The sequence below is a fragment of the Callorhinchus milii genome, unplaced genomic scaffold, assembly GCF_018977255.1.
Source record: "Callorhinchus milii isolate IMCB2004 unplaced genomic scaffold, IMCB_Cmil_1.0 Scaffold9, whole genome shotgun sequence".
NCBI classification, from domain to species: domain Eukaryota; kingdom Metazoa; phylum Chordata; class Chondrichthyes; order Chimaeriformes; family Callorhinchidae; genus Callorhinchus; species Callorhinchus milii.
Window position 1 is genome coordinate 2461403 of NW_024704750.1, and position 121896 is coordinate 2583298.

General features: G+C 40.8%; 2 protein-coding genes across 3 annotated transcripts; one reads left to right on the forward strand and one right to left on the reverse strand.

The window, feature by feature from the left end:
• The first annotated feature begins 23555 nt into the window (after positions 1-23555).
• prima1 (proline rich membrane anchor 1) lies at positions 23556-70061 on the forward strand. 2 transcript variants are annotated; one of them, XM_042337973.1, is made up of 4 exons: positions 23556-23644; positions 25403-25547; positions 39151-39280; positions 70012-70061. In XM_042337973.1, the coding sequence occupies exons 1-4, from the start codon at positions 23573-23575 to the stop codon at positions 70052-70054; spliced, it is 390 nt and encodes a 129-aa protein (XP_042193907.1). In that variant the 5' UTR covers positions 23556-23572; the 3' UTR covers positions 70055-70061. The 2 variants fall into 2 exon arrangements, with proteins under 2 accessions (XP_042193907.1, XP_042193906.1); XM_042337972.1 differs by lacking the exon at positions 70012-70061 and adding an exon at positions 48295-49227.
• On the reverse strand, positions 66968-121277 carry LOC103185404 (unc-79 homolog, NALCN channel complex subunit). The gene is made up of 51 exons (XM_042337974.1): positions 121143-121277; positions 118614-118734; positions 112445-112749; positions 111139-111309; positions 110768-110860; positions 109761-109816; positions 108971-109100; positions 108041-108105; positions 107531-107619; positions 107322-107362; positions 106462-106490; positions 103468-103697; positions 102536-102707; positions 101701-101931; positions 101050-101240; positions 100006-100129; positions 99287-99427; positions 98684-98905; positions 97930-98157; positions 97265-97406; positions 96406-96485; positions 96172-96320; positions 95850-96007; positions 94412-94593; positions 93295-93496; positions 92052-92231; positions 90446-90514; positions 89425-89711; positions 87997-88179; positions 87359-87521; positions 86570-86719; positions 84935-86155; positions 81886-81993; positions 80245-80361; positions 78284-78386; positions 76529-76669; positions 76306-76344; positions 75659-75771; positions 75459-75544; positions 75072-75245; positions 74239-74307; positions 73694-73804; positions 73154-73258; positions 72475-72552; positions 71994-72083; positions 70650-70825; positions 69998-70181; positions 69107-69304; positions 68500-68577; positions 68234-68275; positions 66968-68104 (listed from the first exon to the last, which is right to left on the reverse strand). The coding sequence occupies exons 1-51, from the start codon at positions 121162-121164 to the stop codon at positions 67904-67906; spliced, it is 8040 nt and encodes a 2679-aa protein (XP_042193908.1). The 5' UTR covers positions 121165-121277; the 3' UTR covers positions 66968-67903.
• Positions 121278-121896: the final 619 nt, after the last annotated feature.

Here is a 121896-nt window from a genome sequence, read left to right on the forward strand (position 1 = left end):
TGACATGTCATGTCCCAAACTGTAGGCTGTATGTGGGTGGGGGCAAGGTGTTATAGAGGGAGATGGTGGAGCAGGTTTGCTTCGTGACAATATGAAAGAAAAAAAAACACAGGCAGAATCCTGTATATTGGGGGTTAGGAGGAACGAGACAGGGAAGGTTAGAGGAGCGATAGAGAGATATTGTGGGATAAAAGGCTGCAATTTCAAAATGGATTCCTTAGTTAAATGATAAAGATCTGACCCTTCAAATTTCCGTAACCGATGTATTGTAGTCTCTGAGCCACTGTGTCAGCTCCACCTATTAGAACCTGAATCCAGGACCACTTCACTGCAGTGTCTAGAAGCCAATGTGATGCTGGGTGTTGGTGGAGGCAGGACAGCCAAGAGGTAGGAGACTCAGCTGCTGCATCCTGTGATTCTGTGCTGAACTGACACCACTGTGGAAAAAAAACAGCATGAAATTCCCAGCATAACTCGGATATTAGTAACGCCTCAATTCAGGTTTTCCCAAGAGAGGTGCGGCTATATATAGCAATGCACGAACAAATATAGAGAGGCACGTACATGCAAATACCTACATCCATATATTTATTCACAGCCTGGGGGAAAAGGAGAGAAAATATAGTCCTAACTGCAGTCATAGCTCTTTGCTCGCGTCTGACTCCTGACTGTTAGAAGGATGCTATCCCTCTTGCCGCTAAGTGTTGCCAACTTTATTATCTGTCACTTATTATTTATTTTGTAGGCCAAATGTCTACCCGAATAGCCAGATGGACCTCAGTTTAACGTCTCATCCGAAGGACAGCATCTCCAACAATGCAGTGCTCCCACCAGCACTGTGTTGGAATGTCAGCCGAGGCCATGACAGACATCAAGGTCCCCATGTTGGGCTTGAACCCACAGCCTTCTGACTCTTGTGCGAAAGTACTGCCGACCGAGCCAGGCTGACCCTTCAAATTTCCATCGAGTTCCTTTGACAGTCGAGACTGGAATCGTCGCAAGTAATTTCATTGTGAGAAATAGCATTGACAGCTCCTCTACCTCTAACCTCCCACCAGCACCCCCTCCCCTGCCTCCCTTTCTCTCCCCCCAACCTCTCTGTCACCTCCCCTCCCCTTCTCCGCAACACCCCATACCTCCTTCCTTTCCCCCCCAAACAAAAATAAGGAGTTGCGGGCTTTTAATGAAAGCACTGTCCCTTTAATACCGAATGTTTTTCAACAGCATGTATGCAAACGCGGAAAGCTGGGCGATGGGAAGAGCGCTTGATCGTGACGGAGAGGCATATGAAGCCCACCAGGTGGTCCCTTGTGGGCAACTAAAATCTCTCTGCTTCCAGACACCCCCAGGCTTACATCTGTTGAAGGAAAAATTAAGGAGACGCAGACACTAACGTTGTACTTGTCTATCGGAGATGGATTTCCTGGCCCGAAATTTCAGTTGTGCTGAGTAAAGTGTGTAGATTTTTTTTCAAACCAAAATTTGTAATTACCCACAAAATACGCAGTCGATTCACTTTACAGCGTATCCTGCGAAGCGCTTTGAGACAACTCGAAGACATGATGAGGCGCTGTATCAAATGCAAGGATTGTTAATATTATTGCTGTTTGGATTCTGGGCCTCGCCGCTGGCCATCAGCAGACTTGTTCCATCCCGTCTCAACCTTCTTCCAAAGCAACAATGACGAAAAGTGCGAAAAATAAAATTATGGGGAAATAAAACGGAACAAGATAATGACTTTTAACCAGATCTCCCCCGCCAATCGTATCAATAAAATATCAATCCTTGAATGGGATATAGTTCCTGCAGTGTCCAAATTGTATTAAGGTACTCACCGGTAATTGCTTTTCAAGTGTAGTGACTGTGTTTTTGCAAGCAACTGCAGCAGTTAATTCCCTGAACTACCACGCCCACGCTGTGAACAAACCTGGAGGATTGTTGATCAGAACACTGGGAGAAACTGCCCAACGTACTGAGATCTGTAATGTCCACCCGAACTGGCAGAGAGGACCTCCATTTCACGTTCTCATCCAAAGGACGGCACCTCCGACAATGCTGCCCTCACGGTTAGTGTCAGCCCAGGCCGCAAACTCAAAGACCCCCAAAAAAGTGCTACCCATTCGGTTCCTGCAAGAATAATAATAATAACAATAACCCTTGCAATTGATATAGCGCTTATCGCGTCTTCGAGACGTCTCAAAGTACTTCACAGGATACACTGTAAAGTGGTGTGGCCAAGGTTGCTGGTGAAGCACAAATGTCTTAAAAACCTACACAGAAGTAGTCACAAGACCAGTTGACTATGTTTTGTGGGCGAAATACAGCAGCCAATTGTTCACGGCAGTGTCCCTCCCACAAACAGTCATGGATTAAGTGACCAAATTGCTATTAATTTTGCAATGCAATATTAATGCTCTACTCTCCAGCATTTGTGCTGTGCTATTTGAAGATGAACAGAATGAGCAGAAATTCCTTGCCGTGTCCTAAATTCCGGCATTGATTTCAATACTAACATTTGCAATGCCTACATTTTGGATCACGTTACAGATGTCAGCACACCCTTGTAACAGCTTGTTTGCTGGCTGCCTTTCAAACACTGCGTTGTAAAGCAGGCTTACTGTACTAGAAAGTAGGAAGGCCTCTTCAGACAGTATAATAATTGGTGTTACTGGGGTAAAAAAATAACTGTTACCGTTAGCAAAGAGTTTGGTTAAAATGTCTGGACATAAAAGCATTCCTGTGTGGAGTTACTTTACCGGTAAATTGTTACTGACATATTCGGGTCAGTACTTACCCAGTCCAAGTGACTTTTTACTACTTCTGTCAGACTAACTTAAGTTAGTTGCATACATAAATCTAGAGTAAAAGATCCATATTACTGCAGGTTTTGGAAGATAAATTCCAACTGCCTCCAGATTAGGCTTCAACTTGGTTCAGATGGTAGCACTCTAACCTCTGACTCAAGAAGATTGTGGGTTGAAGCCCTACATCGGAACTTGGAAGTCAAAGCTTAGCCCATGCAGTGCTGGGCACTGAAATGTTGTATTATCAACCCAACAACTGCAGCCTTGGGGAGAAAGATAATATTTCTGTGTTTAAAATACACCCTTGAGTCTATTTAGGAAAGTGTTTTTTCAGCTCCTGGTACCATGGCCTGTGTCTTCTTCACGTGTCACTAATTCATCGGTCGCACAGCCCCCAAAACATCGCTGGAGGCTTTGGCGTAAGAACATGGTCTGTGCTTTCTTTAACTGTGGCAGGGACATTGTGAAGTGATGTGATGCAATTTCTAATACTGTCACTGACTTGCCTTTCATGCGCCTCAGAACAGCTAGTGGCTTCACACTCGACAAAGCCCCAGGTCAGCACGGCCTACCATAACCTTACTCTAATGAATGCAGGTGCCCAAATCCTTTCTCCAGCTTTTACTTGACTGATATTCATGTTTAATTCCTGAGCGTGCTCAGGCTGGGAGCTCTCGGGAGCATTCACACACAGAAATCTCCTATATTTGATGCCTTGCTGCACAGCTCGGAGTTAAGTCTCAAGAAACAAAAGCCACAAACGCATCAAGCATATCAGCTGGGAACTGTCAGTCAGACTTTTAAAAGAAAAAAAAACTGTTTTCAGTTCCAGAGTCCGTCAAGGTCCTGCTAAGGTTCAATCTCGCGAAACCTGTTTGAGCTGTTCTCAGGAACGGTCCTTACAAAAGCATGACAAAAAAAACCTCCATTTGTGGCTGAACACTGTGTGGTTTTAGGAAAACGCTGAAAGGCACACAGATTGCCACAGTTTGTTGTGGGAAAGAAGCATGGGATATACTTCTGCAAAAATGTGGCTATGTCATTTCTCCGTCAGGAACATGTTACAGAATAAATTGCATGGAAGGAAAAAAACAATAGCCAATGCCAACTCGTTCCTGGTTCCTAGTTCGTTGCAAACTCATCAGCATCAATTGGCTCTGCAAACGTCAGTGCCTTTGTGACACTAGCACGGCGAGAGTAAAGCCGTGCAGGATACTTGTCATGGACGTTTACCTTCTATGGACTGGTATGCATACTTACTACCAGCGCAGTGTGCAAATGCAGTGTGAGCTTGGCTGAATTCCAGCCAGACTTCAGGGTCATCAATCGTCACTGTTCTATCTGTCCTCACGGGATGTCAACTGCTTTAGCTGTGGAAAAGGATCCTGTAATAATAATAATAATAATCCTGACATGTTATTAGCCCACTTTTCACATCAGGAGAAGCGATTCACTAAAGAGATTCGCTAAAGCGATCAGCCCCCACCTCCCCAGCTTGCAGGCCAAGCGGGTGCCTTGTAATGTTCCCGCGCCACTATCTTGTACAGTGTAGTGACTGTGGATTTGTGGCAAACTCAAATTCGCCCACAGCAAAGTCCTACAGACAGTCACTAAACAATTGACCACTTTTATTTGGGGGATTGTCAGCCAGGCTACTGGGAGAGAGAATAGTACCGTGTGATTATTGTCAGCCTTGTAAGCTTCATAAAGGGGATGCCTTATAACAAGGGTTCTACTGTATACAATCAGTGTCTTGACACCAGTGAAATGTCACAAAACTTTCAAACAAGCACCAAATATCCCGTCTAATTTCCAATTCAAAGAAAGCTCGGTTTGCAAAGACATTCCGGAACGGCATTGCTGATTTAATAAGCTACCTCTAGTTTAATCAAGTTGATTGAACTGCATTGCTTGATTCAGATGACAACCATCTGCTTTGAGATGTGGATTATTTGTGCATCATTCCAGCACTCAGCAGTACCTGAACCTAGATTGCCGGAACAGGAGAGAGATCTGCATTGGGAGAGGGACCCAAAGGTGAGTCTTACTGGGAGCCAGAGATGAGTGTCAAGAACCCAAGCTCATGGTTGGATTGAGATCTAGGACTGGAGCTCCTCTTATTGGTCCTATTAGTCTTACTGTTGTAATATGTGTTTGTTGTTGAACTGGACTTGGCAGGGCACACCAGTCACTGGGGACAGGGAGTCATCTCACCCAGTTACTCTTAACCCTGCAAACCAATGCCTTAACAGGTAGGGTGGTCCTAGCTGGACAAGCAGTGGGAAAGCTTGTCAGACAGCACTATCAGTGGCAAACTATACAGTTTTAGTGATTAAACTCCAGCATTTACCCCAACAAACACTCTGTGGGTCCCCCCAAGCCTTGGCTCTTACCAACCTGCGCTTATTACTTTCCGGAATTAGGTAAGCAGGATGCATCCCTATCCCTCCAGGGAGAGGGGGAGAGAGAGAGAGAGAGAGAGAGGGAGAGAGCGCATTCCATTCCAACAATCTATCTCTGGGATTTCCATGTTAGATGGAATGCACGGAATTCTCAGTTTGGTTTGGATAACCTGGTGATGGCTTTCCGCATGTGCCAGAAGCCCGGCTGGCCAAAAAAAAACTGGACAATAGATTACATTGAAGCTGTCGTATTTTCGAAATAATTGGATATTCTTAGACGGGGAAACGTATTTACTCGCAATGTGTTCTTACACCAGAAGGTCACTCGGGATTAATAATTTTACATTCAGAGCAGGTTGAGATTCTAGGTGCAAGATCATATGCAAAGATGTTCCTTTGTTTTCTCAGCAATGCCTTTGATTTTCAGAACTATAATAAATTCCTGTGTTTCCAGAATTAAAACTTCAAAAGATTGGCCTCTTGTTTTAATTCTCTCACAGGGCAATGAGATCCTTTGAGTTTTATCTGTTGCAAAATAAAGTAAGACTTAGCTCTGAATGGGGATGTACTACTGCGAATTACCGTTACTTGTGCTAATCTCTGAGGATCCCATTTACATGTGCATTTTAGTGCCCTTAATGTGTTTCTTTCATCCCTGAAAGCCTAACTTCCCACAAGCTCTGTCTTTAGAGATTCCATCTGGTGATTGTTTCTTCTGCTCTGCAACCTCTGCTTTGCCCTAATTGCCTCAACATCATTATGTCCTGCATGAACTCCACTGGAATCATTAGAAGGAATTAACTTCAATTTCCAACCAACGTGGTACTCAACAACATCTTGCATTTATATAGCGGCCCTCACGCAGGTTAGTCCCAGAGCGCTGAAATGTGTACTCCTACCACTTCAGTTACTTGCTTAGGTTTAAACTCATGTTACATTCTTTGCTACTTGCCCCCACCCCTCCAACTAAGAATAGGTGGAATTTGAGATCTTAAATGTCTTCCTGTGCTCTCCTGAAGTCCCTGATTTGTATTGAGGTCCATAATCGATGTAATGCTTGATGGGCTGTGGCCTCTGATACCTAAGTCCAAATGGACTTTGTTCACATGTGATTTTTAGCAGCAGCATTCAAATGGCTATTTGGCTTTATGGACTGTATTCGGATCATGCCTGAAGACCTTTCTCTTTGAACTTGCTTACGGTCAACTCGTCCCTCCCCCCCGGGCTCAGAGTCCAGCTCTGCCACCGTTAAGCGTTCTGGGACATGAAGGGCGTATTATAAACACAACAACAACAACAACAACAACAAGATTCCATTTATAGAGCGCCTTTCACGTCAGGAGGACGTCCCAAGGCGCTGCACAGTTGAGTCATGAAGTTGTTGTTCTATGGAGAGTGCACCAAAGAACGAGTTAGACCAAATAATCACCAGTTTGAGAAAACGGACCATTTGTTACGTCCCACACAATCTTTCTGGGTGCTGTTAACGTTTCGCAGAGGTTAGAACTGAAGTTCACAGTGACCTTAGGCATCTTAACAAACCATCCTACAATGGAGGCACTCCCGACTTCCTTCTCACTAGAAAACATAGCGCTCAGACTCGACAGCAGTGAAGTGAGCACAGAGTCTGTGCACAGAGTGTCTGAAGGTGGTCAGTCTTAAACGGTAGCAAAGCGACTAGTTCTGATCATCAGTCATTCGCTTCAAGAAGATAAATGCAGCTGCCAACTAACTGGGACTTATCTGCAAAGCAATACAGTCAAGCTATCGCTCTGGAGATTAAAATGGCCATGCTTCATATACCCAAAGCTGTTGAGTTGTATCGTAATCTTTCCATAGTTGAAGCCAGCGATGGCACATTAACCTTGGCTCGTTCTTTTGAATAATGTATTAATGGAAAAAGTATCCTGAAACTTTCTCAACTTTTGAGTTTTGCTCAAGTTGTAATAAAATAACCAAAGTTTAGAACTGTAATATACTTCTGTCATATCCTTGATTGAGTGCCAAACTTGTGCTCATACACACACACACACGTACGGACAGAAGGGATTATTTTCCAGGACACTGGTAGGAATTCCCTTCTCTCATCGAACAGTGCAATGGGATCTTTAATATCTACCTGAACAGGCAGACGGGACCTTGGTTTAACGTCTGATCTGAAGGAATAGTGGAGAGAGGGAGAAATTGGGGGCGAAGAGNTTTTTTTAAAAAAGAATCAAAATTAATGGATCCTGAGACAGGCAGGTTGGACATTTTTCTAATGTAAGTACATGAAAGTAATGAGCATTGAGAACTACTTGAAACACTACAATGCCAAGTCGCTAACGGGAAGAGTTAATGAGCGGTTTTATTGGTCTCGTCATCCTGATTAATCAGGGAGATGGCTACCTGAGCAGCTAAATTAGAACTGATTACTTTCTTCCACCCTTTGACTCTTTTATTCTCTGAAGCATCCACTCCAGCTTGTGAAAAAGCCAATTAATTTTCTCCCAGCACTTCCACCCGCCATCGCCTACTGGTGCTTTGCCCGATGAGTATGTGAGAACACAGCTACTTGATTAACTATTGATGAGCTGTATTCATACCATTATGGTCTCAAATTCCTATTATTTTTGCCATTCTGAAATAATAACAAAAATAATAATCCTTGCATTTGATACAGCGCCTTATCACGTCGTTGAGTCTCAAAGCACTTCGCAGAATACGGTGTAAATCACTTTACAGTAAATCTTGTGAAGCGTTTAAGACATCCTCCTAATGTGACAGGCACAACACTAAATGCAAGGGTTTATTATTATTACTATTATTAACCTGAAATTGACTGTGACTACTAACTCACTATGACATTTATATTTCTCCGCTTAATGCCCGAGACACACAAAAAAATTCCTTCATCAGAGATAAGGTCACGGTTACTGTGAGCTGAATACTTCTCTGAAATAGGGATCCTTTCATTCCTTTGTTCATAGTGGGAAGTGTCATTACCTATAAACAAGTGATATTATAATAATTCCTTCAAAAAAAATGATAATAATAATAAATTGGTCACTTCAATCCACGACTGTTTGTGGGTACACTGCTGTGTGCAATTGGTTGCTGTTTTCCCCACAAAATATACAGTCAATTCACTTTACCGTATATTCTGTGAAGCGCTTTGAGACGTCTCGATAAAGCCCTATATCAAATGCAAGCATTATTACATTTATTATAAGATTATAACATCATTGTTGTAACATTGAGCTCATCACAGACTCAAACTCTGCCCATTTGCCACGAGACAAGCATCTACAATAACTGATAGAAATTCTCAATATGCAGCGCGCAAATAAAACCAAACCAAGATCAATCAATGATCTCTTCAAAAAAAAACAAGTGACACCATCAGTGGACACAGTATGAGAGTTGTGAACATGACCTGCTCAGCGAGCCTTTATCCACCGATCATCTCTCTCTTTGCCTTTCTCTCACAAGTGTTGGAACTTTCCAAAAACATTTTTATTTCTCAATTAATCTTTCTAAATAACACTTGCAAACTTCCACGAGGCAGGACTGTTCAGGAATCGATATACAAGGGCAACTTTAGAATCTGTACGTTGGCGGTAAAGTTTGGGACATTTCATAATGTGTTCCTTGGTTAATTAGCACAATTAAAAGCGTGAACCGCCAGGCAAAAATATTGACCAGAGGTAAATTTATACCAGGAAGAGTGATAATTATCACATCACGTCCCAGCCCCCCCCCCCTTCCCCTCCTCCCACACCCTATAATGCACATCATGGACTTCTAACTGATCATTAAGCGGTGAAAAAACATTAACTAGTATTCCGTATATGGACAGGTACGGACTTGCCAACTGTTCCAACAGAGGTCCATCAATTAATAAAAACGTGCATAATATTTCAAATACTCCCCACTATGGCAATGAATAAAATCTGTATTTACTGAGGATTATCTGCGGCTCTCATCTCTGCTCGTTCCCACGACGCACTCCATAATTTATGGCACTAGCTACTCAGTTGTCATTTATTTTCTGTGTTGTATTATTAAGCTCCTCTTTGCTTTCAATCTGATAGTAACAGTTCATTGTGTCAGCACCCTTCAGCAATTGGTACCATTCCCTCTGAAGATTTTTTACCCACCATATATATGTATATATATTTTTATATTCCTGTCCCCAATGCGCTAGATATCAATAGGAGGGTGCAAAAATCTTCAAAAAGATCACATTTCCCAGGCAAGATTTTAACACGTTTTACCGCTAATGTTTTTTTTTGTCAATTAATAATGGAATTGACTGCATATCTGAGTAACACGTACATTTTTAATGCCATTCCCCAAAGCTTTCTCTTGCTTTCGGGATGGAAATGAATCATGTTTGGGTTTGCTTAAATGTGCACTACACGTGTATTAGCAAAGATATTATTGCTGCATATTAACGCACTTATTACATGTTTAGGAACAGTTAAGCAATTTCAAATTTTAAGGAGCGTGCATACGCAATGAACATAATCAGACCCACTGGGAATTCACTGGGTAAAATTCTACAAAAGGCTCACAAATCGCCAATATTGTCTTGCACAGAAAGAGGATGTTCTATAGAGCAAAGAGGTTGCAATGATGGTCAGATATTAAGCCCCTTGAATATCAAGCCTGGATTGCTCGCTCTCTGTTAATCATATGCATATCAAATACATAATTTAAATGACATTGTGAGACTAAACTAGACAAATAGTTTCCCCGAATTGACTTGCATTTTAAACAGCCCTCTTAACACGTTGAAGCATCTCAGCACTTCACAAGTAACTGTAGTGACTGTTTTTCAAGACAAACACAAGGCCTCACAATCACTCATAAGGTGAACAGTCATGATCATGGCAGCACGGTCCCACACATAGCCATGATATATATATTTTATATTTGTATTATTTATAATTATTTGTAGACATATTATTGTTATAATACTAATATTAATAATAATAATAATAATCCTTGCAATTGGTAAAACGCGTTTCACATCTGGAGGACATCTCAAAGCGCTTCACGAGATATACTGTAAAGTGTAGTGACTGTGTGTTTTGTGAGTGAATGCAGCAGCCAGTTTTGAAAGTGGGGAAGGGGGGCGAGGCGGAGGGATTGAGGGAGAGAGTTCCAGAGTTTCAGGGGATAGCGGCTGAAGGCACGGCCACCGATGGTGGAGCAGAGGGTGCGAGGGACAAACAGGAGGCTGGAGCCAGCCAAGCGGAGACACATATGATGACTGATTAACGGGAATACCAGTGACAGATTACCGGGAGAGCTCTCACAGCAATTATTTTCGCTACAGCTGCCCCAGCTCAGCAGAGAGATCTGTAACTGAGGCCAATGTAAACTATCTGTTTACACTATCATAATAGGCAGTTAGAGAAGCCCTTGGTGAACAAGGAGCCAAGGAATGTTAAGGGCGTCAGAAGCAGAGTATCTGATGATTCATGGCCTCACAAACGTTCCTCTGGTCTAAGGTGACTCCCTGCGACCAGTGAAACTTCCAGTTATGGTGTTTCAGAGACAGAGCATGGAATTCCACCTTAGCCTCCGCAATATATTTTGGCTTCAATTTTAAGCCTGAGCAGAATCGTTGAAAAATCCCCAATCAATCCAGTCTTAATTCGGAAGTCTGTTTTGTTTTTAAGAGCCACAGAAACACAAAATACACAGTCACTACACTTTACTTTACAGTATACCCCGTGAAGCATTTTGAGACATACTCCTGACGTGAAAGCTGCTGGACAAATGAAAAAATTATGCTTTATGGCATTATTATTTGTAAAAAAATAGAGCTTCGGAATTCAGTCAACTTTTAACATTATTTTGGTTTTTTGGGGCGTGTTTCTCCCCCTCTCTTTGGTGATCCATTAACTTTGGTTCCTGCTTGTGCAATGCAAGGTTCGCTCACAAAATAAACAGTCAATTCACTTTACAGTGTATTCTGTGAAGCGCTTTGAGACTTCTCGAAGACGTGATGAGGCGCTGTATTAAATGCAAGGATCACTGGCTCTACACATAATCAGAAGTCCATTGGGACCTGGGGGCGATCTCTTGCCCTTACACGTTAGCAAGCTGCAAAGCTCTCTGGCTTTTGGAAATTTGTGATCAGATCATCAGAGACCTCTATTCTGAAAATGCAAACGCCATTTCCCCCTGAAGTCATCGTTGTGGTGGGGTTAAGTGACCTTGTTTATACGTGGACACCAAATATTTGTTTTTGTAGATTTCCCCGATGGATTTCTCGAAAGGTTCTTTTACCCACATGGGATGCAACTGACGAAACGGACATTAATAGTGGGCGGTTGCATTTAATTCATGCACCATTATGCAATATTCTAATCTCAGGCATCTGGGTGGACAGTCCAGGTGGTGGAGGAGGTTGGTCTATATTCTTGAAGGATCTTAGAACATGCAGCTCTGCAGACCTAACATCTGTTCAATTAATTCTATTTTTTTGACAGCTTTTCTTCCTCTGTGCTCTCTCCCTCCATCTACCTTGCGCTCAGACACCACCTTATGCGTGTCGAAGAGCCCTGTACCTGTGTCTCATCGGGGCTTCCTTTGTGTACACTGTATATTTTGGGGGCGAAACGTGGAAGTCAATTGCCCACAGCAGTGTCCCACAAACAGTCATGGATTAAGTGACCAAATTATTATTATTTATTTATTTATTTATTTATTTTTGAAGACATTATTATCTCCGGAAAAGCGATCCACCAGTCAACTAACCACCGGGTTCCTACTTACTGCCAGGTAAACAGACGCTAAATATCATCAGTTAAATAGTAACAGCAATGGCACGCTGTATTCTAGGGGCGAGACCAGCCTTATTGAAAAGTCAGCCAGTTAAATAATTCCTCCTTATGATATGAAATATTTACAATTGGCAGATATTGAGCAATGAAGGAAACCTTGCTTCGTGAAGTGCAACAAATCATCAGTGTTCAAAGGATTCAGTACCAATGAAGTGTGGCAGCAATCGTAATGTTGTCATTCTTTTTTTTTATTTAAAAAAAATACAAATAATCCACGATAATATTTACCACACTGTTTGAACGAAAATACGTCTAGTCTGCTATCCGGTGCAACAGTACAGTTTGATGCATTTTTTTATCCTGACCGCTAAATCTGTTGTGAAATTAATTTGCCTTATCTGTAAGTAATGCCTGTTCAAACTTGGGCAGTCTTGCAGGAGAATTGCATTATTTAAGTCTTCTATAAATAACCGTGGAACAGGGCTGTATGTCTTGTGAGTTGGGTAAAAGGTCAGTACCTTGCAGCAGAATACACAGCTTGCTGCCAGCAGCCTCAGCAACACTTCCATTGTAAACTGAACAAGAGCGGAGAGCAAGAAACTGTTTACATACTCTGCCCTCACTCTGCCTCCGTCAATTACCCACACGAAGCATGTTTTCCTAGAATTAGTTTTTAAAAAAAACATGTTATTGTTTGGAAATGTCAAGGGGAAGTATGTTGAAAGATAGGACAGAACCCCTTAACCCATTCCTCCGCACACACAAATACAAACACACACACACACACACAGAGGCAAACCACTACCGTGTCTCCCAAAGCATTCATTGTAATAGAGCCAGCTGACAAATGCAATCATCCGATAACTGGCTCCAGTGTGCAATATGCCAGACAGCCATTTTGTGGACGTTATTGACATCAGATAGGAGGATCCTAATAGAGCACATTCATTTTTTGGAGGGCATTCCAGAGATCAAGAACATAGTGACCGGAGGATGTACGAACCGATGGGATGGATGAAGCAATGGCTGCAAAGAGATTTGAAGGTCAGGATGAGTAGCTTGAAGTCAATCGGCTTATTTTTCTAAACACTGAGAAGACCAACTAAGTTAACAACATTCAGAATAGCCACTCTCTACTCTCTGCCTTGCCACCAACACTCACCAAGCTCATCTGTTATCAACTCTGTAACAACCGCAGCGAGCGAACTCCAACCTTGTTTGTACTATACACGTTTGTGCGGGCCTGGAGCTCAGTAGTTAGAGCCCTCACCTCGCAAGCGAGAGGAACCGGGTTTTCTGGGCAGGGTGAAACGTTGGGCAAGTTTCCTTACTCCACACACACACCTCTGTTTACCCAGCAGTAAATAGGAACCCGGATGTTAGTCGATTGGCGGATTCCTTTGGGAGGATGTCTCAGAGCGCTTAGACTAGGATGTGCTGTAAAGCTTAGCGATAGTGTGATGTTGTAGGTAAATTGAGGCAGCCGACTTGGGTACAGCATTGCCCCACAAACAGCCATAGAGCGAGTGACCAATTTTAATTTGGAAGATTGTTGGCCAGGACACACCGGGAGAGAGAGAGAGAAACTCCCTTCTCTTTTCAGTTTAAGGTTAGCCCAATCATAAGTGCAACAAGAGGCTAAATTATTAATTATTGTTTGATTGCAGGCAGGGTGAGGAATGAAATATAATATGAGTTATTGAAGCTATAATTGAGCTGCTATTTATTTCAAAACTTTGAATGCTTTCCACATCAGAGAGCTGACAAGCCAGGATTTATATGTTCAGTATGGAGAGAGTTCCGTACACGCCAGAAAAAACAAGACTACTATTAAATTCAAGTGTCTGTGTGTTGGGGGGGGGGGGAGAGATTTGAAGTGAGCAACTGCATCAGTTGAAACAAAATACTGTCCAGATTAAGCAAGTATTTAATCAGAAGGAATGTTGCTTTCTTTAATGCTGACATTGCCCAATCGACTATAACGTTTCAGTTATTTTTGTGCGTAATTTCCAAAGATCGGAGGAATATTTGACAACAACAACAACAATTTGGCGTTTATGTAGCGCCCTTCATGTAGAGAGGACATCACAGAGCAGCCGGGGGAGTTGAGCTGTGGGGGAGGGTGTAGCGGGGGGTGGGGGTGGGGGGGGGGGGGCGGGGTGGAAGGTGACAAAAAAGCACGGTTAGAAAGAAAGGTCTTAAGGCGGGTTTTAGAAGTGGGGAGGGGACCGGATGATGCGGAGGGATTCTGGGATGGACTTCCAGACAGCTGGGAAGAATGCCTGATGGTCGGGTGGGGGGCGTGAAGCAGACTGACTGTTGGGAAGGGCCGGGCAGGAGGGTTCTATTAATAAATATTGGAAGTACTCCATCCTTTGTGAATAGGCAGAGGAATGCTGTTGCAGCCCGGAGACATTTGATCCACTCTTAAGTGTACTCTTATGCCTTGGTCCAAACCGATGAAACTGCAGTAAGTTTAATTTGATCCAAAATACATTTATTCACCAGAATGGGTGACGCAGTGAGCTGGAATACTGTGTTGACTTTAGGGGATCGGATACGAGTCCAGCTCGAATTGATGTCTCAAATTTGGTTTGAAAAGAGTGAAAGTTCACAAGACTAGTTTGGATAAACAACAATAATAATCCTTGCATTTGATATAGCTCCTTATCACATCTTTGAAATGTCTCAAAGTGCTTCATAGAATACACTGTAAAGTGAATTGACTGTATGTTTTGGGGGTGAAACCCGCAGTCAATTGTCGAACTCGTTTGTCGATTAGCCAGTTGCTTTCCCAGGGGTAATAATCCCTCCAGAAAATCTATAATAATAATTTGATGTCACTCAATCCACGACTGTTTGTGGGACGCTGCTGTGCGCAATTGGCCGCCGCATTTCACCCACAAAATATACAGTCAATTCACTTTACAGTATATTCTGTGAAGCGCTTTGAGACGTCTCGTTGATGTGATAAGGCGCTGTATCAAATGCAAGGATTATTATTATTATATATTATTACCGAAGTGCCAATGACAGAAGAGGATTACCTGCCCATTTGTGCAAGACTGCTGCGTGACCTGGGGGAGGAAGCAATCAAGTAACTGAACGAGGGGAAAACACACTTCACTGAAGTCACTGTTCTCCACCGAAAACCTAAATAAAAGAGCAATTTTCTCTCAAAAACATACATAAATACTAACGTATTGAATTGAACAAGTGCCTTCCAAAAAGTCACTTCTGAGCCATTTCCTGAGGCAGGAATTACCGATGCTGAGTCCCAAGCCATTATGATCCATGAGTCATGAGTATATCCTGGAAAAGAAATCATATTCATAATGATCCCAAACACCCCAAACTGTCTACATCTTAATGGAACCATCTGTGATGTTCCCCGGTGGGGAATTACAACACTTATCGCACACAATCGATCAGGAGAGATTTGCAAATAATAATAATCCTTGCAGTTGAAGTAGCGTCTTATTACGTCTTTGAGACGTCTCAAAACGCTTCACGGAATATACTGTAAAGTGAATTGACTGTATATCTGTGTGCAGCCAATTGCGCACAGCAATGTCCCACAAACAGCCGTGGATTGACTGACCAGATTTTCACCTATGATAGAATTAATACTGTTACTCCTGCAAAAAAAAAAAAGCCTTACTTCCCATTATTCCCTGTCTGAGAATATTCAGCAAGAAAAAATCGAACAGCCAAAACTAACAGGAAAACCCATTTTGACAGTTTGCTATTGTTTCTTATGGCTAAGGGCATGATGTCAAGTTGAGAGCCCTGTGCCTAATGCATTATCCCATGTGATTGAATTCCTCCAGTTTCATTTCTCTTATTGAAAAATCAGACTGGGCATTTTTAGAGAAAAGTACACAGAGTTTCGAGAAGCAGGAGAGACAGTTAAAGATAGCGTAAGGCTGTATCTCTGGAAGCCAACGTGTTTCTCATTAATCATTCCATCTACCACCGGCTTTGGACGGAGAAGAGAAAAGTGCCCTTGAAATGGAAATATCCATCAATTGGTTGAAAGGCATCCAGCAGTGGATTGGGCAGCATAACCATGAACATGCCACTTCATGTAAGAGAGTGACACCCTGTCAGGGTATGTATCTGGAACAGCTGCACCACAGATGGGACCCAACCTCTTGTCAAAAGCCAATTGATACTGTGTCAATTAACACCTTCGGGGGGAAAAAAAACCGACCAAGTGTCTATTTGGGAAGAGCCATTCCATGGATAGACACTGACTGAATAGTGAAACGCTCCCAGCTGCTATCTTGGGTGAAGGGCGCTATATAAATGTAAGTTGTTGTTGTTGTAAGTACCCCACAAGGCACACAATTGTTTCTGTGCTGCTGGGATCTGGTGGGGAGGCATAGGGTGTACAGAGAACGTTACCCGTGGAAGCGAAGCTTGTCAGGGTTTAAGAATTTGGTTAGGTATCAAGGAGCACCTTTGCCAGACATTCTTCACCTGGAAGATTGAGTTGGAGCCCAAAATAGGCAGGATTTGCCTGGTCCATAGAAAATAGCCATTTTCTTGTTGCATGTTCTTAACCATATTACGTGTGCTTAGTGAAGGAATTTCTAAATAATTAATAAATCAATAAATCAATCAATAAATCAATAATCATTCTTGTACTCAATACCTATGAGGAATACCTCAATACCTAAGCATCCCAAAGCACTTCACGGTTGATTGGTGTTGAATGCAGTGATTTATTTTGCATGCGAATGTGGCAGCCAGTTTTGCACAGAGCAGGCTCCCGCAGATCGCCATATGATGAACGACCAATTAAGCTGGAGGACTTTTGGCCACTTCACTGTGAGAAACTCCCTACCCTTTCCAAATGCCGTCATGGGCTCTCCGTAAACCGTGCTGAATTCCTAACAACACAGAAATCATTCAAATAATAAAATTAAGATCCAGCACTAAGTTGTTTATATGCAATAGGTATTGTTTCATTGACTAGTATACATACATATATATTTATATATATTAGCTCCTTTGAATGAGCTGACAACCACAAATGACACACAGGATGTCATGCTGTACAACGTTTCATTTGTAGCCAGCACTTTTGATGGCTTGTGATCCATCAGAAAAATGTTTACTCCAATTAGTAATAATTTACAGTGACTCAAACTCCTCCATCATTACAATAGGGTTCAATTTGTCTGGACCTCATCAAGAAGCATTATTCACTACTAAGCAATGGAATCTCCCATTCCATGACTATACATTTAGGTATTTGAATCCTGCTATGGATTTGTCCCCCACTGGATGTAATTTAACAAACGCATTTACCTGAATATAATTGCTAAGTGTCACAGGACCTGTGGGGCGTTGTGCATTGCCTGGTTTATAATTGGTTGAAGCAATTTTCAGCCTTTCTCCTCACAAAAGGACCCGTGTTTGCATAAGTCAGTACAGGTAGGACAGCGGCAATGTATTTCAAAGGTTGCTTTTAACCCACATGGAGCATGTGTGGATGGGAATACACCTCCAGAGCAGCACCACGTGTCTTGCACATCAGCCCCCAAGGTATGTATGTACCACCCACATCAGAAACCACACGCCCATTACTGGGTGAATCGCAAGCTTTTGAACTTCAGTTTCTCACTTTGCAGGAAGGAAAGCTGCTACAACGAGATCATATAGAAAGCACTTTACATAACGCTCTCCGCATTAGCCAACTGCTGATTGTTTAAATAACTTTTATCGCCCACAAAATACACAGTCGATCCACTTTGCAATACATTCCGCGAAGGGCTTCGAGACATCGCAATGACGTGATAAAACACTACATCAAATGCAAGGATTATTTTTATTATTATTATTCATTTCCCACAGGCTGCTTCTTGAGTCATGATTTGAGGTAATCATCATTTTAAACTTTCGGTAAGTTTCCCCCAAGCAAGACTGCTAATACATAAAGCTAAGTATAGTGCAGTGTGTGTGTGTGTGTGTGCATTAGTCAAATATATGTGATAAGATGGTTAATCTCCAGCATGTTGTATAAGGGACACACTCTTTGCTGCATGCTCGATCTCCCAAAATCTTTTTGGTGAACTGAAAGCACTAAAACCGTAGACTTTCTAGGTGCAGATATAACAGTGAATGGTTTGTGTTTCGACGAAGGACCGGCCCTCTACAGGTCCTTAGCCCCCAAAGGTCTCAATGGTTTTCTTCTTAGCCTCTCCCTCCTACGATCAAGGGGCTGCTTCGTCAAAACTCTCCCCCTGGAGCAATTGTTGACTGCCGCTTGTCAGCAGATCTGATCCTAAGTAATATCTGTCTCTGTCACAATATGTCTGGCTGTGAAATGACTGCCTGATGAGTAGATTTTCCCGCAAGGCACATACAGGCACAGGGCAGATTCAGTACGTTAAGACTTAGCAGTTCAAGTCACAGTAGGAAGACTTTGAAAATCTTCCAATCTTCAAAGACGACTAGTTTGAAAGATATTAGCAGCAATACACTGACTCCTGGCAATTTTTACATCAATTTACTGCAATATCCTAAAAAAAAATGGCAGTCTAGGCTACTTTGCATGATATTAACGCAGTTTGAAAAATCCAACATAGGTTTAACACAGTAATAAATCTTTTATCTAAAAAAGCCCACTGAGCCAATTATTGAATTCAATTACCTGAAGTCACTCTGCAGTTTATGAATCATTAAGTGCCACACTCCGCTACTATTCCAGTTTATACTTGCACCAGACCTTAATGTGCTCTAACAGATTAAAGTGATTTTTTTTTTAAAATCTGCCCTAATACGTCAGATAAGAATAAATGCAGATACGATAAAGGTTTACTGGGGGCGCTTTGGACCAACAACTCTCGTGTTTTCGCCTCTATTGCTGCAAACACACCACGCTGTTTGCAACAAAATCGGTTTCTATTGGGTTTTATGACCACATCTTTGTGCGAGAGCTTCTTGGAAACGGATCCGAGGGCAACATTTAAGCAAGAGAAGTGGGTTCTCGGTTGCAACCGGTGCAAGTCGACCCAGACTTTACACAGATACACATTGGTCAAAGAGCATAGGGAGAGAGAGAGAGAGAGAGAGCACATTCCATTCCAACAATCTATCTCTGGGATGTCAATCTATGGAGGTGGGACGACCCTGTTCTATTAATGATATTTTATGGCATTAAGTGTGCAAGTTCTTCCCCACTTACCAGACCGTCCATATTTTGGTTGCTATCACCTTTATGTAAAAAAGCTCATAACCATCTGCGCTTCATCAAGATTTACTGGAAAGTTGTTTGACTCTCAGAACGTATTAGTGCCCCTATCTAACCCACTACCAAAACATTCACCAAGGTTGAAAATGAACAAGGCAATCATTCACGTTAAGATAAATTAGATCAGGATGCTTAAGCAAAACATTAACATTAATGTCTCTGCGTGCACCACTGTCAGTGACTCATTTAACGGACCATTTTGGATAATAATAATCATCATCATCATCATCATAATAATCCTTGCATTTGATATAGCGCCTTATCACGTCTTTGAGACATCTCAAAGCGCTTTACGGAATATACTGTGGCTTCCACGTTTCGCCTGCAAAATATAGGATTATTATTATTAATAATATTATTAGTAGTATTATTATTATTGTTGGCCAGGGCACTGGACATATAGACCGACAGGACAGATAGTTAGACAGATAATCCACCAAGCTGTGATCACTGGTGAATTGGGATGTCAGTGAGGCTGCTGCTGCTCAGCCTCTATGTAAACCCGAATGATTGGCTGTGTTTGTGTGTGTATCGTGGAGTCCTGTAGCTCAGTGGTTAGAGCACTCGCTTTGCAAGCGAGAGACCTGAGTTCAATTCCAGGCAGAGGGCGAAACCTTGGGCAAGTTTCCTTACTCCACACAGAGCCTAATAATAATCCCTCCAAAACCAAAAACAATAATAAATTGGTCATTTTCAATCCACGGCTGTTTGTGGGACATCGCTGTGCGCAATTGGCTGCCGCGTTCGCCCACAAATATACAGTCAATTCACTTTACAGTATAGTCTGTGAAGCGCTTTGAGACGTCGAGAAGACGTGAAAAGCGCTATATCAAATGCGAGGATTATTTAGTAGAAGCGGTGGCTGGGACACTGGAGGGAGGGAGTGCACGATGGAGCTGGGGAGCGCTGAGAAATTCCTGGCTTGGTCCTGAGTGACTCCGGCTTGGCCCAGGATGATACACCTTCCGTGTGGAGTGATGTGACACAAGGAGAAAGTCATTGCCGGCAGCTTCAGACTCTTGCTGTTTGCCCGTTGCTAAACTGTACACACACACAGTGTACACACCTACACACACACATATAGTGTACACACCTATACAGCCACACACACAGTGAACACACCTACACACACACAGTGTAGACACCTACACACACACATATAGTGTACACACCTACACACACACATATAGTGTACACACCTACACAGACACACACATAGTGTACACACCTACACACACACAGTGTACACACACATATAGTGTACACACCCACACACACAGTGAACACACCTACACACACACACAGTGTACACACCTACACAAACACACACATATAGTGTACACACCCACACACAGACAGTGAACACACACACACACAGTGTACATACCTAGACATACAGTGTACACACCTACACACAGTGTACACACATGCACACACACCTAGATACACACAGTGTACACACCTACACATACATATAGTGTACACACCTACAGATACACAGTGTACACACCTACACACACAGTGTACACACCTACACACATAGTGTACACACACATTGCATTACAGACACACACACACTGACCACACAGCACATCTCCCCCACACCACAGATCACAAGTGGGCGATGGACCGGTTGGTTTGGTTTCTGTGACAGCTTTACTGATCCCCACATCGCTGTTGGTGACACATGTCTGTACAGGAGGGAAAGAAGGAAAGAAGGAAAGAAAGAAGCGAAGGAAAGGAAGAAGGAGCCGGTGGCAAAAAGGAGAGAGAGAAAAGGGGGAGAGATCACTGCAGATCCACAGCCACAACCCAGACTGGGTTTAGCAAAGGAGCCCCAGAGAGAGAGAGCAGAGCCCAGAGACAGACAGAGAGCACAGAGCAGAGACAGAGACAGACAGAGAGCACAGAGCAGAGACAGACACAGACAGACAGAGAGCACAGAGCAGAGACACAGACAGACAGAGAGCACAGAGCAGAGACACAGACAGACAGAGAGCACAGAGCAGAGACAGAGACCAGGTTCCCATGTGTCTGTGTTGACTGTTGTCGCGAAGAACTCACTGGTTGTGGAGGAGTCGTTAATATGCGAAGCAAAGCATAATATGCGATCGTTATTCGCAGATGACTTGATTGTGTGTCTGTGTGTGTGGGGACTGCAGCCTGAGACACAGACACTGAGACACACACACTGAGACACTGAGACACACACACACACTGAGACACAGACACTGAGACACACACACTGAGACACACACACTGAGACACTGAGACACACACACACACTGAGACACACACACTGAGAGACAGACACTGAGACACACACACTGAGAGACAGACACTGAGACACACACACTGAGACACAGACACTGAGACACACACACTGAGACACACACACTGAGACACACACACTGAGACACACACACACTGAGACACTCACACACACTGAGACACTCACACACTGAGACACACACACTGACACACAGACACTGAGACACACACACTGAGACACAGACACTGAGACACACACACTGAGACACAGACACTGAGACACACACACTGAGACACTGAGACACACACACACACTGAGACACACACACTGAGACACACACACTGAGACACTGAGACACACACACACACTGAGACACACACACTGAGAGACAGACACTGAGACACACACACTGAGAGACAGACACTGAGACACACACACTGAGAGACAGACACTGAGACACAGACACTGAGACACTGAGACACACACACTGAGACACTGAGACACAGACACTGAGACACACACACTGAGACACTGAGACACACACACTGAGACACTGAGACACACACACACTGAGACACACACACTGAGACACACACACTGAGACACTGACACACACTGAGACACTGACACACACTGAGACACACACTGAGACACAGACACACAGAGAGAGACACTGAGACACAGAGAGAGAGACTTGAGACACAGAGAGAGAGACACTGAGACACAGAGAGAGAGAGACTGAGACACAGAGAGAGAGAGACTGAGACACAGAGAGAGAGACTGAGACACCGAGAGAGAGAGACTGAGACACCGAGAGAGAGAGACTGAGACACCGAGAGAGAGACACTGAGACACAGAGAGAGAGACACTGAGACACAGAGAGAGAGACACTGAGACACAGAGAGAGAGACACTGAGACACAGAGAGAGAGACACTGAGACACAGAGAGAGAGACACTGAGACACAGAGAGAGAGACACTGAGACACAGAGAGAGAGACACTGAGACACAGAGAGAGAGACACTGAGACACAGAGAGAGAGAGAGATCTGTTCACTTGTTTGTTTATTTTATTTCAGTGTTGAGTGTAACTTTTCTCGGATTGTGGCTGTGGTGATGATGATGATGGTGGTGGTGATGATGATGATGATGGTGATGATGATGATGGTGGTGATGGCTGTTGTTGTTGTATGATTTGGGAGATGAACTTTTCCCATCAGTTTCCCCGCGACTGAAGCCACAGAGAAAGTACTCACAGAAACAAAACTTACTCCTCCTCTCCTCTCCTCTCCTCTCCTCTCCTCTCCTCCTCTCCTCCTCTCCTCCTCTCCTTTCCTCCTCTCTCCTCCTCTCCTCTCCTCCTCTCCTCCTCTCCTCCTCCTCTCCTCTCCTCCTCTCCTCTCCTCCTCTCTCCTCTCCTCCTCTCCTCTCCTCCTCTCCTCCTCTCCTCTCCTCCTCTCTCCTCCTCTCCTCTCCTCCTCTCTCCTCCTCCTCTCCTCTCCTCCTCTCCTCTCCTCCTCTCTCCTCCTCCTCTCCTCTCCTCCTCTCCTCTCTTCCTCTCCTCCTCTCTCCTCTCCTCTCTCCTCTCCTCTCCTCTCCTCTCCTCTCTCCTTCCTCTCTTCTCTTCTCCTCTCTCTCCTCTCCTCTCCTCCTCTCCTTCTCTCCTCTCCTCTCCTCCTCTCCTCTCCTCTCTCCTCCTCTCCTCTCTCCTCTCCTCCTCTCCTCCTGTCCTGGGGTTCGATTCGCTCGACTTTGCGAAAGGCGCATTTTCCATCCCCCCCAAAAAAACACCACACACACAGGAGACAGACACACACAGAGAGAGAGAGAGAGAGAGTTGGGGGTTGTGGGGGTTAAGGAACAGTCTCATGTCCAAAGGAAGACACCCGCGAGGACCTGTTCGCCACCAGACACTGCCCCGTCGGAGGGGGATTTTGCGCCCGACTGGATTCGCAGACGTGGCGGGCGTTCGCTAACTTGCGCCCCGGCGGTGGGTGGGGGAGACTGAGGCTGGTGCTGAGCTGTGGGGGGGGGGGGGGGGTGGGGGGGGGGCATCATGTTGGCCGGTGACCTGCCGTTGGGTCCCTGTTCCTGGACCATCGCCGCCTCTCTGCTGCTCCTCTGTCAGGTCAGTCCTGGACCTCAACTGCTCTCATTGGGGGCGAAGGGAAAAGGATGGAGAGAAGGAGATAGAGGAGGAGAGGGAGAGGGAGAGGGGGGTGGGGGGGGGGGGGAGGGTTGGGTTCTTATTCTTATTCAAACTGCTGCTCGTTTTTGTTTTTATGTCTCTCTCTATATATATATTTGTGTGTAAAATGTACATTAATCTAAGAAAAGGTGTCCGTTTTTTTTAATACGGTGGTTTCATTGCAAGTGTATCCTCCTCTCTCCCTCTCACTCTATCCCTCCTCTCTCCCTCTCTCCCTCTCACTCTATCCCTCCTCTCTCCCTCTCACTCTATCCCTCCTCTCTCCCTCTCACTCTATCCCTCCTCTCTCCCTCTCACTCTATCCCTCCTCTCTCCCTCTCACTCTATCCCTCCTCTCTCCCTCTCACTCTATCCCTCCTCTCTCCCTCTCACTCTATCCCTCCTCTCTCCCTCTCACTCTATCCCTCCTCTCTCCCTCTCACTCTATCCCTCCTCTCTCCCTCTCACTCTATCCCTCCTCTCTCCCTCTCACTCTATCCCTCCTCTCTCCCTCTCACTCTATCCCTCCTCTCTCCCTCTCACTCTATCCCTCCTCTCTCCCTCTCACTCTATCCCTCCTCTCTCCCTCTCACTCTATCCCTCCTCTCTCCCTCTCACTCTATCCCTCCTCTCTCCCTCTCACTCTATCCCTCCTCTCTCCCTCTCTCCCTCTCACTCTATCCCTCCTCTCTCCCTCTCACTCTATCCCTCCTCTCTCCCTCTCACTCTATCCCTCCTCTCTCCCTCTCACTCTATCCTCCTCTCTCCCTCTCACTCTATCCCTCCTCTCTCCTCTCACTCTATCCCTCCTCTCTCCCTCTCACTCTATCCCTCCTCTCTCCCTCTCACTCTATCCCTCCTCTCTCCCTCTCACTCTATCCCTCCTCTCTCCCTCTCACTCTATCCCTCCTCTCTCCCTCTCACTCTATCCCTCCTCTCTCCCTCTCACTCTATCCCTCCTCTCTCCCTCTCACTCTATCCCTCCTCTCTCCCTCTCACTCTATCCCTCCTCTCTCCCTCTCACTCTATCCCTCCTCTCTCCCTCTCACTCTATCCCTCCTCTCTCCCTCTCACTCTATCCCTCCTCTCTCCCTCTCACTCTATCCCTCCTCTCTCCCTCTCACTCTATCCCTCCTCTCTCCCTCCTCTCTCACTCTCTCCCCTCCTCTCAATGTCTCCCTCACTCTCTATCCCTCCTTTCATTCACTCTCTCACTCTCTCTCTCCTCTCACCTCTCACACTCTTTCTCTCTCCTCTCTCCCTCCTCTCCAGCCCTCTTCTCACCGACTCACTCTCTCTGTTTATCTCTTTCTCCTCTCTCTCTCCATCCTCTCTTTCCCTCTCTCTGCCTCTCCCTCCTTCCCTGCCCTCTTTCGCTGTCCCTCCTCTCTTTCACTCTCTCCTTCTCTCTTTCTCTCTCTTTCCCTCTCTCTGCCTCTCCCTCCTTCCCTGCCCTCTTTCGCTGTCCCTCCTCTCTTTCACTCTCTCCTTCTCTCTTTCTCTCTCTTTCCCTCTCTCCTCTCTTTCTCTCCTCTCCCCCCTCTCGTTCTTCCTCTCCCCTCTCTGTCTCACCTCTCTTTCTCCCTTCTCTTCTCTCCTCTTTCTCTCCTCCCTCCCTCCTCTCTCTCTCTCTCTCTCTTTCCCTCTCCCTCCCTCCTCTCATTCACACACTCACTCTCTCTCTCTCTCTCTGGTCAGCTTTCTCAGGGCGAACTTCAAAGATCTTGCGCCAGGTCCACTTTGGAGACAGACACCGAGAGCTGTCACGAGATCTGCCCTTGTCGGCCTCCTCCGTTACCCCCTCCACCGCCTCCACCGCCTCCCCCCAGACTCGTGTTTCCCAGTAAGTGAACGGACACCCTTCGTGTCTTCCGTGTGTTTGCGATCCACCTCTTTACTGACTCCGTGGGTTAGCCGGGCTGGCGGGGCGGGGGGGGGGGGGGGGAGGAAGGGTTACCGAGAATGGGCGACCACTCTCTTTTATCTCCTTCTAATTCTAACTCGGTGACTTGAAAGGTCGAGTCGGGGGAAAAAAAAAACTGTTGGGATTTTGTAGCTCAGCGGTTAGAGCACTCGCCCCGCGAGCCAGAGGCCCCGGGTCCGATTCCCGGGCCGGCAGAGCGAAACCCGAGGCAAGTTTCCTTGCTCCGCACGTCTCTGTTTACGCAGCAGCGAGTGGGAACCCGGTTGTTAGTCGATTGCCTTTCTGGCGGTAATTGGACCCCGTTAAACAAAATAATTGAAAAAAAACAATTTGGTCGCTCAATCCACGACTGTTTGTGTGGGAGACGCTGCTGTGCGCAATCGGCTGCCGCGTTTCGTCCACAAAATATGCAGTCAATTCGCTTGACAGTATATTTTAAGACATCTCAGAAGATGTGCTAAGGCGCAATATCAAACGCAAGGATTATTATCGTTATTATCTTGCCCAGCGTAAAAGTTGTTGCAGATTTTTTTGCTAACGTGGAGCTCCAAGTTCCTTTCAAGGCATTTCTGCCCACAAAGCCACACCTCGCCACGGCTTTCACTTTATTGGGTTGGAATAATAGTAATAATAATCCTTGCAATTCATATAACGCCTTATCACATCATTGAGACGTCTCAAAGAGTATACTGTAAAGTGAATTGACTGTGTATTTTGTGGGCGAAACACGGCAGCCAATTGCGCACAGCAGCGTCCCCACAAAAATCGTGGATTGAGTGACCATAATTTTTTTTGTGGGGGTGGGGGGAGGAATTATTACCCCCGGAGAGGGTCCCCCCAATCGATTAACAACCAGGAATGACATAAAACAAATTCGCAATAAATATCATTGTGTAACACCTTGGGGGTTGCGTCCTTCAAGGAAAGGGTTGAGTGACAGAAGTTTGATGAAGATGTGCAAAGAAAACAAAACGTTCAAAGAAATTCAATCAATCCGAATAGTCACGTATCCGATGTTGGAGAGTTTGAAGTATAAGGCAGCTGTAGTGACAAACAATAATAATCCTTGCATTTGATTTAGTCCCTTATCACATAGTTGAGACGTCTCAAAGCGCTTCACAGGATATATTGTAAAGTGAATTCACTGTACATTTTGTGAGCGAAACAGAATATCACGTAATGTATAATATCGTATAACATAAGGCGACGGACGATACAAGAAAACTCCTCCCCGTTACACCGAAACCAACACCCGTTGCGAGAGAGGGAGAGGAAGTTGCTTGAATTATTTCACGAAACTTTCGTCAGTCACAGAACATTTTCACACCACTTAGTTACGCTTAAGTCCCAAGTGGCTGTAGCTTGCGGCTTGGAGTGAATGGCGATCAAGTTGATTCAGACAAAGAACAGCAGTCCTTCACAACGTTTAACAAGAGAATGCCATTAGAAAGGCCCTCAGCCCAGGGTGGTTGGTTGGTTGCATTAAGCAGTGCATTAAACCACTACAAACTGCAATACCCATAGCTGTGGTGTTATATGGCAGTAACAATTTCCCGTTTGCGTAAGTACCTTTCAACTGAATTTAAACATCTCAGGGGACTTTTAAAAAAGATTGGAAATGAAAGTACTGTGCATGTTATATAGAGGCAAGCGCCGCAGCCAGTTTGCAACCAACGAACATTTATTTATTCGTTTGCAATGGGGAGGAGAAGGGAGAAGCGAAGATGGTGTAAGTGAAATACTTATTTACAATATTTACAACAACAAAAACTTGTATTTATATAGCGCCCCTCAGGCAGGGTAGCGTCCCAGAGCGCATGACAGTGGCGGAGCCTGATGCCAAGCCGGGGGCAAGGGGAGTTTACCGTAGGCACGGTCGAAGAGGAAGGTCTTCAGGCGGGCGACCTGAAGATGGGGAAGGAAGGGGGCAAGACGGAGGGATAAAGGAAGAGTGTTCCAGTGTTAAAGCCTTTGTGCTATTTTCAGAGTGTTCTTGAGTCTCCAATAAAGTACAATAAATGCTAGTGCTAGTGTGTAAACCAGTGCTATAAACCCGCAGAGTACAGTTCAGATATTTACAATGTTCGTTGGTGGGGACGAGCTGGAGTTCAGGATCTAATTAAATCCTTATTTATTGTGTGGACACATTTATGTGTTGTTCCTGGAAATTCCCTTGATCTACTGCAAAAACCTTCACAGGCAGCCACGCGATTGCTTTTCATAGAGGACTTGATGAAGTACCCATATTAGTAAGCTGTGCGTTGTACGAGGAGATGAGCTGTTAATATTTTTTGTGTAGCCTTGAGTGAAAGTCTCTGCCTGTTTAATGGCTTATTAAGAAGCACCAAAGGCTTATCTGGAAGGGTTGACATAATAAATATTACAAATATTACAAAGTCCCCAGTTGAGTTAAGTTAAGACAATTGTTCCTCTCTGAGCACAAAAGTCTCTTCTCGTTGGTCGCGATATACATTGCATTGCAAAAAAGGTACAGTCACTACGCTTCAGAGTATATCCTGTGAAGCGCTTTGAGACGTCTCGACGACGTGATAAGGCGCTGTATCAAATGCAAGATTTATTATTACGATTGTGTGCTGATATTTTTTTCAATCTTCCCATTTTTGTAACTTTTCAAGCCTAACCTAGGAATAATTTCCGTACTAATAAATAAAGGGGCGATATATTCGAGGGCAGATAAATCATTTTTTTTTATTGGAACGTTCGCCTTTTAGTCTGCGAGTTATGAGATGCTGACTGGATGGACACACTCTCTCGCATGCTTTCAGTGAAAGTTCTGCCTCAGGCTTTTAACTACATAACAGTAGACCATGTTAGTGCAGAGCCAGAGTAAATTACATCATTGTAGACATGGGAATCATGCAACTTCAGGCTGACAATCATACCTGTTCACGCCATCATAGCGGAAATCTTTCTGTGAGAACACACATGGAGTAGGACGACGGGTATTGAAAGAGAGGCGCAAACGCGGCCTGGAATGAATTAGTTTGACACTGATCGGAAGCTTGGCTCTTCTTTCGGTTGTAAAGAAAGCATTTTTCTGCACAGCTCGTAAGCGGATTAGTTATTCAGTTATGTAACGTGCTGTGAAAGGGCTCGAGAAGCGCTTATTGTTCCTCAAAGCAGGACTCCATTCAACTGCCAGAACCCAATGTTGCATGAGAACAATAATAATAATAATAATAATCATCCTTCCATTTGGTACATCGCCGCTTCACGGGATTTACTGTAGAGTGCGAGTGGTTGCCGTGTTTCGCCCACAAAAGACACAGTCACTCCACTTTATAGTATATTCTGTGAAGCGCTTTGTGACGTCTCAATGGCGTGATAACACGGTGTATCAAACGCAAAGATTATTATTATTATTATTCGTGTAGTGCCTGTAGTTTGTCGGTGAATGTGCTCAATTTGAGCACAGCCATGTCCCACAAGCAGCCACGTAAATGCGTGACCAGTTTTATTTAGGGGAATATTGGCCAAGATACCAGGAGAAACTCCCTTCATTTTTCCAATAGTAGCGTCATATTTTGAAAGCACAAATCGTTTCTTCCCCAAATCCTTCTTGGTTACCGTGAGTGCTCCGTGAATTAATTTTGTTTCCCTAAAGCTTTTGTACGCTGCAAAATGTGAATTGTAGGTAAAGTAATGGACCGTTGAATTAAACAGTGAGTTTCGTTAGGCAAGCTTGGTGATGAAGTACCAGAGGCGAGAGTGCTACCCACTGAGCCAGGCACACACATCAGGTAGAAGCCCACAAAACACACAGTCTCTACACTTTATAGTATATTCAGGGAAGCACTTTGGGACGTCTCAAAGATGTGATAAGGCGAAGTATCAAAGGCAAGGATTATTATTATTATTCCTTTCATTTTTAGCACAACTCCTTCCCTCTCTTTCAAAACCTAGCTAGAAACCACCTCCTTGACATCCTCTTGATGTAAAAGGCACTATATAAATCCAAGGATTATTATTATTATTATCCAACNTTTTTTTGTAACCAATATTTTTAGCAAATTTCGGACATTTAAAAAGCTCCGGTGCTGATGTCCATAAGACCATAAGACGTAGGAGCAGGAGTAGGCCATTCAGCCCCTCGAGCCTGCCCCGCCATTTAATAAGATCATGGCTGATCTTCTAACCTAATTCCATTTACCCGCCCTATCCCCATATCCCTTAACACCTCGATCCTTTGGAAAACAGTGTCCTGTTTTTTGAAGGTTTTACCTGTTTCCAAGTGAAGACATTTATGTGATAACTCAGTGGATGCTCACACTTAGTCCTGGAAGTATAACAGTCTCTTGAGTTCCGTACGCATGAATAACACAAACTGGGGTAGAGTTCTCTCGCTGTTCAAAGCCACCGGAGAAGCCTCTAGGAGTAGCCTCATTTAAGAACATGAAAGGTCGTCTGTCTTCAGGAACATTGTTTCGCAAGTCATGAGCTCATTTCCAATGTCTCTGCTGGTCAGTACATCCGATTTCTCACTCAAAGCAGCGCGACTGGATTCGTAGATGTACATGTGGGGCAGAGGTTCTTGGCTGGTTGATAAGCAGGATCTCACGATGGGCTTATTTTGTTTGATTTCTGTGATTGTGCTGATCATAGAAATAATAAATGGTAATAGTCGAAACGTCTCACAACATCTCAAATGTTGCTAAACAAACCAATCTACATTAACGTGAAATTGGCATTTGACGGTTATTCTCTTGAAAGGCCAAACTGTTATATATTCTCGGTGTGTCCATGCACCTTTGATACATAATAATAATAATCCTTGCATTTGATACAGCGCTTTTCACGTCGGGAGGACGTCCCAAAGCGCTTCACAGAACACATTGTAAAGTGAATTGACTGTATATTTGTGGGCGAACGCGGCAGCCAATTGCGTACATAGCTTGGATCTGCAGCAGTTGATTGATTTGAGAGGTTCTTTGTGACCAAACAACACGGGGAATAGAGAATTTTGCTTCAGTACTTTAAATGCAGCAGCAAGGATATGCATTTGGGTCACTCTCCAAGTTACCTTCCAATTGCATTATTGGATTGCGATTATTTTAGGTCTCTTTCCCAAATAAACTGTTTCCCTGCAAGTGTGGTTTGTCGGCATGCAAGCACTCTAAGCATTATGCATAGAATCATAGAATATTACAGCACAGAAGGAAGCCATTCGGCCCACCTTTCCTGGCCGGCTCTTTGGAAGACCTACCCAATCAGTCCCACTGCCCCGTTCTTTCCCCACAACCTTGCAAATATTTCCTCTTCAAGTACCTATCGAATTCCCTTTTGAAAGTCGTCATTGAATCTGCTTCCACCAGCCTTTCAGGCAGTGCATTCCGGACCGTAACAGCTCTCTGTGTAAAAAAAAATCTCCTCATCTCCCCTCTGGTTCTTATAGAATGGGTGGTAGAGCAGCAGATAGTTTGAAAATATTTAAAATATTAATGTGATGGGAGGCCACACTTAGGCTGTAAGATGTGACCTTAAGTGCTCTTGGTCTGAAACCTTGCTGCTTTGCCAGTTATCTTAAGGTATTTGGTCTGCAATATATAGCGGAGTTCAAGGTTCTGAGTGCTGAATGGCATAATATCTCCTGACATGTTGGCAGAGCTGTTATAGCACCTGTCATCACTATTGCATTGAGATACACATGTCCAAAATCATGTTGTTTCTTGGCTCAGTTGGTCGCGCTCTCTCTCTCGCTCTCTCTCGCCTCCGAGTCAGAAGGTTGTGGGTTCAAGCCCCACGTCGGGATTTGGAAACACATCGTCGGTTGAGATGTTAAACCGAGGTCCTGTCTGCCTGTTCGGGTGGATGATAAAGATCTCATGGCACTAATTGAAAAGAGAATGGAGTTTCTCTCTCCCGATGTCCTAGCCAACAATTCCCCAAATAAAATTGATCGTTCACTGCATGGCTGTTTGTTTGCAAATTAGTTGCGGCGTTCGCCCACAAATACACAGTCACTTCACTTCATGTTAAATCCTGTGAAGCACTTTGGGACGTCCTCCTGACATGAAAGACGCTGTACCATGAGCAAGGATTATGTGATTATATTCTCAAATTGGACTCACTGCAAAAATTGTAACCTTCAGATGGAGAAGCTCCCTGTGAATTAATTGTGATTTCTAATTTGTGAATCTTTCCGTGAAAGAGATTATCCTCATAACAAACCAGGGTAATAGGAGTAAACCAGAAATCACAATTAACGCAATTCTGGGTTGCAAACATCATTGAAATTTCGGACCCCAATATCTCGTGACTTAATAAACCGTTAAGAGTTTTTCTGCAAGGTAAACAAATTAACGATGATATAATTTATTTTATTGGAGTTCAGCCAAACTGATTTCCTCCCTATATGGATTCAATCACCTTCCTGCCATTAAAGATAGTTCTTTTTCAGCGATGGATTTTTGCTGCTGTTAACCTTTTTCCTGGAATCCCAGAAAGTTAAGCCTCAGAAACAGAGACGGGATAAGCAGTCTATTGAAAGGTACAATGGTTCAGAGCAGAATATTAGCAGCACTTGATATGCTTTGGCTTTCTACCAGAGGTAGAGCGCAGTCTGTACCTGCTGATGATGTCAACTATTCTGAAGTTTTTACTGTGAGAATCAATATGTTCGCTGTTCACATCAAACGTTTTTTATCGTTCTTGATTTTATTCATCCGGGTTGCGAAATCATATTGATTGGTATTTTTAAAAAAAACACAGGGATAAAGAGGAAACCCCTTCGTGATGCACAGCCTAGAGCTAAAGGACCTTCCTGTTAATGAGTAGAGAGAGAGAGAGAGGCGTGTGGGTCATGATAAGAAATTTGTATCTACTATTAGTTTTGGGACCCAAGCCAGACAGGGTGAGGTAGAGGACGTTCCATTCAACCTTAATGTGCTGTCAGCATACGTAGGAAGAATGCCTCGGTCTGGAAGTCTCCTATTGCGACATAGCTCTACTGGAGATAGTGTTTCTTTCTTACTCTGACACGCCCTTCACATTAGCTTGTAATCTTCCCTTAAACATATTTTTATCGATTCACGTCAGAATTGTTTTCCTGCAGAAGCACCTGATTCTAAAGATCTACCGGAGGTTATTGTTTTGCACCGAATATTCCTATTTCTGGATGGTGAATGATTTACAGTGGATGTATTTTTTTGTGAAACTGTTAGGGCTAAAATCACACAATATATTTAGTCAATTCACTTTACAGTATATTCTGTGAAGGCATTTTGAGACGTGATAAGGCGAAACACCCACAAAATATACAAGAATCCCTAACTTTTTTGAAACTTATCCTAATGGGAAAAGTTGCCACTAAGTTGTAATAGTGTCTGTGTCTTTCCTGAACTTGTGATGTAAAGCAAAACCATCCAGGATCATTGAGTATAGATGTTCTCATGATATGGAAGGCGCAATGTAAATGTTATTGTTTATGAGGATAGCATTTGCAATACAGTGTTAAGTAATACTGTAATTTTTTTTCCCCAATGCATTCTTGACCCTGAACAGACTGAATTATGAGTGCTTTATAAGAACTGAGTTGTAAATTGTGTGGATTTATTTTACGTAAAAGTGGGTAAGCTTCAGATCTGTTCCTTTTGTAGGTTTGTCCCCGATTCTGACTTTATAATGTTCGGATTTGTTCAAGCGTTGTTTCAGGTAGAAGCTCATCAGATATTGCAGCCTTGAGGGTAGACTCCCCCACCACTGTCTGAGATATGCGATGGAAGGACAAATGTACTGTCTGTCTGTCTGTCTGCATATCTTCCAGTTTTGCACGAACGTCGACCACTTCAATCCAAGAAGTGACCTTGTCATAGGTCCTGTAGACAAAGTGCTGTGACAGACAGACATCGCATATCTCAGACAGCGGTGGGGGAGTGTGCCCTCCAGCAGCTCTGTGATGCTGTGCAGCCTGCCTTACACCAGCTGCTCATTGGCCACGCATCATTGCGTCGCACTGTGTCAGTCGACTGGACACGGTTAGTCAAGCTGTGTCTCTTCTCAGTGAGCTGGCAGCACTAGACTGGACCCCTCTGATGGCCAATCTGCCAGAATTCTTGGTCAGCATCAAGTCCCTCAGGAGTTGATGTGCAGCTCAATTCAAAGGTTGACTCAATGGAGGATTTCTGTATTCCTGTCTCCCTTTGAAGTTTGCCGTTTTTTTTAAAAAGGACAGATAAGCCTCAGTTATCTACCAACCTTTCCTTTAGACGCCATTAACACAATTATAAACTTTCTGTCCTGTCCTGAAAGTCCTAGCACTTATTGGGGTAAAATCCCACGACTTGGAAATCCTCTCATACTTCATGCTAGTCTTCGTGTGTCGGTCTAGACAAGTTATTCAACTGTGCAAATACTGGAGCCAAACCTATTCCTGTCCTCGCTCTTACGCTGTGAGAAGCACTGGATTGTGATCAGGAGCAGGAATCCTGTGTCTTTTGTCTTAACTTTAGCCTATGGAACCCCAGGCAAATTGAGATATTTTAACTGCTCTTCCAGCTGAGATTTATCAAATGGGTCAAAAGACCTTCTCCGTTCACACCTCACTTATTCTCAGGGCACAGCCTGGCTCACCGGCAGGACATGGAAGGGCAGATCAGTCACTGATTCTTCCCGCTCGGCTGCTGTTAGCCATGCAAGCCAAAGCCCTGCATAATTCTGGCAGCCTGGCTCTCAATGGCAAAGCACTCCAAGATGCTGCCCTACATGAAAGGTGTTATATAAATGGATGTTGTTGTTACTGGCAAACTTTCAAGTCCCTATTTCTTTGCCTTATCTACAGAGAAGGTGGTTTGCTAGTGCCAGGCAGCTCAATAAAATAGCCAGACAGTTCATTCACTTATTGGCTGTTTGTGGGACATCACTGTGTGCAAATTGGCTGCCGCGATTGCCCAGAAAGCTAAGAGTCACGTAAAAAGGCACTAAATGGATTTATTTTTAAAAAGCTGAAAACACTTATTTAACATTTCTTAATACATGGTCACTACACGTTACAGTAATATCCTGTGAAGTGCTTTGAGACACCCCCCCGACACGAAAGGTGCTGTACAAAACGTAAGGATTATTATCATTAATTATTAATATTATTAAAATACATTTCTGAGAGACGGTGGCGTGAGTCATTCCGAAGCCTTTTCATCAAGTACGTGTGAGTGCTTTACAAAACCCCATTTGCAAATGAAGTAGAAATTATTTCAACTGTGCATTGCATGTTAACCAGAGAGCTTCACTGCCCTGCCAGCCTGGCCTTCCTCAGGCTGGTTGGTGAAACATCCTAAACATGAGCAAACTCTGGGTGCTGAAGCACTTTAGAACCCTCTTCGCCCCGGCTGACTAAAACCAACTGCACCAGCTTTTCAGCTGAAATGCTGAACAACAATAACAACAACTTGGATTTATATAGCGCCCTCCACGCCGGACGGCGTCTCAGAAAGCTTCACAGTAACGGATCCCGGGGCCGAGCCGGGGGGAGGGGGGGGAAGGTGACCAAAGGCGCGGTCGAAAAGAAAGGTTCAAAAGACACCTGTGATCTCCAGCGCTGTAGTGTGGAGTAATGATCGCCAAGTGGATAAAACCGGGTTCTATCAACAACAGCAACTTGCATTCATATAGCGCCCTTCACCCTATCAGTGGTTAGAACATCGTAACTGAAGCCCACAGCTGCCTTTAAGAGCAATCATTTCAGACTAAAGGTATGTGTTGCTCAGCCCTAGCCAGTCAATCAGGGGTGAAACCTCGTGGCAGAATTCAGATGACCGCCCTGCCTGCCCTATCTGATCAACCATCCATGAATTCTTGCTCCACACACCCCTTTTTGCCCTCCAGCCCACAATATTTGGTTGACACTGAGCTGGACTGAAGCCAGACAGTAAGTAGGCTTCATCTTGAGGTTCATTGCTTCAAGCGAGGCTTAAATACTGCATCGAATACTATACGCAGTGACCAAAATGTTCCATAGTCATGTGTAGAATAAGAGGCATGAATAATGAAATGCAGTTAGCTGTCAGACGCTCGTTGCACGGAAACATCAGTGATGGAGGAGGGAGCTGACACTAAAAAAGGTACTGGTACTGTCAGCCTGTGCTCTCATTGTCTGCAGTTCTGAGTGGTGGCACGATGGCAGCTAATGCTCGGATAAAGAAACCTGGCATCTTGCCACAGGAATGTAGATTACCTTTTCCTTCCTCTTATCTATAAGGAAGTATATTAATTATATTAATAGTGCCTTATTATTCTTATAAAAATAATAATTTGATCACTCAATCCACGGCTCTTTCTGGGACGCTGCTGTGCGCAATTCGCTGCCACGTTTCGCCCACAAAATCTGCAGTCGATTCACAGCTTGTGCACATTGACCCCCACAAACAGCCATGGAGCGAAAGTGCAAATTATTTTATCTGGAGAATTGTTGACCGGGACACTTGGGAGAAACTCCCTTTCTCTTTTCAAATAACGCCTCGGGCTCTGTAATGACCAGCTGAAAAGCCAGCCAGGGCCTCGGTTTAACGTCCGGTCTGAAGGACTGCATTCCCACATCACTGCCTAGATTGACCTTAGAGGGGCCAACGTATCTTATTCTCTGCCGTCTGGTAAATTTATTGCACTCGGTTGTACGAACTTATTAGTGTGACTCCGTTTAATAAATTTATTTGTGTTGTTGACCTGCAGAACCCGTACTGACACGATGCGAAATAACTCTATAGAACCAACTCGTTGCTTGAGTGATTCCAATTGACGAGATCCCACTGTCAGAGAAAACGTGTCGGCTTTCCATGATAAAAGCAAATCTAAAAGATACTGACGTGAATCCTTATGGACTGACTCAGTCTCGTGATTGTATAAATCTGTACTTGGGCAGATTTCCTCATGGTTGCTCCTTTCATGTGTTCAAAAGCATTTCTTTTGCTAAATGTACGGTAAAACAATAGTCACTTTTAGATTAAAAAAACGGATGCCTGTTTGGCCTGCATATAAACTTTATCAGTTGCGACAGGATTGATACTACACTCATGCCTTTATTTCCCCATTGTGTGCCCGAGTAGACAGACATAAATATGAACAAAAGCATTAATTATAATTACCTGTATTTTTATATAGCACAATAACCTTCCGTTTTCCTTTACTCCTCAAATAATTTTGATAAGAGCACGGTAAATGCAAGCCTTTCAATCAGCCAGCCCAGCCAGGCTAACGTAGACAAAATAAAAGTCCCAATATAAAGAAATAGTGAAAAGTTTGCGACTTCTATTATTGTTAATAATAATAATAATAATCCTTGCATTTGGTATAGCGCCTTGCACGTCGTTGAGGCATCTCAACCCTGCAAGCCGAACCTCGACCGTGTGGGGTGGTCCGAGCTGGACACTTAGTGTGATGGTTTGCCAGACATTGTTCTCAATGGCAAGCTGTGCAGCTTTAGCTGGTTGGACTCCACCAGTACTCTCCAGCGCACACTCTGGGGTCCGCAACCTCCACTCTCGCCAATTTGGGCCCAATACTCTCCAGGATTCGGTAAACACGGAGAGAGAGAGAGAGAGAGAGAGAGCGGACGTCATTCCAGATGCAAGAACATTTCCATTTGCAGATGGCAAACACGTGTGGAACGCTCAGGCTGGTTTGGATACTTTTAAGATACCTGTGGACGGGTGTGTGTCACTCGGCTGATCAGAGCAAAATCCAGAGGTCGAGTCCTGCATGTCGTGACCGTATCAGAGCTGTGCTGATAATAGGAAAATTCTGAGGTCAAACTAATCTTGTTCCCTCCAGCTGTCAGTCTGAGTTTTGCGAATGGGCATCTTCCAGCCATTAGACGTTTTTGTCTCATCAAATTTTAATCTAAAATATAGATTCTTTGCCAAAGGGAAATGCAACAGAATTGAGCCCCGATAGGAACTTGATCCTGTGCCACCAGTTGATTAGATCCCGGCAAATCTTTTAATCCCAATGCCCTCGCCTTTCGCCGTATCTCTTAATGCTTCTATTCCCCACGAATCTCTCTTTTAAACATCCCTATTGATTCCATCTCTGTAGTTTCCTGGGACAGAGCATTCCACACCATAAAGAAACACTTCCTCGCTTCAGCTCAAAGTGTTTTGGTTCTGATTTTAAGGCTGTAACCCTGCCTCTTAGGAATCCAAACACACGCAAGATGCTCGACTGTACTCCCGACAATTTGCCGCCGCGACTGCTCGTCAGGGAAAATCACAAAATAATTACCGACTGGGTGCCTTTAGCCTTCGTTCCTGCAAATAATTCGCTGTGGATTTTGCGAGCAACTTGTGCGTTGCTGTCTGACAATCAGAACAATGCTAAAGCTGCACTATTAGCAGGAAGACAGCAAACGACTCCGAACACATGTCTCAGAAACAGAGAGTTGTTATTTTTACATGCAGTGACTACCATGAACTCTGTTCATCGTAAGGTCTATTTATTTTTACTCTGCTCCGGGGGAAAAAAAAATGGCTGGCATGAACTCGCTTTCGAGTTGACAGAAGGGGACACATGTGAGCACTGGGGAAAGCCGTGCGAGCATGTGTGTGATATGGGATGAACACGTTTGTTGAAATGAAACTGTGAGCATCAGGTTCACCAGACAGGAAGATTTTCGGTCTAAACCTTGGCTCACAATTAAAATAATAAGAATAATAATCCTTACATTTGACACAGCGCCTCATCACATCGTTGAGATGTCTCAAAGCGCTTCACAGAACATACTGTAAAGTGAATTGACTATATTTTGTGGGTGAAACACGGCAGCCAATCCTTGCATTTGATATAGTGACTTATCACGTCATCGAGACCCTCGGAAAGTGATCCGCCAAGTGATTACTGCTAGGTAAACAGAGACAAGTGGAGTAAGGAAACTGCATATTCCTTCAGGCGAAAGAAAGCGTTGGTCTAATTATCAATAGTGAGAGAAACAGCATCTGAAATGTCATATCTTTGGTAATCTTATTTCAGATACATCTACATTTCCCACAGCATTTGGGCAGGTACAAGATTGCAAAAATATCAAAAATTAATTTACAGGTTCTCAGACGTATTGTCTCATACAGCAGGGAAGGTTTATAATGATATTTTCTCAAACAAGTTGAATGCACTGTAAACTCTATCGTTTGTTGGCTGTCTGCACAATCAATACTCGGAGCCTTGTAGCGTATTGGTTAGAGTACTCGCCTCGCAAGCGAGAGGACCCAGGTTCGATTCCCGGCAGGGCAAACCATTAGGTAAGTTTCCTTACTCCACTCGCCTCTGTTTACCCAGCAGTAAGTAGGAACCCGGTTGTTAGACGAATGGCGGTCTCGTTGACGTGATAAGTCACTATATCAAATGCAAGGATTATTATTATTAAGACGGGATTTGAATTTCAAGGCTCAGATAGCCTGAGTTGGAGAATAATTAGTGTGGAGAAGGTTATTGTTGTTCCGGTGCTTTGAATTATATTGCCCTCTACATTTGTCTGTCACCCGAGTGTAAAGCATTAACACACTTTCCTCTTTGTTCGTAGATGTAGAATCAACAGATTTTCCCCCTTTAAAATCCTGGTGGACGGACATGGTCATATTAATCGCCGTGGGAGGTGCATCGCTTGCTTTCTTGATAATCCTCGTAATTATCTGCTACAAAGCAATAAAAAGGTAAGCCTGAACCTTTCGTGTTTGACTCCCCTGTTTGCGTCAGTCATTCTCTGGGAGATTCTCCTCACTGTGGGTAAATTGGAGTCTTCTCTTCTGGACCGATGTGGATTAGTGGATAATTTATCATCAGAACCTCACACCACGAAGGTCTGTAAATCTACCAATGATCAGAGGATTCACGCCTCTGTGAGTCTTTGTGTGCGTTTATATCTGTATCACCACTTATACGTCAATCTTTACAAGAGATGTACTGGAAACCCAGCAAGAATTGTTGTCCAGTGTTGGAGGAATGAGCTGCGAATAGACAGGTTAGGGCTCTTCAAAGGTCTTGAAAGGAGGCATCTCAAGAGAGGACCTTTTGGATATATAGATAGGAATTTAGATGGAATTGAGACAGACAAGACGCCAGACATTTAAGGTTGCAAAAGGCAATCTCAGATCAGACACCAGGAGGGTTCCACACCCAGAGGGTAATTACCATTAGGTTACCAGGAAGGGTGGTTGAAGCCAAGATCCTGGATTCAGTTAGATATCAGCTTGATGCTGTAATGGGAGAATAGTAGTAATAATAATAATCCTTGCATTTGATATAGAGCTTTATTACATCATTGGGACGCCTCAAAGCGCTTCACAGGATACATTGTCAAGATCAACAGAAGGACCATCATCATCCATTTGAGATGCACTGAGCAGATTGACCAAAATATTTTTTTCCAGTCTTGTAGATCCCTTGCGCTTTCAGACATCCTCCAGACGTGAAAGGCACTTTATCAAATGCAAGGATTATGATTATTGCTCCCAGGTTCCTAAATTAATAATTCTGTGTTGGAGCTTCAGACAACTCTATAAACCATACATCTATACAAATCCCCAAATCAATTTATGACTGCTTTTAGCTCTAGGCCTGGTGTTCTTTACATCGTGTGCTGTGTGTCCCTTTCTGTCAGATAACAGAGTTAGGTATTTGGCCGGCAGTGGGAATGATGATGACTGTGGCAGCAATCTGGTGAACATAGAAATCCGTGTGCTAGAGAGAATTTAGAACCCACTATAACATATTTCTGTTTATCCTTAGCAAAAGAAACATTCACAATACAAAAATACAATCCAAAATGACATTTGTACAATGCCTTTCACATGGGAAAGACCTACCAAAGCGCTGAATTCACCTACAAATGAACAGTCACTACACTTTGTGGTGGATGCAACACAGCAGTTTCTTGTGAGAATTCTCGCCCGTACTGGAGACCCTTGTTATATCGCAGGTTTGCTCATGGTGCGGTTGAGTTGTTACGACATTTACTTACCAAAACGAAATCCGAAATGCTCGCCGATAGCCTAGTCTAGAAGGATCTGTTTGAAACTTAGTGTTTCGCTTCAAAACGCCAGCCAGCATCTCTCAGCCTAAACGACGTCCGACTTCTGGGTCATCAGGTCTCTGCTTGTATCACCTCATGAAGCACACCCAGTGAACAGGGAAATGTTGACTGGCGATCGCACCCTGTTATAAAGGCACGTTGGCATTTTATGATCCCCAACTCATTACCTTATAACAGGGTTCTACTGCAAATTCGTTGACATAATAGAAGTGGTGATAGATTCTGCTTACATTGGGTCTGTACACATACCATCTTCATAATGTGAGATTGGCCATGATCAACCCAGACATTGGTCATTATTGATATTATTATTATTATATCACAGCTGCCATTAATTGTTTCACGGAGGTAGAATGAGGTTGGATTAGTCATCTCATCAGAATGATGTATTTGGGGATTGCTCAGCACTCCACCTGAACGGCATCTTTTTATATCTTTGCTATTTAGCTGAAGTTATTTTTGGTCTACGAATGCTTGAATAATTGATGGTCGGTTGTCCCTTGAATGTCTAGTGGAGAAGAACACCGGTGTAATAGATGATGTTCCTTCAGTTTTGCTCTGAAGAAAGTTCGATTTGTTTCCTTCAGGCTGCAGTGTTGCCCATTGCAATAAGATACCAGTGTTTCTCTGGTTCTCTGTATCCCAGTCGCAGTTCTCCCCCTTCCATCCAGCCCCAACATCACTTCCAAAGCAAAATATTCTGTTTTGACAATATGAATCACTCTGGCTGCAGCTCGTGCAGAACAGCAAACACTCGCAAGGAGTCCTCGTGAGAGATGTCCTTTCTTGTTTGGTGAGTAGAGAAACTCTCACCTCTAAATGCCTGGTTTGGAGCCTTGCGAGCTTGGTTAAGTGTGTCGCAAAATCAAAGTGGCTAAAGTGGCTGAGTCTGGCTGTGAACAGTCATGGGCTCCAGCTGAGATTTCAATTGCTTTGGCCATAATTTTGCACTTGGGAATATTTTTTATAGACTTCCCATTGTAACTCCTGGCCCCATGCCTGATAACTTTACTGACATTTGGAGAATAACTCCCTTGCTAGCTTGAATTGCCTTCATGGGAGAGGGGACGAGGAGGGGTGGAGCCAACACAGAATAGTTGGCCAAATTGCCCATTTCCATTTTTTGATGTTCAGTATAAAACTTTGTTTAAAAAATAAACCATACTTAACAAAGCACTCCTGGGATTTTACGTTGGAAAGGCAGGTTTGCCAGTCTGTTGCTTTGTGAGCAAAAGCGGCAGCCAATATGCGCTACAGCAAGGTCAACGACAGCAAATTACATTTGTATAAGCGCATTTCATGTCGGGAGGACGTCCCAAGGCGCTGGACAGTCAGGGATTTGTCCCATGAAAGCGACGTTTTAGCACGAATGGACAGGTCGGGGTTCTAAACACTGAAGCAAGCCCAGAGGGAATGATTAACGTAACAGTGCAGCATTCATCACAGATATTTGTAGAAAAGGGAAAAAATGTGTGGGACTTGAGTTCCAAAGGAAAATGTCAAAACAGAGCACCAGCGCAAGTCATTAATGTGCAGTCGCTGTTCTATCTGTATCCAACGCTCAGGAAAATAGGCAAAAATACTTGAAAAGTCATTTCAAAATAACAACAAAATTACATTTGTAAAGCGCCTTTCACGTCGGGAGGACGTCCCAAGGCACTGAACAGACAGAGTTTCGGACCCGAGCTAGGGATTGGGATCGGGGAGAGTGGAGGGCAGGGGGAGAGGGGGAAGCAGGATAATCGAAAGCACGGTCGAAGAGGAGGGTGTTGAGATGGGTCTTGAAGGAGGCAAGGGATGGGACGAAGGGGAGGGACTGCGGGATGGAGTTCCAAAAGGTGGGGGCAGAGTGGCAGAAGGCCTGCCCGACAATAGTGGGGGACGTGAAGCAGGCCAGAGTTTGCTGAGCGGAGTGAACGAGCAGGATGGTAGGGGGTTAGGAGGTCACAGAGGTCGAGGGGAGCAAGTCCATGGAGGGCTTTGAAGGTCAGGACCGGGATCTTTAAGTGTATCCTCTGTGTGATGGGAAGCCAGTGGAGTCGGGCGAGGATGGGGGTGATAGGGTCACGGAGCCTAGTGCGGGAGAGGACACAGGCTGCAGCGTTCTGGATGACCTGCAACCTATGGAGGGAGGAGTTGGGGAGGCCGACATTTGGTATTTTTACAAGCATGACCTGCAGAGACACGAAGCCATCCCTTTGGTGATGTATAATTATATCAAACCTCCCCCAGCTGGGATTCAGTAATGCGGCGAATCCATTAGCCTAATCACACAACAGAAACAATTACGCTTTGAGAACTCATTAACCGAGGTGCTCCCTAGTGCTTGTTGCTACGTATGATAATCACCCGATTCAATTTAGACAATGAAAGGAACATATATTTTCTGCCTTCAGCTAGCACACCTCTTGACTCTCAGCTGAAATCCCTTTGCTTTGCTTCCTCTCTCAGTCCCAACTTCAAAACCCTCTCTTTTTGACCGTGCTTTTGGTTACCGCCCTTAAATTCTCCTCCCTGCTAAGATGTTTCCTGTTGTCCTTCTGAAGCTCTTTGAGAAGGATACTGGACATGAAAGGCGCCATATGGCGCTGTGTGAGGTCCTGTTGTGTGGTGGTTGGAGAACTCGCCTCGCAAGCGAGAGGACTGGGTTCGATTCCTGGGCAGAGTGAAACGTTAGGCAAGTTTCCTTACGCCACACGCCTCTGGTTACCTAGCAGTGACTAGGAACCCGGTTGTTAGTCGATTGACAGATTGCTTTTCCGGGGGTAATAATCCCTTCAAAATAAATAAAAATAATTTGGTCACTCAATCCACAACTGTTTGCGCAATTGGTTTCCGTATTTCACCCACAAAATATACAGTCAATTCGCTTGATAGTATATTCTGTGAAGCGCTTTGAGACGTCTCAACAACATGATAAGGCGCTATATCAAATGCAAGGATTATTATTGTTACTATACATGTGAAAGTTGCCATTGTTGAATTCTAGCTGTGAGCACTGTGTGTCTGATACAGGTTTCATTGTGTAGAGCGGCAAAGAATATTTTGGGGTGGAATAGCTCATTGTCACCAGAACCTTGAATCACACAGAGAGCTGACTAGTACATTCTTGGAAATAAATTGTTCACAAACTGTCGCACCAATGCATTCTGATACCTCACAGAGATGTTACTGTAGGTTGGAACATGTCTTTGTTGCTGGTGATGTAGTCTGGTTACTGGTGCCTTGAAGTCCGTCGGGTTCGAAAGGAAACTAAGGAAGTACTGAATGAAGAGACCTTCATTCGAACAAGCCTTCTTCACAGCCAATGCAATCGTTTGTACTTCCGCGTCTGAAGAGACCGTCTCAAAGATGCTTTACAAAATCGAAATGGGAGGTTGTGTGTGTCGGGGGTGTGGGGGGGGGGGGGGGTGGTGGTGAAGGGGGGGGTGAAGGGAGATGGCTGAAAACACCTGAGTCAAAGGGATATAGAAAGCAGAGAGGGAAGGGGCAGGGTAGAGGGATTTGGGGATAGAATGCACTGTCGCAACCACAACAACAACAACAACATCAATGACATCAACCACATCGTGGATATTTGAACTATTGGGACTCGTTATCTTTACAGTCAACTCTTTTACAATCACTCCGCCTCGCCCCCTCCTTAGCCTCCTTCAAGTCCCGCCTCAAAACCCTCCTCTTCGACAGTGCCATCAGCCACCCCCCTTCCCCTCCTCTCCCTTCTCCCCCCCTGACCCCAGCTCGGGTCTGAAATGCTGTACACTGTCCAGCGCCTTGGGATGTCCTCCCGACGTGAAAGACGCTATACACATGCAATCTTGTTGTTGTTGTCGTATTGCCAGCATTCAGCTCCGTCACTGCAGCGAGATCTGATCCACAAAACGTACCGAGCTGAGCATCACCTCCGGGCTGCATGTGCATTCATTCACCCGTGGCCTTCGCTAGCCATTGGCAGACGCTCATAGCCAGCGACGTAGAAAGCCTCTGAACTGACCATTAAGTGTCTCTGAACTGCATCAATCATCATTGTTAATGACACTCTGACTACATTGCCGATGTTACAGAGCGAGGTCAGCGCTGATCTGTGCAGAAAGCAAAAACCGACAGACAAGCACTGACAAATTTCCTTTTGGAAATAACTAAACCAGCCATCTGATACACATGTGAGAGATAGATGAGGATACGGCAGCAATATAAGGAACCATTGTGGATTACAGAAGGTTAATTGTGATTGACACTGCTTTTCTATTTTTACGTTCTGTGCAGAGGTTCTTTTTTTTGAAGGACTCACATTCCTTGAGAATTGAGGTTTCGACCCACAGGAGACGGAGAGAGAGAGAAAATATGCTAACTAGCTTTTAAATAATTAAATCACCACTTCCCTGAATGGATCCAGTATGAAAGCAGCAAGTTTCAAAGTTCTCCTCTCTTGCCTTTCCCCCTCCTCTATCCCCCAACTACGTGATGCAGATAAAAAACAAAATCTATGATCTGTCTCTTTCCTTAACTGGTAAAGATACAGAGACTCAAATCAAGTAGGAAGATGTACTGTAATGTACTTTACCACCAAAACATCCCTTTGGGGATCTATCATAAACCAAATCGCTAAATATAATAATAATAATCCTTATGTATACCATTAATAATATTAAAAATATTATTTTAATGCTATTTGCAAGGATATGGGGAAAGAGCGGGGGAAGTGGGACTGATTGGGTGGCTCTTTCAAACACCCGGCACAGACATGATGGGCCGAATGGCCTCTTTCTGTGCTGCAATATTCTATGATTGTATGATTATTGGGTTCACTTTGATCAAAGCAAATCATCTTTTGTTTTGTGGTCAGGAATGAATAAAATAAAAAAGAATGGCTTCAGTCAGTATTAATTACCTGGGTCGGTTATTGCTGTCTTGTTATCCTTAGAGCTACTCAGCTGAACTTTAAATGTCACATTCTCTACTTTATCCCAGTATGCTGTCATTTTATACTGTTGGGAACTGAAAATAACCAATATTATTTTACAGGATCCAATAAAAACATAATTCAGCAATAATCCCTGCATCTGATATAGTACCATCATCAAAACATCTCAAAGCTCATCACAGGATTTGCTGTGAAGTGCAGTGACTGTGTATTTGTAGGCTGCAGGGTTTGGCTCATATCTCAGCGCTGTAAGGAAGGGCGGCTCAGTGTGAATGTAACACCTGGATCCAGTCTCCTGTACGCTTGGTGCTATGGGACGCTACTCTGGGTGATGGCCACTATATTTTTAAAAATGCAAGTTGTTGTTGAGGCACTTTGGCTGGTGTTCTCAGACAGCTCAGGTATCTGTCATTTTCCTCTGTTGCAGAGGAGTTTGTTACCCTGTGAGGAGGTTTGAATAATAAAATGTTCGTAACTCGTGCCTGCAGGACAGTGTTAACACAATCATGTTATGAACGTTGCTTGTTTATCGCCCCCCCCCCCCCCCCCAACCTTACAGCAATAACATTTGAGTCAATGAACATCTGCATGCCAAGGGCTTAAGCGGAGCTGTACCATGCCAGGAACCATATCTCAGCCACTACTGGCCTCATTACCGCTAGGTTAAGCAGGAGAAAAACAAACTAGATCTGCCTTAAATCCCGCTTGTGATCAGTGACCCCAACTGAAAATGACACACATTAACATCAGGATCTCGCAAACAGCCTGGGGCTTGTCACAGCGATCACTAAAAATAGCAGTCTTTAAATTTCCTGAATATAAGATCACCAGAGAGGTTTAATGAATAATAATAATAATCCTTGCATTTGACATAGCACCTTAACACGTCTTTAAGACATCTCAAAGCGCTTCACACAATATATTGTAAAGTGGAGTGGCTGTGTATTTTGTGGGTGAAATGAAGAAGGCCCTTGACCAAAGTGACGTTCCTCATTGTTCCAGAATAACCTTTGTCCCATTACAGCATCAAATTGCTTGTTATATTGTCTGGAGCTTTGGCATCAACCACCCTCTGTGTAAGGAGTTATTTCCTGGTGCCTGCTTTGTAAATGAAAGCATTTTGCTGGGTTTACTTTCCCAATCCCATTTAGCAAGTTACACAGCTCTGAAAGGTGCCCTCCGAGATGTCTCCTTTCAAAGCTGAAATAAGCCCAGAATTTCTGACTGTTCCTCCTATAGCTCATCCTTCGAACACCGGACATCATCCTGATTATACTGCTTCAGAAACAACTAACAAAAAGAGTGTGCTGTTTCTAATTCGGTGTGGAAGGAATCCCAGTGTCTAAGGCTCACGCATTGACAAGCGAGGGAGATATGTTATAAAAGTGTCTGGAATGAAATACAGAGACGCACGCAAACACAGTTCACACTTTTCTCTCCCCCCATGAAGTGCTAATGAAACAGCTGTTCAAAAAGCCAGTCAGCTGCCGTGTGTAGAGGTAGATACTGACTGGATTATTCTTTTTGTGGACTAGCATATCAATGTTCAGCCCCAATCGTGCCCACATGCGGTTCCAATGGCTGCTTCGAGCATCAAACTGCTGGTAAAATTAATTGGCTTTGTAGCCATAAAACCTCCTTCCAGTTTCCTATCAAGTCATTATAAATCTCGAGGCTAATGATAAAAGTAATGAGAAAGAGGGCCAGAGCAATGAGGAAATACTCCTTTGGTTCCCATTAAATTTCCCCAGCAGGGAAAGATAATTAAAACGAGCCAACACTAACAGAATTAAAAGAAACTGGCCAAGCATGACAGCATGTTATTTCAGAACCAAGCAGCCCATTTTTTTGTTGCCTGGCCTTCACATTTCCAATGCAAGTTATCTATCAGTGTAAGAATTCACAGCGATCATTTGATCCTGTTTCGCTCGTGACTTTTGCAAAAAAAAATTGAAATTTCCAGTTACGTTAATAATCCTTGCATTCGATAGTATTCCTTGCGTTTGATGTAGCGCCTCATTGTACATCTTCAAATCACACCTGAAGACTTTCCTCTTCGCCGGTTACCTCCCCTCTCTTTCCAGCAAGGCTTCAAACCACCCCACTTTTAAGCACTCCACAATTAGTGAGATGCTAATTGTATAAAGGGCGCTGTATAACCCAACTTCTTGTTGTTGTACATCTTGGGCATCTCATGAATGGTGGAATGTAGACAGCAAAAGGCACATGTAACTTCTTTTAGCGACAGCTTACATTTCAGCCGGACACTCAGTAACACATATGTTAGGCGTTTCGCCCACAAAATACTCAGTCAACTCACTTTACAGTGTATCCTGTGAAGCGTTTTGAGACGTCTCGAAGACATGATAAGGCGCTGTATCAAATGCAAGGATTGTTATTATTATTATTACTATTATTAATTTCCTGGAGGTTTAGTATAGGAAAATGAGCACTAGCGATGACTAATTGAATTAATCATCATAACAATTAATGAAACACTCATTGTACACACTCAGTTGCTCTAAGTAACAGAAAACTATTGTAAAATCATTAGCTTCACCCAGTCCCAAGCACAGAGGAGATAGATGCTCGCAAACTAAAACGTACTGACAATTAACACTGCTTATTTTTTTCTCTCTCCGTGTCTTTCCCCTCCCCTCCCCTTCCCCGCTTTTGTCCATTTTAACACTGGTGTCCATCCCCGGAATCAGGAAGCCTATGCGAAAGGAAGAAAATGGAACAAGAGGTGCTGAGTACGCAATGACCCCCCAAAACAGCAAAAGCCAGGACACAAATAACGCAGTGGTTTAAAAAAAATTGGGGTTTTTTTTTTAGAAACAAAGAAAAACTGCAGAGAAATGATTCAATATGTACGGAGGTGTTTTGATTCTATCTACACGTTGTGCTGTGTGCAACACTTGACGACGTGTTCCGGGGCTATAAGGACCTCGTGTCGCAAAAAAAGGGGATGGATGCATCAGTTATCTCTGAGCAGGGAAAACACTCGGCCCTTCGGACTGTCGAACGGAGGATAAACCTGCCACTCACTCAAGGCAAAGCCAAGAGGCAAGACCTCACACAAAGGCACAATCATTGCATGCAGTCTCTCTCTCGCTGTTGGACGCAACGACTTCAAGAATGCAACGACTTCAGCTCCCCGACGGACTCTTAACCGGTTCACACAAGCCGTCTTAAAAAAAAATAGAGCTCGCTGAAGTGAACGCAGTCTATTAAAACAGTGATGACTTACTGTGCTGGGTTTCAGCAGGCAGTGGGGACGTTGAAGCCTTTCACCTGCATGATCCAGTGACTCCAGAGCACAGCGAGGTTATTGCCTAAAAGTTGACAAAGGAAGAAGATGTAACAAGAACACCAACAACTTGCATTTATGTAGTGCGCTTCATGCTGGATGGCGTCTCAAGAGCGCTTCTAAGCACTTATAAAAATCAACCATAAGAAAAATCAAGGAAACCCACAAAAAACATGACCCTCTCTATCCCACCTGGAACATTTGCCGTCTGCTGACTATGCAAATTACTTTGGCTGAAGCCATCTCATCAACATGTCTGACTCTCGCTGAAGTTATCAGGTCAGGTTTGCAAGTGACTATGAAGACAGGTGCTTTCTTTCCCTCCTCATTCATTGCCACGTCATTTTAATATGCTTGGTAAATTAAAGCCTTTTCTAGTTTAAAGACTGGTTCAGAGAGCAGATTTTCGTATTGTTTCACACGTTTTAAAATACATCTGACATCACTTAATAGGATGCTTTTTTTTTATTCATTACATTTTCAATCACAGCTGTCCCCGGAACAATTGCAAGTTGTCCTTTTTTTTCCCCCCTCTCTTTGAAAATTAAAATCCAATTTTCTGGAGAGTTCAAAGTAGATTTCATAGCACATTTTAATCTTAAAAGGATTATATTTTTGTAAAAGTAGCGCTTTAATCGTAGCGTGTTCTTTTCTGATTGATGGAAAGGATTTCTTGTGCGAGTGGTCTGTTATTCTAAAACTGACATGCTTTTAAAACTAATACTGGGAGCTCACTCAACTCCTGTGAATCTCCTCGCTAGAGCTCTAACGAGAAAGGTGGTCCTAGCTGGATAAATTGGCTCCTAATATTCTCTGGGATTTGGCAAAGCAGGGTGTGTCCCTCCGGGAATAGAGTACACATTCCCTTCCAGACACAGGCAAATTTCCACATGTAGGTGACATACAATTGCAGAACTCTCAGTCTGGTTTGGAGACTCTTAAACATAGTGATGAGACACCTGACTCCATCACCGCCCTCCCCCCAAAAAAAAATCTTCAAACCACGTGGCGACTTCAGCAGCGATTGCGTTCCGGTGTAAAAAAAGGCTTTAATCTATTCAAAATGTCAGAAAAATTACATTTCTGCTTTTGTAGCATTGACTAATACGACAGTTGCATTTCAGGCGCTTTTCGTCTTCAAGAGAAAACTCACAGTCACGTTCTGTCGTAGTGTTTGTGGGTAGCGTTCAGTAACCGGTGAAGTTACCAAAGCTCTTAATGAAAAGGCCCCAATTTATTTTATATTCGTGATCCCGTTCACAGACCTCTTGCCATTGGGTTACAGTTTCAAACTGGCTGCATGCAACAGGTGAGAATGTGTATAGACTGAATGTAGGAATGATCAGCATGGCCCAGCTCGGACCCAGCTCCTTCTGATTGCCTTCTGTTGAACCCTGCCCTCCAAAAGTTTTAGAAGCATGTAGGTGTAACGTCGCAAAGTCCGCAGGCGATTTATAACATAAACAATAGCATTGGCGCAGGTCTGTTCTTGCACATTTCGCGGCACTGACCAGCAACCTTTGCACAGATTAGCATGCAGTTGTGACTTGTAATAATAGTAATAATAATAATACTAATAATAATCCTTGCATTTGATATAGCGCCTTCGAGATGTCTCAAAGCACTTCACAGAATATATTGTAAATACGCTGTATATTTTGTGGGTGAGACGTGGCAGACTAGTTAGCTACCAAGTGCTGCTCTTTTTTTTAGTTCCAACTTAAGCGAGGGATCAGAAGTTGGTCTTAAAGGCCAACTTCCATTTCTGAAGTTCACGTATAGGGATTTTATACAGCGATAAAACCTTGTAAATGGACTTTCTCCGTCCAGTTCAATATAATCCATCAATAAAGGAGAACCTCCTCACTAAATGTTTGCGAGGTAATGAACTACAAGTTTTTTTTTATATATATATATATCTGCGCAATAGACTTGACGGAATGTGGAATGCCTTACCACAAACATCTGTAGAAACATGAAACCGCCACAGCATTTAAGGGAGGTTTGAATTGATTTGAATACCGGAGGAAAATCAATATTGAATATTACAGGGAACGAAAGAGCAAGGGATTGGAATCGGAGTTAGATGAAGCTTGCACCACGCTGGGAAAAATGGCATCTTTCTGTGCTATAAACTTTGTATGATTCTAGAACTCAATACGGCAAATCTTAAGATATTTATTTAAGTTACAGTATTTTTAAATTCGGACGTATTCATTTGCAAGGCCTTAAGAAAAAAGTTCAAGTAAATGTGAGTTATTTACTGGTGTCCTTTTAGCAATAAATCTTCAATAATATTGGCTGCCACTTATATAATCAGTTGTGTGCGTTGAATTTGCAAGAACAGATTCATTCATTCAAAAGTTAATGGTTGCATTAGCTATGTGACTTATAGACTTATATCCAACATCTGTGCAATGGAAATTGTTATCCTAAGAAAAAAATGTATATTACAGACAATAGTTTGGAGAGATAATGCATGAATGTAAATATTAGTAAGATGCAGAAATATGCCCTCAGTACCATATACTATGTGTACAGGAGAACTATGTTGATAGAAAATCAATTTCAGTGGAAAATGATGTCAAATTTTAATTAAAAGGAGATTGAATTTATTGTCATCATCTTTTCAGAAGCAGCCATTAATGTGGACCTTAATAATTATAGGTTGCTGCACAAGGCTTTCCCTTCTCCCCTTCCCAACTGAATCAACTTGTGCAGTGCCCTATTTATAATACATCCTACTGTTTTTTTATTTTCAATAAAATTTACAATGCGAGATTGTGAAATTGTCTTTGTGATGATGTTCGGCAATAATTCTGCAGCGGGAAGCAGGTCTGTTGCTGAAGTAAGAAAAAGATACAAAATATTACTCATTAAGGGGGTCACTTAACCAATAGGATATTTGGCTCACAGGGTTGAAGGTGTATTAATATCTTAAAGTCTCGTTCGAAAGCCAGAGTGGCTGATCAACCGTGATCAATATTACTGTGGATCCTTGTGGGCTACTGTGAGGGGCCACTTTGTATTACCTACACCGGGTGAGTATCCTTTTTGTCTGATTTTTTTTATTGACCTGAGAAGGACTGACATTATGATTCATGTCTCAAATCTTCTGCTCCCAAATTGATCTTTTACCAACTGAGCCACACAAGAAGGTTATACTTTTGGTTTGAATTAGCAACTCCCATCTCCAAAAACATCAAGAGTGGGGTCGGAAGGGTTGATAGGACAGATACATGTTACATGAAGAGCATAAATGAAAGAAAAAAAGAGATTTCTGCTACCTTCCACTTCCAAAATAGTTCTCGACAGCAATAATAATAACATGAATAATCCTTGCATTTGATATAGCACCTGATCACATCTTTGAGACGTCTCAAGGCTCTTCGCAGAATATACTGTAAAGTATAGTGACTGTGGGCTTTGTGGGCGAAACGCGGCAGCCGATACTTTAACAGGGAGAGGAAAGACTTTAGGATAAGCATCCAAAGCCTGTCTTCAAGATTAATGTGTCAGAACGCAGGTTAACCTTTGTCGGCAACACCAAATCATATTGTGCGGTTCATTTGAGAGGACTGCTTCACGTAACAGCTTTATAATGCCTACCATTAACCTTTTTTTAATAAAAAAAATTCAATTTGCTCCTCATCAAGAATCTATCTTTGCTCCAGCAATTAAGAACAGCAGCAAAATGTGTTTTACCAACCATTTTGTTAGCCTTTGTTTCGTGATCGGTTTTCCGTGTATCTGAGCCCAAAGGGGGTTACTAACAGCCTCACTTTTTCAGGTGTCTTCAACATGATCCAAATAATAAGACAAAAGACCTCCTTGGAGTTATACAATGGGAACCTATGTTTAACCACAGAGCCGTTTGGAGATGGGCACAGAGATTGTAATGTCTTGTGACAACTGAAGCTAAACCCACTGTTTTCAGGGCAGATTTGAGTTATAACCCGAGGATAATAACCCTGTCCTCGTGCCAGAGAAGGTACAGTCAGTCAGTCAGTCAGTCATTAATTTCCTTGTAATTCAATAATCCTCCTATGTACAATCACTCTTCTTGAGATGGCACTTTTCCAGATAAGGAGCTTAAGGTCCTTAACTGAAAGAGAAGGTCCATCCATCATTTTATGTAATTCCAAATCAAGGTCCTGTCTCAGATTCAGATTGAAAACAAATGCCTACATGACTTCTAACAGATTCTCCTCTGTTGATAATTCATTGAAGGCAAAAGGTAGCCACCTTATTAAAATTCAGAGCTCCTTGTTTAGTGCCTTGGGATGTCCTCCCGTCGTGAAAGGTGCTATATAATAATAGTAATAATCCTTGCATTTGATGTCTTCAAGACATCTCAAAGCTTTCCACAGAATATACGGTAAAGCGAACTGACTGTATTTTGTGGGCGAAACGCGGCAGCCAATTGCACACAGCAGTGTCCCACAAACAGTCGTGGATTGAGTGACCAATTTTTTTTTAAAGAATTATTACCCCCGGAAAAGGGATCCGCCAATTGACTAACAACTGGGTTCCTACTTACTGCAAGGTAAACAGAGGCGTGTGGAGTAACAAAACTTTCCCAATGTTTCTCCCTGCCCGGGAATCAAACTCATGTCCTCTCGCTTGCGAGGCGAGTGCTCTAACCACTGAGCTACAGGACTCCATAAATCAGTCTGATTCTACCACCGCTTTAGGCAGCGAGTTCCACAATCTCACTCCCCTCTGCGTAAAGTAGTTCCTCTTAAATTCTCTTTTAAATCCCCCTTAGTCGCTGTCTTATATTTGTGTCCCCTGGTTACCGACTCCACAACCAGCCTCTGTGTATCCATGAGTCAGTCAAGAAGGTGATCTTTCACTGAAAATCTTTGTGCATCCTGAACATACTGTATGTTTGGAAGAATGCATAGTGCACGATATACAATACGGAATACTGTATGTACACGGGTGACACCTAAATCATCTTTAATTGCCGGTGACAGACATACCCATTATCACGTATAACATTATTTTTACTGCTCACTGGGCTGCGGTATGACACTGACCAAAGAAACACTCAGATTTGACACTCAAAGGAGCCATTATGTAATTTGCAAATGCGGTGCCAAAAATGCCCCAGCTGTGCGGTGAATATTTAAAGCATCATCGTTGCAGTTACATGTGACTGTATCCTGCGCATAAAATATTAATAGGATTCTAGGAGTCCTCCCGTAGCAGAGCGCTGGATTTATTTTTACACTCACGCATTGGTGGATCAGATCAAACTGAACAGAAATTGATGATGACGTTGAAATTCCAAGTCACTGATCATCATTCCTCATAGAGAAACCGAGCGAGTAGGATTGTGCTGTCTTCACATGTACACGCACAATTGTGCTGCTGAGTTACACCCACAAAATATAGTGTCAATTCACCTTATAGTGTATCCTGTGAAGCCCTTTGAGACATCTCGGAGACGTGATAAGGCGCTGTATCAAATGCAAGGATTATTATTACTATTAACATCATAGGATACCCGAGGCCCAGAATTCCATCTTAAAATTTACGGTCTTGCAGAATCGTGGAAAATTTCTAAATCCGATTGTTTGCCATTCTTAACAAGAACCCACTTCCAACTTAATGTCTGTCTGTCTTTCAAAACTACTTCTGCTTGCCACCTTGCTTTCCTGCCTTCAAAACATTTCCCCAAAGCATTTCTGTCTGACAATGCCATTCGTGAAATCTTTCACCTTTTCTTTACTCTGCTCGCTGTCCACTCTCACATTTGTCGAGCAGTTTCTCATACATGAAGGTCAATGTATCAGCCTTGAAAACAGGCAAGTCAGAGGGGACACTGTAGAGGTATCCAAGATGAAAACGGGGATAACAACAACAACAACAACAACAAAATGTCATTTGGATAACAACAAATTAGATTTGTGTGGATAGAGAAAATAAACCCAGAATAATTACTTTCTAATACGTCAATATGCAGCAGGACAAGAGTGTGCAGATCCAGAGCATGGGAAGGGCAATTTTGGACAGACACCAGGAAGTCTTTCTTTACATGGAGGGTAATTAATAGCTGGAATATGTCATGAATAAAGGTGGAGAAACATTGGTGTGTGAAGAAACGGCTTGATGCTGTAATGTTAAAGCAAAACATAGTACATAGCTCCCACCACCGTGAAAGACACCCTGGCTTTGTGTTCAGAACATGTCTTCCTCTGCCTGTGTTACATATACCTTCTGTGCCACAAAGAGTCCATAGCAGCATTTAAGAGAGATTTGGATAAATAACTAAGGAAAACAGCGAAGGAATGGGATCAGACCAGATATCTCTAGTGAGTCAAGTTTGCAAAAGCTCTAAGACTAAGGGCTGAATAGTTTCCTTCTCTGCTTTAAATGCTCAAGGATTCTACGCCCATTCCACATTGTGTACAATGGGCTTCAGTTAGCGCTGATTCTGAAGCCGTTTAATGTTTTCGAGTCCCTTTTCCTGATTGATGTCTTCATTTCTGCAAATTTCAGGCATCTCTCAGCATTCCTGTGATTTCCCCCGTGTTTCCTAATCGAGCTAATTTAATGCCTGGATTCCTCTGTTAACTGCCCATTAGGAGAAACATTATTCTTCTCAATGCTTGTTTGGGTGGGGGAAGGTGGTGAGGGGCGGAAAGAAAAATATATTGATCGTGTTTGCGGGTGAATCCAAAGAAAGATAGACGTGTCAGCCAATAGTTCAGTAAATATGAAGGAAGTAACCAGAGACCGGTCTCTTGATATACAATGTTCCTTTATATGTATTTTTATCCTGTTCCTATGTTCCTAATCTCCTATTTCAGAGAGTGAATGATTCATCGACTCGTATCTTACACAGACTGTAGATGAGTAAAAGATCCCAGGTCTCACTGCGCACTTGCTGCGAGGATGGGCATATAAAAAGCAGCGGCTGCATAGAAAGTGACAGACAAGACTGTCAAAAGAGTTGACATATGATTGCAACGCTTCCTGCATCTGTGGCAGACAGTTGGCTCCTGAGTCTAATTCTGTTAAACTTCTTGTCTGAGAGAGACAAGCTGTAAATGCAGCCCCTTCTCCTCTGGCTCCAAATTGTCCAGCAGTAGGGAGACGTGTCCTGAGCACATAGACGCATAGAAACAGGAGGCGGCCATTCAGCCCCTCGAGCCTGTTCCGCTATTCTATCAGATCATGGCTGATCAGTACTCCAACTCCAATTACACACACGAGCCCCTTATCTCTTAATACCCCGACCTAACAAATCTATGTATCCACCTCAGTCTTGAGACGTTTAAACCGTGGAGTTCAAAAAGTAAAGTGGATCTCGTCCAAGGGAACATTTGCAATGGCAAAGCCAACAGCGAGAACTCTGTACCAACAAGATTACAGTTAGTTTCCTGGAACATTATTAAGCAAAGACTGAAAGAGATCACAAGTGCTCGTATATGGAAAGGTTGTGCAGTGTGCCAAGGATTTCTTCAACAAATTGCAACTGGAGAAATCATTTCTCTACTACCAATAAAGAAACAAAGCGGGGAATCGAAGGTAACACTCACTTTGGCCTGACAGACAGATCCAATGGAACAAGTAGTTGAACCATGGGCAGCCCTAGCTCTTGGATTTGTGACTTGAGAGTAATGCAATTAGACAATCTGTGCAATTTAAACATTTGCGCAATGTCCACCACTGTAACTGTGAACCATCCAGCAATAAACCTGTTCTGACAGCCTTAACAGGCAAAGTGAAATCCGTACATTCTGTCCCTTTAATCAACGAGGAATTCTGCTGTGAATAGGAGAACACAACAGTACACCTTTTGGCAACATGTCCCATCCACTCACATTATTAGCAATCACACTTTCGTCAGTGAATCAAGTCAAGGGTAAAGATCCCAGATAGCCTCTCTGCCCTGTTGGATGTCACAAAACAGTGAATGAAATGCTTTCGAATCACATTTTGTTTTAGAGAGAAACAAAAATATATAATAAACATTTAGCTTAGCAGTGCAGAGCACAAAGCCGTGTTTGTTTGAGTGCACAAGCTGCATTCTTTAATTAACAAACATTTTACTCATATTCCAGTGAGCCTTTGTCTCTCCTCGGCTGTGTTAGGAATGAAGCCAAGGCAAAGCACCATCATTTATTCAGTAAAGAGGTGGTAGCGTGAGCAACAGTGCCACTATTCAGCACCAACACCATCCATCAATGTCTCTCTGGATTCCCAGATACACTTGGCAACTCAATGTTACTCATTTGCTTTGGAGATGTTGTGTCTGTTGTGTTCTTCGGTTGTGTAATATTGTATATCTCAGCGGAGGAACAAACGTCCCTTTGTGAGTGGGAGAGAGTTCCTGATGAACAAGTAATCAGGAGCAATTTCAGTAGCAAAATAAATATATTTTCTCTCTCTCTCTCTGTCTGTCTGTCTGTCTGTCTCTGGGTGATCTGACCACCCCATGTTACACTCTCCTACTCCTAAATGCCCTGGTGTCAGACCAGCCGATCTGACTGCTCTCCTGGTCAGCAGATTGTGCATGTGGCAGGAAGCAGCTCATTCTAATGGTGAGGCGTGGGTTGGTGAGGGGAAGAGAAAGAAATACGAGTGACATGAGAAGCTGGACTGAGGGCGGAAATGTGACTGGACGGTTTGCTGAGCAAACCACAGACTATTTCGCCCACAAAGTACACAGTCAATTCACTTTACAGTATATTCTGTGAAGTGCTTTGAGACGTCTTGATGACATGATTAAGGCGCTATATCAAATGTAAGGATTATTATTATTATTATTATTATGGTAACACATTTTCTTCATTCCTGGTTTTCAAAGGCCAGATTACTGTCATACATCTGCTCCAGACCCTTTCCTAAAGTATGTATAAGATATCCTTATTTGGAGCTTTGAGTATACAAGGTGACCAAATAGTCGTGATAACTACCCTATTATCTAAAAAAAATTGGCAGTAGGTACAGTGTTAATCAATAAAATGGTCATTGTGTTCATATGATCTATGAGCATGTGGATAATGTAGTTTACTTTAATGGATCATACAAAAGTTGCATGTGTTTTCTTTGAGGATAAAGGATTTGTTTCACTAAAACATTTTACACGCACAGCCCCCACACATACATACATACACATACACACAGCCCCCATACATACACACACACAGCCCCCACACATACATACACATACACACAGCCCCCATACATACACATACAGCCCTCACACATACATACACATACACACAGCCCCCATACATACATACACACAGCCCCCATACATACACACACACACACACAGCCCCCACACATACATACACATAGCCCCCATACATACACACACACAGCCCCCACACATACATACACATACACACAGCCCCCATACATACATACACACACACACAGAGCCCCCACACCTATACACACACACACAGCCCCCCACCCCCACACACACACACAGTGAGGCAGTACCTGTCAACTCAGTTTGCTCAACCAATATGCCACATTGTGAAGAAATCAGAAGAGCATTACTGTTCTTTGACCTTCTCAATCTCGAAAGAGACAGATCAGCTGCCTCTGCTGTTTGGTTATGTATGTGCCACAGAACAGAACAGGCCCTTGACACTGCACAAGCAAGAGAGCGTGTATTTTGACAGACCCAGTCCGTCAATACCCATGAAACTATGGAAACATTTAAGAGATGGATCTGTGCCTTCGGGAACATAGCAATTCAAGCTAACTTTGATCATCCACAAAACGTTCAGTCACGATGTAGTTTTATTTCACCACCGGATGCATGCATTACTCCAGTGTTTTAGTTCATCCATTACTTAATAATCAGGTTATTTAGCAGTACAACAGGGTTAATTACACAACTAACTTGTGCCAGGTAAACATTGTTTCGAAGATAACTCATGATACAAGGACTCTTAGATTCAGGTCTAAAATAACGACAGGCAGAATACAGTTATGTGTTGAATACAACCGATTTACTGAAAATAGTCCAATAATATTCTAAATAACCATAAAACAATGATAATCCTTGCATTTGATGCAGCGACTTTCGCGTCAGGAGGATATCTCAAAGATCTTTGTAAGATTTCACTGTAAAGAGCAGTAATTTTGTAGGTGAACATAGATAAGTCTGTTTGTTGAGGGAAAATAGCAGCTTGCAATGAATCGCAGTGTCAGACATGGAGTAAACATTGGCATTTTACGCAGATCTTACAAATATAAAAGTACAAGAAAAAATATTTAGCTAATCTTATCAAACCTAGCAGGGTTTAATTTGTGTCTTAGACAGAGGAAGTATGTTTGTGCACACGATTATTGGTAATTAAGAATAATTACCACTCCTGCTAAAGCATCAGAAAGTTCCTGAGAGTAATTTGAATGAATATTCTTAAACGTTACGCAGCTCAATACAATACAGATTATAATCCTGATTCACCTACAAAATACACTTTACAGTAAATCCTGTGAAGCGTCACTCGGAATGCGAAAGGCAGCCCCTATCAAATGCAAAGATTATTATTAATTATTATTAAATACCATTTTTTCATGATCCATGATCATCAACAGAAAAGGAACAACAACTTGCATTTACATAGCGTCCGTCTCGCCGGTAGTGTCTCAGAGCGCTTAAATGATCAGCACTTTTGATAAAAACATGGAACGACATTCGAAATTGCTATGCGTGTTCGTAAAGGTGATGGAGGAATGCGTCACGACAATGCTCTTAACGTCCAGCTACAAAGTGCCAACACATCCTGAGGTTTAAAAATATCCGAAACCTCAAGAACGAAATGAAATCAACTCATTAACGCCATTAAACCCCACAGAGAATATTACTGTCTGGTGTGGGGAGACACACACACACACACACACATTTTAATTCTTTATAATCTTTATAATCAATACTCCAGTAAGTTCTATCTGAAAAAATGAGTCATGCGTGAGGTGGTAAATTCCCGACACGCTAGACATCTGTAATTGTATTTCCCTTCTCTCCCCACTCAAGTTGCAGAGATAATGTAGTGTGCTGTGACTCATACTGGAGTGCGATTGTACACCTAATGATTCATAATGAGGTGATACAGACTTTAATTGAATGTTACAGGAACATAACTGCTTATGTACAATTCAAGAGTTCCCGATCAAGCTACCTGTCAGATGCAAAGGGAAACCTTACCGTAAACACATAGTGATGTAGGACACAGTTGGAGGCCTGTTTTGAGAGAAGGTTTCCAAACACCCATCTTTGCCAACCACAGAAAAGTGCAGATGGAGAGGGAGAGGGGGAGAAGACTGACTGATAGAATATTATATTGTCAAAGAGAAGGACTAATTTGCCTTCTTCTGTTGAAAGGATTTAGAAAGCTCATATTTATACTGTTTGCCTAGAACTCAGCCGTAGGTTTGAATGACACAATTAACAGGCGCTGCATAAAAGCTGCAATTTCAGAAGGTAATTCCTGATGCCAGAGTTATAAATAATAAATAATAGTAATGTTTCATTTGATAAAGTGCTTTTTCACATCTTCTACACGTCTCAAAGAGCTTCACAGGATATGCTGTAAAGTGAATTGATTGTATATTTGTGGGCGAAACGCGGCAGCCAATTGCGCACACCAGCGTCCCCATAAACAGCCGTGGATTGAAGTGTCCAATTTATTATTTTTTTTCTTGAGGGATTATTATCAGGTGCGTGGAGTGAGGAAATTTGCCCAAGGTTCCACCCTGATCTGCCGGGAATCGAACCCAGGTCTCTCGCTTGCGAGGCGAGTGCTCTAACCATTGAGCTACAGAGCCCCTGTAGTTAGTTTCAGTTCTGAAAATAAGCACAAGGAGAAAGTGGGCAGAACACAAACTGAGTTGTTAGCCTTAATTCCAATTCCTCAAAGATAATCCCATTAATCCTTGCAATTGATATAGTGTGTTATCTTGTGGTTGAGGTGTCTCAAAGCACCTCACAGGAGTTACTGTAAAGTGTAGTGACTGTATATTTGTAGGCAAATGCAGCAGCCAATTGGCACATTAGCGATATCCCACAAACAGCCAAGAAGCCAATGACCATTTTGTATCTGGAGGATTGTTGGCCGGGACATCAGGAGGAACTCCCTTCTCTTTTCAAAATAGTGCCATGGGATCTTTAACATCCACTTGAACAGACACAGATGGGACCTCAGTTTAAAGTCTCAGTCGAAGGAAAAATCTGTATAATTTACAGCGAAATAACACCTTTCACGTCGGCAGGACGTCGCAAAACGTTTCGCGCTGTTGTCTGGGCACCCGAGCTGGGAATGGAAGTGTGTGGTAATGGGGAAACAATGATATAAATTTGTGCTTCAAAAGCATTTCTGGGTTAACCATTACTTGTTGGGTATTGAATGAACAAGTTGCCTTGAAGTTAATATACATAATCTGCTGTGTGATGGATATATATTGCTGCCTGTCTTTGGCAAAAATCTGATATGACGCCATTGATCGAAATTTAAACTTACAATTGGATGTGAAACTCAATATCATTTCATATGAATTTGGGTTTCATATCAAATCTCTTGTCATTCTTTTAGATCCATGCCACACAGTGTTCCAGATTGACCTTCACCTTGACCTCCCGCTAATATATCTCTGAAACCAGCGACCAGAATTGGATTTGCCTCCTGTAATTCTCCTCAACTTTGGCTGAGGTTGGACTTACCATCATAGAAAGTGCAAGCAGAATCTACATTTCACCACTCTTTGGCGCAGGGAGTTGTGAACACAATGTCCCACCCAAACTCAGACACCTAACAAAAGTGTTGCATTTCGCCTTCTGTGTAACTGACTGTAAAGTAACAGCCCTGAACTACGCAGCATTGAGCAGTAATCACGTCACACAACGGTAATTACTTGTCACAGATCGACACTCTAAACGTATTGCGAGTAATTTAGCTGTGTCGATAGCGCATTCCCTACCAAATGGGGAATCCTCACACCAGGTACGGCAGATGGGGGTTTAGGAGTTTAGGAGACATGCATCCACTTAGTATAGATGAAATTTAATGATGCATCTTAGGTTTAACAAGTTACAGGGGAGCTACAGTATTTAAACAGATACATGAATCAAACTAGCAATTCTCTCCTTTTATTCACACCAGTCTAGAGTTTAATGACTAAAATTATGTTTGTCCCTCGCCGACATAAAATGCACATCCACTCAATGTTAATGAAATTGCGATTACATTTAATTTTTTCCTCTCCCCTCCTAAACCCCTTTCCCGTACGCCCACTGTTCACTTTCTCTCATGTGTATGTGGAGCTGCACATCCCAAATGGGTGTTTTGCTGTCTTGAATTCCTTAATTATTCGATTTAACAATGAATTTCTAAGCTGTTGGTGTCTGAATAATTTTTTGTTTGTTTCTAATTGAATCGATATCAACGTTTACAGAAACATAATGAGTTATAGCCTAGATTGGCATTGAGAAGAAAAAATGGTTTCTTACTGAAGGTTTTTACCTCTGCTCCGAGCCCAAAAACATACACTCGATAAACAACATTTCAAAAATAAAATAGAGGTAACTTTGAGCACCAATTTTTTAAATAATCAACCGCATCTCATCTTAATTAAGCACAAGGAGAAGGAGTTCCTTCCACGCAAGAAGTTTTCACAAAATTAGCAATGATTTAATCTAGCATCTACCCATTAACACAAGAACATAAGACTTGCACAATTTCCCACGTAAGGCTGAATACACACATCTGCATCCAACTGAACACTTGATCTTAATCAGAAAAAGAATCAAAATCCCATGACAAGCAATGTCCCACTGGACATTACATGTGAAACATTGTCGTGTGTGTATGTACATATTAAAAAAAAAGCCTTACGAGATAGATTTTCCATAACAAACTTAATTAAGCCTCCGAGAGCACATTTGGCGGAAGTAAAATGAAGAAACCATTTCTAACCTGGATAAATCATCGCAGCTCTGGGGCAAAGCCGAGCATTCACTATCATTCAATTGCTTTACAGCAAAAAAAAAGTGTTTTTTTGAACACTTTTCTTCATTGTTTATTTCGTTGACTCATTCCTTTCATCAATCGTACTGTGTAAGCGCTCCGAGACCCTCCAGGCGTGAAGGGCGCTATGTAAATGCAAATTGTTGTTGTTGTTTCCATTTCTGCTTCTCGAACTTTAGCATTTCAAATCGACAGCTTTTTTTTTTTAAAAAATTAAAATGACTGATGTTTCAACCTGGGAATTTATTTGTGATGTAAAAACTTAACGAAAGAGGTTTTTTTTTTTCTTTTTAACTAAAGAAAATCTGGATCAATCTGCTGAATGAGGTCATGTGTGGCCTGATTTCTTTTTCAAAAAACTTTCTTTCTCACCAGTGACTGACATTTACTGAACGTTTCAATCAGAATCTCCTCTATCAAGAGCAATCTCTTGTCTTGTCAAATCAATTTAATCAGCCTGCAGGACAGAGCTGAATTATTCAAGAACCAGATCGATCGAAATGAGCAAGTCCTGACAGTGCAGCTCTGATTATGACGGCTGACAGACACTTGCAGTGTGATGGGTGACGTGGACCGTTAAATGACCAGGGCTTCGGAATAAACTGAAGTTAAAACTTCTCTAAAATACTTTTGAAACATTTAGAGCAGGTTATTCATTTTGCAGTGTATCATGAATGCATTTGAGCTCAGTGTGAATCAAGGTCGTACCAGGGTAGACAGAGTCTTTCAGGAGTCCTGTAGCTCAGTGGTTAGAGCACTCGCCTCGCAAGCGAGAGACCTGGTTCAATTCCCTGCAGGGTGAAACCTTGTGCAAGTTTCCTTACTCCACACGCCTGATAATAATCCCTCAAGAAAAATAATAATTTGGTCACTCAATCCACGGCTGTTCGTGGGACGCTGCTGTGCGCAATTGGCTGCCGCGTTTCGGCCACAAAATATACCGTCAATTCACTTTACAGTCTATTCTGTGAAGGGTTTTGAGACGTCTCGAAGACATGAAAAGTGCTATATCATATACAAGGATTATTATTGTTATTATTATTTGGGTAAAGAAACAAGATTCTCTTATATTAGGAATGATAGCAACAGAAAAGGGCTATTCGGCCCATTCTGACCATTTTATTAGACTGCGGCAGATCACTTCATCCCATTTCTCCAAATCCCCTAATATCCTTATTTCCCCAAGTATCTTTCTCCCTGAAACGGGGAACTCAACTTTGTTGAAAACATGTACGTGGCAACGCGCACATCCAGTTTATCAATTTCGCAATCCAAACGAATGTTATTCCCATCAATATGCATCACGTTGCCTTCATCCACATTGAACTCTAGTGCAGACTCATTACCTGGGTTCCTGAGCCTCTCCAGATCCATCTAAACACCATCAGTATTTTGTCAACCCACATAATGATGCGGCATCAACAAGAGTACAAATTCGGCTTTGAATTAGTCAATTAGTGTAGGCTGTGAGGGGCAGACTGATCTTTGGGGAATCACTATGCTCCATTTCAACAATTACTGGTCATAATTTTCCTGTATTGCCCATTATTTAGCCATTTTTTTGATCCATTTTAGAATCCTGCTAATTCCAGTATTTTGTCAACTACCCCGACTCAGGTGCACTAAACTGACCCTTTATTATATTTGACCTGCCTAGTCCATAAAGCTTTCCGAGACATTATCCTACCTGGAAGGCATTATATAAGTGCAAGCTGTGGTTGATTGTTACAAGAAAAAATTCACAGGATTTCTTGATCTAAAAATCCAAGAGAGCACTCCCTACATTAATCAGAAACACGTGACTTTGATAGAAACCCGCTTTAAAAGTGATAACAATTATCCTTGCGATTGATATAGTGCCTTGTCTTGTTGAGACGTCTCAAAGCGCTTCATAGGAAATTCTGTAAAGTGGATTACTGTGTATTTTTGTGGGAGAAGAGTAGATTGAGTCAGCGTGAGGTTTTCCTGTTTGAAACTGCTGCATTTAGGGCATCACTGTCATTGGGGCTACACAGAGGAAATTTTGTCATTTGAAAAGTCTCAGAAATACTAAATGTGATTAAAGCAAATTAAACTGACATTAGCATCCTGTCTCTTACACTGTCATGTTATATCAAGTCAATTGCTAATCATTTTAGGGTTATAGAATCTATTTACCAGCACAAACAATAGCTAAGCTAGCCAAGAAAAAGAGCCTTTATCAACTCAAGCAAGTAACCACAGCATATATGGACTATTTTTGGTGCAATGCTTATGCAGCTAAATTGAATTATGCATAATTGAATTTATTATAACGTATGAGTAAACTATTTATGTTTTGACATAATCATCCATCTATATGCAGTCCTTAATGGCAAGCAAAACAGACTGAATTCCGTACTGATATGCTGGGCAAACTATTTTGTAGATTAATAATCCATTCGCAATTAATGTCGTATTGAAAAAAATAAGAACAGTGGATTGTACTTGCAATGTTACAGTGACTACTAATAATAATCCTTGCATTTGATATAGCACTTTTCACGTCTTATCGACGTCTCAAAGCACTTCAATTGTGCACAGAAGTGTCCCACAAACAGTCGTGGATTGAGTGACCAAATTATTATTTTTTTGAGGGATTATTATCCCTGGAAAAGCGATTCGCCAATCGATTAACAATTGAGTTCCTACTTAGTGCTGGGTAAACAGAGGAGTGTGGAGTAAGGAAACTTGTCCAACATTTTGCCTTGCCGGGAACAGAACCCAGGTCTCTCGCTTGAGAGGTGAGTGCTCTAAGCACTGAGCTACAGGACATAGATATAAGAGGACCAAAAAAAATGATGTAAAATGATGCACTACCCTGCTCTCACCCAACAAAAAAAATTGTACATTTCCTTTTACTTCCCAAATCTCAACACCACAATTTCTGGACCGCTTCATCAATTGCGATTGGAAAAGAAAACTAAAAGCTTCAGTTCTATATCTGTTCATAACTAACTGCTCCAAACATAAAATGGTTAGGTTACCAGTTGCCAATGACACAATCAACAGGGTTAACACTTCACTTTGGGTCACTCAGAGTGACCAGAATAAACAAATATCCTAAAAATGGATGCTACGGATAACTGGCCAACCCAACTGAGGGAAAAGTGAGTGCTTTGCTAAAGATGTTTCAAAACGAAAGTGAGATGAAATCATCATCTCTGAAACATCCCCATACACCTCTTCACAGTCTGATTTCAGATCTTGCTGAGTTATCTTAAATATGAAATGTCCATCAGTCATATTTATTTATTGCTGAGTTCTCAGATGCGATGAATCATTTACATTAATAGCCTGTCTTGCAATCTCGCTATCTCTTGCCCGCACAGCTAGCCTTGTCAGTTTGATAAGGATTTTGTTACGCAGAGTGTCAAAATGTTGAGCTCATTACTACCCAAAGTGGTCCACGCAACTGACCTAAGAATATTTTGAAGACTCGCTTGTATTGTCTGTCTCTCTGGACAAACACAGCAGTTACCTGCATTGAATATAAATCAGTTGTCTCCTGCTTTGAAGGGAGAGTGGAACGGGGGGGAAAAAAAGATTAAGTTACAAATTCCAGAATATCTGTCAAAAAGTGATCATTGCGAAGAGGGGAATCTAATTCTAGCCAATAATTACTTTCCTCAAAGTGAGCAAGTATATGCTCCCAACATATCTACCTAATATTCAGATGCGGAGATTAAAAATGCAGGTCCATATATTCTGATAGGAGTGCCAAACTCAGCAGACATAGGCTTTCGGGTTCAGAAAACACTGACTCCCAATTTCATCAGATATTAAATACCAGATTCAAGAGTCACTCAATTCCAGGTTCAGTCAGAAGCAAAGATCCCTCACTCCCTGCTGAGGGCAACTGTACTGCCAAGTGGAGCCATTATAATAATAATAGGTATTATAATTATTCTAATAAATGTTATTAGTACAAAATCAGTTTTTGAATGGAGTGATAAGCTAGTATATGCAATTTAATGTATTAACAATGTAAAGAATATCTTCTGAGCTATTGTAAGCAACATTAATATTGATTTGGAGATATCAGTTACACAGCAGTCTGAGTAAGTATTGGTGAAGTCATTTATTTGGAACATTATTGCAAACTTTATTGTCCTCATACAACTTTTGCCCAGACATTTCATTCATACTGTCTAGAATTGCATTTCATTTCCACAGAAAAAAAATCAGGACATGAATTATGTTTGTTGTGCGTGTAGAAGATAATTGCAGCAGCACAAAGATGAAAGGATTCATGTTTCAGAAGTGCTGTACATCTTCTGAGAGAATACAAATAGGAAAAGACAGGACATCACGAATTGATTACATAAAATTTGAATTATTGTACAGTATTTATAGGCTTTCAAGAAGACGCGAGAGATGACTTTAAAAAGGCAAACAGACATTTTGACTCATTCGTTGGTTATATTCTCAACAGCAGTTACCATTTGTAAATATAGATCAGTTCATGGGTATTAAAAGCTAAATAAACAACTATGTAAAATCAATCATTATATCAGTTTATTGAAACGAATGTGCAGTGTTATGGCTTCTCACATTGTGTAAATGTGCAGCACATCTGATGCATAATATTGTAACTCTGTGATTCAGGAGGGAACAACTTTTTGTGATCAATTAAATTTTGCAATACGAACCCACTTACTGTATCTACAAAATCAAACTGACTTCAAACACTATTTTTAAGGGACTTGCTGCATTTAACAACAAAGGAGTCTCCATTAAATTAGTTTGCCAGAAAATATTTTCCCCAATTTCTACTATATTCTACCCAATAAGATCGCCCTCTACTCAAGAAAACACACTCTACTATAATTGTACAAAGCAATCGAGATTTTAATCAGCCACAATTGCAAAAGAGGTCAAATATTTACCTCCACATTAGGCTGTTCGGTTCAACACTGATATTTTTAGCAGAGGATTTATGGTTACCTAGATGCGGTTCTGTTCCAAGCAAGGTCTAAGCTAGAAGAGAACTTAAAGAGGATAAAACTGAGATGCAGCTTCAGAAGACTGTATTTCCACTTGAGCCATTTTGAACTGAGTGCATTGCAGCCACTTGTGGAGCACTAACGAACTTGGGCTCATCTGCCCAGAGTCCTGGAGTGATCGTAGGATGTGATGATTTACGTTGTGCTGGAGGGATTGAAGGCGCAGTTGAAGACCTGCTGATAGATACTGTGGAGCACAGGATGTGTGGACAATTAATTGTAAATCAGTCAATATAATAGTAAATTGCAATAATACAGGTGGCAACAATATACAAGTTGCTTTTGGAAGTTTTGAGGGAATACAAAAAAGACTTACCTTCAAATTTGACTGAATCATTGGTAACCACATTGGAATAAGCTGTGGAAAGACAAGCAGTACATTACATTTTGCAATCGCTCTCAAGCATTAAGGTAAACCTAGAAAAAATACATTCAGTGATTCACGACTTTAAAAGCTATCAAGGTAATCCAGCTTATTAACATAGACATATCAAAAGACATAGTGTAAGAACGTATTGTAAAACCAACCAATATGTGAAAAGCCATAATCACTGCCGCCAGGTATAACAAAAATATAATTACTTTTACAAAGATGGTTGAATTGCATTCCTGAAGAGCCTCCATTAGGCTGATAACGTGTAGGCAAACCATTTCTACCATCTGCAACACAATAAATGGAAAATTCGGTTGGAGAAAGAGTTCAATAGAAGGTGGAAGATTAGTTGACTCACAGGTAGGTTCTTAAACAATGGACTCTCTCTCTGTATAGCCAGTGCTCCCTGTGCCTCCTCGACCTCTCTCCTGCTTTCAACACTGACACCTGGTGATATTCTCCAAACTCACTTTTCTGCTCACCGCTTCCCCTTATCAAACTTGTTCACTGTGAGTTCCCTGCCATTCTATCAGTGGCTGGGCCTTCAGTCACTATATACAGCCTCACCCTCCGGAAACCTCCTTCATCCCACCATCTCACTTCCTCTTCTCATGTCTTCAACTCTGCCTCCCTCTTATCCCCTCCTCCCTGCTCAGCGTCCGACACCATCTCTGTAAAGCGCTGTGAGATGTTTCTCTACATAAGGATACTATACAACTGCAAGCTATTGATTGCCAACAAATAATTTGACTTTAAATAGCATTGTGGCAATTGCGTGCAAGTTAAAGAACGGGGAAGGTTGAAAACATGGCTCACCACTTTGTTATGGACCATTAGCTGTAAGATACTAGGCGTCACACGACTCCAGAATTCAAGAGCTGTCAGAATGGCCGTGGAGACAAACTCATTCTGGTTCTGGACTGTCGGAGTGGAAGCTAATTGCTCACAATAGATTGTCCAGAGCTGAGCGAAAATGAAGGCATGGAAAAGGGAGCACATGTGCAACACTGATGTCTAAAGACAGGAAATATAGGGAAAAAGACTTGTAGTTTCAGACAAATATCAGCATTATTTTGAACATTACAACACTTGGTACCGAACAAATAATAGTACATTTCTTGCAACTGTGTTTTCAAGTGAAAAGCAACATCCTTGCAGACCACAGAAATCAATAAGATTTTAACACTAAAATGTGTTTTTTCATATTACAGTGAACTCTTGCACAAAAATCAACTCCAACACTGAATAGGATGGACTTAAAACAGTTTATGTTGTAAATGAAGTGGATACTATTTATATTTCGCAATTTAGATACCACGGAATAGTGTACCCTAGATAATGAGGGTTTGAGGTAATGAAATTCCGGCATAACAAATGTGTTGTTGATGGGACAATGCAGAGCTTTTTATTCTGCCATGAACAGTGCAAAGCAGTGTTTCCTCTGTATTTTCTACATTTATTGTATCTGACCTAGGAGGCAGGCATTGCCGGGGCTTATTCTAGATTAACACTTAGAATTTTGTATACAATTAGAATCACCATTTTCTGACTATAAATTCTGAGTAGCAATCATGCATTTTTCCGTTCCGCATACTAATCACATTTTCTGCGTGATTTATAAAAGCGTCAAAGAATCATTTCTAAAATTCCTCACTCAATTAATTACCAGACTCTCTTTTCTATGATTTTCCGAAACATTCACATTACCTTGGATTGCTCAGGAAATCCAATCAAGATAACTACAAGGTGATCTGCAACATGTGAACCAGCGTCCAAAGGAATAGGCATGCATGAAGTGGATCCAGAACACACAACGCTATGGCTAAGAGACCCCAGAAGCAGCCATGACAACAAGCGCACATGGGAAACACACTCGATGAATTCTTTTGGACTATAACATTTAGAAAAAAAAAGAAAACCAGGATTACACGCTTGACACAAAAAAACCGAGACACAATCATTGTTTTATATTAAAAAAAATAATTTCACGGTTTGGTGCTCAGAACATTGCTTGGTGTTTTATATTTTGTCATTTACTTCTCTTAAACACGTTGTTTAATTGTTCGGTTGTAAAAACTACCGTAAAAATATCTTCCCCAACAATTGGCTGCCGAATTTCGTCCACAAGTTACACAGCCAATCCACTTTACAATATATTCTCTGAAACGCTTTGAGACGTCTCAACAACATGATAAGGCGCTGTATCAAATGCAAGGGTTAATATTGTTATGATTACAGTAAGCACAATTGTAACAAATAGAACTACATAATTGTTTATGAAAAATACAAATTTTGATATCTTAGAAACAAAGTGCAAATATTTAGTGTACAAAACACATGGATGGATGTTATAGGTTACCCTTGTTGCATTGCAGAGGGAGGATGGTACAGCCATGGCAAAAAACGAATGACTGCTTTATTATCACGGTGATTTCCTTTGGTGATTTCCATCGCTGCTATCTGTGCTAGTCCAACTTTCAGATGCCCGCCAAATGTATCTTCATGCAGAGGCTGTGAACAAGTCTTCATATGACTCTGGACCGAAAGTTATTGCAATTCATGTTAGATCATAAAAGTCATACAAGTAAGTGCATCAAAAGAAAAACAGAAACTTGCGCTAACGTATATTTGAAACAGAGTGCAGTGTGTAAGTACAGGGGCGGAGAGAGATAGAAACAAAACACATTTGTTATATATATGTGTATATATATACACACACACACACACACACACACAAGATATACCAGCAGTGTTATATTAGTAGAAATTTCCATTGACACTTACAATTCACTATTCCTCTGACCTCAACCCGACAAATTAAGTGTTGTGTGAGGGAGTGTTTGCGTTCTGCGCTCATGCCTGCTATATAGCATCTTCAGACAAGTAATAGGATTGATTTGCTTCCAGCAATACAACAAAGGAAACTTTTCCAGTAAGCTATGGGTTGGCAGGTAATAGAAGTTTCCCTTATGAATACACTCCTTAAGTATTCAGCCAAATAATAATTATTTCCCCAATTCCAATGTCAGCTTGGCGTATATTGATGGGTCCTGTGTTACTAGATTTAAACCCACACCTTACATTCTAATTGATTTTCATCAACATATTACAAACAAAAGGTTGTAAATTGTTCAGTCGAGTTGAGAAATACCACTTAAAACTGAAGTCTCATAAGTGAATCAGACAAAATTCACCGCTTTAACCTTCCAGTTCTGATTCCTGCATGCATGATGAATCAGGAGAAGCCTTTATGGTAATTTATGGTAATGTTTAGTATTCATTTTCCTAGATCTCTGCGATATTCGAACAATGATTATTGAAATGTAAAAAAAAAAATCTGCGTTGTGATACTACAGTATTCGAAAATGGATGTGGAATTTAAAAAAAAACAGTTCTGAATCTCAAACTGAAGAAAAAAACAATCCAAGTTAAAATCTGGAGCAAATTGCTCTTGCTTATTCACAGGCAGGAGAAATGCACAATTAGAATTGGGGGAAAAAAATCACTGCACTGTTGAATGTTATTACATTAACACACAATAATGTGGAAATTGGGGTTACTCATTATATGCCCTCTTCCCCCCACCCCTCACTTCCAGTGGGAGTAGATTCAATTTTACTGTATGAACGTAAACTGTAATTCTATTTATTTCTCAAACGCCTAAGGGACTTGGTACTAAATGTAATCTGTGGAACGTACATACCTTTAATTTTGTTAGAGTATGCATATCAGCTATAAAGTCCAGCACTTCACCTATATACTGCCTCATGCACTCCATTGCTGCAGTTATGTACTGTAAGATTTGGTAGAGGTATTGATTAATAATGACCACATACATGGAGTTGTTGGCAATTTTCCATACATAATTTCTTTTGTTGCCTTCAGTGGTTATTCCCAATTAAACACACAGGTTTGCAAAGTACCCATCACCAAAATCAGAAATTATACGCTGATGATAACGGCATTCTTTTTTAATGGGCAATATTTTCCTTCAGGGAGAAACAATTTCCTCAAAATGAGGACTCCTAGCAATTGCAAAGATATTACACCTTGATTTAAAATAATAAAGAGAAATTTGATATCAAACAAATGATTCCAATCAAACTTTTAACACAATTAAACTCAACTGATAGCAATTGAGGAATATTTTAAAATTAAGGAAAAAAATTTCAGGCTGTACTCACTCCAGGGACAGAAGCAATCATGTGTTTCTGCAGAATTGTCGATTCAGCTATTTTTGTTCCTGCATCTGCACAAACAAACTGATAAAGAGGAAATATCCATTACTTTTAACATCTGCCCTGAAGCCATTTATTAGCATATCCCCATTATTCTGAAAACGCAATCTTCCCCGACTACCAATGTATCACTGAAGGCACATTGCTATCTGCTTCTCGTTAGAACAAAGCTAAATCACTGCTTAACTCTTTCTGCATAGGTTCCTGCATTTTTTTAAAAAAACAAAAAAGATCCACTAACTGGTCATTAAACGCTGTGCTATCACATCGATAGGTAAAACTCCAAATGAAATGTTGGAACAAACTGCATCAAGTAGGCGCCCTCTGGAAGAGCTTTCTTTCTGCAGCTGCGGCAAATCTCTTCTTCAAATTATTGACACAACACACACTCTGCATTAATTACGGCCTTGCACTTAATGCATTCTTAATGCCGTAATTAAGCCTTGGCTCTTGCCAACCTGCACCGAATACTTTCCAGAATTAGGTAAGGAGGGTGGATCTCTCTGGGGTGGGGCGGGTGAGGAGTGTGTATTCCATTCCAGACACAAGGAAATGTTTATGTGTTTAAAGGTTTCTCTAACGTATGTGACTGAGCAGCACATCTGAACAAAATTCAAGACTTTACCTGTACTAGAAGCAGCATGTTTGTATCTGGTAATGGTGTCTTTAACTTTAATGCTTGCAACAGTTCCAATACCACACTTCGTGACAGGTAGAACTTATCCCGTTCCTTGGAATACATAAGGGTAAAACAGTTAACTAACAGAAGTGCAAGTAGATGTCAAATCTCAATTTGCAAAAATTCAGGTAAAACCTTTACTATTTGCTTCATCATCTAAAAATCAAATCAATTTTATAAACCCCCTCCCCTCTTGATAGTTTCATCCTTTTTATAAAATCTGGCAAGTAAACATTACGTAAACAACATTTCTCTACATCACCCATACATCTCACCATCTGCCTCCTATTCGTCCCCAGAAATGATATGCAATCAATAGTACGGACTCCGTTAAGTACACTGGCATGATTCACACCTTGTCAAAATGCATTAAGTGCAAGGCTGTAATTAATGCTTTCGACTGATTAATTTTTATTGACACCTTCCTAAATTAATAAATCCATATGATTGCTAGGTTCCTAAATGAAGTGCACGGCTCATGATTACCTTATTGAACGCCCGGTAGCACAGACCACACAATTCAACCAGGTACACGAGGCTGAATACTCCATTCTGAATCACAAAACTCAACAATTTGGAAAACGGTTCCAAAAGGCTCTGTGATACAAGGTGAATGAAAAATTTAAAGAATTAATTGATGAGCAAATCAGAAATAGCGCACACAAGATTGGAAGCAGCCTCAATTGTTCTCGTTTACAATAAACTTTAACAAAAGTTTAAACTGATTGCCAACTCTAGTTTTGTTATATATAAAAATAATTATAATAATCCTTGTAATTGATATAGCGCCTTATCACGTCTTTGAGGCATCTCAAACCGCTTCACACAATATACGGTCAAGTGAATTGATTGTATATTTTGCAGTTGAATACTAGTAAAGTGGCTTGTGATAGATGCCAAAGATTCTAGTTCATTCTTTCCCAGGGAAAGGAATAAATTATTTAAAGGAAATTAACATTTTGCTTCCAGTCCTGAGGGGGAAAACTTGTGCTTGGAGAGGTCGTCGCTTGGGCACACTGCTGGCAGCTTACCCGTGTTGCATTGATGGTGGGGATCTTAAGCAGACAAATCATGATCCTCAAACTTGAATCCAGGCAGCACTGAATGAACGAGTAAAGGATTTGATCATTATGGATTTTGAGATTTATCTTCATAAGTGTAATTTACTTCCCCCCCTCCCACCCCAAATGTTTCAACAACAACAACTTGGATGTATGTAGCGCCCTCCACGCCGGACGGCATTTCAACACCTTAAAGAGGAACACGTGATTAACGATTTGTGAAAAAGTTCCATTTTCACAAACATTCTGTTTCTGTGCGTCTATCAACCTTTCCTGAAAACAATTAAGGATAAACAAACTCCAGATTTACCCTGAGCTTTGAAAGCACATGGAACATAAATAAACTTGCATTGTTATGGGAAGTGAATGAGATAATCTACCTCTAACATGTTTTCTCCCCTCACTCCAGAGCTTTTTCAGATCATACAGTAACTCCTAGCTGAACAGGTGCTCCAATCCAAAGTACTCAAATATATAATAATTAGTATTATTGTTACTCAAATATATCCCAGTTACACTGTGTGTATTTTACTGTTCTTATTTTTTTTATTTTAATGAGAATTCCTCTTCAAAATGAAATCCCTGTGCCATCCAGAACCTCTGGCCAGAAAAATACTCCCAGTTCTCTACCTAAGCAATGCCTGACCCGACCATTAAAAGTACTTAAAAGTAGCCAGCGTGACTTATCCTCTCCATCTGTAGATTGCTAGAGATCGGAAACTCAGTCTTTAACAAATCATTACTAAAAAGGTTACCTCACTAATTTATTGCCCATTAATTCGAAGGTTTTTTGTTCTCCTTACCTTCAGTGGTAATATGCAGGGTAACTTGGTCAGGAATGTTTGAAGCTGATTGCATATGGTTGTCCACAAGGTACTGGGTGAGTCCATAGGCAAAGCTTCCATGTAGGTGGCTATGTTGTCTAAACATCGAAGCATGGCTCCTCCTGCTGGCAAGTTCTTCTTATTGTTTAAACCCTATTTAGAAATGTTGTAAAATGTTATTACATAAACTATTCTACAATACCACCAAAGAGACAATTTAATCCTTTTTTTAAACACTTGAATTTCAACAGCGCCCATACTTGTTATTCTTCCTGCCTGCGTCTTCACATCGCAGGAAGTTACAATGCAAATTTATTACCCGAACGGAGATAAAACATGCTAAGCTATTCGTAAATTCTGCAATACCTCCAGCAGTTGATTCAGCACTGCCACTGAGCTCAGCTCGTTGAAGTCCATCAAAGAGGAGGCTAAAGTTCGAAGGAAGCTTCCATCTAGACAAGCAAAGCAAAACATTCTTTTTTATATATAAAAAGGACTCATCTCTATCCAGTCTTAAAACGTTACGCATTTAAAATGTATTTGATTAATTTTGGAAAGTACCTTACCTTTGATATTGCTCTGGAATAGCTGTGGAAATATACCATTTGGAGCCAGCTGATGGAAAGTGCAACGTAGAAATTGCTTTGCGACTCCAGCAGCATTGCCAGGAATCAGCATGCTTAAAGATAATGAATAGAAAGATAGAGAAATCTTTCAGTCTGCCTGAAACCTGAGTGAACACAGCTAGGAAATCAATCTAAAAAAACAGCCAAACGAATGGTAACAGTCGAATCTAATACGTGGAAATTTCTAACGGGATTCCTTAAAAAGGAAACCAATAAGTGCATTTTGCCAAATCGCTGGTACTCTCATTCATCCCAATCTACTTTCGGAGCAGAGATCCTACAGAGCGACATGGTATAAACAATAATCCTTGGATTTGGTGTAGCGCCTCGTCACATCGTTGAGACATTTCAAAGCACTTATACTGTAAAATGGATTGACTGTGTATTTTGTGGGCAAAACACGGCAGTCAGTTGCGTTCAGCAACATTCAGCAACAAGGAGTGACATACTTGAGTTTGCTAGAGAGAGCATCCACTCGTTTTACCAGTTAAATGTCAGTGGATATTAAACCCTGGTATCAAAGTAAGGAGAATACTGAAAGCACAACTGAAACATTTTCACACGAAAAAGTAAAGGCAAATACATACCTCTCTGCCTGACCAGAAAATATAGTGCTTGATGCCAATCTGAAAGAAATATCACCAAAATAAGATGTTCAAGGTTACTTAACTGCTCCATAAAATATAAATTCATGCAAATACTTTACACCTCAAATTATGTATTCGGGCAATAATATTTTCCTAAAAGTTCATTTTCAGCTACAAAAGTGCATTGCTCAGTCCATACACTTCAAACAGTAAGAATTCTTACCGTCCAACTGACTGTAAAATATCAAGCAGTAAAGGGGCAGCTAAGTCAGGGCTCAAGTGAGTAAATGTGGAAAGAACAACAATAGCCAATCCTAACGTTTCCTCATCGTATTCTTCAAGAACAGCCCCACAGTCATGACATCTATGAAAGAGAATCAAACAGAATTAAAATGGTTCAACTTCAGTTCAGAGTTCGTCAAAGTTGTAACGAAAGAGAGACATTAAACAAGGCGAAGGGAATGTGAGATGGAGTTCCAGAGGGTTGGGACAGAGAGGCTGAAGGCCCGGCCGCTGATGGTGGGGCAGGCTGGATGGGGCACATGGAGCAGGCCGGAGCCTGCTGAGCGGAGAGGTTGATAAAGGGTTAGCAGGTCGGAGAGGTAAGGGAGCAAGGACGTGGAGGGCCTTGAGGGTGAGGACGAGGAATTTGAACTTGATCCTCTGAGGGATGGAGCCAGTGGAGCCGGGCGAGGGTGTGTGTATTGGGGTCACAGAGCCTGGTGTCAGGAGGGGACATGAGCTGCAGAGTTCTCGATAATCTGCAACTTGTGGAGGGAAGAGTTGGGAAGGCCAACAAGGAGGGAGTTGGCATAGTCGAGCCTAGATGTAATGATGTCTACATAGTAGAACAAGTGCATACCTGAAAACCTCAATACAACCAACCAAGGTGTCAAAAGTACTGTATTTGTTTGCAAATAGAATCGTTTTTACCACAATGGATATCCGTGTCAATAACTATGTCTTCTGGAATTAAAATCAGAGTAAGAAAATGTTTGAATTCTAATTTATTAATTTAGAATAAAATAGACACAACAACAATAAAATGACATTTATAGAGCGCCTTTCACGTCAGGAGGACGTCCCAAAGTGCTGAACAGTCAGGTGTCGGGGCCCGAGTGTGGTGGAGGGGGGGGTGGTGTAGGGGTGAGGGAAGGCAGAGAGGTGGGAGGGAGACCAAAGGCACCGTCGAAGAGAAAGGTCTTGAGACCGACCTTGAAGGAGTCAACCCATTATGCGAAGGGACCGTGGGATGGAGTTCCAGAGTATGGGGGCAGAAAGCCCGGCCACCAATGGTAGGGCGGGTCGGGCGGGAGACATGGAGCAGCCGGAGCCCGATGAACGGAGGGAGCGGGCAGGTTGGGAGGGAGTCAGCAGGTCAGAGAGGTAGGAGGGGACAAGGCCATGGATGGCCTTGAAAGTGAGGATGAGGATCTTGAATTCAATCCTCTGAGGGATGGGGAGTCAGTGGAGTCGGGCGCAGGTGGGAGTGATGGGGTCACAGAGCCTGGTGCGCGAGAGTACATGAGCTGCAGAGTTTTAGATGATCTGCAGCTTGTGAAGGGAAGAGTTGGGAAGGCCGATGAGGAGGGAGTTCCCATAATCAAGTCTTGATGTGACAAATGCGTGTGTGAGGGTTTCAGCAGCCTGAGGGCTGAGGCACTGGCGGAGTCTGGCAATGTTGCGGAGGTGGTGGTAGGCAGTGCTTGCTGGTCATGGCGTTGATGTGGGTGAGAAAGAACAGATCAGGATCAAACAAGATACTCAGGTTCCTGACTGGCTTAGTGAGGTTGAGTGTGCAGCCGTGGAGGCTGATGCTGCCAGCGCCTGAGGTGCGGAGGCATTGGCACGAGCCAATCAGGAGGGCCTCGGTCTTGCTGGCGTTGAGTTGGAGAAAGTTGGCTCTCGTCCAGGACTTGAAGCAACCCAGATAAAATGTAGTTGACAAAATGTTTAACAGAGGCATAGGCTTACTCACCTGTCTGATATTAGAGTTGGCTGATCATCCGAAAATTCTTCTGGTGCAGGGACAAACATGCTGACAATGCTCTGTGCTGATAATAAACTAGATTTTGTAGCACCTACGAAAATAAAAATGGAATAATGAGACAGTTATAAATAATGTTACAATGGCTTTTCAAACTAAACTACTGAAAAGGCTTAAATCTCCATCAAAGTATTTGCTTAACTCAATAGTTTTAGGGTCTGGAATATTTCAAGCAATAACTTAATAATAAAGGATGATTGTTGAAACTAAAGTCAAACAAATTCAGCTGCTTAAGACAACATTGAGTGCCTCAACCATTTACACAAGTATCTACTTACTGGGATATTTTCATTTTCAACTGACATGTAGGAGCAGATTAGTGGTTGATTGTGGGTGTAAAGTCTATGTTAGTTGCCATAACACTGACAAAGCACAGAATTAATTTACACATTAATTAGTCATGTCCATTAGGCACAATGGTTTTTATTGGGGTTTAAGGTATCTGCCATTTGTCTGCTCATCCTAATTAACATTTCCATTGTCCTAAACATTACAGCTATGCATTGCAACATCAGCATAACAGAAGGATTAACACTAGCCCACCATCTTCCATTTGCACTGTGTAATTAAAACTATTTTGCAGCTACTATCAGACCTAAGCACCATGATGTACACTTACAGTCCATGTACTTAGTATCCTGTGTGAACCAAAGTTAATATATGTTTCATATATATAGCCTGACACGCCCTTCACTTGTGGGGATAAAGCAATGCCTTCTCATCTTGAGGCATATTACAATATTATTTCGGCACCAAGCAAAATAAAATGTCTGATTTGGTGAAACAGGCAATGTTTTTCAGGCAGTGATCAAAAGGCTATGTTCTACATAGTTAAAAATACAGTGAATGCAAAACGACTCAATTTAAAGCAATTCCTCTCGTCTAAGTGCTGTTTGTTGCCTCTTGTAGCATCTCCATACATGTCACCTTGGATGAAGAGGAATTCCAGTCCCCTTCAAAAGGGGTGCATTCTTTTGGTCTCGTCTTGAGAATGAAAATGCACAAAAGGAAATTAGGATTCAACGTCCAAATTAATAAGTCAAATTAATCAATGAAACCTACTCCTAGGATGCCAACTATTTTAACAATAAAAAAAACCTCATACTTTTTGATGGATTTTGTTGAAATTCTTACCAAGATGAGGGCAGTATAATTACATTCTATTAGATAAAAAGGTTCTTATGTAACACTCAGTTTGCAGTGTGCTCCAAGGTCTTAACACATTGTGGGGTGGAAATAACATCGTAAATTCTGAACATGAAGCTTGAGGAGATTATTAGCTTTCCCTCAGAGATTTATTATGGCCTCGGAAGTATTGAAACAGATTGATTTTTTACGGTTTCCCAGAAATTATTTCTGGAAGCATAAACATTTCAATGTAAAATAGGAAAAACAAAGGACAGAACAGTCAAGTAACTGTTTATGAAAAAGGCTAATGTAAAGCTTTGTGAAAGAAAGTGGTGCAGCAACACTGGAATCAGTTTCAATTCCTACAATGTTAGGTTTTGTTTATCAACTTAATACAGTCACTATGAATCCAATGTTATGCAACTTAACTGCATGGTGATTGATAAAATCAAACCTCTCAATATCAACCTACTTTAATACAAATCTGCCATTCTAACAAATGTTTCCCTTGTTTCTATATGATTCTCTATTGTACTCTGCAAGGGAGCTCAAACAGTGATGAAATTAATTCTGGTCAAATTTAAACGCGATTACCTCAGGAGTTTATAATAATAATAAAATAACCCTTGCATTTGATACAGCGCCTTATCACGTCTTCGAGACGTCTCAAAGCGCTTCAAAGAATATACTGCAAAGTGAATTGACTGTGTATTTTGTGTAACAGAGCTGGATTGTATGTATATTGTAATTGAGAACATACTAACCAGTGTCCCAGTTACTGATGTTGTGAGGTACACTGGACTGATGTTCCAGTTGTCTCTTCATTAACTGGCTCAGTGTCAGGGCTCCCAGGGATCCCCTTTTCATTTGCCTATATTGAGCTAAACATGGCATAAAAACAAATAACAGGTGGAAATGATGTCAGTCTCTCAGTGTTAAAGCAAATGTTTTGCAATATTTGAGACTTCAATCTTTTACCTACACTGCTCTGTAACCAGTCTACAGCGAGGCCCGCAGATTTCAACATCTCATGAAATGTAATGGATGATAATATAAATTTGGTGATATTGAACATATGTAATGTGTATGTCGAGGATTTTCCTACGCCATGGATTCAGGTGAAGCTAAGTGCTAGAACTATCAAATCTTAAAACATGCACATCTTCAAGCTCATTATTGCCCTTAAATTACGTTTTAAATTTATGCTCGTACACTCAATATGCAACAGTTCCAGAAACATACCAATCAGGATAACTGACGGTACAATAAGTCTGGTGTTAAGATACATTAACTCAGCACAGAAACTGAGAAACAATGCAATAATACGATGGAAAGATATGCACAAGCTCTCACGTGGTTACCAGCCAGTTAATTTCAATCAGTTAAGTCTTTGGATAAACAACTTCCCACTATATAGTGAAAACGTTGGCTTGGCTTGTGGGAGGGAAAGGGGAAAGCTCAGCAACTCAGAGTGTTGAATGTTTGTGAAGCTGAAACCCAATTTCAACGGTGCTGTCCAGTTTTGACTAAAACCACCAGGGATCCCATTTATTGATGCCGCCAGAGATGCATACCTAACACACACGCTATGACTGCTGAGAACAACACTAATATAGTTCCTACCCACCAGCAGATCAGCAGAGAATACAATTTCATATCGACTAGACCGTCCAGGTGAGACAAACAGCAATGGATCCACAGCGCTAGACAGCTAGGAATTGGCTAGTTCCCTCCCACCCACCACCCCCTCCACACTGCAAAGACTGTCAAGTATTAAAACAAAGGGATATGCTGGTAAATATGTTGATGCGAAGAAAATAACTCAATTCATTCAACACCTCCCACCTTCACCCCCCTGAAAATTAAACTCCTATTAATTTATAAAGTGTATCTTTGTTGCTGTATCTCAAATTAAGAGATATCTTAGAGCATTCGAGGGGGGGGAGGGCACTGATCCAATAACTTTAAATTAGATTTTCTTCCCTTTGCGTATTGTGCAATATAAATGGTATGACAGAATATAGATAATGGCATTGCACAGGACATGCACAGATGGAATTTTTCCATTAAAAAGTGGAAAAGAATGCTTAATCTCAAAGTGTTTCAAATTGCATCAGATTTGGGCATTCGCAGGAAACACATCAAATGACCCCAACCCAGTTTCTCAAGTCTATTTTGGCACTAATCCCATGCGTGCCAGCCAGGGCATAACCAGGGAAACAAAAACAAAAATGTTGACCCAAGGCTTTGGTCATGCTCCACGTGATGACCAGAAACAAGGATATTATTTATCATGGCCTTGCTACTGGTATTTGTGTGTGCAGCGAGCTGCGGTTTAAACAAAACTATTAAACTGCGGAACTGATTAGACAAGCATTGTATATACAGCATTTTAATTAGTTTACTTGAGATGGAAGAGTGGCTACTTGTCTCTGGCAGAGCTGCTTCTAGTGTTGGAGCAGAGGCAGATTCACTTGGATTATCCAGAGCAGGAAGGCCTTTAACAGACTGATCTGCAAAACAATTTTGTACCACGAACATAACTGTGTTTTTTTTAAAAAGTGTTCACAACTATTCACCATGATAAACTGAGCTAAACTTTTGCAATAAATTCTGGTTATTGTCTAGTTATGAGATTGAATTACAGGTTCTGCTGTTAATTACAAGAGAGAGAAAAAAATAACCTACTGTACAACAAAACTAAGACAGTGCACACTTCCTCAGTAGAGAAATTAGATCTTTACAATGTCTATACTTATCCAGGAAATAAATTTATCCTGTAGTACAAAAGTACTATTTATTATATATATTTATATAAAATCAGCCTTATATTTACAATAAAATGATTTAGTACAGATTAAAGTATTTAACCTTATTGGCTCGTGAATAAAGATACAATAAAGTGATGCATTGTGATGAAATATTAATCAATTAGCAGTTGCAGCACTGAGAATGGTGCAATTAATCTGCTGTTTATATAACGTAGTGTGTGCCTGGACTGCAAAACTAAAAGCATCAATTTTCTTCAGACTTGACAACACTAAAGTGTTGTTTTCCCGCCACCCCCACCCCCAGCTCGGGTCCTAATCTCTATCTGTTCAGCGCCTTGGGACGTCCTCCTGACATGAAAGTCACTTTACAAATGTAATTTTGTATTGTATTGTAAAGTGGGATTCAAAATAGACATTTTCAGTGGAGAAGTAGGCCATTTGTTCCACGATGCCTATGCCAGTATGTGCTGCTGATGAACTCCTGCTGCACGGTAAAAGTGTTATTTTATCACTAAATGCTCTGGGATATGATATCATCACAACCATAAAAGGTAAATGTACCTGTAGATATGCTTTTTTTTAATAAAAAAATTAGCAATCTAAATTGTCATTTATTTTTAATGCAAGGAGAGGAACTTGGTAAGACATAGTACTCTTTCTTGTTTGGGTACTCTGTATTGTAATAATGACATGGAACCTGTGTTACTTGAAACATGCCTCAATATCTATCTCGCCCGAGTTTAGAAATTATATATTTTTCAGGTGCCCATACCCCCCGCATCACTGCAGAAATTGCAGAAATTGGGACAGACATTCAGTTTTCCTGTTGGGGTAATTTTTCTGCTTACTTACCGGTCAGTGAAGCGTATAATGTCCCTGCACATTTATACAGATTTTCTATATAAATTCTGTTAAACATATTCCACAACTTCTGAGTTGTTTTCTTGTCACATACAAATGGTTCTGAAATGCAGGGTACACAACCGAAACTTCATGGTCAAAACGCAAAGTACTGCAGATGCTGGAAATCTGCGGTGCTCTCTGATCTGCCTGTTTTGTTGCAATTCCCCCCCTATGCTTTGCATCATTAACGCCTCTTTAACCCGTCATCCCCTGCCCTCTACCCCATTTTCTCCTTTGTCTTCCTTGCCCTGCCTCCCCCCTCTCTGTTAGGCCTTAAAAGCCTCTCCCTCCCAACGTGCCCCAGTTCTGACGAAGGGTCGTGGACCTGAAACATTGACTCACTTTCCTTTCTCCATAGATGCTGCCTGACCTGCTGAGTGTTCCCGGCCACTTCTGTTTTAGTTTCAGAAACTTCATGATTGTAACTATAGCGATCTAATCTATTGAACCAGTCTACAATCTGTTTTATAATTTACTTCCACAGAAGTGAATGGCAGTGCTTAATTTAAAGCTACATTAGATACAAAGCCACATTAGTGATTGATCCAGTGGCATCGTACCAACGTATCCACATCACTCTTATATCTTTTAGCTTCACTGGCTGCAAAGCCGGACTGTAAAGTCAAATTTCACATAGTGTGAATATGGAATATTATAATAATAATAATCCTTGCATTCGATATAGGGCCTTATTGTGGAGCCCTGTAGCTCAGTGGTTAGAGCACTTGCCTCACAAGCGAGAGACCTGAGTTCGATTCCCGGCAGAGTGAAATGTTGAGCAAGTTTCCTTACTTCACACGGTTTTGTTTAACTAGGAACAAGTAGGAATCCGGTTAAGTCGACTGGCAGATCGTTTCTCCAGGGGTAATAATTCCTTCAAATAAGAAGTAATAATAAATTGGTCACTTCAATCCACGACTGGTTGTGGGACACTGCTGTGCGCAATTGACTGCTGCGTTTCGCCCACAAAATATACAGTCAATTCACTTTACAGTATACCCTGTGAAGTGCTTTGAGACGTCTCGAAGACGTGATAAGGTGCCATATCAAATGCAAGGATTATTATTATTATTATCACGTCTTCAACTCGTCTCAAAGCGCTTCACATAATATACTGCAAAGTGAATTGACTGTATATTTTGTGGGTGAAACAAAATGAAGACTAAAAATTAAGACAGAACAGGGAATAGTGTAGAAGCAAAAATAGAAGAAAAGAAGTATTAGAGTACGGAGAGGTGAGGTTTTAAAATGCTCAATATTAGGAAGTGTTCACAATTATTTAGTGGTTTACATCTAAATTACAGTAATAAACATATCTTCGTGTTTTCAGTGCATGAGCTGAAAGTGTAAGGTGTCTCTGTTGACCTGACTTTCTAAAGGTTAATATCAGCATCTGTTGGTGTGTGCCAATTGCAATATCATAATGGAAAATGCTAATACTACTTGTTTGTTAGGGAAATAAATTGTACTAAAAATGGAAAAGTGCAAGACTGGTACACTATCCTTGAACACAAAAGGCACTGAAAGTTTTTAAAACAATTATGCACTGGGTATTTTGTTTAGAATGAGTCACTTACGTGAAATAAAAACAATGGTTAGTTCAAATCTGTGCACAATTTAAAGACAGACTATACTGCTCTCTTCCCATGCTTTGCTTTTACGCTATTTTTAAAAAAATGCTTTAACCAGAAATTTCTATCAGAATGCTCTTGAAAGATATTTTGTTGTATTATAAGATCCATCACTATTTTGAGTGATAAAATTCATCTCAGGTCCTTACCAGTCTCTCTTTGATCCCCAAGTTTGTCTAAAATGTTGAAGGAAATGTCAAGGTATTCCCTTTGGATAGCACTGACAGCGATTTTCCTATGCTTCTTCTGCCTGGGAACAATCTGAATTCTGAACTCTGATTCTTCACCACTTTCCTGCTTTTGTTCGTTTTGTTCACTGTTTTTTTGGATAACCAGTTCAGTGTTTGATTTGTCACTCTCTGCCCCATTTTGAGATTCTGTCGGAAGTTTGAGAAACACAGTTTTAACGGTGGGACTGCGTAATGGGCTGCCAGGTTTAATCTCTCCTTCCTGCACCCCACAAGAATCGTCGAGTGATATTTCGGGCAGTGCAGATGTTTTTCGGAGGTTTTCTCTCTTCTGCTTAAGAGTTAGTGGGCTTTCGCAACCAGTAAATTTGGCGTCTGCTGAGTGTGGTGCAACTTCAAAGGTTTTGTGAGGACTAAGAGCTATTGATAAAACATTTTCAGTCGCCAACAAAGTCTTAGCCCCAAAATCCAGGAATTGCGAGCCTTTTGAGCAATCTTCCACACTGACTCTTACAACTGGGGTGACATTCAAACTCAGTGATGTGGCGACGCACGATGCAGTATGAGTTTTGCCGTTTGGTTTATCTTTAGGGCTGTTCTGTGTTTCATACTCCTCATCGCTCTCCACAATCCTAAGAGGAGGGAGAGGCTCAAAAATCAATGAATCACTATCAGAACTCGAGAGAATCGATTGCTTCTCAGGGGCAGATGATGAGTCGGAAGATAAATCAATCAGATCAATTTCATCTCTGCGGCAAGGTTTGTCAGGAGATTCAACTTTGACCTCAAATGTTTCTGTGCAATTCAGCCTAACCTCCGGTATCACTCGACGCTTCCCGTCTTGAGAATTTGCTGCAGGTGAAGGTTTTTCCTGAATCACTCCAATTTCTACTGATAGTTCCTGGCCTGACCTTCCATAGGTGTTTTCGTTCGGAGTACAACAGGGGGCAAAACCAGATTGGTTTTCTGCTTCACATCGATCTATACAGGACCTTCTTCGATGCTCATCTAAAGAATACAGCACTGAATCTGCATTTCCTATATCTAGTGACTGCTGCTTAATTGAGTGCAATTTCTTCTTTTGAACCACCCTTTCTTGCTGTTGTGGAGACATGCCACAGCGTATTATATTATCTGGCAAAAGGCTGGATTCCCGGTACTCCGACAACTCGATCTCCGAGCCTAAGGAAAGGGGAAAAAAAAATTAAGATTATAAAATAAATAATTTAAAGCTACAACTTCAATAAAAGTTCAACTTGATCACAAGTTAAAATTGCTCACTCTGTGAATGAGAAATTACATGACTCTGTATTTAAGCAGTTACTTTCATAAATATACATGCTTCGATAATTCTTGCGAAGTAAAATTAAAAAGTAATTCATATTCCAAGAAAATTAATCATGATCTTATATAGCCTACTTCAAATGTCTAACCAGCCTTTTTCAGGGTGAAAAAATAATTGGGAATTTAATGCATAGATAACAGCACACTGATTATGCACATTCAAAGCCACAGAGATAAACTACTGAGTTTAGACTGTTCATCTTCACACGGAAGACCAAATTACTATTGACAACAACAAAAAAGAAAGCTTACTCTTCTGTGCATTCATTTCCACTGGCTGGTATTTTACTGATTTACTGCCCCCTATCCTTTTCAGTCTTGCAAAGAAGGTCTGTGACTCCTTGTTGCAGGCTCCAGTTGGCGTATCGTGTACATCTGACTCATCAAAAACACTATCTTCTTCTGGCCGTTGGGGAAAAATGCAGCGTTAAATTACTCAGCAGCCAAATATAAAGGTTAAAGTTAAAGTTTATTATTTATTTCCAGATTGCCATTTTTTTTTGACTAACGTTAATTTTAGGTTCTGTTTATTCTGGTAGACATTAAGAGATCTACTCGCACCCCCCACCTCCACCTTCTACACGGAAACATGCCTTTCTCCCAGTTATCATGCATTATGTTCCCCTCTCATTCAAATTCACCCCCAAACTGAAATGAATTGGCTGCTCGTCTCATTGTTTATGGGACTTTATTTCGAATCAATTATTTCAAAAGCACTTTGAGACGTTTATTTTACGTGAGAGGTGCTGCATAAATGCAAGCTATTATACAAAGACACTTCATATTACTCCACTATTTCTATCCCTAAAAAGGCTCGCCTATATACTTTGCTTTGTCACAAATAATAATGTGATAAAAACTTGCATTTGATATAGCGCCTTATCAAGTCGTTGAAACGTCTCAAAGCGCTTCACAGGATATACTGTAAAGTGGATTGACCGTGTATTGTGGGTGAAACGAGGCAGCCAATTGCGCACAGCAGTGTCCCAAATGCAAACAAACTGAGATACAGTTGATATTTACAGTCTCTGTATACCTCACCTTTTTCTTTCTCACTGTATTTGCTGATATTACTGTTATCGCTGTAAAGAGGGCCAGCAGAAGGATGGGATTTACAGCTGTGGTACTGTGCGTTGAGAGTGTTGATTGTGATGTAGATTAGATGCAGCACAATCTTGCTGATATCTGACTCCCTGTAGGGATACTGGGAGGAAAATGAGAGCAGTCAGTACATGATTACTTATCAGTTATTAACTCCCCAGCAACTTTTTTTTCTGGAGTGCAGAAGCTACTCTTCCCCTGGAATCACTCTGTTTTCTTTCAAAGAAGATACGAGTGATCTCAGAGTGATGGACTGCTTCTTCCCTATGCTACATCAACATGTGATCGTAATGATCTACTGCTGACTGTTAATAAATGATCATTCTCTTGCTGATTTAATTTAATTCAACACAGAACAGCAAACGCTATACAGTTGTATATGATTTTACTTGTATATGATGGAAAGTTTGAATTTTTACATACATTCATAATGTTTTGCCTTTTTTCTGTTATGAAACGTCCAAAGATGCAAACCCCGTGCATTATTTTATTCACTTCATCGTCCACTAAATCGTGCTTTAATGATACAGTAAGGGGTATACAGCTTCAGGTAGAAGATTAGAAATGAATAGCCGTACCTTGTAGAGAATCACCAGCAAAGCCTTCAGCCACATTTGTCGTATGTGAGGGTTTAGTGCCCACAGAGAACAGCGTGGTGGCTGCTGAAAGTAATGACGAAGCTGTGGACATGTGCTGTATTTAAGCACCTGCACCACGAGAGGAAGGAGTTGCTTGCCCAGACTAATGTTATAATCCATAACCTGCATAGAATATAGGTACACAACTTTCAGTAAAGTGTTAAGGTTTTTTTTTAAAAAATAAGGTTGGTCAGTTTAGAATTTATTATATAAAAAGGAAACAGAATTGATGTCTGAAAATATCCAAATTACTTTATTATTTTGATACAATATTGAAATAATAGCTTTTAGAATTATGTCAACAAACTGTCCTAATTCTAGTGCGCTGTGAGAGAAGATCTAATTACAGTGTAAACTCCATGACTCAATATCCCAGCATATGCAGCAGGACCTCTGACTATTCTGAAAAGAACAGGGCCATATTCATTCAATAACTTCTCGTTGTTACTCCAGCCTTTGGCTGACAGATGAGAGCGAGACCCTCAGTAATGGGTCTTACAAACTACAATTAATTTAAATTCTTACAAAATAGACTGGTTAAAAATATCTCTATTTTTACCAAAGCAACATGCCGCCGATCAGTTTAGTTTCAGTACGTATTAAAAATTACAGACAATGTTGAGTATCTATTGCTGTCAGATGAAAATTATTTGCTAAATGCCCGATCATTTATCTTAACAATATGAATTTACCCCGCACACTATGAGACGATAAATAATTGCTGAACACAACTATTGTATTTAATATAAAGGTGTGTTAATAATGTCAAGGATTTTTTTTAAAAAAAGCAATTTTTCCCTCTACAATACATTTTTCAGGCAGAAATTGATGAAGTAATTATTTTGTTTTAAAAATAAAAGTCGTTGTTGGGGAGAATGTTGATGTCTTTAATAGCAAATGAGCTGTCAACGGTAAAGTTGTTGGGAATTAACTTTTTGGGTCGACAAATGATATTTCAAAGTTACGTTACTCTATTGAAGAGTGCCATCTGGTGGTCCGTTGTGCTCAATAGCCCAGGCATTGCTTTATTTTACATACAGAGCAACGTAAAGGCCCCTGAATACATTGACATATCCGGGGATCTGTAAGTACAGTACTTAGGCACTTGCGACATCGAAGGAAAGCGATGAGCCTGTTTTATGCAACTATCCGAGATCTACCCATAATTTAGAAATGTTCTTGTGTTGTGTAGATATGACAACAACCGTGCTGGTTAACTCACTTATTGTACAAGAATTCTGTTCTGAGCACTCCTGAATGTATGAAGAGTTGTGCATTTGTTTTTGTACAAGAAACTACAGTGTTTTTGTGTTGAGCTACTGTTCGGGATTTCTCTGATCATGGATAACCAAATGCGACATACTTTACCTGTGCTATTCCAGCGATAAAGGCATTAAAGCAAGTGGAAATCCGCATTTTCTGAGGGGCAATCATAAAGCATCCCTCCTGCTGATCAAAGCCAAGTAAGACATAGAGATGACGTTTCACTGTGTTGAACGCTTTGGCACTGCTGATATCAGCTTCCGCGCTGCTTTTATCCTTTGCCATGAATTTCATGAGAACCGTAATCAAGTGATGGACTGTCTGGTGATCAATTCCAGCATCCTCCGGTAAAAGGTCCTTAATGATTGCGTCATCCTCTGGAGAATGATGACCTATGTTTACAGTGAAACACAAAGTGTTGGGTTCTCTATTCTCTCTAACAAAGCAGCTCAGACTGTAAAACAATAAAAATTCTCCTTAGCCTAATGGGATTGAGTTGAGGAATCCCTTTAACCATCTCACTATCTACAATTTCATTGAGCGTTTCCAACTGGGTTGAACCACTTTTTCATATGAGAATATCTTTTTGATAACGTTTATGGTCATGATCAGGCTTAATATACAGCAGGATATGGGGACAATAAACAGAGGATGAGACTACCTTTGTAAATCTATAGCATTTCATCAGTTTGATGTTGCCAATGGATAGAGTCATGTCTTCCATCTGCAAGACATGGACATACACTCATGCTTATGCTGCCCCTGTTAAAGAACTTCATGTCCATATTGTTTAATTTAAAATATCTATTTCCCCAAGGCTGCTAAAGCTCTAATCTTGCCTCACATAGCACTGCTGCAGTTGCGTTGGGGAGCGCTGTTAGTGATGGGAAAGAAAACACTTTGCTAGTGACCCAAATACTCAAGTACTTCCAGATTAGGTCGAACACCATAGACGCAGAATAAGCTCCTACCTTAGCCCCAACCTCAGCAGAGCCCCTCTTGCTGCATATGTTAACCGTGTATACGCTTTACCTCAGTGTATGTGCCAATTGTTGGAGGGGAAAATAATGCTCATGTTAATCTCAGGGTTTAAGATTCTATGCCTTGGACATGGGTATTGCTTTACCAGGCAAACCGTGCTCCATCATGGAAGCAAGAATTGGAGCTGACTGTTCGTGTCTCATCAGACGCATAGCTGCAAAAAAAGAGAACAAAAATGATACTCATGTTGTGATCATCGCATTTTTCAGGTTTAAAATTTAGATCTTCCAAGAGAACAGCTGGCCTTTCACTGTTGTTATACATTTACCTGGGCTAAACGTTTAAATGGACAACATGTATGGAGTAATGCCCCACCTGCTGATTAAGTTCAGGGCATTTCAATGATGTAGATGGATAATGAAACATCTCATTTATAGGTTCTAAAGATACCAACCCAAGAAGCATCATTCCATAAAGGATACTTCAATACAAAATGTATATAGAAAAATCTTAGTTTTCTTTAAATAATAAAAATATTTTTGGCAATTTTGCTGGAGCACTAAATAAGGCACTGGCATGTTAGTTTAATAATTTGCAAATAAACATGTACAATGATGAGAACAAAGGGCACGTACATTTTGTATTCATCAAAAGGGTTGCATCCTACTTACTGGAAACAACAATGAATGAAAATGGGACAATATGGCACAGAATATCGTAGAGATGATAATAGAATTTGCAGAATAACGCCCAAATTTAAAAATTATCATCCTCCATATAAACTATCCTAGATCTACTTTCAACTCTTATATTGCCACCTTGACTTTAATAATGGACCAATTACTTCAAACTCAATCATTTTCTTCTGAACAAAATGTGACAAGTGATGTGTTCAGGTCTCCCATTGTCCTCCAGCTTTACCTTTGTGCAATGGTGATTTTTGCAGCCTTCAAAATCATGTTGGAAGTACAGGGGAACACTGCACTTAATTCAGTTTCAAACTAAAATTCAATCTGTGCCGTTACAGCTGTCTGTTCTTTATTGCATTATTACAAAATCAAATTGGTCTAATTGTTTTCATCTGTATTCTTTGTTTTCACTGCTCCTTTTTAAGATGTTAATTAACATTGCTGTTACGGTTTGCTACACTGTCCTTCAGTTTCACTGCTGCATGCACTTGCTTTTTTAACTTTCATTTGACTGTTCTGCTGCCTTTATTTCTGAGTTTAAAGCAGGCTTGTCACAAGCATGAAAATGCTTCTGCAGATAAATGAGCAGTATGAGTAGTAAATGAGTAATCACCTGGAGTAATCTCACCACCAGGTGATTCAGTAGAGCAGGAGTACAGAAAAGAGATGCAATGGAAACAACAGGTTATATTCGAACATATAGCCACACATTAAAAAGCCCTTTGGACAATTACTGCGATGAAGTCAACAGAAAAAACAGTCTGGCAATCATTTAATATACTCATTCTCAAGATCTAAACTCAGCAACTGCTGGAACATACAGCTTAATTAAACCCAGTGTAGAGAAAGTAAGGGTATCAAAGCTAAGCCTGATCCAGAAGCCGAATATAACACAATCCAAGTTATCATGAGTCTATAGCAGACCCACACTGTAAGAAAGACAGTACTGTTCTAAAAGGGGGCTATGTTGGGATTCTCCTGTGTAGCTCAATACCTCACCACACTGGTAGAATTTAACAGCTGTTCAAAAAAAATTGCAATTTGCTTACAAAAGACACTTACGCAACTTGGTGGTCAGAGTTTCTGGGAGGGAAAGTGCTCTCTTGGATTCCCCGGGACCTTTCACACTGTCTCTGAGCGAGCGCACACTCCTCTGTCGGTTCCGTGCAAAGCGAGCCCTCTTGATTTTCCACAAAGCGGCATCACTTAGGTTGGCAACATTTGTCCGTACAGCAGTTATAGCTGCAGTGAAGTACATTTGAACATTAAGGGAGTTTTATTCAAAAGAAGACATTCAAAATCAATAACCAACTCCATTATAACACCTAAATAGAAGTATGAAGCGGCTTCTGACAAATTAGAGATATTCCCAACCAAGGTTTAGGCAGGCCAGATCCTCTCAGGCTCCATCAAACCCACAGAGGTGAGCGAAAGAGAAACTGACCCCCAACTTTGACTACTTGTGGAGTCCTGTAGCTCAGTGGTTAGAGCACTCGCTTTGCAAGCGAGAGACCGGAGTTCAATCCCCGGCAGGTCAGGGCCAAACCTTGGGCAAGTTTCCTTACTCAACACACCTAATAATAATCCCTCCAAAACCAAAAACAATAATAAATTGGTCATTTTCAATCCACGACTGTTTGTGGGACATTGCTGTGCGCAATTGGCTGCCGCGTTCGCCCACAAATATAGTCAATTCACTTTACAGTGTGTTCTGTGAAGCGCTTTGGGACATCCTCCCGACGTGAAAAGCGCTATATCAAATGCAAGGATTATTATTATTGTTACTTTCTTCCCACAGGAAAACACTGGGCTTGCCTCCTGCTATCGTGATCAATATGTTGAATTTATTATTTCCGGATTTATATACAGTACAAGCCCAAGTATGTAAAAGTTTCAAACATCTCTAGTTAACAAAGTTAGAAGTTATATGCCACAGTTACTAAATTTGCCACCACTTTCCTCAGCTCTCACGTTTGTCATCAGAGGAACAACTTACTTTGAAGGATGACAATCTTTCCCCATCTTTTACAAACTAAGAATGATGCTATATATCTGATGCATCGGTAGACGTAATCCTCAATACCCATCCACCCCCAGTCATGAAAAGGATTACGAGTTTAAGTAACAACGTAAAATTTCAACTCACAATCTTCTAAAGCAAAGGTGAGAGAGTGCTACCAACTGTGCCAATCTGACTGTACAGCATGATTAACATGAGGTTATCTAGTGGCAAAAGGCTTCATGAGGATGGGAAAATAAAAGTGTTTCTTTTTCAAAAAAAAGAGGAGAAAACAATAGTGCTTACTTGTAGGAAAAGGGAATTCTTTATTGCAATCCAAATGGAGTTGTGCCTCCAGAGACAGTGTATCAAATCGATTCACAAAGAACTCCCAACTTAACGCTGGAATATCTTCTTTTAAAAAATGAAGTAGAAATAACTTGCTGAGAATCGTTGGTCTATCCTTCACCACAGTATCAAATTGAAAGTCAAGACAGAGACACAGGCCCTAGAATGAAAGGAAACAAAAGATAATTGATCATCCAAACTTCCTCATAACTAATATTCAAATATTCTCATTTATCGACTCTGATCCTTCAATGATATTTATGGGTGGGGGGGGGAGGGAGTTTAACTGACACCACGCACACTTTGGATACTCTGAAATATTGCCCCAAATTGCAAAACTGTAACCTTCAAATTTGCAAAACATTAAAATAGTTTAAAATGTTGCGCACACAGTAGAGGTTCTACAAGCAGATATCAGGAAGCGAGTTAAAGGATGTAAATCAATTACATGGCTTGAATTAGATTTATAAACTGTTAAACCTCTTCTCACAGTTTGTGGCCTGCATCTGAATTTACATCCTGGGTTGCTCAGGTGACTGAACGTTACATGTGGGACCAAACAGGTTCTGAGCCCATTCATTACAGAATTCAAATTCAGAATTTAGTCTAAGTATCCTTTCTCTTTTCAATGTTATTTTTCTTTAGATCGTCCTGTTGCTGTATATAATTCCATGGGTAACATGTGAGGCAGGTGACCTCTAGTCAAGGTCTATCACAATGTAGCTCTGTTCCAGTTGTTGGAAATTGCCTGCACTTATCACTCTGTAGGTAAGTGCTCCACCCGAGATTAAGAACACGGAGTGTTGAGAATAACAGACCAGAAAATACTGCTTCCCATCACTCTGGTTTGAAACATATCTTTAACTCAAGATTTATTCTGATTTTGGAGTGCCAGTCTGTTAGTTCAAAATCCAAATAAAATGATCTCAATTGTCCCAAACTATAGTATTTTGCAAGATCTTCCTTCCTTGAAAATAACTATGAAACAGTTAAAAAATGGCACAATTATTTAGAAGAATATTGTGCTGAAAATAGTGAAATGAACCTTATGAAAGAGCCTGGGCTTGTGGCTTACTTGTAAAGCTGGTCGTTTGATGGAGTCAAGCAACAGTCTGGCTCTTGTAGCCACTGCTGGATTAACATCTTCAACTGCAGCCAGGAAACAGCAGAAGGCATGGGCTAGCGAGTACTTCAGCAGATGGTTCTTTGTCACTGACTGGATATCCAAAAATCTGCACAGAACAGCTACTTTCTCCACTGGATGTCACAAAATTAAAAGAAAACAAACTTCAGATTAAAACGTTGCGAATTGCTGTGACAGGAGACTGAGCATTAAAACACAGGTTATTATGTCGAAAAAAAAGCTTAAACTATGTACAGTTCAGTGCACATCATCTCGCTGTAACATTGTATGATTCAAGACTGAACAGCAATGAGACCTGCAACAGGGAACCACAAAGAAATAACGTTGGTAGTGACTTGATTAACCAGACTTCCAGCATTTTAGCAGGTGAGAAGCCAAGCAGCATTTTGAAGTGTACAGGCCAGTGTTCTACACACAGTTTTGATTATTGGTAAGAACAGTGGAGTAGATGGGACCTATAATATCCCAAGCCATGCTGTAAGGAAGACATGATGGTCAGTTTCACTGCGCATGGTTACAGCCAGCTCGCTGCACACTCTCTGTCTCCCGCTTCCCATTTACTGTGTATGCCACAAAATAGGCAGTAATGTCAATGGTGACCCCAATGACTTCAAAGTCAGCCTTTGTTTGAAGCACGGGGAAGCTAAAATGGCCATCGATCGGGTCATCAAGTCTCCGCACATCATTTCCAAGATTGTATTCCACAGGCTCGGCTCCGCCAATGTTCAGCGCTCTGAGACACTGCCCAGCGTGGAGGGTAGCGTCTCAGAGCGCTTAACTCATAGGTGCAAGTTGTTGTTGTGGTATTACACAACCTATAATACCTCTCAGCTGGCAAAAGCATGCAAATCTCACTCAACTTTTCTTTAAATAAATTACGGAACAAAACAAATATAACTGAAAACAGGACTAATTCATAAATTATTTGCTTAATCTTCGCAAAATAGTCATCACATTACTTTAAGCCTTAGACATTAATCCTATTTTACAAAGAGAAATCCTGGATTTTGTTCACCAAACAATGGAATAATATTACTGCACCACAGAAACATCAGCTTTCATGTGCACTTAGCTCTGTTTTTCTGGTAGCAGTTAATGTCATTAAGATGCTGTTGCTACTGGAAACATCCTAAATGCACCAAACAACACTTCAAAAGCAATTTGATGAATAATAATGAGCTTTTAACTGCAACTCGCAAGAGGCCATCATAGATTTCGTCAAGCTGAATTTGATTTCAGTCTGCAGTGCCTTGGTGTGTCCTCTTGACATGAAAGCGCTATACAAATGTAAGTTGTTGTAGTAATAGTAATAATACATGCACATTCAGCTGATATGGCTTGGCATTTAAGAAAAGTCATCATATCTTACCTGCGTCAAACCGCATTTTCCAGTCTTTGCTGTTAAAATTACTGTCGACAATGCCCCAGAATATATCCGCACCATGAGACAGAGAAAGAGAATGGAGGAACAAAGGTACTGCCACAGAAGCAAGTTGCGAGAATTCAGACTTAAGCACTCTCCAAAGGCTGCAACAATGAAAATAAAACCGGACTTTAGATACAACATTCTATTTACAATTAACTGTTCATGACAATATGCATTTATGTATTTGCAAATTTTTAGCTGATCATTTGAGATTGACTACTATCAGGCTGTATATAGAATCATACACCTTTTAGGCAGAACTCACCTCGAAATTAACATTGTGTCTTGAATATAAGCGAGGAAGTTCGGGTAATCTTTCCTCGCCAGATACAAACATTCTCCATGAAGGCACAGTATCCTTAAACAGTTCAGCATACTGAAAAGAATGTCTGGCTCCTCGAATTTTGGCATTTCCTGTGTGCGTGAACAAAATAAATAGGAATACACAAGAATTCAAACAGATACACTACAATATGTGGACAGGTTAAATAGTCATTACCTGCAGTATTGTATGTATTAGTTTCAATGTAATAGGTAGCTGCTGATAATTGAATTTCCTTTCAGCATCATTCTTGACTTCTATTGCAAAGAAAATAGGTATTTATAAAGCATTAGCCACTGCAGAATAAAATCAAACGTCAATAACTAAACAACTTTGTTTTTAAAGTAGTTGGGTACAAAGGAAATTGTGAGTTAACATTTAATAAGTAGCTCCCCCTAAATTGATTTAATACTACAGAAGTAATTACTGTACAGATGGCAATCAGGCAACTTCTAGTCAAGGTCAAACTCATTAAATTGTTAAATAATTTGCCTAACATATGATAACCCATCACTGCATATCGCTTATTTTGCTTCCAAACACAAAATATATGTTTTACCCACAAAATATACAGTCAATTCACTTTATAGTATATTCTGTGAAGCGCTTTGAGAAGCGCTATATCGAATGCAAAGATTATTATGAATCACATTTCATGAGTTCAATAACCTTTAAGTGACATAGAACGATTAGGCACGGAAACAGGTTATACAGCCCAACTAGTCCATAACAAGGTACAGCTGCATAAATATCATGAAAAAATGCTGACATGGATCTTTCTCCTGACCACTTTGACAACCTTTTATTTGGCATATGAATGATATACATCACATTCCCTGCAAACATACAATATAAACAGGAAAACTCTACATTAATATACAGAAGCTATTGCAACAACAACAACAAAATTACATTTATAGAGCGCCTTTCACGTCGGGAGGACGTCCCTTTATCAGATGGTTATCAATGGTAACCACAGAGTTCCATGTCCCTCAAAGAATTAAACACGAGTTCTGCTTCTACTAAAAATACCTACCAAGGTTTTCTGTATTTTCATTCTTGCAGCTCGGGTTTCCCTCCTGATTTTCAGGTGAATTCTCATCCTCCTCTCCTTCAAAGCCTATAGTGAATTCAGGTCGAGAAAACAACATACTTTCTTCAAAGCTGTCAGTGGGTTCCTGAAACAGAAATAAAACATTTAAGCTAACCTTCTTGCACTGAATCTTATCCTCCACAGGAATCACAGTGAACAGAACATCAACTTCCCTGATTGTTGGTCTCAACAGAAAAGCAAATCACACAGTGAAAGTTTGAGTCAATAAAATCTAAATGTATTTTTTAAAAATCTCTTTTGAAAACAAAACTTCAGCCACGTCAGTATAAACCAGACCACATTTCTTTATTCCCTCTCATGATGCAACCAGCAAAAGGCATAAAACAAGCAGGGCCAGTCAGACAAACTCAACAGCTAGTTAACCACATGTATGAATACATATAAATGGTCACTAAATCCACAACTGTTTATGGGACGCTGCTGTGCGCAATTGGCTGCCACGTTTCACCCACAAAATATACAGTCAATCCACTTTACAGTGTATTGTGTGAAGCTCTTTGAGCCATCTCAACGACTTGATAAGTCGCTATATCAAATGCAGGGATTATTGTTACAAAGCTGAAATAAAATGAATATGCGTTCCTTACCACAAGTTTGATTTCCTCTTTCGGTGCCAATCGCTCCAGCAGGTCGCACCCAAGTTGGTAGCACAAAATGCTGGATTGACATAGGATGCATTCAATTGCCTTTTCATCTTTGTGGCAAGTATGTGAACCTCCCCATGGAGCTTGTAATACATTGTTTATTATGGAAATTATGTCCTTGGACAAGCCATGATCAAGGCCTAGGACTATCCCATCATCTTGTAATTCCATCTGTGAGCATCAAGGTAACAGTTGTTTTTTCATTAAATTGATTATTTGATTTAGCATTGCTAGAAAAGTCAGCCTGTACATTTTTAAGACGAATGTTTAGACAGTTTGCAGTAAATTGGCTATAACAGCCTCCAATTCAAACATGAACTTTGAACTTTAACACAGTGACTTAATTAATCGCTTCAAGACAACAGACTTATTCTTAAAGCTCAGTATTCACATATAATAGCTTTAACACATTCGAATTGGAAACGTTTTGAGGAGAAGAAATAAAAAAGGAAAGAGAGCAGGAAATAAGATTTTGGTGTTCTACAACAACAACAACTTGCATTTATGTAACACCGCTCATGCAGGTTAGTGTCCCAGAGCGCTTGATTTGGTCTACTGCTCGATGGGTGTGAAGCCAGCAGCAGCATCAAACCCTCAGTAGGCTAATGGGCTCCTTCAATGCTATAATTTTTATTATGCGGAAAGATTAAGAACGATGTGAATTAATATAGATACACAGTACACCTCAAATAATTACCTGTTTCAATATCAAATCAAACATCAGAATAAAGCAAGACAGGTTCATATCATCATCCTCACAGTCTACGTCAATGGTTCTTCCTCCTGTGTGGCCAAAATTCTTAAAAGGACTTCGGAACGGACTGCGCATCGGGCTATGGAATGGGCTACGGAAAGGGCTGGGATATGGACTGAGAGTAGCAAGCTGGGTCCTTCGTCCAGGATCGGATATAACACTGACCTGTAAAGGAAAGATGCATTAATGTTAATAATCAGAAAAAGAATAAATTGATTGGACTATTTTTGCCTGGTTTCTACTTATCTCTCTGGGCCGCACTATCCAGATAACCGGAGACGAGTAGGCAACTTGCTCCTGTCTTAATTCAAGGCCGCAACCCCAACATGCTATGATGGTGCATCAAAGCGAAGCTAGGTCTGAACTGCGCTCTTACGCTCGCTTGGCCTCAGCGACAGAATCGAGAAATCAAATCTTGAATCAAATCAAATCTGCCGTGAAGCAGCACATTAGTATTCTAACTCGCTGTTACGCTGCATAGTGAGGAGCTGCAGTCTTAAATGATGCAAAAAACAGTCAAACTAAAGCCGCATATTTAAAACGTACCCTTCGAGCAGCCAGATTTCCTGTCAATTCGCTAGCTCTTGCTTTTCTCTGACTGGCCAGTTCCTTGACAGAGTTCACACCATCAGAAAACATACTGATCAACAGCTGCAGGGGAATTAAAATGTCCAGTTCTGATAAAACCTGTCAAAGTGGCAGAAAATTACCATTTGTTTAAACCAGCAGAAAATATTGAAAGATTTGCACAAAATAATTTGATCATCCTTTATTTAAAATGTTGAAAATTTAATTTATCCATATTCACAATTGATAAATGTATTACACGCCAGCTTAAAAATAGTGCTTCACACATGATTTTTTTTTAAAGCAGCAGTCAAAATCCTTGAACAATACCAAACATAGGTAATATATAATAATAATTATCCTTGCATTTGATATAGCACCTTATGACGTCATTGAGATATCTCAAAGCACCATCAAATGCATTGTAAAATGAATTGACTGTGTATTTTTGTGGGCGAAACGATACACATAGGTGGTAGGGAAAAAGAAAAGCAAACAAATCTTTTCACGATAATTGAATTTAAGATTATTAATTCAATATGACTTATTTCCACCTATGCAATAGCTTGATCTAGTTGTACAATAGAATGACATTTTATTTTGCATTTTACACAATTTATTGTGAAACTCAATCGAAACATAGATGCAGTGATACTATGTGATGCCCTTGAATTTCCCCTACAAGAATCTATACTTACATGAAGCCAAAGTAAGGCTTGTTCCTGTACTGAAGCAGGATAACCCGAGAATCTACAGCTGATAAAACTAAACATCTCCTCCAAGGAAAATGGCAATGGACAGAGCTCAATATCAAACATTTTGCTGAAAAAGTAAAATTATCCTCTGTTAATATTAGTCTTTTTAAAAACATTTAGCAGTACAGAAACCGAACATACACTGATTATAACAACAACTTGTATTTATACAGCGCCCATCACACATTGTGGCATCCCAGAGCGCTTGAGAGTGGCGGAGCACCATGCCACTTTCAAGATTATAATATGGCACATTAATAAGAGAACAACGCATTATCTTTTTTATTCAAAGTGATAAGCGTACAAATATATATATATATATACACATAACAGGAAACGTTTCTAATGCAAAGCACTTGCTTCTGAAATCTCCCTAGGTTATCTTTTATTAACTCCTTTATCTGTGAAACTGAATCTTGTAAAGGCTGTTCTGCGGGATGAATGAGACTGGGTGCACTCAATTAAGAGAGCAAAGCAAAACCGTGCTCTCAAACATTGGCTAACACCGGTAGGAAGCACGAAAATGTAGATTGACGGTCCCTGCACCTAGGTTTGCTGATCAAGTGATATGAAGCATAGGAGTAGTACAAATTATTTCTGCATATACTGCCAGTGCAGTTGTTTTAGTAAGCACTGTGTATAATCGCTGCTGTGGTTGTGATTAATGGACTAGGAAACAAAATAATGAATTTCTAGAATACATATTTAATAAGCTGTCAGTTTTTTTTTCTTTATTTAAAAACACCTGATAAGTACAGTATTGAAAGTAATAACACATAAAATAGGACACAATTTAAAGACTCTTCGAAGTAAACATAATTAAGACAAAAAAGTGGGGAAAGTGATTTTACCATGATAAATTGACCTAAATTTAATCCACAAGATTTATCCCAACGGATGTAGCGTAAAACGCACTGTTAATCAACATTTAAAATGATTTCAAACAAATGGATGTGGGCTTACTCAAACTACCAACTTCGCATTTACCTTAAAACTTCCTTAAACTCTTTCAGTTGGTTGTCTGGCACCTCTGTACGGATAGCTTCCAACCACTCAGGCATGATACATTCCCACACAGCCTGGTTTATGACATTGTACGGAATGAGACACAGAATTCGATTCAATCCCTCCTTAAGTTGCGTCACAGGTGTGCAGTACCTGTCCCAATACCCACCAACCTGAAACACAAAGGTGTAATCCTTTGTTCCTCCCCTAAACAGTAATATTAATAATAATAATCCTTACATTTGGTAAAGCGCTTTTTATATCAAGGAGGTCCCAAAGTGTTTCACAAGATATAGTGTAAACTAGAGTGACTGTATATTTTGTGAGCAAACAGTAATTTATATGACAGCAATAAGCAAATGCAGTTATATCTTTCCTTTATTTATTATTATGGTAGTTTTATGCTGTTGGATCACAAAATATCTGTAGAAAGAAACCAAGTAACCTTAAACGTATTCCACCACTAAATGTATTATGATATATAACCTTAAAAATATATCATTTTCTTGTCTTGTTAAGTATGTTAAATGTAAACCGAATCCGCATTCAGAGAAGTTAAAACAAAGCAAATTAATTCTGAGGGTGTATTGTGTCAAAAACAAACAGATAGATCGCTGTGGAAAGAATACTTACTCTTGCAAATTCTATAGGCTTAGGAAGAAGGCACATAACCATTACGTCAAATCGAACATCGCAAACAGTCTTCAACCATTTGGTGACAAACTGAGGCTTGAGTTTTTCTACCAGGCTGCCGACTTCATCGTCAAGCATGTAAGCAGTGGAATGGAACCACTGAAATACCATGCTCACCAACCTGGCTAAGCTTTCTGTTGGTGTGTTTTCGCTTGGAGTGCAAAGACTGACCTGCACAACAATAAGGAAACAGAGATTTTCTATGAATAATTCAAACCTTAGTTTCAATTAACACAGTAGAATATTGCCCTTTTACTCGAAAACAATTTGATTGGTGCTTTTTTCTGGTGGTGGGAATTTCTCTAACCATGCATGCGATATTTCACTCTCACACACAAAATAATGTTTCAACAGTCAACAAAGCATAGTATTCCAGTAGCAATTTTTTTTTTTGGTCAGCCTGGTTTCTGAAACGTGAAACCCATCCATCACCATATTGTATCCAAACCAAACTGAGAGTGCCATGTATCCCATTTATACATGGAGTGATACGTTGAAAGGGAGGTTGAAAATTCTACGGGCAATATTTCTGCTGGATAGAAATTTAGCAACTTGTAGAAATGATCCAAATGTAAAGAACATAGAAATGTAGAGCACTGCACTCGTTGAGAATGAATAAGCATAAAAATTGATACCCAGAAAATGGGGGTAACTTTTGCATACGAGTTCAATGGTAGTTTCTCTGCACTTAGAGGTATCCATCATCTTCCAAGCAGATCTGTTCCAATATATTACATTCTATTAATTGTGACATTTGTTTGTTTTTCTTATTTACCAAAAACCAGATTCCAAACTGGCTGAGGAGTCGCTGATCAGGTTTATCATCATCCTTGTTATCATACTCCACGTTGTCCAGGGAATGATGGGACGAGGACAAACCCATCTGTCTTCTCCGATTTAATTCGTACTCTCTCTGCTCTGCGTAATATTCAGCCTCCTTCAACAAACTAAAGGAAAAGTTGAAATGCAATTACTAAACGTGCTCCCAAAAGTCACACCTGGATCATCTTAAATTCTAAAGAGCTCTCCCAATAGCTTTTTGTCTTATTTATACATTACTCATATTAGACAAAATCACTCATTTTGTTCCTTCGCCCTTGGTTGCCACTCAATACACAAAGCAACAGGAGTTTCCATAGCTAGCGGTCCACAGCCCACTCTCCCAAATGAGGAAGGTAGTACCACAAAACAAACCTCTAATGGTGGCCAGATAGTCATGAAAAGGCACAGAGCAAACAATAGGTACTTCTCCAGACAGAGAGACTGAGTCAACAATGGTTATTCTCATGTACTTCCAAGCAACCACACTTGATAAATGCCTGATAATAGTCAGTGGCATAGGAAGGATTAAAAACACTGACTTTAATCTTTTGGCTAAAGCATGGTTTACAGCTGGGAAATGAATGAAGTATCTTCAGAGTAGACACATCGGCATTATTTGTTGTGAACACGGCACATTACGTTTCAAAGAAATTATACATGTACAGCTGAAGCAAACAAAATTCAGACTTATTTGAATTGCAATGAGTAAACTAAAAGCATCAATGAATGACAAAACAGTGGACTTGAAAATGATTCATTACAACGGCCAATAAATGTACCAACTTTATTATCATCAGGTATTATTCTACAAGCCCAACATTATAATGGAGGCATGATGATGATACATCTTTATGAGTTGCGTTGTAAAGACATTTTGTTGATTACCTGACGACTGATTCCACAGTGCAAACTAGTTCTTCTGCACCACACTCTCTGGTGCTCATAGGAGGGGGAGACGTCTGATACAGGTGAGACTCTGCGGCAGCATCAGTCTCACTGCTGTGGTGGTTGTAATGACACCTTTTGCAGTAGCGAACTGGCTTGTTCCCATGATGGCCACAGCATCCTGCCGAGAAGCAGGTAACAATCGCTCTCCTAACGTGTGAGCTACAATTCTTATGAGGAGTAAAATCTTTACATTAATAAACAAGCAACGCAGCTCTCATTTCTATGATGAAGTTTTAAAAAAAGGGAGAGCTACAAAATGTTAAATTTCAGGAAGCTAAGTGGTAGTAATAGTAGCTCGGTCCTTTATGGAATGTTTTATGTAAGACCAAAACTGAACTGGTGGCCAGGTAAATAATGATGATAATAATAATCCGTGCATCAAATGTTAGGATTATTACTATTATTATTATTTAATATGATGCTTTTCACATCGGGAGGATGTTCGAAGTGCTTCACACAGGTTAAATACAGAGAATTGCTTGATTCTTATGGAATCTTTGCTGATTTTGCAAATTAATTGAAATCCATCATAAGTAATCTTCATATGAAATTTTAGTATTCGGTACATATTTTGGAAGACCGGTTCAGTCAAAACCAAAGGGCTAACAACCCTGCCAATACTCCCAACTATGTTTTCAGTCAGTATGTGTGATCAGCTGAGCCCCTGCGTAAGATTTTCTACCACTGAGAAAAAGAAAATCACACCCCATTCGTTTTGCTTTTAGTTGTGCACCTTAACCATAAAAGAGCACTGGCAATGCAAGATGTGAGGACATGTACAGTCCAATACCCTACCTAAAGGAAGGCTGGCTCAGTGTAAAACATAAGGCTTTAGTGAGTTCACATATGAAACCATTTACTGCTAAAAACACGCTACTGAACAATAGGGTCCACAGGGAGCCACGGTGTTTAGCATCCCTTCTGATGTGAGATGCAAATCAAGTGACGTCCTAACTAGGAAAGTCAATCATCTGCCAAGCACACTTGTGTGATCATAATGTGTGGTCACAGGCTCGCTGCTGGATGTCAACTCCTGTTGGCAGTGAGCAGCTGCAAACAGGTTGTGCTCCAGCAACTGGAGCAGAAATCTTCCTCGTTTTCTATTTATATATTAGGTGACAAACAACAGGAGAAAACTGTAATCAGGCAGATGTCTCACAAAATTAACACTAAGGATTGTCGAAAGCTCTGGAGGACATGACAAAATTATTCTGAAGTGCCAACAGTCAGAATTTCCGTATCATAGGGTACACTGTTTTGTGCAGATGATCACATATCCGACCTCATGGAGAAAGCGGGGTTAAATGGAGTATCCGTGATAACAAAAGGTGTGCAAAATAAACACAGAATGGTTATAAAACAATATATCAGTGAATTTGGGAATTTAAAACATCAATTTAAGAACGGAAACATCTATACGGATTACTACACAAGTTTAGCATTTGCTCCGTCTCTGTCAACTTCTTTTTAACTGGGTAACACCCGAGAAATAGAAAAAATGGATCTCTTACAATTACAGTGGAGTATAGCACAATATGCTATTATGTACCTTATGTAAAATTATACGGTGTACCTGAACATAATGTATATGCCTAAATACTCGAAGAATCATTTTCATTATAGAAAAAGCCCACTGTTTATGGACATATCATGGGTATTAAGATTAATTTTTCTTAATAACACAAGCCCAGTAAGCACATTCTTTTCGTGTTCAACCATAGTAAACAGCTGCTGCTATTGTTACCAATGTAATCAGTCTTTTCAATTCTTGGCACTCTAGTCCATCTGCATGCACATTTATTCTGAATGACTAAATGTTACAAAAAATCTTGTTCTGATTTTCTAATTGAACTTCTCGCCAGTGATTAGCACAGGAATTTTACTTCAGAAAGCTAAAGAAATCAATCTTCTCAAGTTCAAGTGACAGCCAGGATGGTGGAAGGTGAACTAGATGGAACTTGGTTTTCTTTCGCCAGCAAATTCTTATGTTCTTAAACATGTTATAAACTAAACATTTGTGGTTCATTACATTACTTTGTTCCATTGTGCTGCAACATTTGGGGAATAATTGGGTGTCTTGAAAATATTCAGGTGAATATCTTTTTGGAGAGAGATTGAATTAATTTAAAAATAGGATAGCCTTTAGATACATTCACAGTTACATTAAATTAATACAAAAATTGCCTCAGAACTTTGAAATCATATACAAATCTTTCTTTCTACTTGGAATTTTTAACTTATTTAGGCACTTTCCAAATCTAATTCAGTTACCAAAAAAAATCTGCTCTGGTAAAGATTAGCTACAACAAAAAACTTTCAAAATGAATCCACTGTATTTATTTTGTTCGTAAGCATTACATTAAGTGGATAAGCAAAGGAACTAGTTTTCCATCTGCAAGAAAAACAGATAATATAAGATGATAAAATACTGATAAAGAGAACCATATGGTAAAGCACATCTTTTGCTTGGACAACTAAGTGTAGAATACACAGCTAACTTCTTCAGAGACAGAACAAATGCACAATCAGCCACAATGTAAGAAATAAACACTGTTGCAGAAATAGTTGATTCGGATTTTATTGGTGATAAAACAAATGAAGGAAGAGTTACAATGCTTCAAGCAATGTTTCAAACTCAAGAGATGTTGAGTAGAGATACTAGAAAATAAAATCCAGCCCAACATTTATTTTCCTGGTCTTGAACATTTCTAGATGCTGTTAACAGAACATTTCAATGTAAATACTTGAAGCTACTTATTTAGTTGCCTGAAACACTGGCAAACTCCTGAAAGCATGATACGGCACAAATACACCACAATATGCAGCATGGTGATCAAACAAACTTTTGAACGATGAAATGAGCTGCGAGAGATACAACAATAAACCACAAGACAGAAACCACAACCACTTGGACTTTTCCACCAGTCTTACCTTCTTCTGACATATAGCAGATATCTCAGCTGTAGGGTGAAGGTACACAAACAAATCAAAATGGACAAGTAACCTATAATCATTGCTGGATTGTTTGTAGGATGACAGATAAGGACATTTTGAAAACAATATTTTTTTAAAAAAGTGGGCCAAGTTCCAACACCCGCAAATCAGATGCATTGCATTCATTGCGACTTCTGATTTGAGAGATTCATGACCAGCAAATCTCATAACCTACGTAGGCAAACTGAATGTTTCCCACCAGTATTTTGGCGGACAGACTTATTTTTCGGACTTTGTGAGAAAGTCTGATTTGTTTGGCAACAAATCAGGTTTGTGTATACTGCAAACCATTTCTATAAATATAATGTTTCCTTGCTCATGTTTTATTTGTTATTTCAAATTTCTCCAAGTGTAACTAATATTTTGATTGATAAAAGCTTTCCCGGTATGGATGCACATATTTACAAATGTAGCTAAATAAAGGTTGTTTGGCTGCCATACAACATGTCTGTTTACTCCAATGATTTAGCAAATTCAATCATATGATATGGCTGTTGTCTGCGTGATATTGGAGTCAGTAAATCATTGTTACCTGGAATTGGTATTATTTATGACCAATTTTATTCAGTCCCCACAAAAAAATATCAACCACTTCTGTGATATTTTAATAAAATATGATAGTGCAGATTTTATTCTTAGAAATAAAATAATGTACTCTGAACATCCCAGACTCCTTTCTGTTATTGTCTCATAACACTGTTATGGAATAAACTCCACAAGGTAAATATGTTGTAGCTCTTTCAATACAAAAACAAAACTAAACGTGACCTGCACAAGTATTTCCAGTCACAACTCACCTTGCGGAAGAAGAACATCAATTAGCCATTCAGCTTGATCACTAAAAAAAAGGGAACGAAAAACAGAAAAAGTACAATTTCCATTAAAACGGCACATTCCTCTTCAACTTCAATTTATTGCTTTTAAAAAAAGGATTTTAGCAATAAGATCCATTGTAAACCTGTGAAGTGTTATGAATACCGGTATACATTTTCGTAAAACTACTCACCCTGCAATCCTTTGGCTACACTCTTCGCACAAGTATAACGGAGGTGGCTTGTCACCCAGTGCCACGGAAATTGATGGATCGATGCACATCTTCAAAATAATTCAGTAAAATAAGATTTTGTTTAATTAAAAACAATCATCTTTTAAAACTTTAGAAACAGAATTTTCTAATATTGTAATTTTGTTCATTTTGGGCTAGCAGAAGACAGTGAACAAATTCTCTAGCTTCTCAACTTGGAAGAACCACATATGAATTCCAGCTTCTACTAACACAACAACTCAAAACTCCCTTTGATAGGCCAGGAATATGCAGTCACAAATATATATGTTTTCTCCTGGTAATTAGTATAACCTCAATTAAGAAAACAGCTTGATGCTGTAATGGGAAAATGGAAGGATGGGTATTCTAGAGACATTCATCTACAGCTAATACATGCCAACTTCAACCTAAAAGTTAAATATATATTATATGTTTGTAAAACAAAGGAAAATAGACACAACATCCACATACCTTTACAGCAGGTTTGTTGATCGCATTTTGACATTCAATATGTTGACAATGGGTAGGGTTCCAAGCTGTCAAAGATAATAATCCTTGCATTTGATATAGCGCTTTACACAAATACACTTCTCTTATGACTCCATCCCACATTCCCTTGGCCTTGCTCCCTCCCTTGCCTCCTTCAAGGCGGGTCTCAAAGCCCTCCTCTTCGACCAAGCCTTCGGCCACCCTCCTATCCACCATGCCCTCCACCCTCCCCAATCCCGATCCCTAGCTCGTGTCCAAATCCCTGACTGGGACATCCAGCACCTTGGGACATCCTCCCAACATGAAAGGCGCTGTACACATGTAATTTGGTATTGTATAAATATGCTTCATTAATATTCGGCTAAGAATGATTATACTCAGTATCACCTGCCTTGTCTTTTAAAGCTTTCCCCCTTAACCCATGACATTAGTTATGAAAAGGCTCTCGATACATTTTTTTAAATTTTGGATTATAATTGTTAAATTTAATTATGTTTACCTATAGATTCACTTAGCACTCATCTCATGAGATGTTCACTTTCTTCCTGTATTTTTGACTGTTTTAGTCATTATTGAGATATTAGAAGATTCTATCTAGTTAAAATTACTGTACAGGCACAGCTCTGGGGCAGTCATAGAAATGGTGGGGTAAACAGCAGCACATTTTAAATCTTCATGAATGACAAGTATGTGCTAGTACCATGCACACAGGGTATGAATTCTACAGATTCCAACTACATGCACCCTCCAGTTATCACCTTCCAGTTATAAGTCACAAAATAAGCAATTTAAACAGCACTCAGAACCAAATCCAATGCTACAAAAGTGGAGTAGCATTTTGACAGTGGAAATCTCTACCAAGCATCATGTACGAAGTGATTTCTGATTACACATTCTCTAAAAATGTCATACCTGTATATTGTAGACCTCTGTATTCACTGATAGCTCCAGGTGGCTTTAAATTGGGCCAGTAGTGGAAGAGCATCTGAACAGCCGGGGGTTTAACTTGAGAGGGACCATAGGCTATCACATACAATAAATCCTAAAAAAAATTACGTTAAATATTTTTAGATTTTTGCAAAAATGTTTAAAGAGATTTAGTTACGCAACCTTAACAGTACAAATAAATGAAACATTAAGTAAACATGTTATTTATAATAACTTGTCCACCTGCATTTATATCAACGTTAAATAATATTGATTTAGGATGAATGGAAGTTAAATACGAGCATGCATGTACACAATTTGAGTTATTTTTCAATCAGCAAGTATAAAAGCTAAAAACTAAGCAAAAGTACAAATTAACATGGATTTGATTTTCTTCTGTGTTAGAAAGGGCTACTGCCCTCAGAGGTTAGCTAAAATGAACCAGGTTACTGAAGATTCACTGCTTGCCAGCAAGAACCCAGGATAATAATTATTAATAATAATTAATAATGTATGAATCATTATTAATTATTACACATTATTAATAATGTATAATAATTATACAAATATAGGTGTTTGTGTATTAGAATAAATAAGTAAGCAGAAACAGAACTTTCTTTTTCACTTTGCAGAGCCACCCATGAGAAGATATTTAATGGAAATACAGTATTAATAGGGGTGTGGGCTCATGTGAGGTATAAACTCCGCACAGACTAGTGGCACCAAATGGACCTGGTTGTACTGTAACTCTATGTAACTCTGTTATGTCACTTACTTTCCAGACCTCCTGCTTGTACTTCATAAGACTTTCGAGCAACTGGCAATGATACACTGTGAGTAAAAAACAAACACACGTTGTTTAAAGCTGGTGTTTCATACTGTTTCAGCAATGATTTCATTCAAACTCTGAATAACGCCTATTCATAATTTCTGTACGTTTTCAAAATTTAGGCATAAAATACATTTGACTATTATAAACATTTCTCATACTGTACTTAAAATATCCAACCCCCAGCTTGGGTGCAAACCCTCAACTGTCTTGGGACGTCCTCCTGACATGAAAGATGTTGTGTAAATGCAATTTGTTGTTGTTCTCACACACACGCAATCATGCACACAGATCAGAGTCTAAAGTTTGAATTCAAATATTAAGATGTACAGTCACTGTTTGCAGAAGTAAAATATTAGCAGAGCCAACACTGTAGTTCAACGAGCAATAACTTCATCAGCAAAACAGTCGCTTGTTGACATCGCTCACAAGCATTTCCTTCAGCAAGTCCTGCAGCAGAAGCTTTTAATTAACCTTACAGAACTTGAGCTTATTCCAAAATAAACTCACAGGCAAAAGGAAAATTGCAGTTTGAAAACACAGCAATACAAAATGAGCATGATAACCGCATCTGAAATACAGTAAACGTTTTAGAACAGGCCCCGTGTATTCCACAGGACCATGTTTAACGTTTCAATGTTAGAAGGAGATAATTTTCATATCTAGATCTTTCATAAGATTAGAAATAGAATCTAACAGTGAGCGGTCAGTGAACAGAACTAGGCTAATCAATTAAAGGTTTGCATTTTATTTGCCTAAAAGAAGATTAAACTAACAGGACTCCAAATCGTACTAATCTCAGTAAAAGAAAAAGTTCATCTGAAAGTCAAAATGTAGCTATATTGGTCATATTTGCATTATAGATCATTGATAGACAATATTGATATTTAAGAACTTGTGGCACAAAGGAGCGTACACTCACACTCAGAGCGTACACGCTGGTTTACACTTACCAGGATTTGTTGTATACTGCATAGCAATCATCAACATTGCCGATGCAGAAACATTCACATAGGGTGGAACACTTTCTCGCTTGGCTGAGCCCACTGGAGAGCAATTGATAAGCACAATAAGTCTGAACATTAAAGTTAAAAGGGATTTGCAGTATTTGATACATTAACAGAAATTAGGATGGTTGAAACAAATCAATATGGTCCCAGTTATACAACTGGCACAAAGAGTATGGTTAACAACACAGCAAAATGTTGACAGAAAATAAGATTACAGCCTTACAAAACAAATGTCTGCTGATAGAAATGAGCAAAAGAGAGAAACAGCATAACATTTCCGAGCAAACATTTCTAGAATGTTGAAGAAAACTTACATATGGCCATTGGAAGGAAAGAGGTGCTGAGATACTCAATGATATCCTTGTGAAGAAATGGAGGGAAAGTTGCTAAAGTGGAAATCATGGTGTAAGGTAAAGTGCTCAGAATGTCATCGTTGAGGAATGGCAGCAAACAGGCTGTTGTATAAAATATGGACTGCCCTAAGTCTGTTTAAAAAAGAAACCATCGTTAAATACAATTCAACCCTGATAAGCTCATAAATAGCTTGCCAAAATATTCTGCTTGGATCAGAAATTCACTGGCAATTTACAACGCTGGGCATGCAGTATTTGTATTTTAGCCTATTTCTCACTCACGATACAATTAAATACCAATGTTCAAAGTATGCTCCTACAGAATAGCTGTCAGTGTGCAATATGTGCAATACTGACAATAAACAATGAGGTGATTAATTGGATGATTTTCATACTTGAATCAGAATTATGTATGTGTTTTGCTTGGCTTTAGAAACCAGAAGGAAACTGCAGGGATTTGTTACACAGTATTGGACTTCTACACTTGCATTTGGTGACCATTTCCTCAGGGTGAACTGTATAATTGTTCTGACCCTAAAGAGTGAACTCTAGAACTGTTCAATAATTTACATTGTGGAGTTTGGTGTTAAATTAAGACTGCATTAATTAAAAGATGCTCACAAACCAAACTTACATGTCATATCATCTTTTGCCTACAAATATACAGTTAATTCACTTTTTTACAGTATATTCTGTGAAGAGCTTTGAGACGTCTAGAAGACGTGATAAGGTGCTATATCAAATGCAAGGATTATTCTTATTCTTATATGAATATCAATATTACCTTTCATTCAAAATTGGCAACAATAGATGAGATTAACTTTACTACTTTCTATCATGAGCTGGTAATGGAGTCTCTAACTTCAACAGCTTCAGGCCTGACTTGCCCTGCAACAACCAGCTAACATATAAATGATCTTAATTATAAATTACATGAAGACCTCAATCCAAGTTGCCTGCAAGCATTAAGTATTTTCAGCATAAAATGCTGGCCCTCGTCATCATTACGTTTCTTAAGTAACTTCCTTCTTTTAAGACAAATTCAAACAATTCGGTAGAGTCCGGAATCATGACATTGCAACTTGAAAGAAAGGAAGCTCTACTCTGTCACCTCTTTAATATTCAATAGTGTCCACGTGTAATATCTGTGTTTAAAGTGTAGGGGAAATTGTACAAAAATTCCTCAATACAAATCACAAAAGAAATGCAGATACCTACTGGTATTGCCCGAGCAGAATAGGCTCAACTCATAGCAACCTCTGCTTACCATGTTGGCCGTGTTGTAGCAAAGGAACCAGGTCAAGCAGAGTCACCAGTGTCACATAGAGGGCTTGATAATCCAGTGAAGGGTATTCTGAAAGTTGTGCATCCCGACTTTGCTGACTACGCTCAGTGGGAGCATCACGGAGGACGCTGTAAAGGAGGGAGCGAGTAACAGTAGGGTTGATGGAACTGACTTGAGGTCTTAGGGATGGGGTGAGTGGGAATGGCACAGGAAAAAGACACATAGTCATGGGGACTGTCAAATTGGAGCCATCCAGGTTGTCCTTCCTCCCTATGCGGGACAAAATGCTGTTTTGGAACAAAGAAAAAAAAGAGACAACAAAGACACAAAGAACAGCACATTACATTAAAATGACACTACAGACAACATAATAAAATACCAGATTAAATGAGCACATAGGATCCAACCCCAACAATATAGCAAATCAATTATTCTTTGAATACACTGCGGTCGGTATTCTAATCGGCGACTTGAAATGGGATCAAAATTGCTCTCGTATTGCATCCTATGTGCTATCTGGTAAGAAGGAGCAAATAAATATAAAGACATGTTCTAGGTGCCACCACCGTGTAAAGAGTTTTTTTCAATGATACAAATAAAAACAAAAACAAATAATTATTCCAAATATGAAAAAATCCAGTTGAAATAATTGATACAAGATTTAATCTATAATTTTATCTTGTATTGAAAGGCTAGTTCAACTTAGGTTCAAGTATAAAAATCTAACTGATCTTATTTTACATTGCGTATAAAACTAACTTCTTTGCAACATTTGTAAAGATTCTCTTTTACGTATAATCTAGTGAAAACGTTTGATTAATTTACTCGGCTCTATTTTATGAACCCAGTGGACTGGAAAAACAAAATCAAGAAATATTTATTCCTTAGCATCTGTATCTATAAACCAAACACTGTGATGAAATTTAGATCAACTATAGCGCTGCACCATTTTGATCTGCAACAACTGATAGCTTGCAGTTCAATCCACTGTTAATTATTAATTAGTGCATTCCGATATCACTTTAACTTTGCTGCTGCTGATAAAATAAAGCTTGGTTATGCTACATAATTAGTTCAATCCAATTCCTGTACAGAATACCTCTAGCTCCCTTGCCATGAAGCGCTTTGGGACATCTCGAAGAAGTGCTAAGGCGCTATATCAAATGCAAGGATTATTATTATTATTGTTATTGATACGATTTGGAGTCTGCTCACAAAACCACCTCAATACAATGCCCATGACTGCAATATGACATTATTTAGCTCTAATCAGGCCAAGTTTTTACACACTTAAAATATTAGGTCTTTAATTTGCAGAGAATCAAGCTTAGCTGTTCTTAGGCTTGCTAATGTGATGGGCGAGCCATTCACAACCCCGATACTTTAGAAAAATTTATAAGTAATGTAGCACCAGTCAGTTGAACACGTGCCAAGGTTTCCTTTAACAATTTAGTCAGAGTAATTTGAGTAGGTACACATAACTATTGTTTCCTGTTTCAATTTACTCCACTATTATTACCGTATGAAATCAATGCCAATCATATAACTGGGCCACAAGCAGTTTCCTTTTCTCTCTCCCTACTTTTTAGAATTCCTGCTTTTTTTTCCTCCTCTAGTTCTCACATATCACAACTTCCCAGGCTTCTGCTGTTCCATAACAGAACAATTAAAAGATCACCCGATGGTGACTTGCTTATTGATTTTCTCTGTTCCTCTCAAAGGGGAAGCAACTCATCTGTACTCGCTATTGTAAGGGTGAAAGCATTGAAAATAAACACTCTTTGGATTGCTCCATGAAAATCGATAACTTTTTGTGGTCATTATTTTCTACTTGTAAATTTGATATCCACTAAAAACTCACTAAAAAAAAAATTCACTAAAATCAAAACACACTCAGAAGAAATACAATTGTCGGTCACAACAAAATTATAGTTCATTCACAAAGGGGTGGCACCTATAGAAACATGTTTAAGGAGAAGAATAAACATGTGTGTTTGATATGTAAGTCTCTAAACAGCACATGTTTATCACACCAAAATAATGTCTGTATGTAAGTTATGATACTGTGACAGTATCATTAGGGATAATGAATTTTAACAGGTATATGATTTAGTAAAAAAAATATAGAATTCTAAGATGTAACTAAACTACAATTGTTGGAGCTACAAAAGAATATATACTAAAAGTCAATGATTGATAGCATATGTTTATGAACTAATGGTAATGGCAGTTTATGTACACTATTGATTGTTCCATAAGATTTACTGAAATAAAAGTTTTGTTTTGTATTTTCTGTAATACAAACACTATTTTGTTCTCTGTAAATATGACAGTATTATTTCAGTACATTATTACTGACAAGAAGTTGTGCAGATTTGAGAAATAACATGTCCAGGAATGCGATTTAGCAAAACAAGGTGATGGCATGTCAGTTTTTGAGATTCAACCACCTGGGATCTATGTCTTTTACCACACTATCAGTCCAGGAATGATTTACAAATTATTTTCAGCTCGGCAAATGTGGTTCCATTAATTGGACCAATGAAATTAAACAGATGAGAATTTGAAATCATCTTGATCTCTTCATCAGGCTAAAAGAAGCAAGAAAAGTATTCTTATCACTTTTCTTATTAATAAGAATTAAGTGTTCTTACTACTTTACATCTTATTTGGACTTATATTAACTCTATAAATCCAATTTGTAGTCAGTCGGAAAAGTGATTATTCTTTTCACTTCTTTTACTTCTCTCTTCCTCCCTGTGAAGGAGTATGATTGCTGCAGTGCCATCAGCAGTCTAGTACATTACTCATATCCATTCTTCAAGATTGAGCCCAGATATTACATATTGGCAAGCTATTTGCGCAAGAGAGCATCTTTGTACAGCTTTGAATCTGATCCTTTCTTCACTTGAATTCCTTCTTGTATCTAGGAAGGCTGAGTAAATTAAGGACAAGTGGTGGATTTCTTATAACCTAGCCCAGTAGTAATGAGGACAATTATCGCCCCTCTACAATTGCACTGGCTGAAATTGGAAACCAAGTGCAAGCCTAGGAATCGAAACTTCTTTATGGCTTATTGCTACGCCACTCGTACCTTTGCCATTAAGTTATTGGTGGGGCCATAATTCTCATCCTTTAAATAGTAACCGTATGTTATAAATCATGAATGATTTACACACACACATATATGTATACATAATATATACATATTACATAATCTTAACATCAGACAATATTTACGATGGAATACTTGGTCCAACAAACAGTATCACACAGCATTATCTATACAGCTGGACAAATTGTTGTCTAAATTTTCCTTGCACAATGTATTATTATTATGAACTTAACCAGTCAGTATTTTGAAAGGCACAAAGTGCATTCTGTAATTAAAAGGGACATGGCACAACTTTTTGCCTGCATAACAGTTTTTAAAAACAATGCATCATTATATAATAAATATATCCACTTTTATATTTATCAACACTAGAGTCATTTAAGGCATATATTTATTAAAGACAGGCTTAACATCATATTCTTAAACAGCATTATCATTTTCTATTTCGATACTAGTCATTAAAACAATAAACTCCAAAGAAAAAGAATCACTGTATTTAGTTTTTATTTAAAATGTTCAGGCTCAGTTCACGAATTATGCTCATCCGGTGCAAATACAAGTTGAACACCACATGACATCCATAAACAGAAAAGCTGATTGGGGAAGTGAACGGCTTACACCTTTGAGGGTGGTCATTCAATACGTCTTCTCCGAATCACCTTTACATCATGGAATGAAAACTCGATTACAGCCAGGATAAGCATAATCAAGCTCATTAGCTCTGAATTTTCTCTTCTTCTCAAAGTGCCGGGGTACAGTTCCGCAGGCTCAAACCATTCTCTGGTACTTCATCAAAATGCCCACAATAAAAATAATCCTTGCATTTGATACAGCGCCTTATCACGTCTTCGAGACGTCTCAAAGCGCTTCACAGAATATACTGCAAAGTGAACTGATTGTATATTTTGTGGTGAAGTGCGGCAGCCAATTGCGCCCAGCAGCGTTCCACAAACAGTGGTGGATTGAGTGAGCAAATTATTATTCTTTTTTTAAGGAATTATTACCACCGGAAAAGCGATCTCCCAGCCTGGCTGAGCTAACTCAACACAGATCGGGAATTGAACCTGGGATCTTCCAGGCTGGCATTGCTCAGTTAAACTCCAGCGGTGGCTTTACCAACTCAATCATCGGAGGAGTTAGTTGTGTATTTTACATGAAGGAAATTGCCAGCTTTCAGGTTTCATGGATTTAGTTTCCAATCAGTGAGTTACGTGACAAAGATAAAAAGAATTATGGTGGAACGTACAACTAGAAATCAGCAGCTTATATGCTCCGTCTGCCAGTTGGTACTCTGATGATACCCTAATTCCTTGCTGCATCACAGATCACATGAGGGTAGTCTTAAGATATAAAACGTGCTGGGACATTCAGAGTAATACATTTTCACAGGATATGCATGCAGTAATCCTGAATCTGCACCATCCAATATTTCCACTAGTTTTGCCAATATCAAGAAAACAGGACAGAGATGCCCATTTTTCAGTTTACTGTGACTTGGCCTGAAAATGCATGTCTTTTTTGCTTACAAAATATAGTCACTAAATCCTGTGAAGTGCTTTGAGACATCCTCACTAGATTAAAAGCGAGGATTATCAAATGCAAGGATTATTATTAAGAACAGAATAGGGTTTGACTACCATGCCCCACAATCGGAAAGCCTGCTGGCACTCGCTGATCAAGCTTATGTATAAAGCACTCGGGCTCAATGCCAAGCAGAGCCAGCGCCTGCAGAACTGTTCACCACCATAAGCAATTACTTTCAGAAGAAATGGGAGAAAATAGTCATCAGGTCTTGCTCTATAAAATTTCTAAATAAATCTTTCCTTTCAGGTTATGCCAACATGTTTTTCACATTACATTGGATGGCATATTCAATTTTAAACAGCTGCTATCAGATATCCAAGTTTATTTTTTGCAGAATAATAAATAGTGTTCATCTGTTTCCATCAAGTCTTTAAAGAAAACTGCAATATCCTAGTTTATATTTAATTCACAAAACATTGCTCCAATAAAGCTTCTGGCACAAATTAGTTCTTCGGGTTTCATATGCATAGAAAAAAAAACACATTTCAGAATCGATGTTTCTATCGATGCTTGGTTAGTAGTAATTAACTGCTTTAGGGGAAAGAAAATTTCTGTGATCACGTAATGATTCAGAAATCCCAGCTGCTGGCTGAAATGCGTTGAAAGATAGGATTGTTGGGGTAAATAGAAAAAGATGCAAATGATGGAAATGCATAGCAGATAAATCGCACTCCAGAAAAAAAGGTAGCACAGTTTCTGATACAACTTGATGTACAGTCCGATAAAAAGGTCATACGTCAAACAAAGCATCAAATTACATTTTTTTTGGGTGCTGATTGACTGCTGCACCTAAATCATAGAATTATACAGCATAGGAGGAGGCCATTCGGCCCATTGTGTTTGCGCCGGCTCTTTGAAAAGATCTGTTCAATTCAATCTCACTCCCCCATGCTCTCGCCGTAGCCCTGCAAACTTGTTTTCCTCAAATAATTATCTACCTGACCAGCAATTTCTGCTTTTACTTTGGAAGTATGAAACAGTTGCTACTGATGTCTTTCACTGATTAATATGCAGATAAAAAAATCTCTAATCAACTGCAGAAACACATTAAAAAAGTACTCTTATAATAATAATACTCCCCTGAACTGCTACTTTTACTGATGTGTTAACTGTCATTGGCGAAGAACATCACATTATTATCTATTGACAAATGTTGCTCATGATCTTGCCAAAGCAGTTAATGCCAGGTAATTGGTTAAAAAAAAATTCCCACAATTGTTCCATTATTATTAATGCCAGAAACTAAATATTGGAAAATGTTTTATGCGTGCGAATCGAGTAACAGTTGTGGAGCCTGAAGCCTAGTTTTTAACAAATTAGCAAAACATTTTACTTGATCATTCATAAAAATAGAAAATGTATATTAACTAACTTATTTCAATAAATCCTCTCTACAACATTTCAAATAATACATTTCTGAATAGATTTTCTTAAATTAAAAAAAATGCTTACCTTAATAAAGTCTGTGAAAAATACTTCAATGTGTTTGCTATATCGGTTCCAGATGGCACAGGATAAATATTATGAAGGACCCGATTGTGGTACTCTTGTAAATAACGGATCTTAGATGCAACTAGATAAATCAGAGTTTTGGAGAATTTCAGGTTTTTATTAAAAATGTTTTGCTGCCAAATATATATTTCAAAAAATCTGCACAATTTATTTCAGATATAAGGGTAAGTGAGTTTTGTTTATTATTCTTCCCCTTCTTCTGATGACTTTGGGAGATTTGGATCTATGGGTAAGGTTGTCCTCCCAACACCTCATCCATATGTTTTTTCTTCATGTGTGAACAAAGACATAAACTAGGTATTTGTCTCTCAAATGCTATTCAGCCAAACCCAATTGTGTCCTCACGAAACATCCACATACAGTAAATGCAGTTTCCAGCCAAATCACAGATTAGCCATCCGAAACAAGAATACTAGATATTTTTACCACACCCCCACCCATGGTTCAGAGATCCGAGGCTGATGGTTATACTTCATCACACCACCCAATGATGCGATTAACCCAAAACAGATCATGGAGCAAATTTGGCATCTTCCTCATCTGTCTGGGTTAGTACTTCCCACATCGGCAGTGCATTTGCCACTGATTCATGAGAGAGAAACTCTGGAACACTCTTCCCCTATCCCTCCATCTTGCGCCTTCCTTCCCCATCTTCACCTGAAGACCTTCCTCTTCGACCGTGCCTACGGTCACCTCCCCCTGTCCCCGGCTCGGCATCAGGCTCCGCCACTGTTATGTGCCCTGGGACAGTACCCTGCGTGAGGGACACTATATAAATTCAAGTTGTTGTTGTAATTGAGAGCTATTCTTGAAAATGTTACAGGCCAAATGTATTCAAAAATGGCATACAATTACATATATATATTATAACATATACTATGATATATAATAAAAACACACATAAAGCGCAAATACAAACTTTAGCTTTAAAGAGTGCACTATACAACATAGGTCACAGGACTAAATGCCACACACAATCATATCTCAAGACCCAAAACTTTACCTGTTTCATGTTTTTCCAGTGGAACTAAATTTTCAAAGTTTGCAAAGAAACAATGGTAATACAGCAGGATCAAAACATAAGGCACAAGTCACTGTCATTTCACGCTTTGAATCTTTGTTTCAATATAACAAGAAATGATGGCTATTTTGCTATGTTTTCAGTGACATAAAGGTAATCACAGTTCAAATTGTGCATTCAGATAAATGTAGCACCTAATGTAATTTGGATCCCTAGTTTTAAAACATTAGGCTCCAACTTATTAGTTCATCGTCTTCTAGTCTACAACTCAGCTCATCAGTACATTTACTTGTAAAACGGTGTCAGGTTACCCAGTATATAATTTATTTCAATTGAAAAATATACAAATCTGAGAACAGAACATTTGGATCAATCAGTGAGGTCAGCTGAAACAATCACAACTTTGACACAAATGCCTTTGCCTCGCCTGCTTCGCTTAAGAGATTTCTATTCACCGCTCATCATCTTGACAGATATGTTGTCGTCTTTAAAAAATAAGAAAGACACAGTTGCGTCTTATCGGCTACTTTTATTTCACACACTGCGTATTCCACCTATGGAAAACTGGAACCCTTCAACTTAATTCTAGCATTCGGAAAGTTGCAATGAATGACCCGCAACACAGAATGCGATTTAAAATCAGAAAAGTCAAAGGCGTTGGTCGCAGCAGCAGATACTGTTTCTGTAGGAACCAGAGGTCTTACAAAAAAAGGACTGGTACCCTGGTGCCTGTTCACAACAGGTAACCTGCACAAGTCAAAAAAAAAACACACGCCTGTTTTTAGTGACGCTTGCTCATTGATAGAAAAATAAAGCAATTTATTTGCGAACCGGGCTTCAGTGGGTTCGCAATCTGAATTTTTTCTCTCTCTCTCTCTCTCTCTCACTCTGCTCATACCTCACTGTTAGCAATGGGTTGACCTTGGCACATTGATTGATTGATTGATTGATTGATTGATTGATTGATTGATTGATTGATTGATTGATTGATAACAATAATTCTTGCATTTGATACGGCGCCTCGCGATGCATTTGAGACGTCTCAAAGCGCTTCACAGGACACACTGTGAAGTGAACTGACTGTATCCGGAGAGAGAGATGAGAGAGAGAGAGAGAGAGAAAGAGAGAGAGAGGGAGAGAAAAAAAGATAGATAGATAGATAGATAGATAGATAGATAGATAGATAGATAGATAGATAGATAGATAGATAGATAGATAGATAGATAGATAGATAGATAGATAGATAGATAGATAGATAGATAGATAGATAGATAGATAGATAGATAGATAGATAGATAGATAGATAGATACCGGGTGGGGTGGGGGGGGGGGGCTGTTGCCTGGAGACGCCAATGAGCAGCAGAGGCCGAGGCGGCCGCGGGCCCTGTCACACACACACAGCACATCACCGCCACATCAGAGGGCCACACGGCCCCGCGTGTACTTACACTGTTCGGCTTTGGTGGACATGTTCTCCTCTCTCTCTCTCTCTCTCTCACTCACTCACTCAATGGCGTTCGTCGCCAACATCAAAGACGTCGCCGGGTATCCTCCTCAGGGCCGCCCCTCCCCCTCCCGCCCCCTCCCCCTCAGGCCCCGCCCTCCTGGGGTGGGGGGGGCGGAGCGATGTGCCCAACGCGCCTGCGCACAACCCCGACCCCCCCCCCCGGGAGGAGGAGGAGGAGGAGTTGACGCATGCGCCCATCCCGTTCGGTGCCACCTCAGTGCAGCTCCATCCCTCCAGTGCAGCAGCAGGGGCTGTGGGTGTGCATATGGGGTGTGGGTGTGCATGGGGTGTGGGTGTGTGCATGGGGTGTGGGTGTGTGCATGGGGTGTGGGTGTGTGCATGGGGTGTGGGTGTGTGCATGGGGTGTGGGTGTGTGCATGGGGTGTGGGTGTGTGCATGGGGTGTGGGTGTGTGCATGGGTGTGCATGGGGTGTGGGTGTGTGCATGGGTGTGCATGGGGTGTGGGTGTGTGCATGGGTGTGCATGGGGTGTGGGTGCATGGGGGGCTGTGGGTGCATGGGGTGTGGGTGCATGGCGTGTGGGTGTGCATTGGGTGTGCATGGGGGGTGGGTGGGTGCATGGGGGGCTGTGGGTGCATGGGGTGTGGGTGTGTATTGGGTGTACATGGGGGGTGTGTGTGCATAGGGTGTGGGTGCGTTTGCTGAATGCATCAGGTAGCGCATGCACCTGAGCGC

Coding starts and splice junctions, on each gene's coding strand:
- LOC103185404 (XM_042337974.1), bottom strand. CDS start 121,164: ATGTCCACCAAAGCCGAACAGT. Junction 97,407..97,929: donor AAGAGGAAATCAAACTTGTG/GTAAGGAACGCA, acceptor TTTCTGTTTCAG/GAACCCACTGACAGCTTTGA. Junction 96,008..96,171: donor GACACAATGTTAATTTCGAG/GTGAGTTCTGCC, acceptor TCATTGTTGCAG/CCTTTGGAGAGTGCTTAAGT.
- prima1 (XM_042337972.1), top strand. CDS start 23,573: ATGTTGGCCGGTGACCTGCCGTTGGGTCCCTGTTCCTGGACCATCGCC. Junction 25,548..39,150: donor CCCCAGACTCGTGTTTCCCA/GTAAGTGAACGG, acceptor CTTTGTTCGTAG/ATGTAGAATCAACAGATTTT. Junction 39,281..48,294: donor TGCTACAAAGCAATAAAAAG/GTAAGCCTGAAC, acceptor CCCCGGAATCAG/GAAGCCTATGCGAAAGGAAG.